At 39.4% G+C, this 144,179-nt stretch overlaps 1 protein-coding gene across 1 annotated transcript; it reads left to right on the top strand.

The window, feature by feature from the left end:
- Nucleotides 1-39,924: 39,924 nt before the first annotated feature.
- On the top strand, nt 39,925-106,007 carry TSPAN8 (tetraspanin 8). Its single transcript, XM_061415509.1, has 9 exons — nt 39,925-40,028; nt 71,229-71,396; nt 80,170-80,232; nt 87,257-87,394; nt 91,727-91,801; nt 91,901-92,008; nt 98,964-99,098; nt 102,416-102,499; nt 105,722-106,007. Exons 2-9 carry the CDS (start codon nt 71,337-71,339, stop codon nt 105,773-105,775), a joined length of 717 nt encoding a protein of 238 aa, XP_061271493.1. The 5' UTR covers nt 39,925-40,028; nt 71,229-71,336; the 3' UTR covers nt 105,776-106,007.
- The last annotated feature ends 38,172 nt before the right edge of the window (nt 106,008-144,179 follow it).

Genomic DNA, 144,179 nt, shown 5'->3' with positions numbered 1-144,179 from the left:
TACAGAGAAATTCCACTCAGCAGAATAACTTTGATGTAGCTGAAGGAAACTTCTCATAGTTTTCTAATGAATTAGCTAAAGAGAAAGAAAATTCAGACTATCAGTCCTGGGGTTCCTGGTGGTCCAGTGGTTAAGACTCTACACTTTCAATGCAGAGGGCACAGGTTCCATCCCTGGTCAGGGAACTAAGAGCTCACATGTCACAGCCAAAAAAAAACAAGCAACAGTTATCAGTCTTTTATCCATTTCCTACTAAATATTATTGGTATGAATAAGTAGTACAAAAGAAAATGATAGTGGTTGAAACTACACATGATAAAATTTGTTGTAGACGAAAATCTGGCCAAAGAATCATGCCTTTGTGCTCATTTTGAAACATGCAGATGTTAAACAGGGAAAAATTAGACTTGGCAGAAGTAATCAACACTAAATAAAACTGCCAACAACTACACTGGCATATGTTAAAATTTATTATTGTCTAAAATTGATAGAAGAACCCAATTTTTTGACTAAGTTTAGGTATGAATAATTTGACCTGAGACAATTGGATTTGGTACAAATAATAGCTATAAAAGAAAACTTGCAATTGCAGAAACTATAATCAGTAAAAATTTGATATGAGCAATAAGAAGAAAAAACCACATTGGATAACATTTTCATTTAAACCTTATGTGGAAAATAATTGATCCCAATGAAAAGAATTTCCATAAATTAAAAATTACAATGGAAAAAAAAGGAAATATCTTAATGCCTGGGAATAAAAATTTTATCAAAGAATTAAAGTAGCTCAATAGGAAGTAGGTCTAAAAATACTTTCTTAATGAGTATTTTTATCCATATAACCATAGTTTTGATGTAAAGCTTTTAACTCCCATACACAAGGGTCAAAGATTGTCCACAAGATCAGAAAGTCCACGGGTTTGTGGGCTGTCTCATAGATACTGAAATCCTTACCAGGTGGAAGAAGTTAACTACATGATGACCAGACGATAGCCACAACACAAGTTGCCACAATTCTGAGAAATGACCTCAGAGAAATGGGAACAAATTGACCCTGGTATTGAAGATTAAATGTACTTAAAATAATCAAGATGATGCTGATCAGACCATTGCATGACCAGTTTCAAGATAATTGTCAGCGCTCAGGAGACAAACCCTTTACGGTTTTTTCCCCCTAGGTTTCTCTTTCCTTATCTAGTTTCTTACTAAGGGAACTGAACTGTAATTCTAATCTTGAAGTTGACAGAAGTAGCCATCTTTCACAATGCAAATCCCACTGTAAAAAAGAGAAATAATAACAAGTGTTGGGGAGGATATGGACAAATTGGACCTCTCTACACTGCTGGGGAGATTATAACACAACACAGCCACTTTGGAAAACAGCCTGACAGATTCCCAAAATGTTACACATAGATTACCATGAGTGTGTGTGTGCTCAGTCGCTTCAGTTGTGTCTGACTTTTGCCACCCTATGGACTGTAGTTTGCCAGGCTCCTCTGTCCATGGGATTTTCCAGGCAAGAATGCTGGAGTGGGTTGCCATGCCCTCCTCCAGGGGATCTTCCTGACCCAGGGACTGAACCCAAGTCTCTTATGTCTCCACATTGGCAGGTGGGTTCTTTACCATTAGTGCCACCTGGGAAGCCCATAGATTATGATATGACCCAGCAAATCTGTTCCTAGGTATATACCCAAGAAAACTAAAAACGTGTCCACATAAAAACTTGTTTACAAATGTTTGTAGCAGCATTATTCATAATAGGTAAAAGTGAAAACAATCCAAGTGGCTATCACCTGATGAATGGATAAGCAAATTTGTGCTTTATCCATACAATGCAGTATTTGGGGGCAAAAAAAGAAATAAAGTACTGACTGACTACAACAGGGATGAACCTTGAAGACATTAATCTGAGTGAAAAAAGCCAGTCATAAAAGACCACATATTTTATGATTTCATTTATATTAAATGTCCAGAATATGCAGATCTATAGAGACAGGAGGTAGACTAGTGGTCGCTGAGGGCTGAAGGGTTTGAGGAGAAAATGGGAAGGAAATGCTAATGAGTACAAAGTTTCCTTTTGGGGTGATTGAAATACTCTAAAATTGATCATGGTGATGGTTGCACAACTCCGTGAACATACTAAAAAAACCAATGATTTGTACATTTTAAATTAGTGAATTGTATGGTATGTGAGTTATATCTCAGTTAAAAATGCAAACCTCCTCAAACGGAATCACATTCTAAAACCTTGGAAATTCAACTTTTATCTTTAGGTATCAATCTCCTCCTCTGAATAATAGGAATAATCTTAATAACTTATAAGGATGTTGAAAGAATTAATGAAGCAATATATGTGGAAGTGCTTGCATGTCATGCAGTATCCATGGTAGAAACTAACTGCCCAAGATCTGTGCTTTTCCTTCTATGGCATAGAAATGGCATGCGGAAAGAGTTGCCCAGGCAGAGACTGCAATTTCTACGGCTTCCTGCATCCAGTTATTTCATTGTCTAGTTCTGAACAATATGTGTGAGCAGAAGTGATGTGTGTGGTCAAGGCGTTTAGGCAACTACTCTGTATCTCCCTCTGTTTCCTCTCCCAGCTGGGTGCTGAGCAACTGATAGGGAGGGTAGAGTCATAAGATGGGATATGCCTGTGTTTTTAAGTCCCTCAAAGGATAAAAACCACTGTCAGCCACATATACCACATTGGACTGATTGTCTCAGTGAGAAATAAGGTTATTTGGTTGAAATATTTTTATTATAGCAGCTAGAGTTACCTTCACTAGTACAAAAATTTAAGTTGGTCCTCAATAAATTTTCAACAACAAAAAGACACCTTTGTCATTTGTTAGGACCTTTGGAGTTTTAAAATAAAAGCCAGTGGAGACTGAAAGAGGACAGCTATTGAATCTGAAAAGAGGAGGACATGAATGGATGGGAAAGTGGCTTGGTACTGACTAGATTCCACCCAAAATCATACGAGGTGTTTATTGTACCATTCATTTCTCATCATTCCTTAAGGCGTAGATGCACGTCATCTACGCCTAGGGTCATGGAGAAGTCCTAGGGTCGTGGAGAAGGTACCATATCAATTCTGAATTTTCTGCACTATTTGTCAACCCTAGTCTCTACAGAGAGCCTACATTCAGGAGGAGGGAAACAGATAATAAGTCAAACAAATACATAAAGTATATGAAATATTTGATAGTGATGACTGTCATGGATAAAATAAAGCAAGAAGGAAGTGTGGAAGCTCAGGAGTGGTGTTTGGTTTTAAATAAGATCATTAAGGACTATGCATAGAGAAGGTGACACCTGAACAAAGGCTTGAAAACAGTGAGGAAGCAAGCCATGACTTCCAAACATAGGGAAGAATGGTACAAAGACCCTGACAGAAACACGCCAAATGCATTGGGAAAAACAGGAAGGTTAATTTAATGCAGTTGGGAAAGGCTAGGCAACAGGAAGAGTGATAGGGAAGAGGTCAAAGAGGTAATGGAGTGGGACTAGATTGTATGGAGGCTTGGGAACTAGACAAAGAGCATAATGGGGGATCTACAGGAGATAATTGACTGCTCTTCCTGACTTCGGCAGTGAATGCTGGCATGGTGCCCCAAAGAGAGATGGGTCCATTTCCACTTTTAACAGATCTGGATTTATCGGAATATAGATATAGTCCCACAGTAGAAACCAGCAAGAACTCAGCTGGTGAATGGGATCCAAGATGCCCCATCATCCCATCCTTTATCACAATGAAGCCATGTCAGTGCTGATGCAGCCTGAGATGACGCGTGTTGTAGGAGTGAGAGGGAAGGAGGAAGTTTGAAAGTCTGACCATTCACCAGATATAGACTGTTTAATCTGGAAGAGATTAAGTTATGAGGATAGTAAAATAAAAATGCTATATATGTTTTGCACATCTTAGTTTTAGTGGATTAGATTTTAAGTTCCTTGGGCTCTGTTTGCATTTTTTTTCTTTTAATTCAGTTCAGTTGCTCAGTTGTGTCTGACTCTTGGCGACTCCATGAATTGCAGCACGCCAGGCCTCCCTGTCCATCACCAACTCCCAGAGTTCACTCAGACTCACGTCCGTCGAGTCAGTGATGCCATCCAGCCATCTCATCCTCTGTCGTCCCCTTCTCCTCCTGCCCCCAATCCCTCCCAGCATCAGAGTCTTTTCCAATGAATCAACTCTTCGCATGAGGTGGCCAAAGTACTGGAATTTCAGCTTCAGCATCATTCCTTCCAAAGAAATCCCAGGGCTGATCTCCTTCAGAATGGACTGGTTGGATCTCCTTGCAGTCTTTTAATTGGTCAGGGTTAAATTTTATTTTATTTTTATATTTATCTTTATTGAAATAGAGTTGACTTAAAATATTATATTGTTTCAAGTGTGAAATGCGCTAATTTGATATTTTTATAGATTGTACTACATGTGGATATTGGATACTGTGCTTGTGCTGCTGTGCTCAGTCATGTCCGACTCTTTGTAATCCCATATGTAGCCTGTCAGGCTCCTCTGTTCACGGAATTTTTCAGGCAAGAATATTGGAAGGGGTTGCCATTTCCCCCTCCAGGGAATCTTCCAGACCAGGGATCGAAGCTGTATTTATTTCTTTTCCTGCATTACCAGGTGGGTTCTTTACCACTAGCACCACCTGGGAAGCCCAAATACAAAGTTACTATAAAATGTTGCCTATATTTCCTGTGCTGTACTTTACATCCTTATAACTTATTTATTTTATACATGGTAGTTGTATCTCTTAATCCTCTTCACCTATTTTTCCATAGAAAACATACAGATGGCCAAGAATTGCATGAAAACATGCTCAACATCAATTACTATCAGCGAAATGAAAGTCAAAACCACAATGGGATATCATCTTGGAGATACCCTGTTGAAATGACCATTATCAAAAAGAAAAGAGATAAGAGTTGGAGAGGATGTGGGAAAAAAAGAACTCTCATACATTTTTGGTGGGAATGTAAATTGAGGTATCCACAATGGAAAACTGTATGGAAATTCCCCCCAAAATTAAAAATAGACCTATTATATGCTTTAGCAACTCATGTTTGGGTATTTATCCAAAGTAAAAAGAAAAACACTAACTTGAAAATTTATCTTCACCCCCATGTTTACTGCAGCAGCATTTACAATAGCCAGGATACGGAAGTCACATGAATGTCCGCTGATAGATGAGTGGTTAAAGATGATGTGGTATGTATACACAGTGGACTACTACTCAGCTACAAAAAGAACGAAATTTTGCCATTTGCAGTAATGAAGATGGATTTGTTTGCTTTTCTTTTTTCTTTTCTTTTTTTCTATCCTCTTATTTGACAATTTCCATTATCCTCTCTTGAAGTTTGCTGATACTTTCTTCTGCTTGTTCAAACCTGCCTTTGAACTCCTGCAGTGAGTTTTTTCATTTTGGTTACCGTACTTTCAGCTCCAGAATTTCATTTTGATCTTTTTTTAGATTTTCTGTCTCTTTAATGATATTTCCATTTTGTTCACATATCATACTTTTGAGTTTTTCTACATCTTCCTTTAGTTTTTGAGCATTTTGAGACAGTTGTTTTAAAGTTTTTGTCTTGGAGATCTGCCATGAGGTCTTTACAGAAAATTTCTGTTGATGTATCTTTTTTTTTTCCTTTAAATGAGCCACACTTGCCTACTTCTTTGTGTGCGTGTGCCTTTTTGTTGCACAGTGGACATTTGAATCTAATAATATGATAACTCTATAAATAAGATTCTCCCTCTTCCCCAGGATTTGCTGTTTTTTTTTTTTTTTTGCATTATTCTTGTTTTGTTTTGTTTTGTTTTTTTAATTGTGTCAAATGTCTCTGTGCTGAGGATCAGGCTGAGTTGTAAAGATCTTCTCAGGTCTTTTCTGAGACTTTTCCTGGGTATGTATGGTCACTGTCTAATTTTTCCCGTATATACGTAGTGATTTTTGAATGTCCTCATTTTTAATGTCTGGCTTATAAAAGAGGGAAAAGTGAAAAATGAAGTGGAGGGGACAGAAAACTGGACCTTTAAATACCCTGGAATTCACTTCACCTGGAGGGATTTGCAACATTGTGTGTGGCAGCTGCCAGCCTTTCTGTCTGCCCCTCTGTGATCAGAAACAGCTATAAGTAAGCAGTGTAGATTTCCAGTATTTATAGGACAGGGTCCTTTTTTACTTCTTTGACTCCTGTAAACTATGTACTAGTTGCTCCAGGAACACCAGCACAGCTGCCCACCATGGGGCTGGGAGTGGGGGATGGATAGCTGCTGCTATGCTAAGAGCTGAAATTGACCAAAATTAACTGTAATTTACCATTCAAGGCTTCCTCTGGAAACTGAAAGCCTTAACAGACTCCAGAGTTCAAGTACATCCAAGAGATTCTGCCAGTGCAATTGTTATTTGCATGGGGAGACAGAATCCTGGTGCCCCCTACTCCAAGTTCACAGAATCCTCTATCAATAGATGAAATCCTCCGTGTTGAATACTATGTTGATTCTCATGTGCTCTATTAGTCAGTGTTCTCAAGAGAAGGAAAACCAGTAAGACATGTATGTAAAGAGACAGAGATCTATTACAAGGAATTGCTCATGTAACAATGGAGCTTGGCAAGTTTCAAGACCTGCAGGGTGAGTGGGTGAAGCTGGAGACCCAGTAAAGCTAAGGGCGTAGTTCCAGTCTGAAGGCCAGGAGGCTCACAATTCAGGAAGGGCCAGTGTTTCAGTTCAAGTTCAAAGGCAGGAAGAAGTCAATGCACTTATATATGGAGGCTTTCAGGCAGGAAGTATCCTCACTCAAGGAAGACTCAGACTTTATTCTATTCAGGTCTTCAACGACTAGATGAGGCATACTCACGTTATGGAGGGCAATCTGCTTTACTCAGTCTACCAATTTGTTAATTTCATTCAAAAAGCCCTCACAGAAACACTGGATAATGTTTGATTAAGTATCTGGGCATCCCATGGTCAGTCAAATTGACACAAAAATTAACCATCACACTTCAAATACAGAAATCATATTTGGAAACGATTGGTCCCTTTAGAAAAGGTTGATAAAAACAAACCCCTAGTGACTGCATCTTCTCAATGTATTACTCAAATATCTGTGGAATATGCCCAGTACACTGTGATCCTAGCCCTGGACAAAAGAGATACTTTATGATTTTTGTGATGATGATGATGAAGTGCAAGTCACTTAAGTACTTGACAGTTAATATTTATGGAGTGAGATATTTCCTTTAATGCTGTTTTATAGGCAAGAGGGAAATGCTGCAAACATATTTTGGAAAACATACAAGTTTGTCAGGATCTTGAGTTACCCCATGCTCAGAGTGCAGGAGTAACTTATGTTAATATGGAACATTCACACTTTATATAAGCAGGACTTAGGGAAGTTTTTGGAGAAGGCAATGGCACCCCACTCCAGTACTCTTGCCTGGAAAATCCCATGGACGGAGGAGCCTGGTAGGCTGAAGTTCATGTGGTCGCTAAGAGTCGGACACGACTGAGCGACTTCACTTTTATTTTCACTTTCATGCATTGGAGAAGGAAATGGCAACCCACTCCAGTGTTCTTGCCTGGAGAATCCCAGGGACAGTAGAGCCTGATGGGCTGCTGTCTATGGGGTTGCACAGAGTCGGACATGACTGAAGCAACTTAGCAGCAGCAGGGAAGTTTCAAAATATCTGGAAACCAGTTTCAAAATAACATCTTTGTATAAAGATGTTAATACTGGAATGATAAACCCCTTACAATGTCCCCAGGGAACAGTTGAGTGGACAAGGCTGGTTTAGAGGCAGCCTTTAACATAGTAAAAAGTTGTTAAACTTTGTAGTCTACTGTTGCAGGAATACTGGACAGTAAAATCAAGAATGGACGACATCTCACATTCTTTCCACCTTGTTTAAAGCTCAAGCACTTCTTTCAATGCCAGACCAGGGAACAAAGCCTAGACCCGAGAGGGGAGCTGTGGATAGAAACATTAATCAAATTTGCTTTGAGGGAAGTTACTCACCTGGAGCACAAAACATCTGGGAACCTTGTCACAGGCCATTCTTGCTTGGTGAAGTGAAGACCAAGTGCTTGGGACACTAGTCCTTTGGCAATTACTCACTCTCCCTTTTCTCTTAATCCAGGTTGTAGAATCATATATTAGAATTGGAGACATACTTGAAGACTAATTAGTTTCTCTGTCTCTTCCAGTTCAGAATGTGGGAAGTCATTAGGGCCACATATCTCACCAAGGTAGAGCCAGTTTCAAAACACTGTGAGTGCATGTCTTCTGAGATGTTTCTAACTGATCCTTAGAGTAGAGCAGACCTTCTTTCCCAGTCACACACATGCTATTGGTAGAAGTGATTTCACTCTTTCTTTTACGACCATGGTTTAAAAATGTAGATGATTCACATACTTCATTTACTTCATTCCTCAAATACTTATTGGTATTTAGCCACTGTGGCAGGCATTGGAGATTAAAAATGATAAAAAAGTGATATCACTTCCTTTTTTATGGAAGGATTGGATCCTTCTGGGGCTTAGAGTTTAGTGATTTTGTCAGTAATTTTTATGATAATTCATCAATTACTTACATCTTTTGTATTATATAATTTATCAGCATAAAATAAAAGAAATAAAATAAAATGAAAATAAAAGAAATGAAATTTAAAATTCTCTCTCTGGTTTCCTCTTTTAACTTTTCTAGCTTAAAAAAATCCTTTCATAATGTTGTCTCATGTTTATCTTTTTACTTAAGTTTTAGTCACAGTGTACATTTTGCATTCAACTTTTCATTTATGAATCTTCTTAAGAGATTCTCCAGGAATGTTGTATCATAAGCAGTTTCCCCATCACTATCTTCAAAATGATAGCTTCTTTAAATACACGTATCTTGCCATATAATTTATTTAATTATTCTTTTATTTGGGGCATTTAGTTGTATATAATTCAATAATTTTATACCTAAATAACATTGTGCAGTAGCTTCTTTTTTTCTTCTCTTGAATTGTGCCTTTCAGAAAGTAAAGAGTTGAAATTCTACAAATTGGAGTGGTGAGATCCTATTCTTCTGTATTAAGCAAGGTGAGAAATAGACTGACATACTTTTGGGTCACTCAGTTTATCTTAGGATCCTAGCTGGTTAGAAGAACCAGTGTGAAGCACAAAACCAAACTCATCAGTTTGTCATCTAAGGAATGATACAAAGATGTTTACCTTTTTTTTATTATTAAAAATCAAAAAGAAAGTAGAATAAATGATTTATATGTATATACATTCATTGGATTATACATACAAAGAGATAAGACACATTAAAACAACTGACAAGGTTTAAAATGTACTTTTTGAAGTCTAAATCTTCAAGACATGAGAATACCAGACCACCTTACCTGCCTCCTGAGAAACCTGTATGTAGGTCAAGAAGCAGCAGTTAGACCTGGACATGGAACAACGCACTGGATCAAAATTAGGAAAGGAATATGTCAAGGCTGTATATTGTCACCCTGCTTATTTAACTTACATGCAGAGAACATCATGCAAAATGCAGGGCTGGATGAAGCACAAGCTGGAATCAAGATTGCCAGGAGAAATATCAACAACCTCATACATGCAGATGATATCACTCTAATGGCAGAAAGCAAAGAGGAACTAAAGAGCCTCCTGATGAAGGTGAAAGAGGAGAGTGAAAAAGCTGACTTAAAACTCAACATTCAAAAAATGAAGATCATGGCATCAGGTCCCATCACTTCACAGCAAATAGATGGGTAGAAAGTGGAGACAGTGATAGATTTTATTTTTGGGGGCTCCAAAATCACTGTGAACAGTGACTGAAGCAATGAAATTAAAAGACGCTTGCTCCTTGGAAGAAAAGCTATGACAAACCTAGACAGTGTATTAAAAAGTAGAGACATCACTTTGCTGACAAATGTCTATTTAGTCAAAGCTATGGGTTTTCCATGACTATGTATAGATTTGAGAGTTGGACCATAAAGAAGACTGAGCGCTGAAGAATTGATGCTTTAGAATTGTGGTGCTGGAGAAGACTCTTGAGAGTCCCTTGGATAGCAAGATCAAACCAATCATTCCTAAAGGAAGTCAATCCTGAATATTCATTGGAAGGGCTGATGCTGAAGTTCCCATACTTTGGCCACCTGATGTGAAGAGCTGATGATGTATTTCTGGAATTCTCATGCTTTTTCTATGATCTAACAGATGTTGGCAATTTGATCTCTTGTTCCACTGCCTTTTTCTAAATCTACTTTGTACATCTAGAAGTTCTCAGTTCACATACTGCTGAAGCTTAGCTTGAAGGATTTTGAGCACTACCTTGCTAGCATGTATGCAATTGTATGGTAGTTTGAACATTCTTTGGCATTGCCTTTCTTTGGGATTGGAATAAAAATTGACCTTTTCCACTCCTGTGGCTACAGCTGAGTTTTCCAAATTTATTGACATATTAAGTACAGTATTTTTACAGCATTATCTTTTAGGATTTGAAATAGATCAGCTGGAATTCCATCACCTCCACTAGCTTTGATAATAATAATACTAAATATGGTCCATTGGAGAAGGGAATGGCAAACCACTCCAGTATTCATGTGTTGAGAACCCCATGAACAGTATGAAAAGGACATGACTTAGTGACTAAAAAGCAACCAAATTCTAAAATGTGGTGTCATCATCCAAATGACCACTATCTCTTGTAATATAGAAAGAACTCTTTTTGCTCCATCTCATGTTAGATCCATTTCAGTTAATATTCCTTCTCTTGCCAACCATAAAGAAGATTGAATTCTGAAGAATTGATGCTTTCAAACTGTCGTGCTGGAGAAGACTCTTAAGAGTCCCTTAGGCAGCAAGGAGATCCAACCAGTCCATCCTAAAGGAAATCGGTCCTGAATATTCATTGGAAGGACTGATGCTGAAGCTGAAACTCCAATACTTTGGCCACCTGATGTGAAGAGCTGACTCATTGGAAAATACCCTGATGCTGGGAAAGATTGAGGGCAAGAGGAGAAGGGGACAACAGAGGATGAGGTGGTTGGATGACATCACTGACTCAATGGACATAAGTTTGAGCAAACTCCAGGAGATAGTGAAGGACAGGAAGCCTGGTGTGCTGCAGTTCATGGGGTCACAAAGAGTCGGACATGAGTTATCAACTGAACAACAACAATCCTTGCCAACCATAGGCTTTTCTTCTCATAAAAGTATTAATAAATGTGGACTTACTGGAAGAAAATTCTGTGCCATTTCAAGTCTCTTGGTTTGATTCTCCAAGGGTGGTGGATGGGGAGCTTGGGGCTGATATTCCTGCTTGGAGCCCTTCTGAGGCTCTCATGGCAATGTATCTAATGAAGGACAAGTAAGATCTAATGAAGAGCAGGATACAGTAAAGCAGTTAAGTCGAGTCTTGCATGCTTCCTCTGGATTTCAATTATTCTGGGCAGTCTGGTAGATTTTGAATTACCCGCAGCTGCTCACTTGCTCACTTTCTTGTCTGCCACAGCTGCCAGCAGCTGTTCTCTCCTTCTTACCCCGAATCCAGATGCAAACAGCTGTTCACTCTTTCTTTACGATTGTCAGCCATGGCTCATTTTGCCCCAAACACATGGACACCTGCAGCGATAGGAATTTTATTTTTTTAGTTCTGGTGAAATACTGGACAGCTTCAAGAAGAGTGAATGGGAGGTGGGAAAGAGGGAATGAGAAGTGGTTAGATGTAGAAGGGGCCTGTTTGCAAACTGGAAGGTGGACAGGACACTTCTAGGTGTTTTACAGGGACTGAATAAGTCAGTGACAACAAACACTCATACGTCTGCCTTGGAAAGCAGGGCATCATCACTAAGCACCGAGGAAAAAATTATGATCGTGCTTTAAGGGTTTAGCATTCATTCATTTATAAAATATTTATGAACATTGACTTAATGCCAAGCACTATTCTAGACATACAGAAGGTGCTAAGTAAATGAGTATGCATTTTACAAATGAGTGTGTATTTGCATAAATAGACACATAACCTGTCTCTCAGTCTAGTCTCTGTTAATGATCTCAAAAACTAACATTTTAAATGAAATTTTGCTGTTGAATTCAGCTTCCCCCTCCTCCAGCATTGGGATTGGGGATTTTGGATTATCTCCTTGACCAAGAAACAGTCTTGGTTCTCACGTCTCTCTTTTATGGGGTGGAGGGTGGAAATACAGAGGAAATAAATTCACATTTACTAAGTGTTCACTATATTCGCAGTACTGTACATTGTCCTTTTACATCAATTATTTTATTTCATCTTCACCAGAAACATATGAAACCAGCATTACTACTCTCATCCAGATGATGAGAAAACTGAAGTCAGAGGCATGAAGCTGCTTACTGCTCAGCCAGAGAATGGCAGAGCCTGAAGTGGATATGGATTCTCCCAATCCAGAGCACAAACTCATTTCATTACAGCTTTCTTCCTTACAGGCTTTTTCTTCCTGCTATTCAGAGAATATTCATGTTAGTATTAGAGAATATTAGTGGTAATTTGGCTTAATACTGTAATTTTAGAAGTAGATGTATAATTGGCCCAAAGGCTTTATCTTCAATTGGAAATTTGTTCAAACCCATTTCACCATTTTAAGCTGTGGGGCAATGTTGTAAAGGGTGAAATAAAAGATGAGATATTGAGGGCTCATAGATAAAGTTGATATATCGCAAAAATAATCTCTGTTCTCTGTGAACACTGGGATTTGGAAGAGTTTGACCAAAGTGTTTGGTCAAGGTATTGGACCAAAGTATTGGATGACTTGATACTCTCATTTCACACCCTGACTCCATCCATTAGTATCCAAACCATGTTAGTGATTATTCTTTGGGATATTGAGTGGGGAAGAACTGGCTAAGGCTCTAAAGAAACTTTCTATGGTTTAGGGAGCCATTAGGAAAAAACTCATTGTAAAAATGTCCTGAACTTTTAGGGCTGGATTTCTGCGGCTGGCCAAGAGTCAGCCTCAGTTAGGATGCTGCCAAATTGAGCATCAGCAGCTCATTTGGCTTGGAAGACAAAGAAATGAAAAACAACTGACATTTGTATACTTGAAATTACGAGTTGTTTCTCTAACAAAGAGACCAAACACTTTCGGCTTGTTTTACAGTAAACATACACATTGAACAATCTACTTGGTTAGCAGTTGGCTGTGCATATGTAGGGCATATGTGATCACATGTGGATGAATAAAACTCACATATGTTCCCTTAAAAGGACACTGTCAAATAATTTTAAGGTCTTTTTTTTTTTGGTTCTCTGGGCTCCATTGTTTATAAAACCTTCTTAGAAGCTTAAAAATACGGTTTATTTCCCTGTTTATTTTTATTCCTTTTCTTTTTAAAGTATTTTGAATGACACTCAAATAAATGGGGCTGGTTCTACTTAATAATAAATCCTACTTAAGCATATACAGTAATACATTGCCCAGTCAGAAATGAGGCGCTAAGAAGTAGACAATCCCTTATGAAAAAAAAAAAACTATCTCCTGCCCTCAGAATAAACATTCTAGAATTGAAGAGTACTCACAAGGTTATTTTCTGACATCTCAGTGCTTTTATTTAGTGGGTTAGACATCACATATAGATATTGATGACTATGATAAATCCTATTTTTCTGTTTTCTAAAATATATTAGCAATATTTTCTACCTTATTCACTAAGCAAAGGTACTTCTAAAATATCCTTGCTTTTGGGAAAAATCTGTGAAGAATCAAATCAAAATGGCCAAAACACCTGGAAAGATGCTCAAAATTACAATTAGTTGGGAAACAAAAAGTAAAACAATGATGAGATATCTCTTTACATCCATTAGGCAGGAAAAATGAAAAAAGCAAAAACACACATTGCTTTTGGTGATGTGAATAAAAGTGCACTTTCATATATTCTTGGTGGAAATGGGGGTTTTATACAGATTATTTTGGAAATAAATCTTGCAACGCTTCTTAAAATTATAAATACATCCTTAACCTCAGTCCAGCATTTCTTTCTTCAAAATCTAACTCACAGAGACTAAAGCACTAGTATATAAGATATAGGCACAGGGTTGCTACAGCAGTTTTATTTTTTGTCGCAAAATACACAAAAACCAAAACCAGGTGAATACCCTTCAGTAAGGGACTGTTGTTGAATAAATTAAGGAAGACCATGGCATCTGGTCCCATCACTTCAGGGGAAATAGATGGGGAAACAGTGGAAACAGTGTCAGACTTTATTTTTGGGGCTCCAAAATCACTGCAGATGGTGACTGCAGCCATGAAATTAAAAGATGCTTACTCCTTGGAAGAAAAGTTATGACCAACTAGATAGCATATTGAAAAGCAGAGACATTACTTTGCCAACAAAGGTCCGTCTAGTCAAGGCTATGGTTTTTCCAGTGGTCATGTATGGATGTGAGAGTTGGACTGTGAAGAAAGCTGAGCGCCAAAGAATTGATGCTTTTGAAGTGTGGTGTTGGAGAAGACTCTTGAGAGTCTCTTGGACTGCAAGGAGATCCAACCAGTCCATTCTGGAGGAGATCAGCCCTGGGATTTCTTTGGAAGGAATGATGCTAAAGCTGAAACTCCAGTACTTTGGCCACCTCATGCGAAGAGTTGACTCATTGGAAAAGACTCTGATGCTGGGAGGGATTGGGGGCAAGAGGAGAAGGGGACGACAGAGGATGAGATGGCTGGATGGCATCACTGACTCGATGGACGTGAGTCTGAGTGAACTCCGGGAGTTTGTGATGGACAGGGAGGCCTGGCGTGCTGCGATTCATGGAGTCGCAAAGAGTCAGACACGACTGAGTGACTGAACTGAATTGATACCATGGAATATTATGGGAATTTCCCTGGTGGCTCAGATGGTAAAGAATCTGCCTACAACGCAGGAGACCTGGATTCAATCCCTGAGTTGGGAAGATCCCCTGCAGAAGGGAATGGCAACCCACTCCAGTATCTTGCCTAAGAAATCTCATGGACAGAGGAGCCTGGCAAGAACATGGGGTAGCAAAGGGTTAGACATGACTGAGCAACCAACACTTTCCCCAAAAAGTGAATTGGAACAATGCTAGTTGTTTAGAAGAATTGCCACCAGAGGCTGGTGAGGGAGAAAAGCAAGATGTATAGAAAAGTATATTACATGAGCCCATTTTATAAATTGTTGATCAAAAACTTTTATAGGTATACATTTAACCTCTATAATTTCTCTATACACATATTTGTATAAGCTTATATGGTGATGGAAATGGATGAATACACACTAGGTTTTTTTTGGAGGAGGTGGGAACAATTGCAGTGGTGGCATGTGAGAAATATAAAAGAAGAGGCTAACATAAGAAAAATTGAGTATGGTAACATTTAGGCAAAATCATATGTATAATTCTTGCAAAAGAGGTTTTGAAATAACAGATCTTTATCAAAATGCATTCTATCTTTCAGTTTTCTGGATCTCTGTTAGATTAAGATTAAAAGAGGATGTGAATATGATGGAAGAAGTCAAATAATGCTGAAAACTTTGGACCTTGAAGGTTGGCTGAAGACCTTTATGAGCCTGAAGTTTCCAGTGTAATGAAGAGGAGCAGGTTGCATTCAATCATTTCGAAGTGCTGATGCCACCAAATGGTGTCTGAAGCAATTGTTGGTGCCATTTTATTACCCTACAAACTCTTGGCTTACATATGCCTTGCACAGCAAAAGGTCTATGGAGGGTTCTAAATCTCCTTGGGATGAAGCACACACCTGTGATCCTGACACTGACGTGAAGAGGAAGCCAAATGGATAGGGAGCCAAATCTTTTGCCCTAGAATCTGAGCTCCCATTTTTTTCTCCAACTGGCAAGTGCTTCACTATGGCCAAAAGACCCTGGAGATGTGATCAATATTTTCTAACTACTAGGACTAATTTTACAACTTGTATGACTTCTTTGACTGCCTGATCTCTTTATGTAGGTTTTCTTTCTCTCTCTTTTTAAAATTAACTTATTTTTTATTGAAGGATCATTGCTTTACAGAATTTTGCTGTTTTCTGTCAAACCTCAACATGAATCAGCCATAGGTATACATATATCCCCCTCCTGTTGAAACTCCCTCCCCTCTCCTGCCCCATCCCACCCCTCTAGATTGATACAGAGCCCCTGTGTGAGTTTCCTGAGCCATACAGCAAATTCCCATTGGCTATCTATTTTACATAGGGTAATGTAAGTTTCTATGTTACTCTTTCCATACATCTCACCCTATCCTCCCCTCTTCCCATGTCCATAAGTTTATTCTCTATGTCTGTTTCTGCATTGTTGCTGTGTAAGTAAATTCTTCAGTACCACTTTTCTAGATTCCATATATGTATTAGAATACAGTATTTATCTTTCTCTTTCTGATTCACTTCACTCTGCATAATAGATTCTAGGTTCATCCACCTCATTAGAACTGACTCAAATGTGTTCATTTTTATGGCTGAGTAATATTCCATTGTGTATATATACTACAACTTCTTAATCTATTCATCTGTCGATGGACATCTAGGTTGCTTCAATGTTCTAGCTATTGTATATAGTGCTGCAATGAACAATGGGATACATGTGTCTCTTTCAATTTTGGTTTCCTCACAGTATAGGAGTGAGAGTGGAGTGGGATTGCTGGGTCATACGGTGGTTTTATTCCTAGATTTAAAGGAATCTCCATACTGTCTTCTGTAGTGGCTGTATCAATTTACAATCCCACCAACAGTGCAAGAGCATTCCCTTTTCTCCACACCCTTTCCAGCATTTATTTTTTGTAGACTTTTTGATGAGGGCCATTCGGACTGGTGTGAGGTGATATCTCATTGTAGTTTTGACTTGCATTTCTCTAATAATGAGTGATGTTGAGTATCATTTTATGTGTTTGTTAGCCATTTGTATGTCTTCTTTGGAGAAATGTCTATTTAGGTCTTTTCCCCACTTTTTGATTGTGTTGTTTGTTTTTCTGGTATTGAGTTTTATGAGCTGCTTTTGTATTTTGGAAATTAATCCTTTGTCAGTTATTTCATTTGCTATTCTTTTCTCCCAATCTGAGGGTTGTCTTTTCACATTGCTTATACTTTCCTTTGCTGTGCAAAAGCTTTTAAGTTTAATCAGGTCCCACTTGTTTACTTCTGTTTTTATTTCTGTTACTCTAGGAGGAGGATCTGGCTTTGATTTATGTCATTGAGTGTTCTGCCTAAGTTTTCCTCTAAGTTTTATAGTTTCTTGTCTTATGTTTAAGTCTTTAATCCATTTTGAGTTTATCATTGTGTGTGGTGTTAGGAAGTGTTCTAATTTCATTCTTTTACATGTAGCTGTTCAGTTTTCCTAGCACCATTTACTGAAGAGGCTGTCTTTTCCCCATTGTATATTCTTGCCTCCTTTGTCAAAAATAAGGTACCTATACATCCATGGGTTTACTCTTGGCTTTCTATCTTGTTCCATTGATATATATTTCTGTTTTTGTGCCAGTACCATACTGTCTTGATGACTGTAGCTTTGTAGGATAACCTGAAGTCAGGAAGGTTGATTCCTCCAGCTGCATTCTTCTTTCTCAAGACTGCTTTGGCTATTTTGGGTCTTTTGTGTTTCCATATGAATTGTGAAATTTTTCGTTCCAGTTCTTTGAAAAATGCCATTGGTAATTTGATAGGGATGGCATTAAATCTGTAGATTGCATTTGGTAGTATAGTCATTTTCACAATATTGATTCTTCCTACCCAGGAACATGGAATATCTCTCCATCTGTTTATGTCATCTTTGATTTCTTTCATTAGTGTCTTTTAATTTTCTGTATACAGTTCTTTTGTCTCCTTAGGTAAGTTTATTCCTAGATATTTAATTCTTTTTGTTGAAATGGTGAATGGGATTGATTCTTTAATTGCTCTTTCTGATTTTTCATTGTTAGTATATAGAAATGCAAGTGATTTCTGTGTATTGATTTTGTATCCTGCAGCTTTGCTAAATTCACTGATAAGCTCTAGTAATTTTCTGATACTATCTTTAGGGTTTTCTATGTACAGTATCATGTCATCTGCAAACAGTGAGAGCTTTACTTCTTCTTTTCCAATCTGGATTCCTTTTATTTATTTTTCTTCTCTGATTGCTATAGCTAGTACTTCCAGAACTATGTTGAATAATAGTGGTGCAAGTGGACACCCTTGTGTTGTTCTTAATCTTAAGGGAAATGCTTTCAGTTTTTCACCATTGAGAATAATGTTTGTTGTAGACTTATTATATATGGCCTTTACTATGTTGAGGTAGGTTCCTTCTATGCTCATTTTCTGAAGAGTTTTAATCATAAATAGGTGGTGAATTTTGTCAAAGGCTCTTTCTGCATCTATTGAGATGATCATATGGTTTTTATCTTTCAATTTGTTAATATGGTGTATCACATTCATTGATTTCTATATATTGAAGAATCCTTGCATCCCTGGAATAAATCCAAGTTGATCATGGTGTATGAGCTTTTTGACTTGTTGCTGAATTCTGTTTCCTAAAATTTTGTTGAGGATTTTTGCATCTATCTTCATCAGTGATATTGGCCTGTAGTTTTCCTTTTTTGTGTTGTCTATGCCTGGTTTTCATATCAGGGTGATGGTGGCCTTGTAGAATGAGTTTGGAAGTGTTCCTTCCTCTGCAATTCTTTGAAAGAGTTTTAGAAGGATAAGCATTAGCTCTTTCTAAATGTTTGATAGAATTCTCCTGTGAAGCCATCTGGTCCTGGGCTTTTATTTTTTGGGAGATTTTTGATCACAGCTTCAATTTCAGTGCTTGTAATTGAGTTGTTCATAATTTCTATTTCTTCCTGGTTCAGTCTTGGAAGATTGAGCTTTTCTAAGAATCTGTCATTTCTTCCAGGATATTTATTTTATTGCCATATAGTTGTTCATAATAGTCTCTTATAATCCTTTGTATTTCTGTATTGTCTGTTAAAACCTCTCCTTTTTCATTTCTAATTTTGTTGATTTGGTTCTTCTCTCTTTTTTTCTTGATGAGTCTGGTTAGTTCAGCTCAGCTCAGTTCAGTAGCTCAGTTGTGTCTGACTCTTTGCAACCCCATGGACTGCAGCAAGCCAGGCCTCCCTGTCCATCACTAACTCCTGGAGTTTACTCAAAGTCATGTTCATCCAGTCAGTGATGCCATCCAATCATCTCATCGTCTGTCATCCCCTTCTCCTCCTGCTTTCGATCTTTCCCAGCATCAGGGACTTTTCAAATAAGTCAGTGCTTTGCATCAGGTGGCCAAAGTATTGGAGTTTCAGCTTCAGCATCAGTCCTTCCAATGAATATTCAGGACTGATTTCCTTTAGGATGGACTGGTTGGATCTCCTTGCAGTCCAAGGGACTCTCAAGAGTCTTCTCCAACACCACAGTTCAAAAGCATTAATTCTTCGGTGTTCAGATTTCCTTATAGTTCAACTCTCACATCTATACATGACTACTGGAAAAACCGTAGCCTTGACTAGATGGACCTTTGTTGGCAAAGTAATGTCTCTGCTTTTTAATATACTGTCTAGGTTGGTCATAACTTTCCTTCCAAGGAGTAAGACTTTTAATTTCATGGCTGTAATCACCATCTGCAGTGATTTTGGAACCCCCCAAAATAAAGTCTGCCACTGTTTCTCCATCTATTTGCCATGAAATGATGGGACCAGATGCCATGATCTTAGTTTTCTGAATGTTGAGCTTTAAGCTAACTTTTTCACTCTCCTCTTTCACTTTCATCAAGAGGCTCTTTAGTTCTTCTTCACTTTTTGCCATAAGGATGGTGTCAACTGCATATATGAGGGCATTGATATATCTCCCAGCAATCTTGATTCCAGCTTGTGCTTCATCCAGCTCAGCCCTTCTCATGATGTACTCTGCATATAAGTTACATAAGCAGGGTGACAGTCTGTTGTTCCATGTCCAGTTCTAATTGTTGTTTCCTGACCTGCATACAGATTTCTCAAGAGGCAGGTCAGGTGGTCTGGTATTTCCATCTCTTGAATTTTCTACAGTGTTTTGTGATCCACACAGTCAAAGGGTTTGGCATAGTCAATAAAGCAGAAGTAGATGTTTTTCTGGAACTCTCTTGCTTTTTTGATGATTCAGTGGATGTTGGCAATTTGATCTCTGGTTCCTCTGCTTTTTCTAAATCCAACTTGAACTTCTGGAAGTTCATGGTTCACGTATTGCTGAAGCCTGTCTTGGAGAATTTTGAACATTACTTTACTAGTGTGTGAGATAAGTACAATTGTGCAGTGGTTTGAGCATTCTTTGGCATTGCCTTTCTTTGGGATTGGAATGAAAACTGAACTTTTCCAGTCCTGTGGCCACTGCTGAGTTTTCCAAATTCGCCGACATACTGAGTGCAGCACTTTCACAGCATCATCTTTTAGGATTTGAAATAGCTCAACTGGAATCCATCACCTCTACCAGCTTTGTTCGTAGTGATGCTTCCTAAGGCCCACTTGACTTCACATTCCAGGATGTCTGGCTCTAGGTGAGTGATCACACTATCGTGATTATTTGAGTTGTTATCTTTTTTGTACAGTTCTTCTGTGTATTTTTGCCACCTCTTCTTAATATCTTCTGCTTCTGTTAGGTCCATAACATTTCTGTCCTTTATTGAGCCCATCTTCGCAGGAAATGTTCCTTTGGTATCTCTAATTTTCTTGAAGAGATCTCTAGTCTTTCCCATTCTATTGTTTTCCTCTCTATCTTTGCACTGGTCACTGAGGAAGGCTTTCTTATCTCGCCTTGCTATTCTTTGGAACTCTGCATTCAAATGGGAATATCTTTCCTTTTCTCCTTTGCTTTTCACTTTTCTTCTTTTCACAGCTATTTATAAGGCCTCCTCAGATAGCCATATTGCTTTTTCCCATGTCTTTTTCTTGGGGATAGTCTTGATCCCTGTCTCTTTTACAATATCATGAATCTCTGTCCATAGTCCATCAGGCACTCTATCAGATTTAGTCCCTTAATCTATTTCACTTCCATTCATCATCTTTAGGGATTGGATTTAGGTCATAACTGAATGGTCTAGTGGTTTTTCCTACTGCCTTCAATTTAAGTCTGAATTTGGCAATAAGGAATTCATGATCTGAGCCACAGTCAGCTCACAGTCTTGTTTTTGCTGACTGTATAGAGCTTCTTCATCTTTGGCTGCAAAGAATATAATCCATCTGATTTCGGTGCTGACCATCTGGTGATGGCCATGTGTAGAGTCTTCTTGTGTTGTTGGAAGAGGGTGTTTGCTATGACCAGTGCATTCTCTTGGCAAAACTCTATTAGCCTTTTCTCTGCTTCATTCTGTACTTTAAGGTCAAATTTGCCTGTTACTCCAAGTATTTCTTGACTTCCTACTTTTGCATTCCTGTTCTCTATAATGAAAAGGACATCTTTTTTGGGTGTTAGTTCTAGAAGTTCTTGTAAGTCTTCATAGAACCATTCAACTTTAGCTTCTTCAGCATTACTGGTCAGGGCATAGACTTGGATTACCATGATATTGAATGGTTGCCTTGGAAACAAACAGAGATCGTCCTGTTGTTTCTGAGATTGCACCCAAGTACTGCATTTTGGACTCTTTTGTTGACTATGATAGCTACTCCATTTCTTCTAAGGGATTCTTGCCCACAGTAGTAGATGGTCATATGAGTTAAATTCACCCATTCCAGTCCATTTTAATTCCCTGATTTCTAAAATGTCGACTTTCACTCTTGCCATCTCCTGTTTGACCATTTCCAATTTGCCTTGATTCATGGACCACATTGCAGGTTCCTATGCAATATTGCTCTGTACAGCATTAGTACTTGCTTCCATCACCAGTCACATCCACAACTGGTGTTGTTTTCGCTTTGGCTCTGTCTTTTCATTCTTTCTGGAGTTATTTCTCTACTGATCTCCAGTAGCATATTGGGTACCTACCGACCTGGGGAGTTCATCTTTCAGTATCTTATCTTTTTGCTTTTGCATACTGTTCATGGGATTCTCAAGGTAAGAATACTGAAGACTGGCTAAGGGTTTGTCAATTTTGTTTATCTTCGCAAAGAACCAGCCTTTAGTTTTATTAATCTTTACTATTGTTTCTTTAATTTCTTTTTCATTTATCTCCACTTGGATCTTTATGAATCCTTTCCTTGTACTAATTTTTTTTCCTTCTTTTTACAGTTGCTTTCGATGTAAAGTTAGGTTGTCTATTTTATGCTTTTCTTGTTTCTTGAGGTAGGATTGTATTTCTATAAATTCCCTTCTTAGAACTGCTTTTGCTGCATCCCATACGTTTTGAGTTGTGTTTTCATTGTCATTTGTTTCTAGAAATTTTTTGATTTCCCTTTTGATTTCTTCAGTGAAAGTGAAAGTGAAGTATCAAAAACCCAACATAGAGGCAGCAGTTTATGACAACAGTAAAAAATGTGACTGAGGAAAAAGAAAAAAATTGACAACTACACGGTGGGGGGAGAGGGGAGCGCCATGAAGGGAAAAAAGAAAAAGAAAAAGAATCCAAAATAATCTACAGAACAAGTCAAAAAATAAAAATAATGAATGGTTTTCTTGAGTCTCTGCTGTTAGAATCCTTTCCCTCTCTGGGAATCACAGTCTACCCTACCTCCCTAGGATGCCCTCCAACACTGTACTGATCTCTGGACCTAATCTGGTCTTACGCATGCATGTTCTTGCTTTCAATGTCCACAGCTATCAGAGCTAGTGTGTTTTCTTTTGTGGGAGTTCTTAATGGCATTTTATATATTCCATAAACACAGAGTCTACTTAGTTGATCATGTGGATTTAATCTGCACGTTGTACAGCTGGTGGGAAGGTTTTGGGTCGTCTTCCTTAGCCACACTTCCCCCAGGTTTCAATTGTGGTTTTATTTCAACCTCTACACGTGGGTCATCCACTGGGGTTTAGCTCCTGAGGCTGCCTTGGAGTTCTTGGGTTTGCCCCTGTGAGGGTCAGGTGTGAAGGTGGTGCAGCTGCTTGGGTCCCAGGGGTTCTGGCAGCTCCAGGTACACAGGGGTGTTGGTGGCTAGGGTAGTATGAAATATAGCGCTCTAGAAGGGTATAGCAATGAGTGCGCTCCAGTATTCTTGCCTGGAGAACCCTCTCTCTGACAGAGAAGCCTGGCAGGCCACAGTCTACAGGGTCGTAAAGAGTCAGACAGGACCAAAGCGACCTTGTGCTCATAAATACAAGACTTTTTTTTTTTTTTTTTTTTGCCTATGGCAGCTCTCCTCCAGTGAGAGTTGAGCGTGAAGGTGGTGTAGCTGCTTTGCTTTCAGGGACCCTGGCAATGCCAAGTGTTCAGGGACACAAACTGCCTCTGCTGCAGGAGTTATGGCCCTATCAGAGTCTTTTTTTTAGCCTCTTGTAGCTGGCAATCAGAAGATCTCTTTGGCCAGTCTTTCTCCATGGGTCCGCCCGTTCAGGCACTTAGAGGGATCCCTTGCCTAGGGACCCTCTCTGTTGTTCAGCTCATCAGGCATATAGAAGGGCACCCTGGGTAGGGTCCTACTCTGTAGTTCAGTGTGTCAGGCATTTGATGGGCCAGCCTCTCTATTGTTCAGCTGCCAATGCTGGCATGTGGAGAGAGAGAGGCTATGGTGATGGCTCCACCCTCTACGCATGACTCAGCAGTATCACCTTGCTTCCATGCCTGCCTGGTTTTCCAATACAGGCATTTCCCACCACGATCTCCTCCCTCACATCCCCTTGATCCGTCTCTCTGCAGTCAACAGCAGCCCTTGCACTGAGATTGCTCCACAATCCCTAAACTCCAGCTCCCAGCTGCTGCGCCTTCCAGGAGACCCGCATTCTTGCCTGCCATATATATATAGGTCTGGCAAGGACTGTCTGATTCTCATTACATTTAGGCTGCCACAGAACAGCTGTTTCACTCTCAGTCTTAAATGTGTCTCCTCTGACTCAGATAATTGCCCCACTGTGGGGATTGGACCCCTGCTTCAGTTCCCCCACCCACCAAGAGTAGGTCCAGTCCTACTAATACTCCTACTTTCCCCCAGTCCCTTCATCCTACCAAGTTTTGTTTGGTTCTATATATATATTTTCCACTGGTAAAGTCCTCCTGTCCACTCTCAGCTGGTGTTCTGTATGCACTTTTGTGTCTGAAGGTGTATTTCTGATGTATCTGTGGAGTACTCTGATGTACTCCACGTTCACCTTTTCTTCTGCCATCTAGTTCTTCTAGGTTTTCTCTTTTTATTGCCACCATCCTAGCTTCATGTTTTCATTATTTCCTTCCTAGCTACATCTTCATGTGCTTCTCTATCCTTAGTTTGTCTCTGCTTCAATCTAGCCATAATTCACTTTTAGACTAAGTTTCCAAAGTCCTCATCATTTAACAACACTACTCAAAATCCTTCAATTGTTCCTCCCTACCCACAAACTCTGACCTCAGAGCACAAGTTTTCAATAGGGTGACTGTATTGCCTCAGTTTGCCTTGGATGGTCTCAGGTTACTTCTGTTGTCCCAGTGTAATTCAGTTCAGTTCAGTTCAGTCGCTCAGTCGTGTCTGACTCTTTGCAACCCCATGAATCTCAGCATGCCCAGCCTCCTTGTCCATCACCAACTCCCTGAGTTTACTCAAACTCATGTGCATTGAGTCGGTGATGCCATCCAGCCATCTCATCCTCTGATGTCCCCTTCTCCACCTGCCCCCAATCCAACCCAGCATCAGGGTCTTTTCCAATAAGTCAACTTCTCACATGAGGTGGCCAAAGTATTGGAGTTTCAGCTTTAGCATCAGTCCTTCTAATGAACACCCAGGACTGATCTCCTTTAGGATGGGCTGGTTGGATCTCCTTGCAGTCCAAGGGAGCCTCAAGAGTCTTCTCCAACACCACAGTTCAAAGGCATCAATTCTTCAGCACTCAGCTTTCTTCACAGTCCAACTCTTATATCCATACATGACTACTGGAAAAACCATAGCCTTGACTAGATGGACCTTTGTTGGCAAAGTAATGTCTCTGCTTTTCAAAATGCTATCTAGGTTGGTCATAACTTTCCTTCCAAGGAGTAATTATCTTTTAATTTCATTGCTACAATCACCATCTGCAGTGATTTTGATGAGGTGGATGAAACTGGAGCCTATTATACAGAGTGAAGTAAGCCAGAAAGAAAAACACCAGTACAGTATACTAACGCATATATATGGAATTTAGAAAGATGATAACAATAACCCTGTGTATAAGACAGCAAAAGAGACACTGATGTATAGAACAGTCTTATGGACTCTGTGGGAGAGGGAGAGGGTGGGAAGATTTGGGAGAATGGCATTGAAACACGTATAATATCATGTATGAAACAAGTTGCCAGTCCAGGTTTGATGCACGATACTGGATGCCTGGGGCTGGTGCACTGGGACGACCCAGAAGGAGGGTATGGGGAGGGAGGAGGGAGGAGGGTTCAGGATGGGGAACACATGTATACCTGTGGAGGATCCATTTTGATATTTGGCAAAACTAATACAATATTGTAAAGTTTAAAAATACAATAAAATTAGATTGGGTACCTAAGAAATACAACAAAAAAAAAAAAAAAAAAAAAAAGAAACATTTTAAAGAGAGACCTAATCTAGGGACCAGAAATCTCCCCTAGTGACCCTTTAGCTCAAGGATGCCACACAATAAAGCATTCTTTAAGAGGGAAAAAATAAATAAATAAATAAATAAAGTCTGACACTATTTCCACTGTTTCTCCATCTATTTCCCATGAAGTGATGGGACTGGATGCCACGATCTTCGTTTTCTGAATGTTGAGCTTTAAGCCAACTTTTTCACTCTCCTCTTTCACTTTTATCAAGAGGCTTTTTAGTTCCTCTTCACTTCCTGCCATAAGGGTGGTGTCATCTGCATATCTGAGGTTATTGATATTTCTCCCAGCAATCTTGATTCCAGCTTGTGCTTCTTCCAGCCCAGCATTTCTCATGATGTACTCTGCATTTAAGTTAAATAAGTAGGGTGACAGCCTTGACATACTCCTTTTCCTATTTGGAACCGGTCTGTTGTTCCATGTCCAGTTCTAACTGTTGCATGTAGGTTTCCCAAGAGGCAGGTCAAGTGGGTTCGGTATTCCCATCTATTTAAGACTTTTCCACAGTTTATTGTGATCACTACAGTCAAAGGCTTTGGCATAATCAATAAAGCAGAAATAGATGTTTTTCTGAAACTCTCTTGCTTTTTCCATGATCCAGTGGATGTTGGCAATTTGATCTCTGGTTCCTCTGCCTTTTCTAAAACCAGCTTGAACATCTGGAAGTTCATGGTTCATGTATTGCTGAAGCCTGACTTGGAGAATTTTGAGCACTACTTTACTAGCGTGTGAGATGAGTGTAATTGTGCGGTAGTTTGAGCATTCTTTGGCATTGCCTTTCTTTGGGATTGGAATGAAAACTGACCTTTTCTTACTGTGACTTTATTCACTCACCAAAGTCCTCTGGTTTTGATACTATACCATATTGATGCCCTAACATTTAATCACTTGATTCTCCTGGCTCTGCGTGCATGTGTGCTAAGTCGCTTCAGTCATGTCCAACTCTTTGCAACCCTATGGACTGTAACCCATCAGGCTTCTCTGTCTATGGGGTTCTCCAGGCAAGAATACTGGAGTGGGTTGCCATGTCTTCCTCCAGGGGGTCTTCCTTACCCAGGGATTGAACCAGCATCTCTTACAGTCTCCTGAATTGGTAGGTGGTTCTTTACCACTAGCACCACCTGGGAAGTCTCTAATACATCAAATAACTAAACTAACTGAAGTATGTAAAAGTTACTGGTGTATGGAGGAATTGGGTACAGGTAGAAAGTACGTCTTTTTCCTCAAACAATCAAAAACTAAATATAAATAACTTGGGATCTATTGCCATATGCAGATGACACCACCCTTATGGCAGAAAGTGAAGAGGAACTAAAAAGCCTCTTGATGAGAGTGACAGAGGAGAGTGAAAAGTTGGCTTAAAGCTCAACATTCAGAAAACCAGCATCATGGCATCTGGTCCCATCACTTCATGGGAAATAGATGGAGAAACAGTGGAAACAGTGTCAGACTTTATTTTTGGGGCTCCAAAATCACTGCAGATGGTGCCTGCAGCCATGAAATTAAAAGACGTTTACTCCTTGGAAGAAAAGTTATGACCAACCTAGATAGCATTTTGAAAAGCAGAGACATTACTTTGCCAACAAAGGTCCGTCTAGTCAAGGCTATGGTTTTTTCAGTGGTCATGTATGGATGCGAGTTGGACTGTGAAGAAAGCTGAGAGCCGAATAATTGATGCTTTTGAACTGTGGTGTTGGAGAAGACTCTTGAGAGTCCCTTGGACTGCAAGGAGATCCAACCAGTCCATTCTGAAGGAGATCAGCCCTGGGATTTCTTTGGAAGGAATGATGCTAAAGCTGAAACTCCAGTACTTTGGCCACCTCATGCGAAGAGTTGACTCATTGGAAAAGACTCTGATGCTGGGAGGGATTGGGGGCAGGAGGAAAAGGAGACGACAGGGGATGAGATGGCTGGATGGCATCATGGACTCGATGGATGTAAGTTTGAGTGAACTCTGGGAGATGGTGATGGACAGGGAGGCCTGGCGTGCTACAATTTATGGGGTCACAAAGAGTCAGACATGACTGAGTGACTGAACTGAACTGAACCCTATCTAAAATTTGTTTTCGTCTGCCATTTACATGAGAAGTGGAGTTTTTGATTCTAACTCTAGTAAGAAAATCTACCTTTGCATTGTTTATGTAGCTTATTTTGTTTCACACAGATAGGAATAGTCTTATCTGGGACTTGATAAATAGCACGTTAATAATTTGTTAATGTGAGAAATCTTCTGCTAAGTAATTATATAGAAATTTAAAGAACTTTGAAGATGTTGAAACACTTATATTGTGAGCTCCTTCAGCAAAAAAGGTTGTATCTTTTTTTTTAAAATCCAGCTGTACAAGTACAGTGCTTGTATAATAAATGCTGTCAAATAGAAATTAGAGCATTCTCTGCAGTTAGAACTGGACATGGAACAACAGACTGGTTCCAAATAGGAAAAGGAGTATGGCAAGGCTGTATATTGTCACCTGCTTATTTAACTTATATAGAGAGTACATCATGAGAAACGCTGGGCTGGATGAAGCACAAGCTGGAATCAAGATTGCTGGGAGATATATCAATAACCTCAGATATGCAGATGACACCACCCTTATGGTAGAAAGTGAAGGGGAACTAAAAAGCCTCTTGATGAAAGTGAAAGAGGAGAGTGAAAAAGTTGGCTTAAAGCTCAACATTCAGAAAACTAAGATCATGGCATCCACTATCATCACTTCATGGGAAATAGATGGGGAAACAGTGGCTGACTTTGTTTATTTTTTGGCTCCAAAATCACTGCAGATGGTAACTGCAGCCATGAAATTAAAAGACGGTCACTCCTTGGAAGCAAAGTTATGACCAACCTAGATAGCATATTAAAAAGCAGAGACATTACTTTGTCAACAAAGGTCCATCTAGTCAAGGCTATGGTTTTTCCAGTAGTCATGTATGGATGTGAGAATTGGACTATAAAGAAAGCTGAGTGCGGAAGAACTGATGCTTTTGAACTGTGGTGTTGGAGAAGACTCTTTAGGCTTCCTTGGACTGCAAGGAGATCCAATTAGTCCATCCTAAAGAAGATCAATCCTAGGTGTTCATTGGAAGGACTGATGCTAAAGCTGAAACTCCAATACTTTGGCCACCTGATGCTAAGAGCTGACTCATTTGAAAAGACCCTGATGCTGGGAAAGATTGATGGCAGGAGGAGAAGGGGACGACAGAGGATGAGATGGTTGGATGGCATCACTGATTCGATGGACACGGGTTTGGGTAGGCTCCGGGAGTTAGTGATGAACAGGGTGGCCTGGTGTGCTGTGGTTCATGGGGTCATAAAGAGTCGGACACGACTGAGTGACTCAACAGAACTGAACTGCCAGGTTGTAGAACTGAAATTCAGACACTGCATTCTGATTTAACTATTTTTTGTTCCAGTCTTATTAGGATATAGTTGGCATACAGCACTGTATAAATTTAAGTTGTACAGCATGATTTGGTTTACATACATCATGAAGTGATTATCGCAAAAAGTTTAGTGAAAATCCATCATATCATACAGATATAAAACTAAAGAGATAGCTTTTTTTTTTTTGTAATGAGAACTCTTAAGATTTACTCTCTTGACAACTCTCATATGTAACACAGGCAAGGTCAATTTTATTTATCATGTCACACGTTACCTCCCTAAATGCTTAATTATCTTATAATTGGAAGTTTGTAACTTTTTACTGCTTTCATCCTATCCTCCCTCCCCCTACTTCCCACCTGTCATGAGCACAAATGCAATCTCTTTTTCTATGAGTTTGTTTTTGAAGGAAAATTGACCTAAAATACTGTGTTAGTTCCTGTTACATAACATAGTGATTTGATATTTTTGTACATTTGCACTGATCACCACCATAAGTCTTTTTATGATATGTCACCATACCAAGATACTTTTGACTATATTCCCCACACTGTACACTTCATACCCATGACTCATTTATTTAGCAGCTGAAAGTTTATACCTCATAATCTGCCTCTTTGAATTGATCCTGTTGGGACTCTCTGTGCTTCCTGTACCTGGAAGTCTGTTTTCCTTCCCATTAGGAAAGTTTTCAGATATTATGTCTTCAAGTATATTCTCTGCCCCTTTCTCTGTCTCTTTTCCTAGGACCCCTATAATGCAAATGTTAGTATGCTTGATGTTGTGTCAAATGTCTCTTAAACTGTTCTCATTTCTTTTTATTTTTCCACTTGTCTTTTTTTTCTGTTCAGCTTCAGTGTTTTCCATTACTCTGTCTTTCAGCTTGCTTATCTGTTCCTTGGTATCATCTAATCTACTGTTGATACCTTCTAATGTATTTTTCATTTCAGTTATTGTATACTTCATGTCTATTTGTTTCTTCTTTATATTTTCCAACTCTTACTCTGTTCTAATTTTTCACTTCTCACTCAATTCTAACTTCTCACTCTGTTCATCCAATCTTCTCTTGATTTCTTTGGACATCTTTACAATCATCACTTTGGATTCTTTGTTGGGTAGATTGCCTAGCTGCCCTTTAGTTAGTTGTTGTTCTGGGGTTTTGTCTTGTTCCTTCTCTTTGAACACGTTCCTCTGTTATCTCATTTTTATTGCTATGTTTGTGGTAGGTTGGTTAAATTTTTTGACTGTGGAGAAGTGGCCTTCTGTAGGAGACATCCTATGTGTCCCAGCAACATACTCTCTTCTGGTCACCAGAGCTACATGCTCTAGGGGTGTCCCCTATGTGGACTGAGTGGTGCCCCTTCTGTTGTGGTGGTCTGACTACTATGGGTGGCTGGCCCTGGACTGGTTGCTTTCCATGCTGTGCCTTGGGTGGAGGCTGTTGGCTTCTGATTGGCAAGGCTGGGTCATGAGATGCCTAGCTGTGGTGCCCAGGGAGGGTGTGGGCTAGTCCAAGGCTAGTGCTGGCTCACTGGTAGGTGGAGCCTGGTTTGGATGTGGGTGGTTGCCAGATTGAGATTTCTGGATCTAGTATTGGCCTGCTAATGGGTGTGGCTGGTTCCTCATACAGCTAGTTGGAGGATTTGTGGTGTCCCAAGCTGGCCCATTGGTGAGCTGGCTGGCTGAGGGGTTCAAGCTAGTGTTGGAGCTAGTGTTGGCCTGCTGGTGGGTGGGCTGGGTCCTGACATGGCAGGCTGCAGGGTTGAGGTGGTCTTGGGATTGGTGTCTGCCTACTGTTGGGCAGAACCAGGCCCTGGGGTCTCTGGCTCTAGGACCTGGGATTACCAGGGCTGGTGGGCAAGGCCAGGGCCCAGGGCATCCCAGGACTGGTGCTTGCTCACTGTGGGTGAGGCTGGGTTCTGGGGTTAGTGCTGGCTCACTGGGATTCATTACACTTTCCAGAGTAGAGTCTTGTGTTCCTGAAGAGAACAGATGTGTGGATCATCTCCATCTTTACACCTCCACAGGCTTCTCTCTGCTTACACAAAAAGTCCAAACTCCTTGGCCGAGCATGCAAGACTCTTGTGTGTCTCTTTTTGCCCATGGAATATCCATCCTCGACTTTCCTGGGAGCTGCACAACTCATGTTACTTTGGGGAATTACCCAGGTCCAATGCCTGCAGGCCTGAACATTTTCAGTTTTGAGTGAAGAGAAAGAAGGACTGAAAGTTGTTGGAAGTGGTTTATTTCAGGCACATATTGTAGATTCTGTTGCTGACACACATTCTAGATTAAGGCACTTTAAGAAGACAGACCATTTGCTCCAGTTACCTGGAATTACTTAGCTGCCATGGATTCTTTTAAAGACTCACTTATTCAGTGTTATCAACAACCTGTTAATAAATTGACTTCTTCTTTTTCTCTGTTTTCTTTGGTTCAGGTTGACAAAACTTTGCTTGTCCTGACTAGACAAAACTGTTAACCAAATGGAACTGGCACAAAATTCTTTCATGATCTGACCCTGAGGTAGTTGACCAGAAGCCACCTTCTGACTTTGGTTCCTAAAATGGGACATGTTTAGAAAATGAGACTTAGAAGTCTTTCTTATCTGCCAAATGAATTCCTAGTCCCTCAGTGCTGGGCTCTGGCACCTGTCTGGTAAAACTTCCCTGGTCTCTTTCCACACACAATTCTGCATCCTGTGTGTGCATAGCAAGATTAGAAGTCAACTTTTATTATGTGTCCAAGACCATGCTAAGCATTTTTGATTCATTAACTAATTTACTTATTCCTACTGTCTAATAAAAGTAAATATGGTTATTATCATTCCATTTTATGGATGCTGAACAGGGGCAGAAGGTTAAGTAATACCCTAAAGCTCAACTAGTAAGTGGCACAGCTTGGGTCGTAACCTTGCCATTCAAAGCTGTGAATCGCTGTGTTGTACTGACTCTTGGAGGTTCTTTACGATGGCCCTTTCGAATGTGTTCACATGCTTATCTCCATCCCCAGGCTGAGATTCTGTTGAAGTCAAGGATTTTTGCTTTTTTCAACATTGTAATTCCAGATCACAGCGTGTACCAAGCATACAGAGAAGACTCAGTAAATGAGAGAATGAACTAGTGAATAAATTCTCCATGGCACCTGTAACACTTAATCACTTATTTGATGTATGCAATTACTTTATTTCTTCATTCTAAGATGCATGTTTTAAAAACTGCTTCTGAAATTAGAAAATATCTTACAAATGTGTATATTTAATATGGTGGCTTTATGCCTCTCACCATCTTGAAAAATGATATTACAGTGATACATCCCACAATCCACAGAATCAAGGAAATATGAGGATAATTTTGGTTATACCTATTGCAAACCATAGCAATTGAGCTCCTCCTCATTGGTGCCTCCCTTCTGAAACATCACCTCTATCTGTCTGGCTCACTCTTACTGAATTGGGTTGTTCCTGTTCATTTCATTGAACCTCATGAGTTTCCCCTCCCAAACCAGGGAGTTGTATCTGTAGATGGATGATTGCTTGTTACCATGGTATTAATAAATTTAGTCTGGCCTTGAAACAGGCCAAGACAAGTTTAGATATTGGAGAAAATGAGTTTGGAACAGTGGACAGGGCCTGGGCCTTTGTGGGTGAGGAATCAAGTGCATAGAAAGGGACCATGCTTTGATTACCTTCTCTACCTGCCTCCAGGTGTGGTCACAGAATGTGTCAGTGACACCGCTTTGTCTTCATTCTTCTCATTGCAGTCTACCTGCCCTTGCATGAGAGTTACTTTTGGAGAATGTGCTCAGGAAGGCCATTCACTTTTCCCCTCCCCCAGTTCTAAGTCTGAATAATGCTTACAATCAGTGTGGTTTTCCTCACGGGCCTATTCCTTTCCTCTCAATCCTAACCCAATTAGAATGACAACTGCATGTTGGAGGTGCTGTTGCTGAAATATCTCTTAAATATCCACTGATTTTTTTTTTCAGTCCCTGAGAAATAGCCTTTAAATTGCTGACCTTGTTCTCGGCCTCCTGCTGCCCTCTCTAGTCCCTCTTCTCTACTAGTTTTGACTAGTTACTATAGTAAAATCAATCCAATTTACACACTCACTTGTTCAAAATACCTCTACTGCTTCTCCATTATTTTCCAAATGGAGACCCTTGCACATAAGTGGATATTCACAACCCGGTTTCTGTTGGTATTTTATGGAAAGATTCTATACCATATTCTTTCACTGTTAGAATATCATGGACATTAAGTTATCCTATCAATTTAATGCAACATTTTCAGGGAGAAACAATAAACAAAACAAAGAAAACTGGGGTTTTGGGGGGGTTGTCGTCAAACAAGTACATTAAAATGCATTCTCAGAGCTCAGTAGCTAGTACATGGTTAGTAATTTTCCAAAACTGCATTCTTTTGGGTCAGCTGGAGGCCTTTTTAAATTGTGAGTGCCTAACCAGAGATCTACAGAGGTGACATTTTGTTTCCTCAGAGAATTTAATTGTTATTTGCAGGAGAGCAAATGAAGCAAATCTTCCTCAATCTGTGCAAAACATTTCGTTGGTTTACCTCAGCTATATAAGTGAGAGAAAGTATGACCTGTTTCTTTCTTTCTTTCTTGCTGGAAGGGTATAACTAGCTCTTTTATATTTTGACCTATTTAAACCCATATCCAGGAACACTGTCTTCAGCCTGGGCAAGGAGGTGCTGTTGGGCAGGGTGCTGTGGTGAAGGAAGGCCCGGCACTCTGGGAGGGGTATACAGATCACCAGAAAGCAAGCATCTGACATGGCAGAGTGGAACCTCAGCCCTGGCTGCTGTCACGGGGCAGAGAAGGGCACAGAGTCCTCCATCAGTGGGGCCATGGAGGGTGGCTCCGGTAGCCTCAGGGCATCACATCCCAAGCTGCCCAATTCCAGGGGGTTCTATATTTGGGAAACCAATATGCATCCTGACCCCAGAGCATTTGTTTTCACATTTCACTTTTTATTAGTCACTGTTAGTCAAAAAAGAGATATTTTAAATCTTGAGTACTGATTTGGGTCACACATTCTGTAAAGGCCCTCATCTCCATCTCTCCCCATCCCTGAGAAACAGCTTCTTTAAAGAGTTAGTCTGCTGCTGTTACTTCATAGCAGCTGGGATTTATCCTTCCAGCATTAGGAGTCTATTACCGTAAGTTAGTATTGGGGAACTGTCTCAGTTTCTTTTTGGCTCAGAGCTACCTCTTGCCTGAAATACAACATTTATAGAAGGTACATTTAAGTGCAGCTTCCAAGAGCAAGGTTTCCTTTAATAGGCTGCGTCTCCTATGACACAGCAAGGATGCTGCAACCTTCTCTCAAAATCCAAGATGAGAGGTGAGAGGGCTCCTGCAGAACTAACCAAAGGAACAAATCTATAAGGGGATCAGAACTATGGAAAAAATCCCCTTGGATTGAATTGTTTTTCTCTCTCTTCAGGTTTTCGGAGAAAGAGGCAAATGGCTGTAGCATAACTTTACAAAGAGATTTATTTAAAATTTTAAAACAAGGCTTCACTGGTGACTCAGTGGTGAAGAATCTGCCTGCCAGTGTAGGAAACATGGGATTCAATCCCTGATCCGGGAAGATCCCACATACTGTGGAGCAACTAAGCCCTTGAGTCACAACTGCTGACCCTGTGCTCTGCAGCCTGAAAACTGCAACTACGGAGCCCCTGTGCTGAAGCCACGGAAGCCCTAGCACCCTAAAGCCCACGCTCCACTGCAAGAAAAGCCACCGCAATGGGAAGCCTGTGCGCCACAACTGGAGAGTAGCCTGCACTCGCGGCAACTAGAGAAAAACCCACACAGGAAGGAAGACCCAGTGCAGCCAAAATCCATCGGTCATTAAATAAATAAAGTATGAATTTTTTAAGCAAGCAAATAATTTTGAAAGTATATCTTGCAGGTGAAGTCTCCCCTCACCTTTAGAAGGAGGAGAGCAAAAAAGGACAGTGCCTAGTACCTTACAGTACTCAACAATGGTTTTGTAAATGAGTAAGGCTAGCTCTCTTTGTGCATTTAGCTGACTCCCTGTACCTTCGCAATCTTTTTGCTTCAGTATTTTTTTCTATATATACTTATCTTTAATGTCCAGAATGTCAGTGTTAATTATAAAGCTAATACTTACAAGCTTATAGAGAACTACTGTTACTAAACTTACACAGAATTACTATTATGTGTGTGTTTGTGTGTATATATGTATGTGTGTGTTGTTGTTTAGCCACTAAGTCATGTCTGGCTCTTATGTAACCCATGGACTGTAGCCCACTGCAGGCTCCTCTGTGTGTGTATCTCTACACAATAATGCTAACAGCATAAGATTTAGGTATTACTATTATTCTAATTTTAAAGACATTATACTGAGGCATAGAAGGAATTCCCAGGTGGCTCAGTAGTAAGGAATCCGCGTGCTGCATGCAGGACCTGCAGGAGACGTGGGTTTGATCCCTGTGTCAAGATCCCCTGGAGGAGGAAATGGCAATCCACTCCAGTATTCTTGCCTGGAGAATTCCATGAACAGAGGACCCTGGTGGACTACAGTTCAGAGGTCACAAAGAGTAGGATATGACTGAGCTACTGTACATGCATGGCTGAGGTATAGATGGGGTTAAAAAATTTGCAAAGTCTCAACAAGTGACAGGATTCAGATCTGCACAGTCACTGCTAGGTCCTGAGTTACCCAAAAAAATCACCTAAATCTGTTGCTACTTGAAGCAGGAAAGTGAATCCAGGTTTCTCGGTGTCTAGGAGCAGGGGTTTGTTGTATAATCTCACTTTACCAGGAAGCCAATGACTGTGCCCTGGATTTTGACTTTACAGGACTTGACCAACACAGTCTGATTTCTTCAGAGAGGTTGACACTGATTGGAAGCCTGCTTTGTGCCTGATGCTTTCCTGAACCCTCTTCTAGACAGCATGTCGTGGAATTCTCACAACAGCCTGTAGGGATGAATTCCTACTTGTGTCTTGCAGATGAGAATACTGAATCTTGGGAAGTGGACATCACTTGGTGAGGCCACACTGCTAGTAGATGGTTGAACCAGAACTCAGATCTGGACCCATCTGCCTCTAGACTTTACTTCATCCTGGGTGTTACCCCCTATTTTTTAGACATTTCCAATCAATCTGCCTTTCCAGCACTGATAGGGCAATATGTTAATGGCTGTATATGGCCATAATAATGGCTGTAATGGCTGTATATGCCACTGTTAGTGGCATAATTAGTGTATATTTTAATGAGCTGAGTGTTCCACAGAGAATTTCTTGAGCTTTGTTCCTACCACAAAATATTAGTGAAGCAAATGGTAGGAAATCTTGCCAAACTTAAATTGGGACTTTCTTTCTATGTATTTTTCTTGAACATGGTTGATTGACCATCACAACCATTACATTAGTGTTGAACAACCAATGTATTCTGGTTACAAATGTGAGAAAAAAATATAAGCAAAAGGATCTGGTAGGCAGTCAACTCAGTGTATCATTATACTGCAGATTTGATTATAGGCTATTTTGAGTGAAAATGGATACTTCTGGAATTCCCAACTAAATCTGACTTTCTTTCTAGGGTCCAGTTGACCTTTTAGTTTAAAATTGGCTATTATTAACACAGGGATAATGCTCAATCATATTTCTGTGTTTGTAAGCATCATGAAGGTAAAGGTTCTGGTCTCCAACTTTGAATTGAGGAAGAGCTGAGTAAATGCTATGGAACAAATGGCAAGAATCCACTTAGTCTGAACTATGAAACTGATGAAGTTTGGGTGCTTCCTTCTTCTTGTTGACTTTTTTCTTCTCCTTGAATGTCTATTCACCCCAGGTCTCTACCACATGTTTATGTTTGCTCTAAGCCCTGAGTAAAATAATCTGATCAACACAAACATTGGTGACTTACTGAATTTTTTTTCTTTTGAGAAGTATTTGCAATTTCCAAAGGGAGTTAGAGGTAAGACTGAGTGTACATGGTATTAAACAGAATTTTCCCCTCTATAATGGGCGGGGGGCCTCCAAGGCCTGTGAAACCAGTTCAGGAACCGATGATCAAGGTACTAGATAAGCTCTGTTAGAGGGCAGAATGCTGTGTTTCATGTGCAGACACCAACGTGGCATTGCCTGTATTGTGTGGGGCGCCCACTGTTATCTTCCCTTTAGTCTCATGGTGATTCTGGGGTGAAGGCAGGATCAGAGATCAGAGTACCTGCCACTTGGCTTTGGACTTGTATCCACTGCTCACCTTTGTCTTGGTGCCACCTGTGAGATGTTTGGTGTGGTTTGGTTTCTCTCTCGGTGTATTCACTTTCACACTGTCCCTTGCCAGGGGAATCAGTGCTGAGAACAGTGAATAACCACACAGTGTAACCCAGACAGACATCTCAACAGAGCCAGAGGAAAAGCCTCTATAATTTCCTAACATTCATCTAGAGATCTGCAAATTAAGGTCATTGGCCCAAATACTGGGGAATGCTTGCTTTTGTATACCGAAGAGCTAAGAATGACTTTTACATTTTTAAACAGTTGAGGGGAAAAAAAAGAAGAATATTTTGTGATATGTGAAAATTATGAAATTTAAATATCTGTGACCATAAAATTTCATTGGAACAGAGCCATACGTTTCGTGTACATATTGTCTATGACCGTTTTTGTACAATAATGGTAGAGTTGCATAGCTTTGACAAAGGCCTGCAAAACTTAAAATATTTATTATCTGGCCTTCCACAGGGAAAGTTCGCTGAATCCCGATTTAGTCACTCATCTGGCATCCACCAGGAGAGCTGCCTGGAAATCACTGTGAGGCAGATCCATACCATTTTTGCCTTGTAGGCATCTGTTTTCTCTGGAAGTTCTGCTAGCTTGATTAATTGCATTGGTGGATATTAATACTGGACAAGAAAGCTTGTCGAGCCATCTAGGTTGCCTGGTAATAGTGGTATGTTCCCGGTGCCTTGCCTGGGAATAATTAAACAGAAATAGCAGAAGCTGTAATAGTCTTATAACAGTCTTGGAGAAGGAAATGGCAACCCACTCCAGTATTCTTGCCTGGAGAATCCCAGGGATGGAGGAGCCTGTTGGGTGCCATCTATGGGGTTGCACAGAGTCAGACACGACTGATGCGACTTAGCAGCAGCATAACAGTCTTACAATGTAATTTTTCCCTTCTGTATACATTTCAGTGACTGAGTTTAAAAACCTTTATGATTACAGGACAAAGCAAGACACACAGTTCCTATGCATTTGGAAAATATGAACAAATGAAAGCCCAGAGAATTTAGACAACCATTCTATCATCATATAGCTACTGAATGGGAAAACCAGGTCTAGAAAAAACCCAGAACCTGACACCTCATTGCATTATGCTGCTACCCATGAATGGGACTGCCATATGTACGATATTGTGAAGCATGCATTTATAGTTTTCAGTCTGGGGTTCTTCTTTTTACTCATTTCCCTGGAAAAGCAATATACAGGCATTTAGCTAATTAAATTAAGTCTAATCTATCTACTTTCTTCATTTGTGGCTAATAAAAAGATTCTTGGGGGAATCTTTTTCTAACTCTTTCACTTGAGAAGATGAGACTGTCCCTGGATGAAGCTTAGAACTAATACTGAAAGCATCTATGCTCTGAGATTCTCACCCCAATCAGTGAACCACTGATACATACACTTCTGCTTTACAGAGATTTTTGTTTCCCCAGAGATATGAACCTCTTAAAATACAGGATGTGTGTATACAGTACAGGCAGGTTTTCTACTGTCTGTGCCACCCAGGATGCCCCACTATGCAGTGATGCACCTGTGATCAAGGCTGCCATGTGAACAGGTTGTGGCAGTGTGAGTCAGAGTTAATGGCTTTTGACACTGTACTTTCCGCACCACTAGTTTTTATAACTAAACCATTCTTCCTGGAGATGATGAGTCTCTACTCTTCTAAATTGTTGTTTAGTTGCTAAGTCCTGTTGGGTTCTTTTGCGATCCCATGGACTGTAGCCTTCTAGACTCCTCTGTCCGTGGGATTTCCCAGGCAAGAATACTGGAATGGGTTGCCATTTCCTTCTCCAGGGGATCTTCCCCACCCAGGGATCGAACCTGTATCTCCTGCAGGTTGATTTTGATATTGGCAGGCAGCTTCTTTACCACTGAGCCATCAGGGAAGCCCCACTCTTCGGAATATGTTGCCCCAATAAAGAAGCACATTTGTAAAGCTACATCCTAGACAATTCAAAGGAACAATGTCAAGCTTCTGACGTTAACTAGTATTATTTTATATACAAAAATTCACAGGAAAACAAAGAGGACCAGATGTGTGAAACTAAAACGAATTAAAAGATTAATGATACACACCCAAATTGTGTGTAAATTTAGTGTCAACATTCCCTTTAATTTTCAGTATTCACTCATGGCAGTTCTGCTTTACTGATGGTGATTTTATGTATACTGTATGGACAAACATCTGATTAGTTTATTAGAGTGAAAGTGTAAATAGCACAGTTGTACCTTACTCTTTGTGACCCCAAGGACTGAAGGGATTCTCCAGGCAAGGATACCGAAGAGGTTTGCCATTTCCTTCTCTAGGGCATCTTACTGACCCAGGGATGGAACCCGGGTCTCCTGCATAGCAGGCAGATTGTTTATAGACTGAGCTACCAGGGAGGCATAATACATTTATGTTCATCTTAACAGCTAAAATATTTTAATTTTCTCCTTTACTTTTGACTATATGTCTTGGTTTTTTGCAGAAAATAGTTTGTTGAATTGTAACCAATTTGAAACAAACCATAATGGAGTAAGATTATTCAAATAATGGTATAACGGGGTGGGGTGGGGCAGTTTGGAACAGGGTGGGGTTGCTCAGGAGGAGGGCTTACAGTGGCACTTTACAGGTTCTAACTTGAAGAGTGTGGGCTCATTGGCCAAATGATGTCACAATAGACAATGTATGTAAGATAGCATCACTATATTTCATATACTGAAGTCCGCAGAGCAAATGGGTGCTTCCTGTCTCTACACTGACTCCTGTCCCAGGGTAACTGATTAATGCTAATGACAATACAGCTAAGTATGTTGATTAGTTATGCCATAAAAAGCAATCAGGGCAATCTCTTATAAAAAGTTCTTCCTCTTCCCTCTCCCTCTCTCTTCCCTTCTCTTCTTCCTTCCCTCCTGTCCTTCCTCCCTTCCTTTCTGACTGTTAAAACTTGTTCATTCTCCCTATAAAAAGTACACTAAAGTTGTTATCCACTCTTATACTCATGTGAGACAAACAACAGTTAACTTTGAACATGGAGACAGGTGTCTGAGCAGACTTACCAGAAATCTGGTTAATCAAGTCTAGTCTGAAGACAAAACAGAAAGGAACACTCAGTAGTATTCCTGTGAGAGGAGGGACCTGCATTGCAGCTGTTCTCGCTAAGCTCCTTGAAGATATTTTAAATGAAACAAACTGCTTTGATGAAACTGTAACATATGATGTAGTTTGAAATGAGAGAAGAGTACAAATCTCTGAAAGTCACATAAGTGATGAGATTTTTAAGTTTAAGGGTTTCCCTTGGGTGTGACAGCCTCAGGTTTGGGATGTTTTGCATAATTATGAATGTGGAACTGTATTTTAAAGTTGATTGTGGGTTTAGCTGGCATCAGTGTGCAAATTTATTTTTTATTTTCTAACAAGATAGGCTTGTATAGCTTCTAGAATCTTCTTTGTGGAAAAAAATAAAAGTCTGTTAAAGTAGGCAGAGCTTTCTGAAGATGGCATATAGCATGCACAAGCATACTCTATTTTTTGATGTCCTTAGTATATTTAGATTTGGAGTATACAGCCAGATAACCATAGGAAGAATATATAGTTTTATGTGATTTTTAAAAAGAATTGAATTATCCTTTTCTAACTCCTGAGGGTGTGAGTTATTACAGTGACTTTGTGTATGCCAGTCCTCTGTCTGCTCCAACTGAAATAAATAAGGGCTTTTTCAATAGACAAGAATAAGATGTAAGGAAAGTAGAAACCATGATTAAACAGTTCAGGTAGTGGAAATTTCCCATGAAACTTTTGTTTTGGGAAAGGAGGTGCCCAAGGACAGTTTTCACATTGATTCTACTTCAAAAAATCTCAAGGTCAGGATAATTTTGTGAAGCCAGTTTTCCATAGAAAGCAGAGCATTGTTTCCTGGTTCTTGGTGAGAACAGGCTGTCCTTTGAATATTGCGAAGCAGAGAAACTCTTGCTTTATCAGGAAAGAAATGCAGTTGTTCAGGGAAATCTTTTGTCTTTTAGAAGGACCAAGCACAGTTGTTTTCAGCATCCAAGGGATTGTTGAGCCTTGTGTTGTACAACATGAGACTAATGAATAATTTTTGTATGATCTTATATTTATGTTCAATGAGCATCCTTGTTCTATTCCCCTATCATAAAAAAATAATGAGCTGAGTGTACCCTAATCCTGTATTAAGGATTCACTTTGTGTGTCTCCATTTAATTGTATACATATATAATTTCCTACATCAATGCCATCCAGGGTCTTTAACAAAATTAATGAGAAATATTTACATCTCTTCATCACCTTTGGGCCATTTGCATAACAGCAACAGATAAGAGAAATACAGCTGTACCTTCTGTTGTATTCCCAGCTTTTGTATTCGGAGCTGGGTTCAAAGGTGGTTCTACGTTGCATTTTCTCCCAAACTCTTGGGCTCAGCAGTTCTGAGTTGTTTAAACAATACATCACTTAGCCATTTTGAATCCCAGTTTTCCCCACATAAAACATAGCACCATGGATAATCACAAATTGAGTTGTTAGTACAAAAGTAATTGTGGTTTTGGACCCTGAAATTTAAATCATTATAAAATTTAAATCATTATAACTAGGCTCAAACACATCTTTATTAATCAAAATAGGAACCATTTCAGTCAACACACTTTTGCCAAATGAGAAATAAGTTTGTTCATTCCAGTAGGGTAAAAATCATGCTTCAGGATTTGACAAACTCTTAGAAAGCACTTTGTGCATACTGGAGGTTGTGGAAGCATTTTCTCTGCAAAAAGTTATTGAGATGCTTGAAGAAGTGGTAGTCAGTTGGTGAGAGATCAGGTGAATATGGCGGATGAGGCAAAACTTCGTAGCCCAATTTGTTCAACCTTTGAAGCGCTGGCTGTGTGGGCATTGTCTTAGAGAAGAATTGGGCCCATTCTTTTGACCAATGCCGGCTGCGGGCATTGCAGTTTTTGGTGCATCTCGATTTACTGAGCATGCTTCTAAGATGTGTTGCTTTCATGAGAATTCAGAAAGCTGTAGTGGATCAGACAGGCAGCAGACCCCCAAACACTGACTGTGACCTTTTTTTGGTGCAAGTTTGGCTTTGAGAAGTGATTTGGAGCTTCCTCTCCATCCAACCACTGAGCTGGTTGTTACTGGTTGTTGTATAAAATCCACTTTTTGTCGCACGTCACAATCTGATTGAGAAACAGTTCCTTGTTATTGGGTAGAATAAGAGAAGATGACACTTCCAAATGACGATTTTTTTTTTTTGGTCAGCTCACAAGGCACCCACTTATTGAGCTTTTTCATCTTTCCAATTGGCTTCAAATGCCAAACGACCACAGAATTTTAATGTTGAGCTCTTCAGCAACTTCTCGTGTAGTTGTAAGAGGATCAGCTTCAATGATGGCTCTCAATTCATTGTCATCAACTTCCGATGGCTAGCCTCATCTTCAAGGTTCTTGTCTCCTTTGCAAAACTTCTAGAACCCCCACTGTGCTGTATGTTTGCTAGAAGTTCCTGGGCCAAAGGTGTTGTTGATGTTGTGAGTTGTCTCCAGTGCTTTACAATCCATTTTGAACTCAAGTAAGAAAACTGCTCAGATTTGCTTTTTGTCTAACATAATTTTCATAGTCTTAAATAAATATAAAAAAGCAATGTCATTAGCAAAAAAAAAAAGCCAGAAATGTACATTAAAGTGATGTATAACATAACCACAACAAATTTCAACAATGCAAAAACTGCAGTTACTTTTGCACCAACTTCTATAATTCATAATGTTATTGCTAAATTTGAAAAAGTAACATAGAGTTTCTGGCATATGGGCATACATGTACACACACACACACACACACACACACATGAGTCATCTCCAAGCCCTAAAGAATTCAGGAAGACTGTAATAGGAGGGAGAATTTATATAAGCTTTGTAGCAGATGTCAGCTCTATTAAAGGTTTGCATCAAATATGCTGTGGAGCAAAAAGGAGAAATGGCCTTTTCCAATGGACCACTGTCCAGGTTTTAGCCTAAACCTCACTCTGTTGCCCCTGTGCCCTGGGAGAAAGAGAGGCATAGTATCTGCTGTTCTAGGACTCTGGAGGGAGACATGCCTGAGTTTGAATCCTGGCTCAGTCACTTCACATTCCTTAAAGCAAGGCCAGTACATATTTACTTCTGCTCTAAGGTGGCTGTTAGGAGAATAACATAAGTTAATGAAAGTAAAATGCTGACATGAATACACAAAACATAAACAGTGTTTGACACATTATAAATTCTCCATTAATGATAGTTATTTGTGTTTAAAGTGCAACCAGGAATTTTACAAGGCACATAAATGTGAGAAAGCTGAAATTGAAATTTTAGCTCCATCAAATAGGATGGAGACAGCTGATTACTTATTGCTCCCTGGCTAATGATTTATCATTTGGAAGATGTGATCTTACAGGACACTGACACTGTTGTTGGCATGATCGATTAACATGGCTCTAGAGATGCACAGGAAGTGTAACTTGATGAACCTCTTGTTGAACTGCCAGACCTAAATTAAGTGGAGTTAAGCTGGTAGCTGCCACAAGGTACCACTGCTGCTGTATCCTTTAGAGATGCAAACAGGAATAGATTTCTTTCAATTACAAGAAAATTCCAAAGCCTTCTTTGCTATGGTATCAGCATAATTTCTTGGGAAGCAGGCGCCTGTCAGTAAGTAAAAGAGGTATGGGTGTGTGTGTATACGTGAATGCAAACCCACATTTACTGCTGCATGAGTGACTTGAAAAGGTCAGGGATCACTGAGTGCACTGACTTCACAACATAATAACAAAAATAGTGGAGACTGATTTTGGATACTAGAAAGAGTATCTCAAATGTCTAGTGAAAATTCAAATCTCAGAGTTCATTGAATTTTGAGAATTTGGTGTTAGACCGTTGTGTTTTTCCTGCTTCTCCCTCCCAAGATTACTTCATTTTTGTCTGTAGGCACACACACTTTCCCACCCCTCCTCAAATTTCAGAAGAGGTGTCCCCGCTTCTGTGCAAAGTTGTGCTTTCCAAGTCATTTCTCCCTACTCCATCAAGGGGAGGACCCTGTTCCCTTACAGTTTCCTCTCGCATTTATACTTGTGACTTCTTCCCATTTTCTGACTCTGACATTATGACTTATGTAAATGCTCAAGAATCTCATTATTTTTTTAAATAAAACTTTTTTTTTTTTTTAATGTGAGCCATTTTAAAGTCTTTATTGAGTTTTTTACAATATTGCATCTGTCTTATGTTTTGGGTTGTTTTGTTTGTTTGTTTTTTTTTGGCCCTGAGGCATGTGGGATTGTAGTTCTCTGATTAGAGATCTAACCCACACCCCTTGTGTTGGAAGACAAAGTTTTAACTACTGGACAGCCAGGGAAGTCTCACTTCTCTGTATTTTTAAAAAACTTCTCTTGTCTTTCTTTACCTACCCACCTTACTTTTTCTTCCTCCACCGAATTCATCCAAAACTCATGTGCAATTATCTCAATGTCCTCAATTCCCATTCACTTTTTAAAAATTTAGTTTACATTTTTACCAAAATGTAAAATTTGATTAAAATTTCAGCTTAAGGGGTCAGATAGTTTTCTGAAGCTTATAACAAAACCCCAGACTTTGCCTCTCTGGCAGCCCATGGGCAACACACTTTTATTTCTTTTATTTTTTACTCTTAATATCTTTATGTAGCGTACTACTCCTTGATTTTTACATTGTAGGCTCTATCTATTGACCACTTCCATGAAAAATGAGGTTTCTTCTATTGCTGACTCTGTCCTTCACACATGTACTTCCAAGAATTCCCTTTCCTGTATAGTTAAAGACCAATTTTGGTGTCACATGGCTATGACTTTTAAATGTCATTCACAGGGGACGCACAGGATTAGATGTTCTTTCCTGCACACTTTTAAAATATTCCCTGGAGTTAACTTGTCTTCATTTGCTTAGTTTTTCTATGAACTGATTCAATCCCTCAAAACACACCAGGGATTTTATCAGTTTCACCTTTTGCAGACTTCTTTACTGGAACTTCTGACCTGCTTCAGTTTTGACTGGCTGTGACATGCCTGTCCTTCTGTGTCTTAGCTCATCACTCACGATTTCCTCTGCCTAACTCTTGAGGTGGGTTTCCTGTTTCTATACCCTCTTTTTGGCAGAATATTTGTAGTAACTTCTGGAGAAAGGGTACATAGGGGATGTAAATATTTTGGTTTCCTTCATGTCTAAAAATCTCTGCAGTCTTTTAGTATGTCTCTACATAGAATTCTGAATCAGAAGGCACTTTCTATCAGAATTTTGAAACATTGTTTTTGTGTTGCTAAGAAATCCAAAGATATTCTAATCCTTGATTTTTTTTGTGACTTAATTTTATTTATTTACCTTTATTAAACAATAGTCGATTTATAATATTAGTTTCAAGTGTATGACATAGTGTTTTAATATTTTTATAGCTTATACTCCATTTACGGAGAAGGCAATGGCACCCCACTCCAGTACTCTTGCCTGGCAAACCCCATGGATGGAGGAGCCTGGTAGGCGGCAGTCCATGGGGTCACTAGGAGTCGGACATGACTGAGCCACTGTGGGCTGCAGTCCATGGGGTCGCACAGAGTTGGACATGACTGAAGCGACTTAGCAGCAGCAGCAGCATACTCCATTTAAAGTTATTATTAAATATTGGCTATCCTCCCTGTGCTGTATGGTGCATCCTTGTATCTAATTCATTTTATACACAGTGGTTTGTACCTCTTAATCCCCTGTTCCTATATGACCCTCCCTACTTCCTTCTCCCTTCTCTGTATCTGTGCATCTGTTTGTTTTACTGTATTCATTTAAAAAAAATTTTAGGTTCCACATACATGTCAAAACATGCAGAATTTGTCTTTGTTATTTTTACAGACTGTAATATGCTCCAGGTCCATCTCTGTTGTTGTAAATGGCAATATGTCATTCTCTCTCTCTCTCTCTTTTTTACAGCTGAGTAATATTCCATTATATACATTTTATATGTATACAATACATATATTATATGTATACATGTGTATACCTCACATTTTCTTTATCCACTCATCTGTTGATTGGACATTTAAGTTGCCTCCATATATTGGATGTTGTTAATCATGCTGCTTTGAACATCAGGTTGCAAATAACCTTTTTGAATTAGTGTTTTTTTTTTTTTTTTCAGATACACTCAAGAGTAATGGAATTGCTGGATCATATCATAGTTCTATTTTTAGTTTTTTGAGGTGCTTCCATACTGTTTTTAACAGGGACTACACCAGTTTACATTCCCATGATGGGTACCAGGGTTCCCTTTTCTCCACCTTTTTGCTAACACTTGTTATTTGTAGTCTTTTTGAAAATAGCCATCCTGACAGGTGAAAGCTGATATCTTATTGTTTTGATTTGCATTTCCCTGATGATTAGCAATGCTGCACGTATTTTCATGTAATATAAGCCATCTGTATGCCTTCTTCCAAAAAATGCCTATTCAGGTCTTTTGCCCATTTTTAAATTGGGTACCTAATAAGTAGCTTCGTGGGGCTGGAGTGACTTTGAGAAGATACCTCACATACAAGGGCAAAGGAGAAGCCCCAGCAAGATGGTAGAAGGGGCAAAATCACATTTAGAATCAAACCCCATACCCACCAGAAACACTCAGAGGGCTCAAAAAAACCTTGTGTGCACCAGGACCCAGAAACCCCACACAGACTGAGACAGAACTGTGTTTGTGTGTCTCCTGAGAAGGTATGGGTCAGCAGTGGACTGCCGCAGGGGCAGGAGCTCTGGGTGCAGCAGACCGGGATATGGCATAAACCCTCTTGGCTGCCATTAACCCCACCATAGAACTGCCAGAACTCACATAGGACTGGGGAAACAGACCCTTGGAAGGCACAAATAGAACCTTATGTGCACCAGGGCCCAGGAGAAAGGAGCAGTGACCACCCAAGAGACTGACCCAGACTTTCCCGTGAGTGTCCAGGAGTTTCCAGTGGAGGCGTGGGTCAGCGGTGGCCTGCTGCAGGCTTGAGGGTACTGAATGTAGCAGTGTCTGCATGGGACCTTTTGCAGGAGGTCGCTATTATCTTCATTACCTCCACCAGTTTGGCCTCAGGTAAATAACAGGGAGAGAACACAGCCCCACCCATCAACAGAAAATTGGATTAAAGATTTACTGAGCATGGCCCCGCCCATCAGAACAAGACCCAGTTTTCCCTCAGTCTCTCCCATCAAGAAGCTTCCTTAAGCCTCTTATCCTTCTCCATCAGAGGGCAGACAGACTGAAAGTCACAATCACAGAAAACTAACCAATTTGGTCACATGGACCACAGCCTTGTCTAACTCAATGAAACTATGAGCCATGCTGTGTAGGGCCACCCAAGACGTATGGGTCATGGTGGAGAGTTCTGGCAAAACGTGGTCCACTGGAGAAGGGAGGGGCAAACCACTTCAGTATTCTTGCTTTGAGAAACCCATGAACAGTATGAAAAGACAAAGATAGGACACTGAAAGATGAACTCCCTGGGTCGGTAGGTGCCCCATATGCTACTGGAGACCAGTGGAGAAATAACTTCGGAAAGAATGAAGAGATGGAGCCAAAGCAAAAACAATACCCAGTTGTGGATATGACTGGTGATGGAAGTAAAGTCCGATGCTGTAAAGAGCGATATTTCATAGGAACCTGGAATGATAGGTCCATGAATCAAGGCAAATTGGAAGTGGTTAAACAGGAGATGGCAAGAGTGAACATCAACATTTTAGGAATCAGCAGACTAAAATGGACTGGAATGGGTGAATTTAACTCAGATGACCATTATATCTACTACTGTGGGCAGGAATCCCTTAGAAGAAATGAAGTAGCCATGATGGTCAACAAAAGTCTGAAGTGCAGTACTTGGATGCAATCTCAAAAATGACAGGATGATCTCTGTTCGTTTCCAGGGCAACCATTCAATATCATGGTAATCCAAGTCTATGCCCTGACCAGTAATGCTGAAGAAGCTGACATTAACAGTTCTATGAAGACCTACAAGACCTTCTAGAACTAACACCCACAAAAGATGTCCTTTTCATTATAGGGAACTGGAATGCAAAAGTAGGAAGTCAAGAAATACCTGGACTAACAGGCAAGTTTGGCCTTGGAGTACAGAATGAAGCAGGGAAAAGGCTAATAGAGTTTTGCCAAGAGAATACACTTGGCATAGCAAAGTTATAGCAAATACCCTCTTCCAACAACACAAGAGAAGACTCTACACATGGACATCACCAGATGATTATATTCTTTGCAGGCAAAGATAAAGAAGCTCTATACAGTCAGCAAAAACAAGACCAGAAGCTGACTGTGGCTCAGATCATAAATTCCTTAATGCCAAATTCAGACTTAAATTGAAGAAAGTAGGGAAAACCACTAGACCATTCAGGTATGACCTAAATCCAATCCCTTATGATTATACAGTGGAAGTGACAAATAGATTCAAGGGATTAGATCTGCTAGTGCCTGAAGAACTATGCACTGAGGTACATGAAACTGTACAGGAGGCAGGTATCAAGACCATCGCCAAGAAAAAGAAATGAAAAAGGAAAAATGGTTTTCTGAGGAGGGTTTACAAATGGCTATGAAAAGAGAAGTGAAAGGCAAAGGAGAAAAGGAAAGATATACTCATTTGAATGCAGAGTTCCAAAGAATAGCAAGGAGAGATAAGAAAGCCTTCCTTGGTGATCAGTGCAAAGAACTAGAGGAAAGCAATAAAATGGGAAAGACTAGAGATCTCTTCAAGAAAATTAGAGATACAAAGGGAAAATTTCATGCAAAGATGGGCACAATAAAGGACAGAAATTGTATGGACCTAACAGAAGCAGAAGATAATAAAAGGTGGCAACAATACACCGAAGAACCATACAAAAAAGATCTTAACGACCCAGATAACCATGATGGTGTGATAACTCATCTAGAGCCAGACATCCTGGAGTTCAAAGTCAAGTGGGCCTTAGGAAGCATCACTACGAACAAAGCTAGCGAAGGTGATGGAATTCCAACTGAGCTATTTCAAAGCCTAAAAGATGATGCTGTGAAAGTGCTACACTCAATATGCCAGTGAATTTGGAAAACTCAACAGTGGCCACAGGACTGGAGAAGGTCAGTTTTCATTCCAATCCCAAAGAAAGGCAATGCCAAAGAATGCTCAAACTACTGTGCAATTGAACTCATCTCACACGCTAGTAAAGTGATGTTCAAAATTCTCCAAGACAGGCTTCAGCAATACGTGAAGAGTGAATTCCAGAAGTTCAAGTTGGATTTAGAAAAGACAGAGGGACCAGAGATCAAATTGCCAACATCTGCTGGATCATCAAAAAAGCAAGAGAGTTCCAGGAAAACATCTACTTCTGTTTTATTGACTATGCCAAAGCCTTTGACTATGTTATCACAACAAACTGTGAAAAATTCTTCAAGACATGGGAAAACCAGACCACCTGACCTGCTCCCTGAGAAATCTGTATGCAGGTCAAGAAGCAACAGTTAGAACTGGGCATGGACCAACAGACTGGTTCCAAATCAGGAAAGGAATTCGTCAAGACTGTATACTGTCACCCTGCTTATTTAACTTATATGCAGAGTACATCATTTGAAATGCTGGGCTGGATGAAGCACAAGCTGGAATCAAGATTGCTGGGAGAAATATCAATAACTTCAGATATGCAGATAACACCACCCTTATGGCAGAGAGAGAAGAAGAACTGAAGAGCCTTTTGATGAAAGTGAAAGAGGAGTGTGCAAAAGCTGGCTTAAAACTCAACATTCAGAAAACTAGGATCATGGCATCCGGTCCTATCACTTCATGGCAAGTAGATGCGGAAACAGTGGAAACAGTGACAGACTTTATTATGGGGGGCTCCAAAATCACTGCAGATGGTGATTGCAGCCATGAAATTAAAAGACTCTCACTCCTTGGAAGAAAAGTTGTGACCAAACTAGACAGCATATTCAAAAGCAGAGACATGACTTTGCCAAAAAAGGTCCGTCTAGTCAAAACTATGGTTTTTCCAATAGTCCTGTATGTATGTGAGAGTTGGACTATAAAGAAAGCTGAGTGCCAAAAAAATTGATGTTTTTGAACTGTGGTGTTGGAGAAGACTATTGGGAGTCCCTTGGACTGCAAGGAGATTCAACCAGTCCATCCTAAAGGAAATCAGTTCTGAATATTCATTGGAAGGACTGATGCTAAAGCTGAAACTCCAATACTTTGGCCACCTGATGCAAAGAACTGACTCACTGGAAAAGACCTTGATGCTGGGAAAGATTGAAGGCGGGAAGAGAATGGGTCGAGAGAGGATGAGATGGTTGATGAACTGACTCAATGAACATGAGTTTCAGTTAACTCCGGGAGTTGATGATGCACAGGGAGGCCTGGTGTGCCCCAGTCTATGGGGTGGCAAGGTCAGACACGACTGACCAACTGAACTGAAAAAGTGACTCAAACTTCTCACTCACAAGGAAGGATATCTGGATATCTGAGACCGTAATACTTCTCTCCTCTTCCATGTCCCCTGTTAGGTGTGTGGGTTCTGACTAGGTCACTTCTCCATGCTTCCCATCAGACTCCATTTGGATCTTTCCTTACAGCCTAGAATAGTTTCTTCCAATGTCTAGATTGTTTTCAGTGAGAATTGCTCCTTAGATGGTCATATTTTTTATGTATTTTCAGGGGAGGTGAGCTCAGCATCCTCCTACTGTGCCCTCTTCGTCTTCCTTACTTATATTTTCTTTTTCTCTACAGCCACTTTTTTAGGAATATATTTGTGAACAGTGTCCTGAAATTTCTCAGGATGTGCCTTGACATGGAATATTTTATATGTTGTATTTTGGGGGGACACTCTGTGGATGCTTTCAATGTAGGACGGGTTCTTGAATTTGTTATTTGATGATTACTTTCCTCCATTTTCTTTATTCATTCTTTCTGAAACTTCTATTATTTGAATGTTGAACTTCCCTTGTTGCTTTTCCAATTTATTTTCTTGTTATCTTTTGATCTACTTATTAGGAGATTTCATCATTTTTCTTAGTTTTTCCTTTTCTAAGATTTCCCTTTTTTCATTTCTGCAAGCATATTTCCATTTTTCCAAGAGTTCTTTCTTATTCTTTGTTTCCCTTATCTGCAGCATTTCTGTTTATGTTTCAAAGGTAACATGTCTTATTTTTCTGACATATAAATATTAGTGTTTTGAGGTTTTCACCTCCCTGCACAGTTGATTTATTTGCTGCTTGTTTTGTTTTCTGCCTTTCATGTTAGTGGCTTTCTTTAGTTGTTTGGGGATCCTCGACTATATGTTTATGTTTAAGTTGAAGAACTTAAAAGCTGATGAAAATATCTGAGAGGGTAGTGTGCATTCTGCATCACGGACAATAAGCTTAATGGTGGAGATGCAGCTGCCTGTTTCCTCAGGAATTCCTGATGTCCATATTTTAGGACTTTTCCCTTGTGCTGGCTGGAGTCTCTAGGAAAGATGTTTCTAATCTCCTGCATGGAAGTTATAATTCTAGCTGCCAGTTTTATGGGGACAGACTTGTCGAAGAGGGCTGAAGATTTCAATATTTGGTATTCAAAAGTCCTCCTTTAAATCCCAATTCCCACTCACCTGGAATTCACTCTGGGTACACTTCCAGTGACCGTGTTGGCATCTTCTAGTGCAAGAACTTTTTCACCCTCTACAGACGATAAACTTCTAGTCTTCTGTAAGTGGTGAAGTCTTTCTACTGGAGAAGGCAGCCATTTTGGAGTCTGTTCTGTACAAATCCTCAAATGATTCTTCTCTTTTGAACCCCTTGTGCATGCTAGTCACTTCAGCTGTGTCCGACTCTTCGCAATTCCATGGACTGTAGTCCATCAGGCTTCTCTGTCCATGGAGTTTTCCAGGTAGGAATACTGGAGTGGGTTGCCATTTCCTTTTCCAGGGGATCTTCCAGACTGGACCCAGGGATTGAACCCATGTCTATTATGTCTCCTGAATTGGCAGGTTCTTTACCACTAGCACCAGCCGGGAAGAGACAAACTTCAGCAGCATCAGAACCTGGTGCCACTACCTCCAGAATACTTGGATAGGGGATCTGTGGGAAGAAATGATTGGCTTCTTAACTGTCTTCACTGTTGATTTAGGATTCAGCGTTCTTGATATCATGTAGTCATTTGCCACTCATCCATCAGTTTTCCAGATTCCAAAATTTTTTGTTGCCTCCTCGCTTGTTGGGTTTGTCTCCACAGGTTAATGGGTTTCAAAATTTCTTTACTGTTATCTTGGTGAATTCAAGAAAGAACAAGAGTACATGAATATTTTCTATTTGCTATCTTTAACCAGGTATTCCTACTCATCTTTCTTTTAAAAAAAATTATTTTATTTATTTTTTATTTTGGCTGAGCCTCATGGCATACAGCATGCGGGATCGTAGTTCCTTGACCAGGGGTCAAAAGCCGTGCACCCCCTGCAGTGGAAGCACAGAGTCTTAACCACTGGACAACCAGGGAAGTCCCCTATTCACCTTTCAAGTAACTTCTTTAACCACACTTTTCACTACCAAAAGCTCTCTGGTAAGGAAAGTGATGACGAGACCTCCACAGGATTTGTCTTACAAATGGCATTTGAAATGAGCCATTTTATCATCCTTGAAGGGCTTCCCAGGTGGTGCTAGTGGTAAAGAACCCACCTGGCAATGAGGGAGAACTGACATGGGTTTGATTTCTGGGTCAAGAAGATCCCCTGGAGGAAGGCATGGCAACCCACTCCAGTATTCTTGCCTGGAGAATCCCTTGGACAGAGGAGCCTGGCGGGCTATAGTCCATAGTGCCGCAAAAAACTGGACACGACTGAAGTGACTTAGCATGCATGCAGGCATCATCCTTGAAACCATTCCTTTCCCTAGGATTTGCAACTCTCTCACTCTTGAATCCCCCACTTCTCCTCATTCCTCATCCCTTCATAGGGTCCTTTTTCCTAGTCCGTACTTTTAACGCTAAAGTATCCCAACATTCTTACCTCTGTCTTTTCTCTTTTGACTTTTTGCCTATCTGGGGTCATTTTATTTTTTCTCATGGTTTTGATTATCTCCTTACAATGAGAGATTCATGAATCTCTATCACTGCTGACTTTTCTCTTGAGTTTTAGTTTTTGGTATCCAACTTTCTGTTCTTTGTTTTTAGCCTCAACTTTAAAATTTTCATGACTAAGCTTATCTTTCCTCCAAAACTGTTTTTTCTTACCTTCCTGTCCTTCACTGTGAAAGTAGCTAACATTGCCTCCATTTGCACATTCATTTCAGTGCTCTTGACCTACGTATGGTCTTTGGAGTCTTTTTTAAGTTGCTTGTAACCTCTTACCAACTCCTTGATTAATGATTAATTAAAATCTAAATGCATGCTTATTTGATATCTACATGAATGTCATGACATTATTATTTTTTAAAAAATGCTTTAACAGTAACCAAAAGTTGTCTTGGATGATTGTCTTATCTTGGATATTTTAAAATACCTTACGTGATGGTCTGAATAAGATATACTCTAGAGATGATCTGAAACTGTCCTTCCTATGGGACATCAATATTATCATTTAAGATTAATAGAACACATTAGTCATTCAGGGTCAAGTTTAAAACCTTTTGTCTAAGGAGAGGCCTGACTTCAGGCTAAAACTTAACAGTTCATCTCCTGCCATGAGGCTGAGAACAAAGACACTTTTTTTTTAAAGGTATGTAGAGGACCATATGGGGCCCTTATGGGGCTCTGGGCATATGGAATTAGAGATGTGGAAATAGTCCTGAGGATTATAGAAAGGAAGATTTGGCAGAATAATAAAGGAAGGAAAATTACATCTTGAACACCCTTTCAATCTTTATCAAATTATAACAATTTAAAAAATCATTTAACCATAAAAGAGTATAACTTAATTAGATCCACTAACTTCTGGAAAATGACAAAGTATGAATTTTAAAAATCTATGAAAGGAAAGCAGGTCAATTTAGGACTGGCCACACAAAGAACTTTAATTTGGACTAACCAAAGAAAAGAATCTGTCTCAGTGATATACCTTATTTATGGCAAACTTTGACAAGAAAGATAAGTTTAAGAAGGTCAAGAGTTAAAGAGTAAGATCTTAATGTATCTTGCTTTAATGAAAAAGTCCATCATTTGTAATCAACACATTGATTGTATGCAAATGTATGTGGTTGCAAATGTTCAGAAACAAAAGGTTTCCTTAATTAAACATTCTACCTCCTTATATTTTGATTACATTATTCATTTGCTTTACAGAACAAATGTGAATTCCTTAATTATCATTATATTAATTAGTGAGGTTTTTCATAATATGGAAATCTAGAGAATGATTAATGAAGGGAAAAAGAGAGGAAGGAAGCTGAATTTCTCATGAGATTTTCTGTTTTGTAAAATTTTCTGTGTATTTCCCTCTTGTTTAAAGATGTAACTGCCAGTGCTTATTTTTTGAGTATCTGTTAGGGTTTAGAAGATTAGTCAGTGTTCTGCAGGTCTTTACGGACTGGCTACCAAGAGAATAAGGTCAACAGTCATAGCAATTACAAATATGATCACTTATTGAGAATTTACAAAATGCAGTCTTGTGCTGAGTGCTTTATATGTAGCTATCTTGTGAAAGAAGTAAAATACCTTTCCTTTTCCTGAATAATCCCCCCGTCAACTCTTTGTATTACTGACTCCTTATTTCTTCACATCAGCTAAAACACTACCTCCCAAAGAGTATCTTCAAAGTAGATTCTTACTATCATTGACATTCTTGATAACTTGTCCTTTTCTTTCATTGTTATTGTTGAGTTGCTAAGTTGTGTCTGACTCTTGAGACCCCATGGACTGTAGCCTGCCAGGCTTCTCTGTCCATGAAAATCTCCAGGCAAGAATAATGGATAGGGTTGCCATTCCCTTCTCCAGGGGATCCTCCTGACCCTGGAACTGAACCTTGGTCTTTGACATTGCAGCATATTCTTTACCATCTGAGCCACAGGGGAAGCATTTACTTAGGGAAAAGCAAAAATCATAATATCTATTTATTGATTAACATTCAATATTCACTAGATATGGATCATAGTATGAGAGACATAAAGTTGAAGAATATAAACCCTAGCTGCATGCACACTAGTAGAAAGAAAATGCAAATAGACTACTAATAGAGAATACTTAAATTGAGTTATGGGGAAAAACGCCGTAAGAGATGAGAAGGAAGAGAATTGCTTTACAATGTTGTATTGGTTTCTGCTGTATAATAATGTGTATCAGCCATAAGTATATGGTTATTGGCTCCCTCTTAAGCCTCCCCCACCTATCCCAACCCACCCTTCTAGATTGTCAAAGAGAAATGGACTGAACTCCCTATTTTTAAGGCAACTTCCCACTAGCTATCTAGTTCACATGTGGTCGTGTATATATGTCAATGCTTCTATTTCAATTTATCCCACCCTCTCCCTCTCCTGCTGGGTCCACAAGTCTGTTCTCTACATTTGTGTCTCTATTCTTGCCCTGCAAATAGATTCTTCAGTACCATTTTTCTAGATTCCACAAAGTGTTAGTCACTCAGTCATGTCTAACTCTTTAGCCCACCAGGATCCTCTGTCCATGGAATTTTCCAGGCAAGGAAACTGGAGTGGGTTGCCATTCCTTTCTCCAGGAGATCTTCCTGACCCAGGGATTGAATCCACGTCTCCTGCATTACAGGCAGATTCTTTGTGCTCTAAGCCACAAGGGAAGCCAGATTCCATAAATATGTGTTAATATATGATATTTGTTTTCTGCTTTTTCTGACTTCACTCTGTATAATAGGCTCTAGGTTCATCCACCTCAGTTCAGCTGACTCAAATTCATTCCTTTTTATGGCAGAGACATTACTTTGCCAACAAAGGTCCATCTAGTCAAGGCTATGGTTTTTCCAGTGGTCATGTATGGATGTGAGAGTTGGACTGTGAAGAAAGCTGAGCGCCAAAGAACTGATGCTTTTAAACTGTGGTGTTGGAGAAGACTCTTGAGAGTCCCTTGGACTGCAAGGAGATCCAACCAGTCCATTCTGAAGGAGATCAGCCCTGGGATTTCTTTGGAAGGAATGATGCTGAAGCTGAAATTCCAGTACTTTGGCCACCTCATGCGAAGAGTTGACTCATTGGACTCTGATGCTGGGAGGGATTGGGGGCAGGAGGAGAAGGGGATGACAGAGGATGAGATGGCTGGATGGCATCATCGACTCGATGGACGTGAGTCTGAGTGAACTCTGGGAGTTGGTGATGGACAGGGAGGCCTGGTGTGCTGCGGTTCATGGGGTTGCAAAGAGTCAGACACGACTGAGTGACTGAACTGAACTGACTGAGTGTTCCATTGTATATATTAATATGTACCACAACTTCTTTATCCATTCATCTGTCAATGGACATTTAGGTTGCTTCCATGTCCTGGCTATTGTATATGGTGCTGCAGAGAACTTTGGGGTACATGTGCCTTTTTGAATTATGGTTTTCTCAAAGTATATGCCTAGTAGTGGGATTGCTGGGTCATATGGTAGTTTTATTCCTAGTTTTCAAAGAAATATCCATACTGTTCTCTATAGTGACTGTATCAGTTTACATTTCCACCAACAGTACAAGAGGGTTCCCTTTACTCCACATCCTCAGAGGAAGAGATCTATTTTAAAAACATGTCATGAGTTAAGAGTTGAACAGACCTGACTCTATCAGTGATTATTGATATGGGGAGAATATTTGAGACGGGAAGAATGGAAGGAATAAAAGGATATATAGAGCTGGTAAAGTCAGACAAAGTCCTTATTCATTGGCATGGATGGTACACATTGGGAAGTCTTAGGAATTAAGGTTAAAAGGGGAGGTTGGGAGACTGGTGTTGAAGGGTTTCGAATGCTCTTCAAGGTGTTGAAAGGCCTCGAATATGAGGAATTTATATTTTGTTTAGGAAACAGAACTACCAAAGGTATTTTTGTTAAATGTAAGAGTTTTTAATTGATTACTTGTTCTGACTGTCCACCAGAAAGTAGAGAGATGAAGATTACATTGAGGGAAAATTCTCCATGGGTCTCTCACACTGCTGCATATCTTCTGAGCAGACATTGAAAACTTTTATTTTGGATAGATTTTCAAGAATGTCCTTGGAAAATAGATACTGCATTTCCCTTGTGGCGGAGGGATTTTAAAGAGGACAATTTTAAGAAATTGGCGTTTCCTAACCTGAGTCTCTCAGTGTGATATAAATTAATTATCCTCAACATCCACCTAGACTGCTGGGCATTTCTCCTTTGGGACCTGGGGATCCAAAAGAACCAATGAAAAAGAGGCTCATAGAGGTTGCTGTGCCATGAGTTATAAAGACATTTGTCTTTGATTAGGAGTCTCATTGTTGTCAATTCCAATAGGCTAGTTTGTTAGTTTGAAAGTAGGGTAAAACATCAGAACCTTCACAGTTCTTGACAGACTGAAATGTTAAGATCCCAGGAGACAGTTAATGTAGTAATTTAATAATGTACAATATGGTTTTGGCAGTGGACTTGAGGCTAGAAGTTTTCAGAGATGGAATTAACAAAATGGGTCAGTAAATTGGAAGAAAGAATTAAGAATAATATTTTTGAGTCTCAGTTTCCCATGTAAGGATGCTTGTTTCATTAAAAACAGCAAATGGGATTAAGGGAATGAAAACAAAAGCCATAGAAAGGGAGAAAGTATTTGCAAAACACATTATCTGTCAAATGAGTGTCTCTAAAACCCTAGCAAATAAGAAAACAAACAACTCAAAGAACAACTGAGCAAAAGATCTGAAAAACACCTCACAACAGATCTATAGATGGTAAATAAAGGTATGAAAAAGGACTCATATGTTATTAAAGAATTGGACATTAAAACACAGTGAGATACCACAACACACTTATTAGAATGGCCAAAATCCAGAATACTAACAGCACCAAACGCTGGCAAGGATGTGGAGAATCAGCAATTTTCATTCATTGCTGCTGAGAATGTAAAATGGTAGATCTACTATGGAGGATAGTTGGCAGTTTCTTTCAAAACTAAACATACTCTTACCATATGATCCAGCAATCATGCTTCTTGGTATTTAGCTAATTGAGTTGAAAACTCCTGTCCATATGAACACTTGTATATAAAGGTTGATAGCAGCTCTATTCATGTTGCCAAAATTTGGACACAATCAAAATATCTTTCGATAGGTAAATGGATAAATAAGCTGGTATATCTATACAATGGAATATTAGTTACCATTAAAAGGAAATTAATTATTGAGCCATGAAAAGTCATGGAGGAAATATACATGCACATTCTTAAGTGAAAGAGGTCATTCTGAAAAGGGAACTCTGAACTGCTTTTATTCACAACACTTCTGTTACCAAATAACGGTTTTTTTTCCTCCCCACACCAACCAATTCTCCAACTTTCCCGACACCAGAGATATCCTACAACTCTGTTCAGTTCTGACATTAACTACTCAAAGGTAGCACAAACTCCAGGGGTTAAGGACTCAGTCTCACAGCGTGCCCACCCCCGCCCCCCACTTCAAATGCTGGTCACTTCTGAGGGACTGGCTTCAGAAGTCCCCATATGCCGTCTTCAGGTTCTATAATTTGCTTATGTGACTCACAGAACTTAGGAAGGCACGTTCCTTAAAACTGCTGGTTTGTTATAAAGGATACAACCCAGGAACAACCAAATGGGAGAGCTATACAGTAGAAGGTGCTAGGGGAGTGCTGTGCACAGAGCTTCCAGGCCTGCTCTAGTCGTGCCACCCACCCAGCCCTCAATGTGTTCAGCAACTTAGAAGCTCTCTCAATATCATTAGTTAGGGGTTTTTACGCAGGTGTCATAAGATATACATGATGGGTTAAATCCTTAGCTATTGATGATCAATTCAATGTCCAGCCTCTCTTCCCTCCCAGAGGTCAGGGGTGGGGCTGAAAGTTGCAATCAAGCCTTAGTCTCTCAGGCAACCAGCTACCATCCTGCAGTTATTTAGGGTCCTCCAGTCACCAGTCATTTTATCAGCATACAAAAGACATTGTTATTCTTCTGAAGGTTCTAGGGGTTTTGGAAGCTGTCTGCCAGGAATTGGGACAAAAGTTAAGCATATATTTCTTATTATGCCACAGGGTCAAATGGTATAGTTCCAACTCTGCAGCATTTTGAAAATGGCAAGACTATACATAGAGTAAGAAAATCAGTGGTTGCCAGGAGTTGGAGTGGGGGAGGGAAAGAGGATGGGTCAGTGGAGTATAGATTTTAGGGCCATGAAACTATTGTGCATGATACTTGAACTGTGGGTTGGGTTTATGTCATACTTTCACCAATATCCATAGAATGTACAACACAGAGTGAACCTTACTGTGAACTATGGGCTTTAGTTATTAGTAATGTGTTAATAGGTAACACATCAACTGTAATAAATGTACCACACTAAAGCAAGATGCTGTTAATAGGGGAACTGGTGGGGTCAGGGGTTTTCTCTGTCTTGGTGACGTCACTAGTACCCTGTTGTTCACAGTAGGATCTGAGTGGCATCCAGGATCCTTTCTTTCTCTCACCTTCAACATCGATTTTAGCTCTAAAGCGTATCTTGAATCCAATTGCTTCTCTTCCTCTGCACGTTCAACCTAGACAAACCACCATCATCTTCTTCCTGGATCACTGTATCATGTCACTTAACTGCTTAAAACTTGCTGTGTTAGTTTGCTAGGGCTATGATACCAAAGTACTATAGACTGAGTGACTTAGGAGACATTAATCGTCTCACAATTCTAGAGGATAGAATTCTAAGATCAAGACATTGGTATGTTGATTTCTTCTGAGGCTTCTCTCCTTGGCTGGTAGGTGGTCTTCTCTTTGCATCTTCATGTGGTCTTTCCTCCATGTATGTGTCCTAATTTCCTGTTCTTACAAGGACATTAATCATATTGGATTAAAGTCCAATTTAGTGACCCCATTTTACCTTAACTACCTCTTTAAAGGGGACTTCTTTGGTGGTTCAGCCATAAAGAATCCTCCTGCCTATGCAGGAAACACTGGTTTGATCCCTGGGTGTATTTGTGTGTTTGTTTGCAGCCACAAGTTGGTGGAATACAAGGTTCATAAGAGCAGCCTCATTTTCCTTTTGCAGTGTTGTATCCTGGCACATATGGGTATTAAAATGCTCCAGTCACTGTGCTAAGCAATAAGAAGGTAATGGTGAATAGCTCTTTGTTATTATTAAAAAATAAGTTAATGTGTTCAGGTAACTTACTATTTAGTCATTCACTCAATAAATATTTACTGAACACCTACAACATTCTGAAAGTGAAAGTCACTCAGTCGTGTCCAACTCTTTGTGATCCCATGAACTATACTGTGCATGGAATTCTCCAAGCCAGAATACCAGAGTGGGTAGCCTTTCCCTTCTCCAGGGGATCTTTCTAGACCAGGGATTGAACCCAGGTCTCCCACACTGCAGGCGGATTCTTTACTAGCTAAGCCAAAAGGGAAGCCCTATGTGAAGAACTGACTCGTTTGGAAAGACTCTAATGCTGGAAAAGATTGAAGGTGGGAGGAGAAGGGGACCACAGAGGATGAGATGATTGGATGGCATCACCGACTCAATGGACATGAGTTTGAGCAAGCTTCGGGAGTTGGTGATTACAGTGAAGCCTGGTGTGCTGCAGTCCATGGGGTTGCAAAGAGTCGGATACCACTGAGAGACTGAACTGAACTGAACTGTATCCTGAGCCCCAGGGACAGGTAATAAACAATACATACAGAAAATGTTCCCAATATTCTGAAGTTTCCATTCCAGAAAGGAAAATTTCAATCGGACAGAGAAATATGTAATCCAATGAGTAGAGAGGATGAGCCATCTCACTCTGCAGATGAAGAGGATTCCCCAGAGGGGAGAGGAAATGGGAAGGCACCCAGTTGGGAGCACATTTGGCAAGTCCAAGGACCAGCAGGGAGTCCACTGTGGCTGGAGCAGCCTGAGCGAGGGAGAAGGGGAGGAGGAAATGGGGTCAGCGAGGCAGCCAAGGGCCCATCTTGTGTGGCTTTGGATTTCATCTTAGCTGTGATGGGATCCATTAGAGGGTTCAAAGCCTGGGGGTGACATAATCTTTTACTGCACAGAGAAGTGCTTTATGAACTATTTCCTGAAAGCTCTTTAGGGGATTGGCTGAGACTCAGTGGTTCTTGAGAAACTTGATATTTCTGGCTGATACTGCATATACATCAGGTCCTGTACTGGTAGCTAGAAATACTGGAATATGTTCCCAGATTTGCACATTCCTTTCAGATGGGCCTTAGCTAGGCCTGGATTTTTGGCTTAACAATACCTCTTCGCACTTGTGTATCCAAGAAAGCATGAAGAGTGAAGAGGAAAGAGAGCAGAACACTTACAGTAATTCTCTGGCTCGCTAAAGCTTCAAGAAGAAAATGCAGAGAAGGTTTGGGTCCTTTCCACAATTAAAAACAATCAGTACCTTTTCCTTTGGAGTATTTTCTGGAAGTTTAATGATTAATGTAGGTAGAATTAGGAGTCAATATGACTCCATGTAGGGCTTCCCTGGTGGCTCAGTGATAAAAATCTGCCTGCCAATGCAGGAGATGCAGGTTTGACCCCTAGGTCAGGAAGATTCCATGGAGAAGGGAATGGTTATCCACTCCAGTATTCTTGCCTGGGGAAATCCATGGACAGAGGCGCCCAGCGGGCTACAGAAAATCAGACACGACTTAGAGACTGAGCACAAGCATGATGACTTCACGTAAAGTGAAACAATCCCTTGATTTTGTTTTACCCACAGGCACTTACATGACCCCAAGAATAGCTTATTTTAAAAAGTTTTGACCTCCTCACATGGTTGGCCTATGACTAAAGTATTTTTTGAATCAATCACGTTGTTAATACATAAGAGAATTACTTGGAAGTTCAAGGAAGGACACAGTACAGGCTGAGTATAAATGAAAAAAGGAGCTAGAGGAGATTTCTAGGAGAAATGGCGTATTCCATGCTCATTTCTGGAAAAATTTCATTTGGTTATTGTATCATTAAAGATTGCATTTGAATAGTGTACTTTTATTTGATATGGATTGAAATTAGGGTGATCCATTCATACGGGCCAAGAGTAAGGAAAACGTAGCCAGGCCCTCTTGTTTCTAGGTGTTAGGTCATAGAATTCCTGGGATATTTATTTTGTTTGCCTTCTTACTTTAAGAAAGGCTTTCCAAGTGTACAAGGAAAATCTAAATAGGACTCTCCATGATTAAAAAAAATTCAAACCAGAGTCTGAGTTCTTTTCTACCTGAGCTTATAAGGGATATATGCTGTTGCCTCTTACAAAGATGTGAAATGGAAGTTTGAGATTCCCTGATAAATGACTTCTTATAATTATTTCCTGTTATGTATTGTCTTCTGGGAAGCAGAATAGACATGCAATTTATTCCACTATGTGAGGTTGAATAAACATTTCTAATTTGGAATTAGTCACTTGTGAGATCCTAATGAGGTAAAATGCCTGTGTTTATTTCTGACTAGTCATGGAAGAGGGCTTCTCTGGTGGCTCAGAGGGTAAAGTGTCTGCCTACAATGCTGGAGACCCGGGTTTGATCCCTGGGTCAGGAAGATCCCCTGGAGAAGGAAATGGCAACCCACTCCAGTATTCTTGCCTGGAAAATCCCATAGACTGAGGAGCCTGGTAGGCTACAGACCATTGGGTCGCAAAGAGCCTGTGTCACATTTTCTTGGCTCCTTTAGTTTGAGAATCTTGTGTCTGATACAAACATTAAATATGCTTGTATCAGACAGCCTATTCTTTTTTTTTTTTTATCCCTACCCTATGATATATATATCTTTCTTTTTAAATTCTGTGTTGGTGGCCTCCAGTAACTTCCCTACCTCTTAACCCCTGATACCCCAAGAGCCTAATTATACTGGCAGCTAATGTGTACCTGTGAACTGTCCACACAAAGGCTGATTCAGGAAGAACTCATGGGAAAGTACGTTGGCATTTAAACTGTACATTTAAAAAGCAAACAACCAAGCAAATATTCAGCACAAAAATGGAGTATCCAGTGATCCTGGGCTGGTGATTACACAGCTGTGTTTTGCATTCTTCATTCTCTTCTTGAGTGTCATCCATACAAGGGCCCACATCCCAGTTTGGAGAGAAGAATAAGATTGACCTCTGAGAAATCAGCTAGTAAAATCTATATAAATGGAACAAGAAAGCAGTCATGTTTAAATGAAGAATTTTTGAAATATCTAAAATGCAATGAAAAGGCGATCTTGGAAGCAGGACTGAATTGTAATTGAGTGAGTGAGTGCTAATTTGCTTCAGTCATATCCAACTTTTTGCTACCCTATGGATTTTAGCCTACCAGGCTCCTATGTCCATGTGATTCTCCAGGGAAGAATACTGTAGTGGGTTGCCATTTTCTCCTCCAGGGGATCTTTTCCATCCAGGGATCAAAACCAAGTCTCATGTCTCCTACATTGGCAAGTGGGTTCTTTACCACTAGTGTGACCTGAGAAGGCAGTTTGGTAAATGGATACCTAGTCAATTTTGATGTATTCTTATCTAGGGATAGACTGATCACAAGACAGGGCATGAACTGAAGAGAGTACAGGGCAAGCCACCTGGAGGAGAAAGAATACAGTGGTGCATTACTGTCATATTGTGGAAGAAGAGTGTCTTTTGGTGGATTTAGTTTTTGGATTCCCGGGATGGTTCTAGACTCACCATCAGCCAACCAAATCTTGGCAATATGTCTACTTCCTCCTTTACTGAATTTACTGTTCCCTCCTTCCACCATGAAAACCCCTGTGTGTGCTCTGGCTTCTCTGTTGCTTTCTGAAGGAAATGGCAACCCACCCCAGTATTCTTGCCTGGGAAATCCCATGGACAGAGGAGCCTGGCAGGTTACAGTCCATGGCATCACAGAAGAGGCAGACGTGACTTACCAACTAAACAGCAAACAATAGTTGATGTACAATATTATATGTTTAAGGTGTAGAATATAGCAATTCACAATTTTTAAAAGTCATATTTCATTTATAGTTATTATAAACTATTGGCTATAATTTTTATGCTGTATATATATCCTTGTAGCTTATTTATTTTATGTATGATAGTTTTTACTTAATCCCCTACCCATATACTGCCCCTCTCCCTTCCCTCTCCCCACTGGTAACTACCAGTTTGTTCTCTATATCTGTAAGTCTGTTTCTTTATGGGAGAGGATTTTATGATCATCCCGTATCTCTTGCTAGATGGCTTGATGGGGGCTATTTCTTATGATAAACTAAAAAATTGACATTCTGGCTCCTGTGAGATAATTTAAAGGGAATCTGTTCTAAGAAGCAGATCACTTAAGGAAAGGCTGCTGCTGCTGCTGCTGCTAAGTCGCTTCAGTCATGTCCGACTCTGTGTGACCCCAGAGACGGCAGCCCACCAGGCTTCCCTGTTCCTGGGATTCTCCAGTCAAGAACACTGGAGTGGGTTGCCATTTCCTTCTCCAATGCATGAAAGTGAAAAGTGAAAGTGAAGTCGCTCAGTCGTGTCCCACTCTAGCGACCCCATGGACTGCAGCCCACCAGGCTCTTCCATCCATGGGATTTTCCAGGCAAAAGTACTGGAGTGGGATGTCATTGCCTTCTCCGAAGGAAAGGCTGGCAAAGCTGAATTTAGGGAGCTGCCAGGCCAAGGACCAGACCCCAAGCCCACGCAGTAGCTGGCCTTTTTCTCAATGTGCTGTAATTTTTACAAATATAAAAGGAATATAAACACTACAGTGAGGACTAATAAGAATTCACTGTTGTTGTTCAGTTGCTAAGTCATGTCCACGACCCCATGGACTGCAGTACGCCAGGCTTCCCTGTCCTTCACTGTCTCCTGGAGTTTGCCCAAACTCATGTCCATTGAGTTGGTGATGCTATCCAATCATCTCATCCTCTGTGAATAAGAGGATTGGAGGTATCTATATTTCTTAGGTATCTCTAATCCATCATGGTCAAAAAACAGATTTTTAATTACCATACCATTTTGCTTCAATCTTAAAAACACGATAGATTTTGGTGATCCAAAGTCTGTATTCTAGTACATACTTTCATATTTTCTTTATGTGACCTTTATTGGTTATTAACTTTATGTCCAGGTGAAAATCCAGAATATTTTAGAATAAAAATACTCATAAAAGAGGAAGAATATTAGTACCCATTCTTCATAAACCATATTGCTACTTCACATTGACATTCACTCACATTTTTTTTTTTTTTTTTGAGCTAGAACTAATACTGAAAGTAGATATGGTGGTTTCAAAATGTCCTACAAAGGAGAAGAGGGATCATTCTCATACCAGATGCTTCTTGTTCCTGGTGAGAATATGCAGAATGTTTTTATAAGCCAGGCTCCATAAGCACACAGGATAGGAAGCACAGAGCATTGTGTTCAGATGAAAGCATAAGAGGAATGTTGGTCTCTAGAATGCTGGAATCGGATCGGAGGACAAGAGCCAAGCTTCTGCTCCTATAAAACGGATCGTAAAACCCATAAACGAGCAACCTCGATTTTCCAAAAATAAGAAAAAAGTTTTATAAACGAAGTGCTAAAGAGTACCCAAACTTTCTCTTCACTCCTTTTAGAATGCATGACCTCATCCCCTCATGCACTGGCACGTTCGCACCTGAGCACAGTCATAAGGAAGAGAAAATGCAGCATCGTTTTCTTGCTACTGTTATCAGCCTTTGAAAAATGAACTGAATACTCAAAATGCCAAAAATGGCCTTCTAGTATAGAGTGATGGTGATAATGGGAGGCTATATAAAAGATGAAAAAAAATGTAATATTTTCTCTAAAACACGTGGTTTGGTTTTTCAGTAGCCACTCCACTGACAGGCGCTTCCCTGGTAGCTCAGATGGTAAAGAATCTGCCAGCAATGCAGGAAACCCAGGTTCGATCACTGAGTAGCAAAGATTCTCTGGAGTAGGAAATGGCAACCCGCTCCAGTATTTTTGCCTGGAAAATCCCATGGACAGAGGAGCCTGGGGTTACAGTCCATGGAGTCCCAAAGAATCAGATATGACCGAGCAACTAACGCTTTCACACTTTCCACTGACAGATGTATTGGTTAACTAGATTTTTGAAGCAAGAATAGAAACAATAAGTTGTCTTCCTCTCTGGTTGTGTAAAATTCAAGAGATCTGAGCATTTTTGTATTATTCCGTGCCATACCCCCAGGATATAGTGGATATTCAATAGATATTTGCTGAAAGAATAGTCTACTAAATAGTAAGTTATCTGAATATGTTAATTTATTTTTAAAAAATAATAACAAAGAGCATTTGTTTTTGTTCACATAGTAATGAGGAAAAAACTTCCTTTTTAAACTATTGTTACCAAAATATCTGGTTACTCAAAATATCTAGTTAGTATATATATATATATATATGAATATATATACTAATATATATTATATATATAATACTAGATTATATACATATATGTGTGTATATGTGTATCTATATATACACACATATATCTATATAATCTTCCATGAAGGGAGGGATTTTTATCTTTTTTAGTAAGCTGCAGTGCTTCCAGCTCCTAGTATCATGCATGGGACATAGAAGACATTCAAAACATTGGTTGAATGAATTATTAGGCATATGTTGTAGAGGAAACATAGTGATAAAATTATGGACCTCTTATCAATGTCTGTTTTCTGGTTTACACCCCAAATGTAGGCCTAATTTGCTTGATGACCTAGAGGAAATGCTGTATAGGGTATCTGACTGTTCTATTCATGCCCTTTCCTCTGTTTTGAACACAGGGAATCTTTCTTTTTTCTGTGCCAGGGTTCCCATACTGGTATGAAAACCTAGGTTAATACAACTGCTTTGTGGAGAGACTTCATGATTATTCAGATTTCAATCCTCATCCTGCTTTACTCTATGCAGTCACTGTATGAGATAATACTTGACATGATTAGAGCATTAGGAAAACTTTATCTAAATTTACTGAGACTTTTCCTTCTGCTCTACAGCTGTCATTTCCTGTGATATCCCACTCTTCATTGTTTCTCCTTTCAGACCTGGGCTTTCACTGGGTCTAAGAGTTACTAGTGACACTCTCCACGCCCCTCCTGCACCTGCTGTTTGTCACTGTTAACTATGTTATATGACAATTTCTCCAGGTCTAAGGTGCTAACTAACTCATAATCACTCTATGTAACCCAAGAGATGGTTTATGCAAGTGGACAGAATACTGATATGATCATCATGAGACCTCATTTCTAGAAAGAGCTCTGCCAGTTTTGTGAGCTTGGGGTACTCAGTCTACCTGAGATTCCCTTTTCTCATGTGAGGATTTGTCTAGATCATTGTTTCTACATAGATCCATGTATATGTCTTTCAAAAATATGTTCTGAGGTCACATTAATTTGGGAATTGCTATGTATATACTTTGTGGAGCTTCCCAGGTGGCTTAGTGGTAAAGAACCCACCTGCCAGTGCAGTAGATGATGGAGACTAAGAGTTCAATCCCTGGGTTGGGAAGATCCCCTGGAGAAGAGAATGGCAACCCGCTCCAATTTCTTACCTGGGAAATCCCATGGACAGAGAAGGGGGTTGAAAAGAGTGGGACACAACTGAGCAACTGAGCAAACCCACAGACACCCCGACACACCCACCTACCCCCACCACACACACACACACTTTATCACCTACTTGAACATTAGCAAGTTAAGATGCTGACAAGTCCTGAAACAAAGGAAATAATTTACTTGGTAATTGACTTTTATGGTGGGGAGAGGAAACATCTTGGTAGTTCCTTTGAAATTTATGAAGGAGTCTCAGTTGAACTTTCTAGAAGTCTTGGCTGTAATTGCACATCCCTTTGTTTTCCATGCTAGTTGCTGTGGGCATAGAGATAAATAAATAAGTCAGGATCTTGGCCTTTCATGCATAAAAATCAATGTTATAAAGGACAGTGATTTTAGACTAAAAATTTGTTCAAATTTTAGTGGCATAACAACTGAGAAGCAAGGAGGTCTTCCCAGAGTAGGGGCAGTGGGTAAAGAAGAACAGGTTTCCACAGGTGAAATGCCATTTGAGCTGAGCACCAAGAGGTGGTTGCAATAACTCACCAAGTAGGGTGTGCTGCATGCTGTTGCTTCAGTCATGTCTGACTCTTTTGTGACACCATGGACTGTAGCCCACTATTCTCCTCTGTCCATGGGGATTCTCCAGGCAAGGATACTGCAGTGGGTTGCCATGCCTCCTCCAGGGCATCTTCCTGATCCAGGGATCCAACATGAATCTCCTGCATTGCAGGCAGATTCTTTACTATCTGAGCCATCAGGGAAGCCCTCACCAAGTAGAGGAGGTAGGAAAGAATATTCCAGGCAGAAGGAGCAACATGCACAGAGGCATAAAATCCCCAGGTATATTCTAGGCCTGTGAAATAATTCTGAGGTTATGGAGTCTAAGAGTGGAGGTTACCTAGGGAGAGAGGAGCAGGAGAAAGTTCTGGGAGATGTTTTAAGTCCCCTTCTGTGAAGTCTGAAATTTATCCTGTAGGTAATAGGAAGCCGTCCTTAGAATGGTTTTTAATCAGGGGAAGTATATGGCAATAAGTATTTTACAGAGGGAATTATGGAAAGACAAGAGAGAAAATTCTGGCATGGTAAGACAGATAGGAGAGGGATGAGACTGGTAGGAAAACAAATTATGATTTTATTAAAATGTCTCATGTAAGAGATGATAAAGAGTTGAATGACAGTGTCAAAGGATGAGAAGTAAGAAACAGGTTTGAAGGCAATTTAGGAGCTCAACAGACCATGGGGAATGCTTGGATATGAGGCAAAAGAGAGAAATACAAAATGACTGTGTAGCATTTGGCCTGGGCAAATGTTGGTGATTATAAAATTTACTAAGACAGAAACAGTGAGATATTTCATATAGATTTTGTATTGGACTGAGGATTCTATTACACAGAATAATTTTCCTGTAAAAACACATAAATTTTCTTTTTGTTTCAGGGTTCAATAATAATTTAATCAAAGACTATATATACATATACATATTAAAGGAGATTCAGTATCTACAGAAAAATCTATTTCAAACTTAAGTTTGATAGGTACTCTCAGTACATTCTTGTCAACAAAACAGCATTTTAAATCTATACATTTCTTTTGATTTTACCTCTAAATGATCGATAATCATTTCTAGGACTATAAATCCATTTGTTTTTCATTCAGTCAGCATCTCTCTTTCAGCCATGGATAGTTCTGTATACATTAATATCTCAGTAGAAGTTTGTGAAATTATTTTTATTTTCTAGGAGGAAACTGCTCAGGACACCAATAATTTTGTGATTATTCAAATGTTAAGCCTGTATTTTTGTGTGTGTGTGCTCAGTCACTCAGTCGTGTTCTACTCTGTGCAACCTCATGTACCATAGCCCGCCAGGCTCCTCTGTCCATGGGATTTCTCAGGCAAAAATACTGAAGTGGGTTGCTATTTCCTCCTCCAGGGGATCTCCCCAACCCAGGGATTGAACCCACATCTTTTGTATCTCCTGCATTGGCAGGAAGATTCTTTATTACTGGAAGACCTGGGAAGCCCTCATTATTTTTTAAGTAACCCTAAATTTGGCCTTAACTCCAAATATTATTGCCACTATTACATTAAAAATTTAATATTTAGGGAATGGGATTTTTCAAAGTCATCTTTGTATGTCATTGAAAAATTAGAAAAATATTCTTTTAACTCATCAAATTTTTAAGAAGTCCATGCTTATTTAGTGTATAGAACTTCACAAAGATTTAAAAGAATAATTTTCCCCAACAATCTTTTGAAGTATAGAGTTCTTCGACTGGGGGGAAAAGGAACTCCCCTTTAGAAGCAGGATGTGGAAATTAGCATGACCCAAACTGTTTACACAAAAGCAGTCTACACCTCCCTGATTAGGGCAGGCAATTTTGCCTTTACCTGTGACAGCTGCCTTTTATTAGTACTGGAAACAAACTGTACAATCTATGATCACTGAACTATGACTACCTTCTTATTCTCAATTTTCTGTTCAAGAGGACCAGGGTATACAGAAACAGAGTCAGTGGAGAGAAGCGTTGTTAGATACAGTTTTTCAGAGGAAGAGAAGTACAGTGCCCACCTTTAAAACCAACTGAGCTATCAGAATGGCTACATGTTGGAAAATGACCGCAGTAGTGACAGTCAGAGAGTAACTCTTGAGAACTTTTCCCCTTTTACTTCACAAAGAAAAAAAAATTAAAAAGCTGAACAGTCTTAGGATGGACAGGGCAGCTTCTCCCTCCCCACTTCCCTTAGCTGCAATGCATTTAAGGCAGCTTCATGGGATTGTTTTGAATTAAATTTCGAAGCTTTGGAAGGCAGGTCTAGGTAATGGTTGTTCTCACTCTTCTGGGGTTAAGGATAAATGATTGCTGTAGCTAAGCCTGAAGACTTTGCAGATTTCTAAATGCATTTTGTTGCATCGAGAACAAATTTTGTACTCTTGAGAAAAGGCAGTGCAAAAATGAGGTGACACACAATGTCCCTTTATCTTAGGGCAAAACAATCTTATTTCCCTGTAGTAGAAGTAGAAGCAGGGCAAGTCAGTTTGTGTTATCTGAATCCAACAACGTTGTATTACGGCTATGCCCTTCTCTCCCTGCTCCAGCCCCTCTCCCTTAACCTAGTAGTTACTTTAGGGGAGGCAGTTTTGGAGAAAGGATCATAAATATTCTGACCCAATACCCCAGGAGCCATGGCAAGCAAAAGAACACACCTGCCTAGAGATAGTCCTTGTGATATTTAAATGTGTAGGTTAATTTTTTTATCCACTTTAATAACCAGATTATCACTCTCCCCCCTCCACTTCTTTGCTTTCTATTTTTGCTCTGAAGGTGTGAATGCAGAAATCTCTGCAGGCAAATTACTCCAGAGCCATCACAGAACAATCCTAGAAGGAACAGTTAAACTCACAGTATCAGGATTCCTGATCCTTTCGCAACATGGCAGGTGTAAACGTCTGTATAAAATGTTCTATGTTTATCTTCAACTTTGTGTTCTGGGTAAGTGTTTTTCTTGTAATTATCAATTTTATGCAAGAAAGGGGATCTTGATACAAATAGCATAAATGAGAACAGACTGCACTAGAGAAAAAGGAGGAGGAGGAGAATATATTTTCCATTGACTTGTTAGAACGTGTTTGTTCTTTCTTTGGTTATTTCAGTATTGAAAATGAGACAACGACCCCAAAAAGTGCACCTCAGGTTCTGTGGGGATAGGCATTTCATAAATATTTTGGTATTGTTATAAAACAATCACAGAGGAAAAAATATCCCTTAACTAAAGGACAGTTCTTAGTTGTATATCACATAGTTTTCCTTAGTTTAAGGACTCTGAAAAATCTGATCTGATTCCACCTGGAGCCCAATTCCATAATTCTAATCTTTACACCTGGGTTTGAAACAGATGAATGGTCAAGTGTAAAGACATCAGAAGAGGATCATTTATTTTCAAAGGTCCAAAGAAGAAACAATGGTCATTCTAAACTTGAGAGAGAAACAATAAAATTATTTAATCATGGAAAGATTAAGCTAAGCCACTACTTTTGAATCAGAAATTTAAAGCTCGTATTTTGATGTATTATCACCTCATCTTTTAATCAATAAAGTTTGTGTTTTACCCAACTCTTACATTTCTCTTGAAAGTCTACTGACATAAGAAATAACAGATTGATAAACAGCATCTAACACTGAAAAATGGAAAAATGAGATATCGATTGGGATGTTGGAAAATTGATGTTGTCATTTGTAATATAAGTGGTGCCATTAAAGATTGTTTAAAAGTAAGTCAGTAGGAATAGCTCAAAATGCTTAAATGAAAAAATTATTTTGTGTACTATATTGAAAAATGACTTATACAGTATAAGCAGAAGAAAGTTCTGTTTTTTTTTTTTTCCACCTGGCAAATAGGCAGCTGGTATCTACATGTTGGTAAATTTCTATTTCCTATTAAAATAATAATATTAATCAAACTTAAGTAGATGTATACCGTCTTACTGCCCAGAAAGACTTTCAATGTCAGTAGTCCTAATGAGTACAAGTGATATATTGGTAAAGTAAATAAGAGAGAATATGCAAGAGAGAATGAGGCACATGAATACAATGCCAGATTTTAGAAGTTTGTTCTGATCAATTTCTCCCCTTTGAAATATTTAAAATTGATTAAACACTGAGAGTAGAATATAAACAAAGAAATGCCTATGTGCTTTGGTTGGCTTTGCTTTTAAGTTTTTATTATGGAGAATCTCAAACATTCACAAAATATAAAAGGGTAATCAATCCCATCAGCCAAGCCCAAGAGCCATGAAACCATGGCCAGTCTTTCCGTATTGATATTCTCATATACCTTCCCCCACCCTGCATATTATTTTGAAGCAAATCCTGGATATACCATTTCATCTGTAAATACTTTAATGTATATCTCTAAAAGATAAAGAATTCTCTTTTTAAACAATGCAACCATCACACTAAACTAATGACAATTTTTAAATTGCTTATCAAGTATCTATTCAAGATTCAAATTTCCAGTTGCCTCACAAATGTTCCTCTTTGAATCTGAATACAAACAAAGTCCAAACACTGTGATGTGTTTATATATCTTTTATGTCAGTTTTCATCTTTAGGTTCTCCATCTAGGTTCATCTCCCCACTCCTCCCCCAGAAACTTCATATAGTTGCACGTTTGGTTTGTCATATATTTTCCATGATCTGGATTTTTCTGTTTGCATATCATAGTCCATGGTAACTAAAAAGCCTCTTGATGAAAGTGAAAGTGGACAGTGAAAAAGTTGGCTTAAAGCTCAACACCCAGAAAACGAAGATCATGGCATCCGGTCCCATCACTTCATGGGAAATAGATGGGGAAACAGTGTCAGACTTTATTTTTTTGGGCTCCAAAATCACTGCAGATGGTGACTGCAGCCATGAAATTAAAAGACGCTTACTCCTTGGAAGGAAAGCTATGACCAAGCCAGATAGCATATTCAAAAGCAGAGATATTACCTTGCCAACAAAGGTCCGTCTAGTCAAGGCTATGGTTTTCCTGTGGTCATGTATGGATGTGAGAGTTGGACTGTGCAGAAGGCTGAGCGCCGAAGAATTGATGGTTTTGAACTGTGGTGTTGGAGAAGACTCTTGAGAGTCCCTTGGACTGCAAGGAGATCCAACCAGTCCATTCTGAAGGAGATCAGCCCTGGGATTTCTTTGGAAGGAATGATGCTAAAGCTGAAACTCCAGTACATTGGCCACCTCATGCGAAGAGTTGACTCTTTGGAAAAGACTCTGATGCTGGAAGGGATTGGGGGCAGGAGGAGAAGGGGACAACAGAGGATGAGATGGCTGGATGGCATCACTGACTCGATGGACATGAGTCTGAGTGAACTCCGGGAGTTTGTGATGGACAGGGAGGCCTGGTGTGCTGGGATTCATGGGGTCGCAAAGAGTCGGACACGACTGAGCGACAGAACTGAACTGAACTGATCCATGGATAGTTTAATGTGTTCCCTTGTTTTCTATATTATCTCTAACTTAGTAGTTGCATTTGGCAATTTAATAAGATTCAGGTTATTATTTGCAGTATATAGGGGATAACTAATTTATAAGTGATATTTTGTTCTTTCATCAAAAGGTATATACTCTCTGACCATCTCTCTTTTTGTGATGTTAGTAGCTATTGGTGCTTAAGAACCTAAACCTGTCAGTTCATTAAGCGTCTCAGAGCGGTGATATCCTATATTTATCATTCCCTTCATTTATTAGCTGGAATACTTTCAACAAGGAGAGATTTAGCATTTACTGATTGGTTAACATTAGTGCCAGTTTTTATATTTTAAGAAAGAAGCATAAATGTTTTTACTCTTTACTCAACAGATTTCAAAATGATGAGTTAATTTTCTGTTATCATACAGCAGTAATAAGCAAGTAGTTTTTAAAATATCCTTAAAAAATAATACTATCACCATTCTTATCCTCACTGATGTGTAATTTATTCCATTTTTGGCAATGGGAGCATCTTCAGTTTGGCTCCTGAGTTCTTTTTACATGGCCCTAATAACTTTGATAACTTCTTCACTATTTAGGATAATAAGATGTTCCAGGCTCACTTTCTTGTTTCCTATCCCAGCCCTGGAATCGGCTATTTCTCCAAGAAGTCCTGATACCTGTTTTTAAAAAGCTGCAACCATTGTCTTTTTATGATACACAATATATACCAGCCATTTAAACAAACTGAAATAGAAATATGCTAATAAATATACTTCTATTTTAATAACATGTCTCAGAGTCTTCAAACTAGTAACAGTCCTCAAAATTATAAAATAGTCAAAATATATCCCTGTTGTATAAAAACAGCATACAAAATTTTGATGACTAGTGTAAATACACAAGAGGTCAGTGTTTCATTAAATTGCTTATCAGGAATTTGAAAGAGATCTGAATTTTAAACTGAAATGAAAAGGACAGTCTAGGAAACAGGTATGTTACAGTTTCGGGATTATAAATTTACAATGAGCGTACAAGGTGAGCTGTAGACATCTGCACATGCTGTACCCGAACACTGTCACTGCTTTCCTGGGAAGCTGAGATTATTTTATGTTTACCTCTATCTCTGCTTTCCTGATAATCAAGTCTTTCTGATGGTATGGATTTCAGTTAGATGTTTCTAACTTCCCTCAAAAGGCCTTGTTCTTCCCTTCAGCATAGTGGTGGGATTTACAATCTTTAGGTATCTTGAGTAAGAGCAATTGTCATGAAAAATGCAAGTGAAAGTCGCTCAGTCATGCCCGACTCTTTGCGACCCCATGGACTGTAGTCCGTTGAGTTCTTCAGGCCAGAATACTGGAGTGGGTAGACTTTCCCTTCTCCAGGGGATCTTCCCAACAGTCATAAAGGCTGATAATAACTTCTCAGCCAACAGGTGACATCAATATTTTCATTCAAAAGTTAAAGCAGGAGGAGTCTGTGAGGTTAGGGAACTATTCCTATTCTATTCTTCCCTGTACTCCCAACCCAGAGTTCTCAGCTGGAGTTTTACAATCCTTCATAGGAAATTAGCAATTTGTCACATTTCTAATGTTTACTTAAGCAAATATTTTACAGTCCCACTGATGTGGTTTTCTTGTAGATATCCATGACCTTGTGTTTTCAAATGCATTCTTTCTGCTGTAACTTTCGAGAAGCTAAGCCTTTGTAAAGCAGGGCCAGATGTTGAAATAGCTCCAACATATGCATATGGTCATTTAAGCTAACATACCACTTTCTTTTGTGAGAGAACTTGAGACATGTCACATAAGTGGGCAGTCATTTCTATTGGTTAGAATAAGCAATTGAAGAAAAATAAGTGAAACTAAAAATCATTTTTAATCACTCATGCTAGAGTTTGATGCAAATTAGAGTGAATGAGAGGTATAGTAGAGAATAGGTAAATGATAGGTATAAAACCTATTTCTCCTATTGTGTTGAAACAGATAAACTACCCACATTTTCTTATGGTCCTCTTAGATAAGTCTGGTTTAGGAGTGTTTTGGATGCTTGGAGTATCTTAGGGGTCTGGTGCTGAAGAAACCTGGCAGGTTGCAGTCCACAAGGTCACAAAAGAGTTGGACACGACTTAGTGACTAAACAATGATAATGACAACAAGCATGGAACACGAGGCCTGTAGCACACGGATACGGTGAAATCATTGCCAGAGGCAGAGATTGTGTAAAGGCCGGCTTTTCATGAAAGAAAGCAGAGTGAAGTAACTTTACTAAACCCAAATGGGGGAAGGTGAGAAGGAGGAGCCAGGTTATAAAACCAAATGTGTTAACAGCTGAAGGAAGTTGATACATGAAAAGTTTTGAAAAGAGCAGAAGAATGTCAGGAATTGAGAGAGTTCAGAAACCAACATTTCAATGTCATCGTTGCATTTTATATGGTACCTGGGCCTCTAGATTGGATGTGCTGAGAGCAGTTAAAACAGTTAAAGCAGAGTAGGGGCTTTTGGTGGCTCAGTGGTAAAGAATCTGCCTGCCAATGCAGGAGGTGCAGGTTTGATCCTTGTGTTGGGAAGATCCCCTGGAAAAGGAAATGGTAACCCACTCCAGTATTCTTGCCTGGGAAATCCCATAGACAGAGGAGCCTGGTGGGCTATAGGCCATGGGATCTCAAAGAGTCAGTCATGACTAGTAACTAAACAACAACAAAGCAGAGTAGACATAACTATGAGATGAGATCCCTGAAAAATAAGGCGCGATTATATTTCATTCTGATTGATGAAGTCCCCCAAGTTAAAACTTGACCATGACGAAAATGTGTGAACTTTGTAAATATAATGGTTTCCTACCACTATGCAGTTAGCTTGGGACTATAACAATGACAAAAGTCCTGGAGCCCAGAGGTCAAGAGTTGAACCTCAGTTTTTTCATCACCAGTTGTGTGACTCTGGGGAAATTGGTTAACCTCTCTGAGCTTTACAGTTCCTTATCTATAAAATGGGACTAGTAATAGTTTTAACTTTATGGGCTGTTGTGAAGTTTAGGTGGGTTCATACATACAAGGAACTCAGAATAATGCTGAATAAATATTTAAGAAACAGGTATTTCAGCCATCATTGTATAGAGAGTTTTATGAGATAGCAATATGAAACCATTCTGCATAGTGAGAAGTAAATTCCAATGTTGGATTTTGAAACAGAAGAAGAAATAAGATGGCAAAAACTATGATAAGGCAAATTCTTTTAGCATAAATTAGAAGAATGGAAAGAAAGTGGATTTTGAAGAAACTAATAGACTGAGATGCAAATCCTGAATCTACATTGCTTTTGTGACCTGTTTTCCTGATAATGAAGTCTTTCTGATGTTATGGATTTCAGTTAGATATTTCTAACTTCCCTGAAAAGGGCTTGTTCTTCCCATCAGCATAGTGGTGGGACCTACAATCTATAGATGAGATATCTTGTGTAAGAGCAACAGTTGTAAAGACCTTTGTTCCTTGACTTTTCTTTGCCTCAGTCTCTGCACTTGTTCAATGATGGTAATTTTATGTGGTAGGATCAATGGTGAAGCTTAACTAATCTACTTTATGGAAGCTTGTGACTAAGGACTGACACACAATAATTCAATTAATGCTATTTTTCCAGTTCCAACAATCAAATTGCTTTTTAATTTAAAAATACTGGAATCTTATGTGATAGTATTTTAGCCCTACTCTTATCCTTTTCCAACCTCCTGGAACAAGGAATCTGTGGGGCTAGAGGGAGGTGCTCACTCCACTTTGGGTACATACCCCAAATATAGTCATGTTGGGGATTAGGGTTTCAACATAGAAAGTTAGGGGCCACATAACTCAGTCCATAGCATACTCATAAGCAAGTGTCAATTACCTAATTACGTAGAATGCTGGTTCAGACCAACTGCATCCTAATTTCATAGAAAGAAAGATGTCTCAGGAGAGCTGAGTGGCAACAAAAATGACTTTCTTCAAAGAGAAACCAGAAAGGAGGGTGAAGTGGATGAAGAAGGCCTAGTAAGTTCCGCAGTATCCACTGTGGGGACCTGGGGGCCCAATATATCACTTCATTTCCTTTTACAACCTTAACAACAGAGAGGAGGACAGACCTGGATGCTTATTTTTAAATTAATACTCCAAATTATTTAAGACATTATAAAAAGATCAAGAGTGAATGCTAAAAGTCAAACTGGAGAAAGGGCTCCAAGAACCATTATGAAGGTCAGTGTTACAACAATTGGGATAAAACAAATTAGTATCAATCATGACTCTAGATTGATTATTCTTGATATAAAAGTTATTTAATTAATTTAATTAATAAATTATGCATTTCTTAAAATTGTCTCATGCATAATTTCATTAAAAAGTCAAGTAAATATAATCATAATAACTATTCATATAATTAATGTTATTTTCAGTTAAAGCTGAAAGTCAGAGTGACTATTAAGACAATTAATCTAAATCTACCTGTGAAAGGGAGAAAAAGAGAAAGAAAGAAAAATGTCAGTCAACAAATTGAAATAACAAATAAAAATCCAACTGTTATAAAATTACTAAAAATCCCAGAGGGTCTCATTATCATTTGACATAAATTCTTACAGATTTATTTATTAACAAGAACCGCTAAAATGGGCATTGATCTCCATCTGCAAATGAAATTAGGATTTAGCAGAAAGAAGAAAAAGAAGTAAGAAGGGTTTTCAGACTCTAAAGTCTGTTTTTTTCAATGTTTTGTGTTTTACAGTGTGTATGTGCACACCCATAAGATTACTAAATTATATAGGTTATTTGGTGCTTTGGCTAGGAGTTCTCTGGTAGAAAGCTTTGGTTTTCCGTTGTGTGTGTCGGGTTGAAGTAAGGGCAGGGCTAAATTTGGAGTGGTGCTGGATTTTCGCCATGTGACAGTTATCTCTTGGGAGATTCCAGTTTCTTTATTGAAATGAAGTGTTTGAATTTAGATGGTTTCTGAGATCTATTAGGGAGCATAGGTTTAGCCACTCATTGCACTTACTATTGCTTTCACAAAGCCCTGAGTCTGCTTCCACACCAAATGTAATGAGAAGCCACTCAGTGAAACAGCTCTTTGGGGGTTTGGAGCATACAGCCCAAGCATGCATGAAAGCAAGGATGCCACCAGGTCACGGGGTTTGGAGGACTCAGATATTTCTCTGTCAGAGCACCATGAGGCCAGAATAGTCTGGAAACTCCTCTAAGGTCTACTGCTGTGTCTGTCGGTTACCAGGCTTGTTCTCAGCATCTCTGTCTAATAATAGATCTTTGATTTTTTTTAAGGCTACAACATTTATATCATAAACAAACAAAACAAAAAACCCAAACCTAAAAGACAAGGTTTTTTCTTACACTAAAGTAAAATGTGTTTCACATTTTATGTGTTGGCCTTGGTCCAAATTAAATAATCTGGTACAGTCCTTACAGGAACTTAAGACTTTAGATACTGTTCCTCATCGTTCCTCTTCTCTGGGTAAGCTTTACTACCTAAAAGAGCTTATTTTAAAGAGTTTGTTTGGGCACAAAAAGTGTTGTAAACCATTGTTGTTTAATTACAAATTTTGTCAAATGTTCTACTATTGCCTGTAGAACATGTATCTGACTTGAATCTTGTAGGAATGTTTGGTGATTATCAGTTACACCCTTCCTTTTAGGTTTAAGACAGCTTCTGAGAGACAAGCCCAGAGGCCTGATAAGGATATTTTTTCTTAAAACTGTTATGGACATTACTTTTGTATGTTGTGTGAGTGTGCATGTGTGTGCTCAGTCGTGTCTGACTCTCTGTGACCCCATGGACTCTAGCCCACGAGTCTCCTCTGTCCATGGAATTTTCCAGGCAAGAATACTGGAGCAGGTTACCATTTCTTACTCCAGGGGATCTTCCCAATCCAGGGATCGAACCCAGGTCTCTTGTGTCTCCTGCGTTGGCAGGTGGATTTTTTACCACTGCACCACCTGGAAGCCCTTTGCATGCTTAAATCTAGCAAAAACAGAGTTGAAATATGGAAAACCATCTCTCCTGTCCTCCATAGTGAAGATGACTTCTTGTCCTAGACCTATGAATGACTGTGAATGGGAAACAGATTATTCTTATCAAACTTTCCAACTACAGTGGAACATTCAAGCAATTATCTATACATGAATATTCCTCATTTATGTCTTTTAGGTTATAATGGTAGAATTAATGATAACCATTGTAAGCAGATGGCTAGGGTTGTATGGAATTAGAGTTTTAGTTTATCTTAGGCACACTCTAACTTTTTTTTTTCCTTTTTTCTGCAGCTATGTGGTGCCATTATCCTTTCTGTAGCTATTTCAATACGAGCAGGGAAAATTGGTCAAGAGGTAAATAAATATGTTATTCCACTGACAAAGTAGTTTATTTCTCTTATAGCGATGAAAGTAATGATAATAATAAAATGTTTTTATAGTATTTTCCTAACTGCCTCACATAATTATTTGTGCTAAGTGATTTTATAATTTAATTAATCAAGGTTACTCACTCTGTGCCTGGCACTGTGTTAGGCATTAATGAGTCCTTCTGGAGAACGGAGAGGATGTTACTCCCCAAATAGGAAGATTGCATTTAAAGTAGAGGTGAGAAGGGGCCAAAGCAGAAATTAGCCTTCTTCATTATTTGTTAAAGTATAGCCTGAAATTATCTACAGGATATAGACTGCTTTGTCTCTGTAACCAAGAGAAATTTTTGTGCAAGACATTGACAATTAATTTGGCTGATTCCCAGGTGAGGTGGTACTCCAAAAGGAAAGACGGTAAGATGTTCTCTTGGAGAATAATTACTTGAATCTGTTTTGTTTTTTTAACTGTTTTAAAGGCAGCAAAATTCAAAGATAGCTGTAATGACTTGGGCAGCTGGTGTTGAGGGTAATCCCCTGTAACAGTAAAAGGCTGGTCATAGCCATGTAACTCAGCAGTTGACTGGTGATGTCCAACTTCCTGACATCAAGATAAGATTAGCAGGATCCCATTTCTCCCACCACATGCCATTCCATGGCTGCCAAAGCACTTATCAGGATTTCTGCAGGTCTGGAGGAAGTTTAGTTCATACAGTTAATTCTGTCTCTAGTCTTTATTTCCATACACATGGTTTCTGTTCCATACCACAGTGTCACAGTGTGGAAAGAGTGTGGGGGTGGGGGTGGGGGGGGGAGGGTGTGTGTGGGGGGTTGTTCTGTCAATTTTAGTAAGCACAGGTGCCTGGCACCATTTCCTGACTTCCCTGTTTCCTTTCTCCTGTCTCCCTTCTTCTCAGGGATGTTCCACCCTCAAGATTATGATTCTTACCTCTTGCAGGGCAGTTACCTTGTACTCTGTTATCTGGATTCTCGCCACTGTTCAGGCTCACATATTCTATCTACTTCTAGGGCCATTTCAAAGTGTTTGCCCAAGTAAAGTTTCCTCTTTAATAGGAATATCAGTTCCTATCTAATAAGTATTAAGATATTCTTAAAACAAAAATTCAGGTAATGTATTATCTATTAAAACTTATTTGATCATGGTGCAATTATATGCTATTAGACATAATAACCTAGTTGAAAGAAAAAGCAAGTTGACATCTCTTCTGATTCTTTTTCCTAAAATGGGTGGGTTTTCTGGACCTTTCTTTTTTTTTTCCCCTCACCTTCTCTCTCTCTCACTGTTTCTTTCCTGTTTTTCCTTCTTTCTTTCCCTCCTTTTCTTTCCTCCTTCCCTCTTTCTTTCTTTTCCCTTTCTTTCCTTTCCTTTAAAATTTGCTTTTTAGAGAACCCAGAAAATCACAGTGGTGATTAAGCACATCTTCATTCTGAGCCTCGCCATGGTGAGGACACTGAGTCGGAGACAGGTGTGACAATGAGTTGATAACAGTCTATTCCATCTGGACTTTGTTGTTTTATACTGATAAATATAACTGTGACTTCTTGATGTCCTTGGATTATGAAATTTGAGCCAAGAACAGTATTCAAAAATATATAGAATCATTGAGAAACTGGTGTCTGACTTGGGAACTCATAAATAAGCACAGAGATGAACAGCCATTGATTTAGAGGGTACTTTGGCCTTTTTTAAGATGGGTGTGCAACCTGTATTTCATTTTAAAATTTTATTATGTTTCTGGTAGATATGGGAATGCTGTATTTCCCCTCAGTGCTTCTGGTAAACAAACTTGGTGTTTAGTCTCAGAAATCACACACATTGAATGTATTAAAGAGCTGTCCTTGAGAGAGTTACTCCAAATCTGGGGATAAGAATGAGTTAATAGAGCTAGACATCATCTTGAGTTATATTTTGACTCTTTTACTCTGTCTCTATCCCTAAACAAAAGGCAGTATTTTCCAGGACAACTTTAACCAGCTTGACAGATGAGAAATGACATATTTATTCAAAGTCAGTGACAAAGAATCAAGACTGTGCAGAGAACCAAATTTTACTACTGGAAAAACAGGAGAAGTTTTAGAAGGAGACCTGAGAGCAAACACAGAAAAAAAGGATGCCAGGAGGTCTTTGTGCACAGCTTTTAGCAAAGCCATGGGTGCTAAAGTGTCCCCTAGAGATGCCTTGTTCTCCCTCAGGATGAACTCAGCCCTGCAGGAGGCAAAGTGTATGTGCAGCCATCCTAGGAGATCCCTTATAATCCAAAGAGGACCCTGAGCCTTCTTCTTCAAGGTTCTGTCCTTTCCTATAGAAATTCCCCCCTCATCCGAAGACACATAGAGACAGTGTTCTTCCAAGACAGCTTTTAAAACTCTGCTGTCTCTCCCCCGAGGGCTTCCCAGGTGGCACAGTGGTAAGAATCTGCCTGCCAATCAATGCAGGAGATGCGGGTTCAATCCCTGGGTCAGGAAGATCCCTTGTAGAAGGAAAAGGCAACCCACTCCAGTATTCTCGCCTGGAGAATCCTATGGACAGGGGAGTCTGGCGGGCTACAGTCCATGGGGTTGCAAAGAGTCGGACATGACTGAGCCACCATGCACACACATCTATCCCCTGAAACAAATACCTGAACTCAAATTTTCATTTTGTTTCTAAATAAGAATAGCCACTTGTTGGGCTGGTCTTAAAACAGTGATCGTCAGGTAGCCAGCACATTGCTTTCTGGCCACGTTGGTAGAGGGTTGCTGTGCCCAGATCAGTCTCATAGAAGTGCTTCTGCCGCCACCGCCGCCAAGTCGCTTCAGTCGTGTCTGACTTTGTGCGACTCCATGGACTGCAGCCCACCAGGCTTCTCCGTCCATGGGATTCTCCAGGCAAGAACACTGGAGTAGGTTGCCATTTCCTTCTCCAATGCATGAAAGTGGAAAGTGAAAGTGAAGTCACTCAGTCGTGTCTGATTCTTAAGGGCCCCATGGACTGCAGCCTACCAGGCTCCTCCGTCCATGGGATTTTCCGGGCAACAGTACTGGAGTGGGGTGCCATTGCCTTCTCCTAGAAGTGCTTCATTACCTGCCAAATAAGTGCTGGCCACACTCCAGGGACCTCCCAGGTGGCTCAGTGGTAAAGAACCCGCCTGCCAATGCAGGAAACTCAAGAGATATGAGTTCCATCCCTGGGTTGGGAAGATCCCCTGGAAAAGGAAATGGCAACCCATTCCAGTATTCCTGCCCAGAAAATCCCATGGACAGAGGAACCTGGCAGGTTACAGTCTGTGGAGTCACAAAGATTCAGACACAACTGAGTAACTAAATAACAGCAAAAACATGCTGTTCATGTCTCACTGGTAGCTATTTGACCTACTGTTTCTATATCTGGGTTGTCTGACCAAAGTACTGATAACTCAGCTGGTGAAGCTTCAACTGTCTTGGATATCTTAGGGTTTTCCTGACTGGCTACGATGTCATGAAACCACCTTGATGGTGAGTGGGTAGACCAGGTTTCCTGATGCTGCTTTTTTGGATTGTTATCTGTCTTTACTCAGATGCCATGCCTGGTTACTAACAAAACTGATTTCTTAGCTCCAATCTTAACAAGCAAACCAATTAAAAAAAAAAAAAAGAACCCAGAAAAGCCTGAAAAAGAGGCAAAAAAATCTTTAGGACATAACCAAGCTTTCTAAATATGCAATTGAAACACTATCTGTAAGCATCAACTCTTAAAGACAAAAGAAGCATTGGGTATTCACAGAGGCTGACCTAATTCCTTTCATAAGTGGGAAACTGGAGCCCAGTAAAGTTAGTTGACTTTCATGTTTAGAAACTACTATATAAAGACTCTGAATATATATAGAATATAGATTTTGTTTTTAGTGCACTTACATCTTTGGCACATTCCTTCCTTCTGATTGTCAAACAAAGGCTTTGTCTAGGCTATGAATTGATTTTAAAAGTCTTTACAAATGTAAAGGTCATGAGTAGTAGTGAGTAGTAGTAGTAGTCTGTGTTTTGGTATTTCCTGTTAAAGGCACACATCTGCATGCTGTGCCGCAGATGCCAGAAGGCACCTTCTTAGCTAGTGTAAGAACTAGTGGTCTGCCTAGAAATAATCCAGTAGATAAAGCTCCTGAGAGATGAATGGGTTGCTCACAGCATTCATATATCACGCAGGCACAAGGTTTCATTGTTTCATTGTGATTTGCTTCTGGTCATATCTGTAGAGCAAGAGATAGATTGAGGCTAGGTGTTATGATGGTGATGAAGGTTATGTATGTGGGGAAGAGAAGAACCAAATTATGCAGGGTTGGTTGTCCAGCCCATCATAAAGAGACCTAAGATGTTTTCCTCAATATCCCATTTCTAAATAGTCAGGCAAAATAAAGAGTTTCTGGAAGACTATAGACTATACTTCCTGGGAACAAGATAGACTTGATATGGAATATCAGGAGCTAGACTTATTTTCTTAGTTTAAAATACGGTTGGCTTGTTTTGGCAAATGTATAGACCTCTGTAATCACTATTACAATCAAAATGAGAAGAATTTTTATTAACTCATGAAAGTTTCCTCATATCCCTTTGCCGTCTGTTCCCTCTTTACTTGATACTCTGCTCAAAGTCCATCACTGCTCTGATTCCTATCACCATAGCTTAGATTTATCTACTCTTTTTTTAATTCCCCATCTGGATATTTTTTAAAAATAAAAATCTAGTTGATTTACAATGTTATATTAACTTCTGCTGTACAGAAAAGTGATTTAATTATACTGTACATATATATATATATATACATTCTTTTAAAATATTCTTTTCCATTAGGTTTATCACAGAATATTGAATACAGTTCCCTGTGCTATATAGTAGGGCCTTGTTGTTTACTCATTCTGTATATAATAGTTTTCATCTGTTAACCTCAAATTCCCACTCCATCCCCTCCCACCCCACCTCCCCCTTGGCAACCACAAGTCTGTGCTCTATGTCTGTGAGTCTGTTTCATAAAAGTTCATTTGTGTCATATTTTAGATTCTGCATATAAGTTATATGATATGGTATTTATCTTTCTCTTTCTGACTTACTTTGTTTACTATGATAATCTCTGGGGTCTTTGATATTACTGCAAATGGCATTACTTTATTCTTTTTAATGGCTGAGTAGTATTCCATATTGTGAGTATGTGTGTGTGTGTATGTGTGTGTAGCATTGTATGAATATCAGACAATGTTGAGTATCAGACCTTGTATGAATAACAGAGCATATCTTCTTTAAAAATTTTTTTAATTTTATTTTTAATTGGAGAATAATTACTTTACAATATTGTGATGATTTCTGCCATACATCAACATGAATCAGCCATAGGTATACATCTGTTCCATCTCTCTTAAACCTCCCTCCCACCTCCCTCTCCATCCCACCCTTCTAGATTATCACAGAGCACTGGCTTTGGGTTTCCTGCATCATACAGCAAATTCCCACTGACTACATTTTACATATGGTAATGTATATGTTTCACTACTACTCTCTCCAGTCATCCCACCTTCTCCCCTGTCTACTGTAACCAAAAGTCTGTCCTTTATGTCTGCATCTCTTTTGCTGCCCTGTAAATAGGACCGTCAGTACCATCTTTCTAGACTCTCTCTATATGCATTAATAATGATATTTGTCTTTCTCTTTTTGACTTCACTCTGTATCATAAGCTCTAGGTCCATCCATCTCATTGGAACTGACTCAAATGCATTCCTTTTTATAGCTGAATAACACTCCATTTTGTATATACACCACAACTTCTTTATCCATTCATCTGTCAATGGACATCTAGGTTGCTTCTATGTCCTAGCTATTTTAAATAGCATATGTAGCATATCTTCTTTATCCATTCATCCACTGATGGACATTTAGGCTGTTCCCATGTCTTGGCTGTTGTGAATAGTGTTGCTTTGAACATAAGGATGCATATTTTTTTGACTTATAGTTTTATCCAGATATATGCCTAGGACTAGGATTGCTAGGTAATATGGCTACTCTATTTTTAGTTTTTGAGGAACCTCCATAGTGCTTCCTATAGTGACTGCACCAGCTTACATCCCACCAACCATGTAGGAGGGATCCCTTTTCTCCACACCCTCTCCCTCACTTTTTTGTAGACTTCATGATGGCCATTCTAATTGATATGAGATATCTCATTATAGTTTTGATTTGCATTTCTTTAATAGCAAGCTATATTGAGCACCTTTTACATGTGTGTTAGCTATCTTTATGTTCTTGTAGAAATGTCCATTTAGTTCTTCTGCCCATTTTTTGATTGGGTTGTTTTTGTTGTTGTTGCTGTTGATAGCATGAGTTATTTGTATCTTTTGTAAATTGATCCCTTGTAGGTCGCATTGTTTGCAAATATTTTCTCCCATTTTGTAGGTTGTCTTTTTGTTTTGTTTATGGTTTCCTTTGCTATGCATAAGCTTGTAAGTTTGATGAGATCCCATTTGTTTATTTTTTCATAGATTTATCTTTCTGGATTGCCATATAAATGGAATTATACAGCAGTCACTCTTTTGAATATGGTACATTTATCTCAACATAATGTTTTAAAGATTTACTCATACTGTTGAATCAGTAGTTTGAGGAATTTAGGCTTTATAATTTAACTAGACTACCATAAAAACATATTTATGATGCTACTTAGGTATAAAACACAAAATATGCCAATCAAAGATCACATCATGGATAAAACTGATCCTTCTAAACTTTAAAAAATTTTTATTTGAAAGCCTATTGCATTTCTTCCACCCAATATAAATCTTCAAAAGGCATAAAATTGGAACATTGCACAAGTAACATCTCAATAGAAGGTAAGCTCCTTAAAGGCAGGAATTTCTGCTTGTTTACGTCACTATGGCATCTTGGTGTCTTAGAACAAGATTTGGCACATAGCAGTTCCCCAGTGGATGTTTGTTGAATAGTAAATATTAAGAAAAGGAATTTTCTGTCATTAATCTCTTTTTCATTTTCAGATTCTCGCTCCTGGGGATGCTGACCTTAACCTCTTTATTGCTGTGAATATATTAATTTTTGTGGGTGCTGTCATCATGATTCTGGGTTTCCTGGGATGCTGTGGTGCCATGAAAGAAAACCAGTTCATGATGATTTTGGTGAGTTTTCCCAATGCATCCCAATACCCAACCTTCAGACTTTGGAGGATTATCTCCTATCCCGATTATCTGTAAGAAGGACTTGTGAAGGTTGATGTAAGTCTCTCACTTAATTTAGAGGGTTTGGTTGTGGAAGCTAATATAATTATCTCAAATTAGAGGGTACCATGAGAGAAGTAATCCAAGTCTATGCCCCAACCAGTAACAATGAAGAAGCTGAAGCTGAATGGTTCTAATGAAGACCTACAAGACCTTTTAGTACTAACACCCAAAAAAGACATCTTTTTCATTATAGGGGACTGGAATGCAAAAGTAGGAAGTCAAGAAACACCTGGAGTAACAGGCAAATTTGGCCTTGAAGTACAGATTGAAGCAGGGCAAAGGCTAACAGAATTTTGCCAAGAAAATGCACTGGTCATAGCAAACACCCTCTTCAACAACACAAGAGAAGGCTCTATACATGGACATCACCAGATGGCCAACACTGAAATCAGATTGATTATATTCTTTGCAGCCAAAGATGAAGAAGCTCTATACAGTCAGCAAAAACAAGACCAGGAGGAGACTGTGGCTCAGATCATGAACTCTTTATTGCCAAATTCAGACTTAAATTGAAGACAGTAGGGAAAACCACTAGACCATTCAGGTATGACCTAAGTCAAATTCTTTACGATTATACCGTGGAAGTGAGAAATAGATTTAAGGGACTAGATCTGATAGACAGAGTGCCTGAAGAACTATGGACAGAACTCAGTTTCATTGTACAGGGGGAGGCAGTGATCAAGACCATCCCCAAGAAAAAGAAAATGAAAAATGCAAAAAGGAAAAATGGCTGTCTGAGGAGGCCTTACAAATAGATGTGAAAAGAAGAGAAGTGAAAAGCAAAGGAAAAAAGGATAGATATACCTATTTGAATGCAGAGTTCCAAAGAATAGCAAGGAGAGATAAGAAAGCTTTCCTCAGTGACCAGTGCGAAGATAGACAGCAAAACAATTTAACAGGAAAGACTAGAGAGCTCTTCAAGAACATTAGAGCTACCAAGGGAATATTTCATGCAAAGATGGGCTCAATAAAGGACAGAAATGTTATGGACCTAATGGAAGCAGAAGATATTAGGAAGAGATGGCAAGAATACACAGAAGAACTGTACAAAAAAGATCTTCATGACCCAGATAATCGCAGTGGTGTGATCACTCACCTAGAACCAGACATCCTGGAATGCAAAGTCAAGTGGGACTTAGGAAGCATCACTACGAACAAAGCTAGTGGAGGTGATGGAGTTCCAGTTGAGCTATTTCAAAGCCTAAAAGATGATGCTGTGAAAGTGCTGAACTCAGTATGCCATCAAATTTGGAAAACTCAGCAGTGGCCACAGGACTGGAAAAGGTCAGTTTTCATTCCAGTCCCAAAGAAAGGCAATGCCAAAAAATGCTCAAACTACTGCACAATTGCACTCATCTCACATGCTAGTAAAGTAATGCTTAAAATTCTCCAAGCCAGGCTTCAGCAATACATGAACTGTGAACTTCCAGATGTTCAAGCTGGTTTTAGAAAAAGTGGAGGAACCAGAGATCAAATTGCCAACATCCACTGGATCATGGAAAAAGCAAGAGAGTTCCAGAAGAACATCTACTTCTGCTTTATCGACTATGCCAAAGCCTTTGACTATATGGATCATAAACTGTGGAGAATTCTGAAAGAGATGGGAAAATCAGACCACCTGACCTGCCTCTTGAGAAATCTCTATGCAGGTCAGGAAGCAACAGCTAGAACTGGACATGGAATGACAGACTGGTTCCAGATTGGGAAAGGAGTATGTCAAGGCTGTATATTGTCACCCTGCTTATTTAACTTATATGCAGAGTACATCATGAGAAATGCTGTGCTGGAAGAAGCAGAAGCTGGAATCAAGATTGCTGGGAGAAATCTCAATAACCTCAGATATGCAGATGTCACCACCATTATGGCAGAAAGTGAAGAAGCATTAAAGAGCCTCTTGATGAAAGTGAAAGTGGAGAGTGAAAAAGTTGGCTTAAAGCTCAACATTCAGAAAACTAAGATCGTGGCAATCATTCCCATCACGTCATGGAACCCATAAGGAAGACTAACAAGTAAACAATTAGCTACAGCAAAGGTGGTCCAAGAAGAAAAGAGCAATGATAGAGGAGGGAACCTTCAAGCTGGAAGCAGAAGTGGATAAGGTGTTTGTATAAGGGTGTGATGAGCTTTCCAGGGAGAGAGGCTGGCAGTACATCTTTGGGGACTGAAAAATTTTGGGTATGGCTAGAGTGTGTAAGGACTATTTTCAGTAAATGATGGAAGGTGGGTCTGAGTGTGGACTAGAGTCAAACCACAGTCTATGCTAAGAAAATTGTAAGGACATGAGATAATCAGATTTGTCCTTTAGAAATCTTCAAGGATAATTTGGGTAGAGATAACCGACAGATAATTTACTTTGAACACATACATAGTAGAAAATAATAAAGAGGATATAGAAAAAAATTTTTTTTAATTCAAGTATTTATTAGATAGAAATCTGACATAAGAGTTTATCAGAGCTCATCTGAACTTGTTTCTTCTCTAATAAAAAAAGCATTGTGTCAGTCCCTGATGGTTTTTAACTAATGGTTTATTATGAGGCAAGGTAAAAGAGCTTTCAGTTCAGTTCAGCTCAGTCTCTCAGTCATATCAGACTCTTTGTGACCCCATGGACTGCAGCACTCCAGGCCTCCCTGTCTGTCACCAACTCCTGGAGCTTGCTCAAACTCATGTCCGTCGAGTCGGTAATGCCATCCAACCATCTCATCTTCTGTCGTCCCCTTCTCCTGCCCTCAATCTTTCCCAGCATCAGCGTCTTTTCATATGAGTCAGCTCTTTGCATCAGGTGGCCAAAGTATTGTAGTTTCAGCTTCAGCATCAGTCCTTCCAATGAACATTTAGGACTGATTTCCTTTAGGATGGACTGGTTGGATCTTGCAGTCCTAGGGACTCTCAAGAGTCTTCTCCAACACCACAGTTCAAAAGCATCAATTCTTTGGTGATCAGCTTTCTTTATGGTCCAACTATCACATCTATGCATGATTACTGGAAAAACCATAGTTTTGACTACATGGACCTTTGTTGTCAAATTAATGTCTCTGTTTTTTAATATTCTGTCTAAGTTTGTCATAGCTTTTCTTCCAAGGAGCAAGTGTCTCTTAATTTCATGGCTGCAGTCACTATCTGCAGTGATTTTGGAGCCCCCTCAAAATAAAGTCTCTCACTGTTTCCATTGTTCCCCATCTGTTTGCCATCAAGTGATAGGACCGGATGCCATGATCTTAGTTTCTGAATGTTGAGTTTTAAGCCAGCTTTTTCATTCTCTTCTTTCATTTTCATCAAGAGGCTCTTTAGTTCTTCTTCACTTTCTGCCATAAGGGTGGTGTTATCTGCATATCTAAAGTTATTGATATTTCTCCTAGCAATCTTGATTCCAGCTGTGCTTTATCCAGCCTGGAATTTCTCATGATGTACTCTGCATAGAAGTTAAATAAGCAGGGTGATAATATACAGCCTTGATGTACTCCTTTCCCGATTTGGAACCAGTCTGTAGTTCCATGTCCAGTTCTAACTGTTGCTTCTTGACCCGCATATAGATTTCTCTGGAGGCAGGTCAGGTGGTCTGGTATTCCCATCTCTTGAAGAACTTTCCACAGTTTGTTGTGATCCACATAGTCAAAGGCTTTGGCATAGTCAATAAAGCAGAAGTAGATGTTTTTCTGGAACTCTCTTGCTTTTTCAATGAGAGAGCTTTAATGGAACTCTAATATCATCCCTGGTGGTTGGTTTTTGTTAATAAGGCCTCATTTGCACTTTGGGGACTTTAATTACTTGAGGAGCTTGTTTTTATGAAAATTAATTTGTGGGAACCTCTGAAATTAGAATTCAGTATATCTGAGGCAGGTTTCAGGGCTACATTTGTAAAAGACTCCAGGTTATTCTCATAGTGGTAGAGACATTGTTTTGAAGCCAGTTCTGAAATTTGTCTTGAAGTTTGAGTTTGTATTTGATGAAGAAAAAAATCATATTCAAACAACTTCATTTAAGTTTTTGAACTTCCCTCAATTCAACATCATACTGATGCCTACAATCCTATGATTCAATTTTAGTTTTAATCATTTTCCTTAGTCTCAGAGAAGGCAGAGAGTGGAATAAATGAAGAGCATGGTTAATACTCCTACTGTAATTAGGATCCCTACTGCAGAAAGAAATGCCATGTCCAAAATGTCCCCAGGTGGTTAAGGAATGTACTGGGGATAATATTGAATATATTTTCCTTTTCTTTTTTTTCAGTTTTTCGTAGGACTGCTTATGATCCTACTCCTGCAGGTGGCGGCAGGTATCGTAGCAACTACTAGGAAATCTAAGGTGTGTACACATATTATACCTGACAGTTTTGGAAAAGTGTGAAAAATTGACATGCTACCTCCTGGCATGAATCATTTAACAGCACTTTTCAATTTTCAGACTGAACAAGCTCTGAATAAGACTCTCTTGATTAATGCACGTCTTTTGAGTTCAACAGATGAAAATGAAAGAATATTCCAGAAAGCCTTTTCTGAACTTCAAGAAGAGGTAATTAGAACTTGTGGGTTATCTGGAGAGTTGGACATAGTTCTCCTTTTACTTAGTTTTTGACAGCTGTGTTCCTTAAGAATTGGAAAAATATCTCCCTTTTGCATATTTTGACCAATTATTCTGTCACTATGCAATAGGAGGAATCCGGGACTATTTCTAATTTTTTCCCCAGCTTCTTATGAAGTTCTGAGGCAGTTTAGGACAGATATTAAGAAGATATGTTTACAATAGATTAAGTCTTGATTGAGCCAAATCAATAATTGCTTTAATATTTACCATTTAGAAGGATAGTGTGTTTTGAATGCTTGGAATTTCCCTTCTCTCTTTCTCTGCCTCCATGCCCCACTTTTCTTTGAAAAATAATTATGCTGCTGCTGCTAAGTCGCTTCAGTCATGTCCGACTGTGCGACCCCATAGACGGCAGCCCATCAGGCTCCCCATCTCTGGGATTCTCCAGGCAAGAACACTGGATTGGGTTGCCATTTCTTTCTCCAATGCATGAAAATGAAAAATGAAAGTGAAGACGTTTAGTCGTGTCTGACTTTTAGCGTCCCCATGGACTGCAGTCTACCAGGCTCCTCTGTCCATGGGATTGTCCAGGCAAGAGTACTGGAGTGGGTTGCCATTGCCTTCTCCGAAAAATAATTATAGTTATTGTTTATTGCTGCTTAGCATGTATCAGATTTACATTCAGTAGCTCACTTAATTCTGACAACAAGTCTATGAGATGGATAATATCATTACCCTCATTATCTTTATCCAGAGAAGACAATGGCAACCCACTCCAGTACTCTTGCCTGGACAATCCCATGGACGGAGGAGCCTGGTAGGCTGCAGTCCATGAGGATGCTAAAAGTCAGACACGACTGAACATCTTCAGTTTCGTTTTTCATTTTCATGCATTGGAGAAAGAAATGGCAACCCACTCCAGTGTTCTTGCCTGGAAAATCCTGGGGACGGGGGAGCCTGATGGGCTGCCGTCTATGGGGTCGCACAGAGTTGGACACAACTGAAGCGACTTAGCAGCAACAGCAACAGCATTATCTTTAATAGACAGATGAGGGGATTACAACTTAGAGAGGCATGACAGCTAACAAGTGATGGGGTTGGAATTTGAATGCAGGTCTGTCTGACTCACTAATTCTTTTTAATCAGTAGACTAGCCCCCGTCCCCCTTGGTATGTATGTATGCATGTATGTATTTACTTTGGCTACTTCACTGTCTTCAGGGTAAAGTCAAGATTTGGATATAGGTTGAAGGTATTCCACTCTTTGGCTCTTACCTCATATTTTAATTTTACTAAAGACTACTCCATGAATAAAGCACTCTGGTCCAACCAGTGTCTACTCAGGATGTCTTAAATAATTCTGCCTTCCTGCCTTTGCATCATTCCTCATCCTTAGAATGTAGTTACTACTTTTCTTTTTTTTGACTTGCTTTCTTTTTTAAAAAATTTTTAATTGGAAGATAATTACAATATTGTGATGGTTTTTGCCATGCATCAGTGTGAATTGGCCATAGGCATACATATGTCCCCTCCCTTCAGAACCACCTCTTCCTTCTATCCCTCCAGCTTGTCACAGAGCACTGGTTTTGACTACCTTGTGTCATACACCAAACTCCCACTGGCTATCTGTTTTACATATGTTAATGTGTATGTTTCAATGCTATTTTCTCAAGTCATCCCACCCTCTCCTTCTCCCACTTAGTCCAAAAGTCTGTTCTTTCTTTACAAATACTACCTGTACTTTGAGACTTGACTGAAATATCGCTCTGTGAAACTCCTCCCCTCTACAGATTATTTACTCAGAATTTCCATCATATTAAAGACATGTAGCATTTATTTCATGTATGTCATAAAAATCCTCAGAATCTCAGAGTAGAGCAGGATTTTACAGGACATTTAACCTGACTTATCATTAACTGGGGCTTCCCAGGTGGTATTAGTGGTAAAGAACCTGCCTGTCAATGCATGTAGGTGTGAGATGCGAGTTTCGTCCCTGGGTCGGGAAGATCCCCTGGAGAAGGGAATGGCAACCCACCCTAGTTTTCTTGCCTGGAGAATCCCATGGACAGAGGAGCCTGTTGGGCTACAGTCCATAAGGTACACGAAGAGTCGCACATGACTAAAGTGACTTAGCACACACGCCATTAACTGAAGTACTTTATGTTTATGTTCATCCACCTTCTAATTAAATATGGAAGAGCCAACAGTTTGCCCATTTTGCCCATCCCATCCCATTCCCTTTGCATCCAAGTCTGATGATTAATGTGTCCTTTCTTAATTTGAAACAAAATCTTTCTCCCCTAGAATTTATATAATTTAGTTTTAGTTCTTTCTTACGGAGTTTCAGAGGAAAGAGAAAATCTGCTTCTACAATTGCAACTTTTTCTTTGAAACTGGCTTCTTGTATGACTTCTAAGAGCTTTGATTTTCAAGTCAAAACATCCTAACATCCCTGGTTACTTGAACTATTTATCAGATGACATTTCCCCCAGAGCCCAGTTCCTATTTGGATAGACTCCAGCTTGTAAAAATTCTGCTTAAAGCATCATTTCCAGGAGCTGAAACCTGATACGCACTAGTCCCTGTTTAACTTCCTCTGTGTTGTGTTTCTCCTAGCTCAGCCAGAGCTGCATTCCTTGATCCTCTCTCTGCCTGGATCATTCCCACTTTAGAGTCCAGATTAATCCAGGTTTAAAAGCAGGAAAAATTTAGGCAACTCAGCTTTTCCACTGGGAAGGGCCAAGCATCCTTGATTTTCCCTGTTACTCTAGGACGAAATATACTCCAGGTAACCACGAGTCTCTGGGGGTCCTGAGTCACACTTGCGGCAGTTGTCCCTGGTATCCAAGGTCTTAGTGTCATCCATGGGATTCTAAATGTTCTGTTTGTTGTAGCACAATTCTTTTTTTAAATATATGTACATTTATACTTTTCTTCTGAAGACAATACACTTACTGTCATATTTTGATACTGAAGCTTCAGTAATTCAGCCACCTGATGTAAAGAGCCGACTCATTGGAAAAGATCCTGACGCTGGAAAGATTGGGGGCAGGAGGAGAAAGGGGCAACAGTGGATGAGATGGGTGGATGGCATCACTGACTCAATGGACATGAGATTATGCAAACTCATGTTTGGGAGATAGTGAAGGACAGGGAAGCCTGGGGTGCTGCAGCCCATGGACTTGCAAAGAGTTGGACACGACTTAATGACTGAACAACAACAAAAACAAATAATTGCTTTACAATGCTGCATTAGTTTCTATTGTACAATGAAGTGAATCAGCTATTTGTATGCATACCTCTCCTCTTGCGCCTCCCTCACAACCCCCATCCCAGCCCTCTAGGTCGCCACAGAGCACTGAGCTGAGCTCCCTGTGTGGGGCACAATTCTGACCTATTTCCGTGCATGAATTCTGTGCCTGAAGCTTCTTGGGTTCACAGGACTATGGTTCTTTTTTACAGAATTGTCTATTCTGGTTTTTGTTTGTTTTATAATATATATCCACCAGGACGTTCTTTTCTAATTTTTTGTAATGCTTCTTTGGAAAAAGAAAACTCTGGCTGGATGACCTGGGGTCCCATCATACAGAGATAATTTGTAGTTACTAAGTGACTTTCTTTTTGGTTTTCAGGGAATTCCCACACAAATTCTCTGCTAATATACTATTAGAACATGCCCATCTTGGATTCTTGGAAATGATTATTTGTATCATTCACTGAGAAGTGCCTAGTTCATCCAATGCTCTCACACTTTCAATACATCCCAGCCAACTTCTTCCCCAGCTGCTCCCACACCTGATCTGGTGACTAGCTTCCAAACCAAGTTAAGTCTTTCTACCTCCTTCTCTGTCTCCTGTGTATCTCTATGCTGTCCTAAGGGATACCGTACTCCAAAAATGGATTGATCTGTGAGAGTATATAGTGGGATTTATATCCTTTTTGATCTGCTGTGTCTGTATCAGTCATTCAAGTTTATTTAATCAGAAAGAGTGAGCAATTGATTGTGTCTACTGTGGAAGCAAGAAAAGAAGTTGTTTCAAGATTATTCTCTTTTCTAATATTGATTGACCTTGAAACCATCCGAAGTCTCCAACTGTTTGTCATGTGACTATCTAATGAATCATATATTTGAGCAAGTGAATCTTTGAGCCAAATCACAAGGCTTTATATCCGTCACAGTTGGACCTGCTGAAGGCCGTTGTGTGAAATATCTTTGGAACTCCAGTTTGTATTCAAGTGTATTAATCATCATTCCCATCTCTATATCAACTATAGAGTTGAAAAGGTATTTTCCATAATGTTATCTAAAGTATTCATATCAGTGTTGAACAGATCCTGTTCACGTGAGAGTATAAAGGAAGCAATAACAACCACCACCACAAAACACAATCAACAATGATGACAATATATGTTGAGTGCTTTCTAGCCCAGGCATTGGGCTAAACACTTCATATCTTCACATGGATATTCTAATTTTATCTTTGCAACAAATCTATGAAGGAATGAATGATACTATCATTAAAAACTATCATTATCTGTATTTTACAGATGAAGAAATTGTGGCATAGAGAGGTTTAAGGAACGTGAGTAACAGGTCACTCAGTAAGTGAAAGTCCTTTTAATATCCTTGTATGGCAATGCATCTGAGCCTAAAAACCACCCAGTCTGGGTTCCATTTTCTTAAGCAATTTTTCTTCTTTTCTGCATGAAAAGTTTTGTCTCTAATTAGAGCAAATATGACAAGATGAGAGAGAATTACCTCTCACTTTCATCTAATAATACTATGACCCATTACTCTGAGTCATTGGGCTTATTGCTTTCTTGTTTTCCTTTCCCAAACATGACAGCAACTTCCCTTAGTGTTTGTCCATGTTTAGTTGCCATAGGAGGCAACACTTCAAACAAAGCTAGTGGAGATGATGGAATTCCAGCTGAGATATTTCAAATCCTAAAAGATGATGCTGGTAAAGTGCTGCACTCAATATGCCAACAAATTTGGAAAACTCAGCAGTGGCCAGAGGGCTGGAAAAGGTCAGTTTTCATTCCAATTCCAAAGAAAGGCAGTGCCAAATAATGTTCAAACTACCATATGATTATATTCATTTCACATGCTAGCAAAGTAATGCTCAAAATTCTCTAAGCTAGGCTTTAACAGTACATGAACCAAGAACTTCCAGATGTGCAAGCTGAATTTAGAAAAGGAAGAGGAACCAGAGATCAAATTGCCAACATCTGTTGGATCATAGAAAAAGCAAGAGAATCCTAGAAAAACATCTTATTCTGCTTCATTGACTATGCTAAAGCCTTTGACTGTGTGGATCACAACAAACTGTGGAAAATTCTTCAAGAGTCGGGAGTACCAGACCACCTTACCTGTCTCCAGAGAAACCTGTATGGTCAAGAAGCAACAGTTAGAACTGGACATGGAACAACAGACTGTTTCAAAATTGGGAAAGGAGTACATCAAGGCTATATATTGCCACCCTGCTTATTTAACTTCCATGCAGAGTACATCATGCAAAATGCTGGGCTGCATGAAGCATAAGCTGGAATCAAGATTGCTGGAAAAAGTATCAATAACCTCAGATATGCAGATGACACCACCCTTATGCCAGGAAGCGAAGACGAACTAAGGAGCCTCTTGATGAAAGTGAAAGAGGAGAGTGAAAAAGTTTTTTTTAAAACAGAACATTCAAAAAATGAAGATGGCCTCTGGTCCCATCACTTCATGGTAAATAGATGGGGAAACAATGGAAACAGTGAGAGACTTTATTTTGAGGGGACTCCAAAATCACTGCAGATAGTGACTGCAGCCATGAAATTAAAAGACGCTTATTCCTTGGAAGGAAAGTTATGACCAAAGCAGACAGCATATTAAAAAACAGAGAAATTACTTTGACTACAAATGTCTGTCTAGTCAAGGCCATGGTTTTTCCAGTAGTCATGTATGGATATGAGAGTTGGACTATAAAGAAAGCTGAGCGCAGAAGAATTGATGCTTTTGAACTGTGGTATTGGAGAAGACTCTCTGACAAGAGATCAAACCAGTCAGTCCTAAAGGAAATCAACCCTGAATATTCACTGGAAGGACTGATGCTAAAGCTGAAGCCTGATATGAAGGTGGCTATCTCATTGGAAAAGACCCTGAGGCTTGGAAAGTTTGAAGGTAGGAGGAGAAGGGAATGACAGAGGATGAGATGGTTGGATGGCATCACTGACTAAATGGACATGAGTTTGGGCAAGCTCCAGGAGTTGGTGAAGAGCAGGGAAGCCTGTCGCGCTGTAGCCCACGGCATTGCAAAGAGTTGAACATGACTGAGTGACTGAACAACAACCAAATGTTTGGTTTATTTTAAGCCTTAACCTTCCTGACATTATTCTAAGAATTTCATTCTTAATTCCCCCCCCTTTGTTGTTTTACAGATGTCTAAGTAAAATCCGATCTCATGGAAGGCCAGCTGAGCATCTTTGGGTTTTGAGATGCCTCTCACTCTTCTCCCCCTTTCCTCCAAAAGTGATCAAAGGTCATGAGATATAAGGTTCACCTTATAAACCTCTCATATTTTTTAAGTAAAGGTACTTTAAAGGAATGTTAACTTTCTCATGAGCCCTCTAGAAGCTTATTTCCTAAGATATAAGAAACATAAATCTGATTCTGCCTCTCTTTTGTCATTAAAAAATAGAAGGTGAGTGCTCAATATTTTTTCCAAATTCTTCAGACTTTTGCACCTGAAACTTTATTTTTCCTCCATTGATATGAAGTCCAAAATGGAATATTCTTTGATTCTTGTTTCTACATTCAGGGAGGTAGATGAGGTTACTCACATAATATTCTGGTTTAAGAAGCATCTTTATAGTGATTTCAAAAGAATGTGATTCAATGTATTGACAGTGTTTTTATCCTCTCTAGTGACTGTTTTTCACATCTACTTTTCATCAAACAGTTAAAATGTTGTGGTTTGGTCAATGGAGCTTCTGATTGGGGAAGTAATTTTCAACACTATTATAGGACATGTGAATGTCCAAGTGAATCAGATTCTTCTTGTACAAAGTATAGTGGAAAAACTATTTACAAACAGGTGAGAACAAATCCAATTTGGCACAGTAAGTGGTTCTGTTATTTTATTCACAATGAAAATCTCTACAAAATATTAAATTTCAGCAATTACAAAAAAAAGTCCCAGGAATTTCCCTGAGAAATAAAAAATAAATCCTTTTTAAAAGATAAAAGCAGATATAAAAGAATAAAAGTATTTTATTTCTTCTATGAGTTTGGCATCATTTAAACTCAACTTTACTAGATCAAAGAATCATTCTGCTGCAAGGGGAGGCAAGTACAAACTAACAGATAAAATTTATTTTGTCCTCTCTTTGGTGACTTTAATCATTTTTTCTCCACTATTTTTTTTTCTATTTTAACATATGCTTTAGAAATGTATATTTTTACTTTAATTTTCAAAGTAAAGCTTTCTTTTTCAAATCAAAGTTTGCCTTTCTCAAGTAATTGTATTGAATGTAGAAAAATAACTTGGGCTTTAGAGACTTCAGCTTTGAATGTTAAGTGTACCTACCAGTTTATCTAATTATTGTTCCAGTTGAGAAGTTGCTTCACACCTTTAAAGTCACTGAAAACTTGGGTTTGTCTTTCATGTGTTATAGACGACATATTTATGTTACTTGCAGGTGTTAATACGTGGATGTCGTATTCCTTATTATTGCTTAATTCATCAAATATTTACTGACCACTTTCTATGTGCTGGCCTTTTATCAGCTGCTGGGTATCCATTCCTGAATATGCTGCAGTGTCTGCACTCATGAAGTGAATGCTCTCCTAGGGAAGAGAGAAAAATAATCAGGCAACTTTAATTCAATGAACTACTGGTATTTCTTGGATAGGGACAGGCACAAGATATCTAACCCCATCTATCTCAGTCTTTGGAGTTCAAGATACAGCTTCCTGGAGGACATGATATCTACCCCTTACCGTAGGGTTTTACATAATTTATTCCTTCTTCCTGGAAGAAACTTTGGATGGATGTGTACAAAAATGACAGTTGATATTAATGTTTCACTTATTTGTTATTATTCTTTGGTGCCTACTATGTGTCAGATAGGCTTCCCTCATAGCTCAGTTGGTAAAGAATCTGCCTGCAGTGCAGAAGACCCAGGTTCAATTCCTGGGTTGGGAAGATCCCCTGGAGAAGGGACTGACAACCCACTCCAGTATTCCTGCCTGGAAAATCCCATGGACAGAGGAGCCTGGCAGGTTATGGTCCGTGGGATCACAAGGGTCAGACAGGACTTAATGACTAAACTACCACCACCATGTGTCAGATAGACTTTGCTAGACTTAGACATGCTTTTGGACCCTCTAGGAGATTATAGTCTAGTTGGGAAAGAGATACATGAAAGATATGATATTTCAATGGGTTAATTTCTATAATACCTAAAGATTTATTTTCAATCTAGCATGGGTTGAGTACTGGCTACTGAGGTTAATTATATATTGGGAAATAAAAAGTATCTCAGGGGAGACATCTCACCTGTTGACTATCACAGCCCTTTTACTGATGGGTTGGCAAAAATATTCATTCAAGTTTTTCTGTAACATCTGCAAGATGTTATGAAAAAACCCAAATGAATTTTTTGGCCAGCCCAATAATTTTATCAAAATTAAGGAGACTGTTCTGAAGAGAAATTGCTGTTCCAATATTTAAAGTAACATATTGGGGGAGAAATTATCCATCAGATTACAGAGCTACCAAAGTGATCTGACTAAAATACTTCATTATTAATTTTTATACTCCTCTCTGTTCTCCTTCTCTCTACATAATTTTAGTGACACAATCTCCACAAGGAAAAGTGGGAATAAATATGTTAACAAATGCAGTTTCCTCTTAGGTTATTGAAGGAATTAGTAAATTAAATTGCAAATTGCTATCTGTGTCTTGTTAAAGATTCAACTCAAAGATATCTTTCCTAAGAATAGATTTTGAAAAGCCCTAATATTATCCTGGAAAATAATAGATATTCCCTCCAAATTCACACATAATTCAGCTGAAGGTAATCTTTTGGTTGTACCAGTTTCCCAAAAGGAAGATCATAAAGCCACAAAATACTTTTGTCTGCCTTGTGTCATTTGAAAGAAGTCTGGACAAATAAGAAATCTGGAATGTCCATAATTCACATTTTTTCCCTTCCCTTTTGCCAAGATAACCTGATTATCTAGAGGGGAAGAAGGGAGAAAACACCTAAAATATAATGAATGTGACTCAGTAGATATCATTAATCTCATAGTTTATCTTGAATGATATAATAATTCCCTCTAAAGTTTACCATTTTGAATCAGATGAGAATGGAGAAACCTATTACATGCAGGAATGCAGGGAAAAAAACTGTTTTACTCAACCACATGGAGAATTTTATTTAACAAACAGCAATATTTTGTTAACCCTTTGCATTTATAAGACTATCATAGGAATAATATATTTTCTGGCAATACAGACAATACCACTATTATATTGCATATTCTTTTTCCATTTAAAAAAATATCCACATAATTTACAGTTGCTGAAATTTTTAGGTCTAGCCTAAAATATTTTTAATGAATTTATTTTTAATTGTAGGATAATTGCTTTACAATGCAATCCCTATCAAACTATCAATGGTATTTTTCACAAATCTAGAACATAAAGTTCACAATTTGTATGGAAATACAAAAGACCCCGAGTAGCCAAAGCAATCTTGAGAAAGAAGAGTGGAGCTAGAGGAATCAACCTGACTTCAAAGTATACTAAAATAATTTGAGCTTAATATTTCATGCTGCTTTGAATATATGTTTAAAAATGTGGCAGAGAGACAATTTTCTAAATTCTTTTTTTGTCTAAGGTAAGAATGTAACAGTAGATAGAATGATTTTTTTTTTTTTTCCTTTTTAAGGTAAAAATAACCCTGAGACATATTAAGGGATTTTTGAAAAAGAACTTGTTTTAAAAATGAAAATCTATACTATAATTAGCTGAAACCTCAACTAGGGAACTCTCTGCTGCAGGTTACAAACCTAAAAGATACACAGTCAAGGTGATAATAGCTCTAAAATGAACAATCAGAAGTTAGGGTAAAATGAATATTTATAGTTAATAGTCCTAGATTCAGCAATTAGGAAGTTGAAGCAAAACTTTGTTCCTCAAATGCTTCCTAATGTATGAACAAACCACAACAGTTACAACCTTTTAGGGGCACCAGGTAGGAGCTGGAATAATAGGAATAATCCAATTCCTTTTTGTTGAGTATATTGAGTCACGTAAAAAGTCAACCCAATGAATAAAAATCTGTACATATTACAACAAGGTCAAAATTTGGCAAAAAGTAATTTTTTATATTTTGTTTTTAACAGTCATGCTTTGCCTCGATTAGCCAAATGTTTTCAAAACGTCTTTTCATAGTTATTGCACTAGCATTTGGACTGGCGGCTATTGAGGTACAGTATTATCTTGCATTATTTATTCTTTGTTTATTCCCTTGTTTGTTCATTAATTTTTCTAACAAATGTATGAAAAGCAAAATACAAACCAGGTACTCCAGAAAAGCACTGGGTACCAAGTGCCTGAGGCCCAGCAGCTGCATCTATCGTCCTTGGGTCTGGGGAGGGGATTATAGTCTTAGGAATTCAGCAGGGCTGAAGCTATTCTTTCTGAATGGTTTCTCTCCTGGGGGGAGAAAATGGAATTAGTTTCCATACAGTTTTTAGTCCCAGCTATTCTTTTCCCATTGAAAACTAGCACAGAGTTAATGTTTCTTCATTTGAAGAAACAGCACCAAACAAAATGAAAATACAAACTTTACGACTTTTTATCTCTCTTCCTGATTTTGAAACAGAAAATAACTGAGCTCAGAAGTGTGGAGAGCTATTTTCCTGTTATTCTGTTATAGAGAAATCTAACAAGTTCTAAAAATTAGACAGTTGACTTTGATTTTCTCACTGTAAGAACTATGGACTCACTTGGAGAAGTTTTTGAGGAAGCTTTGCTTGAGATGTCTGCATTTGCTCTCATCAATTTGATTATTGACTTTGAAAAACAAGAATTCTGTATAGGTTTTTATCTTGATGGGCCCTCCTGGTAGGACTTTTGCAGAAACTGAAAGTTTGTTTTTTTTTTTTTTTAATGTGACCTGAAATTCTTTGCAAAAAGATGAAATAAAACTTGCAGGGAAGCGTTTTGTAATCAATAATTGGATCTTGCTAATTTAGATATCAAGTGAGTCAAATTCACTCACAACCCACGCCAGGGCCTTGGCAAGAATCCTACCAGTATAAGGCATCTCCCTAGTTAACACCTCTGTAGGCTGGTTTGCTCAGTGAAGTAACTTCTGCTTCACTCTCACAAATGCTGCCCAGTGTTCTCCTTGGGTTTTCTGGTAGCTTTTACCTCTCTTGTGCCACATCACTGTCTGAGAGGAATTTTAGCAGAGATTGAAGCAATTTAGTATCCTAGATTGTCATTTAGGTTACTGGTGGACTTTCCCAGCCAAAGCATAAGAGAGAGGGTTGAAACTATGATTAGCAAATTGGGCTGTTAAACCTGACCTCCTTGTGCATGCTAAATCACTTCAGTTGTGTAAGACTCTTTGTGACTCTATGGACTGTATCCTGTCAGGCTCCTCTGTCCATGGGATTCTCCAGGCAAGATACTGGAGTGGGTTGCCATACCCTCCTCCATACTTCCTTCTAGCCCAAATGAATAGGTCCAGGTATGAAGCATTCTTGGTTGGTATATGTAGCTGTCTTTCTTTACATCCAATATATGACCAAAATCAAATGATGCTGGGCAATAAGTCTTTCTCTCTATTCTGCCCATTGTAAAAGTTCCTTTGTTTCTTTTTTTTTTTTTTTTAATTAATTTCTTTGGTTTTACCAGGTCTTAGTTGCTGCATGAGGGATCTAGTTTCCTGAGTAGGGATTGAACCTGGGCCCCTTACTTTGGGAGCCCCGAGTCTTAGCCACTGGACCACCAGGGAAGTCCCAAAATGATTTATTTTTTATCTATAGACATTGGGATTCTCATTATTAAGTTAAACAGCCAAACTATGATATCTCTCCTTACTTGACTATAGCAACTTAAAAGCACAAAAAAAGATCAGTACTTTCTCTCTTCACTTTAATTAAGAAAAGAAAAAAGAAAAGAAAAAATCCATTGACACTGATAGTAACCACTTGTAGGCTAAACGTTATACTAACAGAAGGTTTCAGGAATGGAGCAGTTAAATAAGAGCAAAAAGTAATTTTACATTTTTTAGATGGCTTCAGAATATGGGAGCTTGTGCACATTACTTAGCAAGATTATTCTGAGTCTTAGTGTATATTACTGTAGGATGAATCTCCTAATTATTACCTGTTTTTGTGAACAATGATACGTTTTCTCTTCAGAGGCAGTAAAATGCAGGAAAGTGTGATATTAACTGTCTAGTTTGCTGATGCATGGTGGGCTTCTATTTCAAGTTTGCAACAGCAAAAACCCACTTATATATTGGGAAATAAAAAGTATCTCAGGGGAGACATCTCACCTGTTGACTATCACAGCCCTTTTACTGATGGGTTGGCAAAAATGTTCATTCAAGTTTTTCTGTAACATCTGCAAGATGTTATGAAAAAACCCAAATGTTTTGGACATTTTCTTCTTTCCTGGTACTGGTCTCCCAGATTTAAGGCTTGGGAGCAAAGCAAAAGACTAAATTGTAACATTTTCTCAAGTCATTCTAAAAGGATGACTTTTAGAACTTTCTGAATGAAAGTTGTTATCCTTCCAGAGAATTGGTGTTGATATATATATATATATATATATATTTTTTTTTTTTTTTGTAGGAAAAAAATATTGGGCATCAGTTCTCATCTGGAGGGCATTTCCAGGAAAGGAATAGTGAGCAGGACATCTTAGTACAGGGGGAGCACTGGACATGACTCAGCATAAATGGTGTCTCACCCTTTCTCTGCCTCTCCTTGGAGGAGGCTGGTGGAGCCAAAACTTTCCATCAACAGTACACACAGGTCCTTTCTGTCATTTCTGCAAAGCCACAGCATGCCACTCACCAACTTCAGAGCCAATTAGGCACTGTTTTGAGGTCCCTTATTCTTGGGGGAACCACTTAATGAGATGGAAATTATGCCGCAGATTTTCAGCTGTACATTCTCACTTTAAAGGAAATTCCTGGATGTTGCTATTCCCTTTAGATTTAGAAGATTTTTAAGAAAAAAAGTTACTTTTTTTCCCCATTCTTCTTGGAGATGCCTAAAAATATGGCAAGAGAAATTCTAGACTCCTCGATTTGGACATGGATGATCTAAACCAGATGATAGAAGCAGTCAGTGTCTTTAGTCCCGGAGGCCTGAGTTCCCCGGAGTTCCAGGGCTATGACCTACAGAAGGGTGTGTGTGTTTCAGAAGGTTGGGTTGCTCCAGAGGCAGTGCTACTGCACGATCAAATAGGGCCAGATGGAGGCAGACTGCCAGCTGAAAACCCTGATAAAGACAAAAAATACTCAGAAGCTTTCTCAATGTTAGACTCCCAGTAAGAGAGATGGCTTAGATTAATAATATTAGAATTGTCAATAGCCAGAATTTTTTCATAAATAATGTTCTTTTTATTTATAATATCTCTAGTGTATCCCTTAAATTCCACGTTCCTCCTGTCATTCTATTTTCTAGGTACTTGGTCTGATATTTTCAATTGTCCTGTACTGCCAGATGAGGAAGAAATAAAACTGTGGATGTGTCAAGCCATCATCAGTCAAACCCCTTTAAAGTTTTACTTTGGAGTTGTTACTTTAAATATATGAGTGCCATGTTAAGAGCAGCTTTCCTATTAAAATGTGTCATTTAGCTGGATCACAGAGATCTTCCTGTCATATTGAACATATTTAAAGTTTCAGAGACACAAGGAAATTATATGACTGTGCATTTTCCCCCAAAATAAAAGCAATAGTCTTTTCTTTGGTGCGATCCTGTCTGATTATTGTGTTCAGGTGGTACTGAACACAGCTTAAAGGATTCATCTGGAGCCACCCAGTGGAATAATAATCTCTGAGTAACAGGGCCATAGTTAGTCAGGGCTGTGTGTCTAGTCTTTTCAGAAGCAATACTCTCTCATGAGATGTATCAACCATTGGTGATAAGATTGAATTAAGGCTCATGTTGGAAGACTGAGAGCGGCCTAGTGAAAAGTCACCACGTCTTGTCTATGTTTACTAGTGGCGTCTTGCCATTAGTTTGCCAGTCTTGCCAGGGTTTACTAATGGGGTCTGTTTTTCTCTCTGTTGAGGACAAGAAGATGCTTCCTTTCCAGACAGTGAATTGCTGGTATGTCTGTGGATTTTCCTCTGGGACATAGTTATAAGTGCTTTTATCTTTTTAATTCTCATGAGCATTTTTGCATTTTACTTTATACTGAGGCATAATATCCACACAATAAGGGCTTCTCAGGTGGTGCTAGTGGTCAAGAACCCACCTGCCAATACAGGAGACATGAGAGATGTGGGTTAGATCCTTGGGTCAGGAACATCTCCTTGAGGAGGCCTGGAAACCCTCTCCAGTATGCTTGCCTGCAGAATCCAATGGACAGAGGAGCCTGGCAGGCTGCAGTCCATGGGGTTTCAAAGAATTGGACACAACTGAAATGACTTAGCCTGCACGCATATGTACGTATATACAATAAAGTGTACAAATCTCAAGTATTCACTACCTGGATAGTATGCACTGTCCAGATGAAGATACAGAGCATCTCCAGCACACCAGAGGCCCTTCATGCTACCCTTCACTGTGGGGCATGCTAAAGCTGGCTTTCACCATGTCAACTAAAAAAAGATGTACAACTTGAGAGTTGTGAATTAAGTTTTATTTGGGACAAAATGAGGACTGCAGCCCAGGAGGCAGCATCTCAGATAGCTCTGAGAGACTGCTCCAAATTGGCAGTGGGGGAAAGATAATTTATAAGGTTTTGATGAAGGGGGAGTTCAGTACCATGAAGCACTCATTTTACAAAAGGCTTTCTGTTAGTCATGATGATCTGATATCACCATGAAGGGATTTAGTGCTTCTCTAGATATGAGGAGATGCAAGGATTGAGATCATAAAATCTGTTCCTAAAAACATCCAACCATCTAAAGACCTGTCCCACCAGATTCCCTGGAGCACAGAGCGCCTCACTCCACCCTGACTCCCTCGGGGGTTGTTGAAGGCCAGCAGCTATAGCAGCTTGGGGTTCAGTCTCCATACAGGCAGATGGCAAAGGCTTGTTGTTCAGTCGTTGGCAATGCTCTTGCAAGTGCCAATTTCTAGTCGACACAGCTCCCTTGTAGTCATAAATCCGACCATACTTTGGGGGGCATTTTTATGACCATTTTGTCCCGCGTTTCTGGGAAGGCTCGTTCCCAGTTCTGAAGAAGGTTTTTGTTGATAAGACACTCAGTGTATTATTACTGGCTTAGGTCTTAATAGTCAAAGATCTCTGGACACCTGTCTTCTAGTTATGGTCCAGGAAAGTATTCCTTCTCGTTGCATCTTTTCATACCTAGAGTTACACTGTTACAATCATGGATCATATATCAAGCCATACATTTGATCAACTGCTTCAAGTCTAGTTATCATTTTTGTTGGAGGCTCAGTCATATACTTGGTAATACAAGAAATAATAATCTTGTGAAACAAGCAAAATACAAATGGTATAGTTAATAACACTAGTGGAATTAAAAATAACTATTTTAGCAATGAGCCTCCCACACCAGTTTTTTTAAAAGATCATCAAGACTAGGGAATGGGTCACTTAAAGCAGAAATCTGATTTTTCATGTGGTTCAAATGTGTTACATTCAAGGATTTATAAGGTATGAAAGTACAGCACTCAGTTTGAATGATAGCACAAATATCTCCCCAAGACGCTCTAAGGTGTCAAGGGCCTTGCAATGCGTAGCACTGCCTTTCTCATTACAGAGACAGAATTCAATAGGCTAATAGCCCAGTTACTATCATTTAAATCTTATGAAAGTTGTTAAGGCTTAGATATGGTCAATTACATTCTCCAACCCCATTGAAGGCACACACACACAAGCTGCTAAGTGGTCATATGGGTAGAATACAGAACTTTGACCCATTGGGATCATACCAGTGGTAAATTGGTTAGCGTTACCTCTAATTTGTTAACACGTATGACCTTAAATTCATGCTACATAAATTCCCAGGCTACAGTTTCATATCCATCCCTGTAGATGTGAAGGCCATGAATTAGGGCCACAAATCCACTGAGTTCCATACCAACCACTCTAAGGGTAATAATAGGTATAGTTCATAAAGCACCCAGCCTTGTCTCATAATTACCAGGTTGACCATTTTTAGTATGATTTAACCGTTCCCAACATAGAGGAACCTTTAAACCTAAATGACCATAGCCTGGTGTTAATTATGTAGATTCTCCCCATAGTTGTGGGAGTTTTCCTTTAAATAGATGAGAAGTTGATTTTTTATTGAGACTTAGCTCATCACTCCAAATAAGTTTAAATGACTGTAAGAGAAAAGTTAAATCTATGGCCAGCATTCCCAGAGCAGGTATTATTAACTGGCCAGGTGAGAGAATCCCATCTAATAACATCATGAAAATAGAACAGGACTGAACATTCATCTAAAATAAATTTGCTAGTGGGTATCCCTAGAGAACAGAAATCCACCAAGGTAATCCTGTAAGTACTAGACATATGTAATTGGCCACAACCAAACAATTGGATTGAGTTTATACTAGGATAGAATCGTGTCCATGATAGAAAACATTCGATTGATAGGCACAGGTCCAAGGAATCAAGAAAACATTATAAATGATCATAAAAGTCAGACCAGCATCTTGGGCAAGCTGTCTACTTCTGATGTCATCTTCTCGTCCTTGTGTAGTTTAGTTTCCTTTGTTAGAGCATTGTTTTAAGGTGAGATTGACGTCAGCAGGCCTCTCTATAGACCAGTCCAGCTTAGGGGCCTTTGGAAGTGGGAGTTAACCCAAGAGTCAATTTTCCTTCAGTTTCACTGGGCATGAGCTAGTTAAGAGAACCTGATAGAAAGGTCCTCCCATCCAGGTTGGAGACAGTTCCTTAAATTACCTCTTCCAGTCTTGATTGCAGGTCATGTATGAGGCATCTGATCTTCATCCAAAGACAGATTACTAAGATAAGCTTCAGAAACAGCCCTAGAGTGTCCTTTAATAGTGCAATTAAATTTTACATTAATATATGCTAACAACATAGAACTATCCTCCATTAACCAACTGGGATTTAACATTCATTGAAACATCTTTTTCTCCCTAAAATCACCATCATTTTTACCAAATATAACCAAATTAAGACTTGTTTGTAATATAGGTCTTGTTGCAATAAACTTGGCCTGATGATTTATATAACCATAATTGATCATAGACTTTTTTGCTTTGCTGAGACTGTAAAAGTCTCAGACTGAAAGATCTAAGTGAATTCCTCCCTTTTAAAGATCTCCTTCTTTACCGGGAACATACTTCCTACTTCCCTCAAGCAACCAAAAACTGACTTTTATTTTAGCATTTTATAGATTGGTGAGCATAAATACCAGTAATAATTTCTAAAATCTTGGTTTTCTTAGAACATTTTAGGATGACACCAAGCATCACTTATTTTTAATCCCAAATCTCTTTAGTGTCTCTATAAGAGGTAATCAGTATTTAGTAGTAAATGTTTCAATAACCTAGCTATTCAATACACTTCCAACATTTAGTTAAGCACAACCCTTAGAAGTTCAAGTTACCCCAATGCTCTTGGTATGTGCCAGTTTGTAGTAGACAACTCACTTGTCAGAGCAAAATCTATACATGTACATATACATCTCTTCCCATCTTCGTGCTCAGTGACAACACATTAGTACCTTGAAATCCACCATTGTGGGAGTACTTAAGTATTTACATCACAGAAATTCTGTAAGATCAGGACATTCTTTTGGAGTACTGGTTGTTAAACATTTATCAATACATCACTACCCTTCAGCAAATACCTCCCTAAAGGTAACCATTCTTCTAATTTCTATGACCATCGATTTATTTTGCTCCTTCTTGAACTTTCTACAAATAGAAAGTAAAGTCTGCATTCTAGCTTCTTTTGCTCAACATTTTGTGAGATTCATCTGTATTGTTTCATGTCACTTTAGTTTATTCTCATTGCTGAGAGGGTAACAGGCAGGAAGGCCAGGGGTCTCCAAACAGAGGAAACAGGCTACAAGTGTCAGGCATTTTTTATATCTTTCTTAAGTGGCAGGTGTGATCTGCATATCTGAGGTTATTGATATTTCTCCCAGCAATCTTGATTCCAGCTTGTGCTTCATCCAGCCCAGCGTTTCTCATGATGTACTCTGCATATAAGTTAAATAAGTAGGGTGACAATATACAGCCTTGACATACTCCTTTTCTTATTTGGAACCAGTCTGTTGTTCCATGTCCAGTTCTAACTGTTGTTTCCTGACCTGCATACAGGTTTCTCAAGAGGCAGTTCAGGTGGTCTGGTATTCCCATCTCTTTCAGAATTTTCCACAGTTTCTTGTGATCCACACAGTCAAAGGCTTTGGCATAGTCAATAAAGCAGAAATAGATGTTTTTTTTATGGACCTCTCTTGCTTTTTTGATGATCCAGCAGATGTTGGCAATTTGATCTCTGGTTCCTCTGCGTTGTCTAAAACCGGCTTGAACATCAGGAAGTTCACGGATCACGTATTGCTGAAGCCTGGCTTGGAGAATTTTGAGCATTACTTTACTAGCATGTGAGATGAGTGCAATTGTGCAGTAGTTTGAGCATTCTTTGGCATTGCCTTTCTTTGGGACCAGAATGAAAACTGACCTTTTCCAGTCCTGTGGCCACTGCTGAGTTTTCCAATTTGCTGGCATATTGAGTGAAGCACTTTCACAGCATCATCTTTCAGGATTTGAAATAGCTCCACTGGAATTCCATCACCTCCACTAGTTTTATTTGTAGTGATGCTTTCTAAAGCCCACTTGACTTCACATTCCAGGTGAATGATCACACTATTGTGATTATCTGGGTCATGAAGATCTATTTTTTTGTATAGTTCTTCTGTGTATTCTTACCACCTCTTCTTATTATCTTCTGCTTCTGTTAGGTCCATACCATTTCTGTCTTTTATTGAGCCCATCTTTGCATGAAATGTTCCCTTGGTATCTCTAATTTTCTTGAAGAGATCTCTAGTCTTTTCCATTCTATTGTTTTCCTCCATTTCTTTGCATTAATCGCTAAGGAAGGCTTTCTTATCTCTCCTTGTTATTCTTTGGAACTCTGCATTCAAATGGGTATATCTTTCCTTTTCTCCTTTGCTTTTCGTGTCCCTTCTTTTCACAGCTATTTTTGAAATATAAATATTTCACAGACAGCTTCAGACAGCAATTTGGCTTTTTTGCATTTCTTTTTTGGGGGGCTGGTCTTGATCTCTGTCTCCTGTACAATGTCACGAACCTCCGTGCATAGTTCATCAGGCACTCTGTCTATCAGATCTAGTCCATTAAATCTATTTCTCACTTCCACTGTATAATCAGTCAGGTTAGGCACAGCTATTTCAAACAATGGAAATAGTCACATAATATGGGAACTGCTGTTTTAGTTAACTCAGGCTGTCACAACAAAATACCATAGACTGAGTGACTTAAACAGCAGAAATTAATAGTCTCACAATTCTGGAAGTTCAAGATCAAATTCTTGGCAGATGCTATTTCTGGTGAGAGCTCTCTTCTAGCTTGCAATCGGCCACCTGTTCACTTTTTCTCACATGACAGCAAGAGAGAGTGAGCTCTCTAGTGTTTCATCATCAAAGGACACTAATCCTATCAGATTTGGGCTTCACCTTTATGATCTCATTTAACATTGTGCATGCACACTAAGGTGCTCCAGTCGCGTCCGACTCTTTGCAACCACATGGACTGTATCTTGCAAGGCTCCTCTGTCCATGGGATTCTCCAGCAAGCATTCTGGAATGGGTTGCCATTTCCTACTCCAAGGGATCTTCCCAATCCAGGGTTTGGAACTGTTTCTCTTATATCTCCTGCATTGGCAGGCAGGTTCTTTACCACTAGTGCCACCTGGGAAGCCCTCATTTAGCCTTAATTACTTTGTTATTACAAATAGAGCCACCCTGAGGGTTAGGGTACAAACATATGAATTTGGGGTTGAAGGGGCATACAATTTAATGCATAGCAACTGCTTGCACAAGTGGGCGATAGAAGAAGAAGTCAAATGGGATGGTAAGGTAAACTAGAGATTCAGAACAGTAGGATATTGCTACCACTTGTAGAACTAGAAGGATGGAGAAATTGTAACCAGAAGCCAGAATCTTGGGCCACCTGGTGGAAGATGGAACCATGGCAGGGACATAGAAAAGAGACTGTCTGGTAGGAGACATGAAGGTGACTCAGCAGCTGCTGTCAGAACAGAGAAAGAGGGAAGTGCCCTGGTTTCTTTCCTCTTTCTCTCTCTAGCCTTCTGTCAGTGCCTTCCATTGGCTGACCTTACCGGAAGCCAGAAAGCAAGGGAACTTGGGAATTGTAGTTTCTACTGATACAAACCTAGTCTTTGCAAGGCAAGGATTGGACTGAGAAGACTGCCATAGCAATAGGAGATTTAAAAAGCAAGCACATGGGTGCTGAACTTTCTGATAAAAGGTATGAGAATTGTGGAAAGTATAAGTAAGATTTAAAATTTTCATGTGAAATTACACAAAGTTTCCTGGTTTCTTTCTCTTTCGATAAATACTCATTGTGTTTTAGAGACAGAGAAGACTTTAGAGCAGTTGTTCTTAACTGGAGGCCATTTGCCCGTCAGGGCGTAAATGCCTGAAGACATTTTTTGGCTGTCCCAACTGGGGTGGAAGGGGAGTGTTACTGGCATCTAGTGGGCAGAAAACAGGGATGCTTCTAGACATCCTACGGTGCATCTCTTTATCTACCATGTCCAATCGGTCCCTGTGCCTTGTTGATACTTTTATTCTATCTTCTCTCTTCCCCTTTCCTTAGTCATGGCCCTGGTTGAAGTCATCATCATTTCTCACTAAGATCATCGCAGTAATCTCTTGATGAATTTTTCTACCTTTTACTGTCTTCAAATACGTTCCCCATTGCACCACAGGAATATTTCTAAAATGCAGATGTTATCATGTTCCATCGTACTCTTCCTAGTTTGGACATGACTACAAGTCTTTTGGTAAAAACTAATTCTCCTTTTCCCTGCTCATCTCCAGACACTGCTTCATTAGCAGCCCATAAGCCTTCAACTTCGTTCTTCTGTTATCCTTTCATTTCTTTGCCACGCTGCTCCCTAATCCTGGAATGACCTCAGTATTCTTTGGTTGGATTCCTTCCAAAGTGAAGTGAAGTGAAAGTGGCTCAGTCGTGTCCAACTCTTTGCAACCCCATGGAGTACACAGGCCATGGAATTCTCCAGGCCAGAATACTGGAGTGGGTAGCCTTTCCCTTTTCTAGGGGATCGTCCTAACCCATGGATCGAACCCAGGCCTCCCACATTGCAGGCGGATTCTCTACCAGCTGAGCCACAAGGGAAGTCCAAGAATACTGAAGTGGGTAGCCTTTCCCTTCTCCAGCACATCTTCGTGACCCAGGAATTTGACAGGGGTCTTCTGAACTGCAGGCAGATTCTTTACCACTGAGCTATCAGGGAAGCCCACAGATTCCTTCCAAGGTCTGGCTCAAATGTCAGCGAAGCATTTCTGGATCTATCAGGACTGAATTAATTTTTCCATTCATCTGTGTTTTCCCATTGCATATTATATTTATATATCACTTACCTAGTTTTTTTTTTTTGCTTTCTTTTTATTATAAGCTTATTGAGTATTCCCAAGTTACAGAGTTGAATTTGTCCCCCAGACCCTGGCAAGATACCTAGAATATATAAAAGGCTCAATATTAAAAAGCAGAGACATTACTTTACCATCAAAGGTTTGTCTAGTCAAAGCTATGGTTTTTCCAGTAGTCATGTATGGATGTGAGTGTTGGACTGTAAAGAAAGCTGAGTGATGAAGAATTGATGCTTTTGGACTGTGGTATTGGAGAAGACTCTTAAGAGTCCCTTGGACTGCAAGGAGATCCAACCAGTCCATCCTAAAGGAAATTAGTCCTGAATATTCATTGGAAAGACTGATGTTGAAGCTGAAACTCCAATACTTTGGCCACCTGATGCAAAGAACCGACTCATTTGAAAAGACCCTGATGCTGGGAAAGATTGAAGGTGGGAGGAGATGAGGATGACAGAGGATGAGATGGTTGGATGGCATCACCGACTCAATGGACATGAGTTTGAGTAAACTCCAGGAATTGCTGATGGACAGGGACACCTGGTGTGTTGTAGTCCATGGGGTCGCAAAGAGTTGGACATGACTGAGCTGAGCTGAACTGAAGTATATATTGTCACTAATAGCACCTGTCCATTTGAAGAAAATTATCCATTTTTACTTTATCAAGATTTTTATATTTATCAATTTTATTTATAATTATAATAAAAATAGTTAATAATATAGTGCTTATTATACGTTAGGTAATGCTCTAAGGCAAGTGTCCCCAATCTCTGGAATCTGATGCCTGATGACCTGAGGTGGAGCTAATGTAATAATAATAATAGAAATACAGTGCACAATAAATGTAATGCACTTGAATCATCCTGAAACCATGGTCCCTGGAAACCCCAACTTGGTCCCTGGAAAAAGTGTCTCCCATGAAACCAGTCCCTTGTGCCAGAAAGATTGGGGTCTGCTGCTCTAAAGAATTCACACATATTATTTAAAACTCATTCAATTCTCACAACAATTTCATTATTTAAATTGTTATCCTCATTTTATAGATAAGGAAACTGAACCACACGGAGGTTTAGTAAGTTCCTTAAAATTAATGGAACTAGGATTCAAATCCAGCTACCGTGGCTCCACAGTGTACATTCTTAAATTACAACACTATAGTATATCTCTTGGAAAACTTATTTATTTAAGAAACAGAGTTTTAGATTCTTTCCAGAGTATTTACGTTGTTGAGGGTAACAACTGAACATCAGAGTATGTTGACATATTATCACAAACCCAAATGGGAGTGGTCTCCTTTCCTTCAGCCTTATGCTTTGTGAACACCCCCATCATAACATTTACCACTTTGTATTTCAAGGTTCTGTTTCTGTGCCTGCTGCTTTTATTTTATAGGGAGCAACTGAGCCAACCTAGACAGCATATTGAAAAGCAGAGACATTACTTTGCCAACAAAGGTCCATCTAGTCAAGGCTATGGTCTCTCCAGTGGTCACGTATGGATGTGAGAGTTGGACTGTGAAGAAGGCTGAGCGCCGAAGAATTGATGCTTTTGAACTGTGGTGTTGGAGAAGACTCTTGAGAGTCCCTTGGACTGCAAGGAGATCCAACCAGTCCATTCTGAAGGCGATCAGCCCTGGGATTTCTTTGGAAGGAATGATGCTAAAGCTGAAACTCCAGTACTTTGGCCACCTCATGCGAAGAGTTGACTCATTGGAAAAGACTCTGATGCTGGGAGGGATTGGGGGCAGGAGGAGAAGGGGACGACAGAGGATGAGATGGCTGGATGGCATCACTGACTCAATGGACGTTGAGTCTGAGTGACCTCCGGGAGTCGGTGATGGACAGGGAGGCCTGGCATGCTGCGGTTCATAGGGTTGCAAAGACTCGGACACGACTGAGTGACTGAACTGAGCTGAACTGAGGCAATGAATGTGTCTTTTAACTTTATGCCTTAGCCACACATAGCATGGTACCTCCTGACAGAAGCTTACCCAACTAATGTTTATTAAATGAAAGAAGATACAGTGTTTGCATTTTTAAAAACATTAAAGTTGCCACATACATAAATGAAAGTTGACAGATCCTATGACTTACAACCAATTAACTTGATTCCAAAAGATACCTGGAGATTAAAATATCTTGTCCTCTTTCCTGAGAAGATTTGTTTAGTTGATCACTTTGATCTCCTCTTTATTATAACAATGGGTGGTGATTAAGAACTATAGAATCTGGAATCAGGTATGTCCAAGTTCCAATCATGGCTTCAATGTCTAGTCATTGAGTTATTTTGAACATGTTACTTACTTTCTCTGTGCCTCATCTGAAAACCAAGGAGATGGCTATTATGAGATTAAATGAGGCAATCAATGCATACAAAATATTTAGAATGTATGCTACAGTTACTACTCAATAAGTGTTAGTAGCTATAATATCATCATTATAAGAAAAGCAGACCTAGCATTATCATTAAATACTTACCAATTTTTGGTTTTGATTATGAAGCTTATTTACACTTAAAAGAAAGTTTGGAGCCATCATGGAATTCATCTTCAAAGATCTGAATTTTTGAAATGGATTTTGACACCAGCTCCTCCACAGAATGATAAATTTGCTCAAAATCTTTTCCCAAGACTGCTATCCAGTGATCATGTTAAGTTACAGAACCAAGAAAACAAGGAAGGAATAATAGGCCAGGAATCGAGCTGCATGGAATGACAGACAGTGAATGAAAACGGATGTAATCCAGAGCTCATCGTGATGTTAAACAGCATGCATCAAATGGAAAGAAACGTCAGTTAGCTTTGCCAGTAAGGTGAGATGTGAATAAGTTGTGTCTATTTAATATGATCTGAGATGTTCAAGCTGGTTTTAGAAAAGGCAGAGAAACCAGAGATCAAATTGCCAACATCCACTGGACCATCGAAAAAGCAAGAGAGTTCCAGAAAAACATCTATTTCTGCTTTATTGACTATGCCAAAGCCTTTGACTGTGTGGATCACAAGAAACTGTGGAAAATTCTGAAGGAGATGGGAATACCAGACCACCTGACCTGCCTCTTGAGGAACCTGTATGCAGGTCATGAAGTAACAGTTAGAATTGGACATGGAACAACAGACTGGTTCCAAATGGGAAAAGGAGTATGTCAAGGCTGTATATTGTCACCTGCTTATTTGACTTATATGCAGAGTACATCATGAGAAACACTGGGCTGGATGAAGCACAGGCTGGAATCAAGATTGCTGGGAGAAATATCAATAACTTCAGATATGCAGATGACACCACCCTTATGGCACAAAGTGAAGAGGAATTAAAAAGCCTCTTGATGAAAGTGAAAGAGGAGAGTGAAAAAGTTGGCTTAAAGCTCAACATTCAGAAAAGGAAGATCATGGCATCCGGTCCCATCACTTCATGGGAAATAGATGGGGAAACAGTGGAAACAGTGTCAGACTTTATTTTTTTGGGCTCCAAGATCACTGCAGATGATAACTGCAGCCATGAAATTGAAAGACGCTTACTCCTTGGAAAAAGTTATGACCAACCTAGATAGCGTATTCAAAAGCAGGGACATTACTTTGCCAACAAAGGTCCGTCTAGTCAAGGCTATGGTTTTTCCTGTGGTCGTGTATGGATGTGAGAGTTGGACTGTGAAGAAAGCTGAGCGCCAAAGAATTGAGGCTTTTGAATTGTGATGTTTGAGAAGACTCTTGAGAGTCCCTTGGACTGCAAGGAGATCCAACCAGTCCATTCTGAAGGAGATCAGCCCTGGGATTTCTTTGGAAGGAAAGATGCTAAAGCTGAAACTCCAGTACTTTGGCCACCTCATGTGAAGAGCTGACTCATTGGAAAAGACTCTGATGCTGGGAGGGATTGGGGGCAGGAGGAAAAGGGGGCGACAGAGGATGAGATGGCTGGATGGCATCACTGAGTCGATGGATGTGAGTCTGAGTGACCTCTGGGAGTTGGTGATGGACAGGGAGGCCTGGCACGCTGCGATTCATGGGGTCAGAAAGAGTCGGATACGACTGAGCGACGAAAATGAACTGAACTGAACTGAGCCTCAGTTGTGGCAAAGCCAAGAGCAATAACAAACTGAGGTGAACATGACATTGCACCTGGCTCAGGATACCTCCAAGAGTAATTTGTGACATTATTTCAAGTGATTCCAACAGAACATGTTGTTCTCTGAAGAAATTGCAATTTGGAAAACAGGTTAGGGTCACAGCAAATGGAAATGGTCAGGAATGTCGTAAACATGCAAGAAATCATTAATAAGCTCATACCTGGAAGCTATAATAATTGGCAATCAAATCTCTTTTTTTTTTTTCATAACCAAAAGAGAAAATCTTATCTAGAGACAGGCAAGTCAAAGAAAACTAAGCCCAATAAGTACTAAGAATTAAAATGAGTATCAAATGTGTATAAAGGGCATTAAGATATGAAGACTCGGTGACCTGGGAAAAGCACAGTCTCATGGGTCTGGAAGCTGGAGCTCTCAGGCTGTGGGTCTGGCTTTGTGTGATGCTGGCTAAAATCCCAATACCATTTTTATCCTCATTAATTATCCCCCAGTGGTTAAAATTCTGGATTTTGGAAAGTACTTTCCAAAGATCTAAAGATCTAAAAATACTTAGATAGAAAGAGAAAATCTCTGATGGAATAACCAACTTTCCTGGGCAGCATCCAGCCATATATAGTCTAAAAATATCTTGGAAACAAAAATATTCGAGACACATAAAGCAGACATGTTACTTCCTTATGCTCAGATTACTCTTATATATAATTATCCTATATCTTTATGGTTAAATGGTAGTAATGTGTGTCCTGGTTAAACAACTGAGAAAGGGGGAAAAGAAAGAATGGTGCTGGGATTACAAGACTGCTAAGTCTCCAAAGAAAAATAGTTATTCAAATAAGCTTTTCTGAGATGGTTGGGTTAAACTGAAGTGTTGAATTACCTGTTGTGAAAAAAATGTTGGTAAAATAATTAAAATTCTTTGGGAAACTTACCCAATCATCCTAGGAAAAGGAAAGACCACATCATATAGAGATGGAAACTGGGACAGGCCCCGTCATCTATCTAGTAGACACCAGCTATTTGTCAGGCTCAAGGCTAGGCACTTTGCATACTTTATTCCAAGTTGATACCTCAGTACCAGTGCCTGGCTCCTATCCCTCAAGATTTTGAATTAATTGATGTGCACTGCAGTTGAGAACCATGTCTTCAGAGGAATTCAGTGAGAACCAGTTTCTGCTCCTAGTACCCCCTTTAAAATTTTTTTAATTTATTAATATATTAAGCTGCATCAGGTCTTAGTTGAGGCACAGGGGCTCTTCAGTGAAGGACAAGGGCTTTTTGGGTTGTGGACTTCAGGCTCTAGAAGGTGGGCTCAGTTGTTCTGTGGCCTGTGGAGATCTTAGTTCCCTGACCAGAGAGCAAACCTGTGTGCCCTGCATTGGAAGGTGAATTCTTAACCACTGGACCATGAGGGAAAGTGAAAGAAAGTGTTAGTTGCTCAGTATCTTTTCTGTGTGCTGTTGAATTCCAAAAATTTTGCCAAGCACGTTCCCATCAGAGCACCTGCAAACACCTACAATATGCCCAGTAACTCCTAAATGTCACCTTGACATGTGCCCAGTAAATGCTAAATATTTTCTGCTCTTGAGCCTGTGGATAAGCTTTATAAATTCAACATTAGTTTTTCCATGGGTTCCATCTCAGCCTTGTTTCAGAGTGAAAGTCGGGGTAGCTGATCAAACATTATTCTGTCTTCTATTGTCTAATGTGGAATGACTGCCTTCCTACAGACTGGCTCTAATAATTCATAGCTATAATCTCCTTAGTGTTTGGTAGCATGTAAAGAACTTAAGAAATCTTGCATTGAAAGCAGCAAGCAGGGAATCCTTGGTGGCTCAAGGGGTACAGAATCCACCTGACAATGCAGGAGACGTGGGTTTGATCCCTGGTCCGGGAAGATCCCATGTGCCTTGGATCAACTAAGTCCGTGTACCACAGCTACTGAACCTGTGCTCTAGGGCCCGGGAGTTGCAACTAGTGAGCCCACGCACCACAACCACTGAAGCCCATGTGCTCTGAGGCCTGAGCACCACAACAAGAGAAGCCAGCACCACGAGAAGCCCATGTACCACAGCTGGAGAGTGGCCACAACTGGAGAAAATCCCTGCAGTAAGGCAGGCCCGGCACAGCCAGAAACAGACAAGTCATAATGAAGAAAGTAGCAAACATGATTCTGTCTTCTATTGTCTAACGTGCAATGACTGTCTTTTCTTTAGACTTGAATCTTTGCCTCAGGTGTGCCTGTGGAGTAAGCACAGCAGCCTGTGCTCTGAAACCTCCACCATTTGGCTTAGGATCGGCTGATGGCAAACATCTTTCCTGAGATCTGCACTGCACCTCCTCGGCCCATGCCAGGTCCTTCCACCCCCATGCCTTTGCTGAGGCCTCCATGGTCCAAAGACTGTCCTGCTTCTATGAAACAGCCGCTAACCTGTGGACAATATTGCCAAAAGTGTTAACCACCTGCCAAGGTCAAGCTGCAGCAGTTAAATTCCAGTCATGCCATAGTAAAAGCCCTCTTGGCATACTGTAAGTAGGGTTTTATGAACTGCCAAAGGAGCATTCCCTCCCCACTCATTTAAATCCATGGCCCATGAATACAAGCCCTATAAGAAAATTGGGTCTACTCCCAGTTTATAAATTCTACTCCCAAAGCACATACACCAAAAGTTGGGTTTGAGATAACATTCCCCAAACTATAAAATACAGTCATGAAGTAAGCTGAGATGAATGCTGGCTTCTAAAGGGGAACAGGAGGCATTAAGCCAAGGAGGCCCAGTGTATTATTTTCTAATTCACCAGCAGATGAATCGCTCTACCTTCTCTGGAGAGGGGATGGCTGTAGGATAGCTTGATGTTGAAGAGGGTCTGGGGATGGCATGCAGAGAGCCCTCCAGAATTAAACTAACAGGGGTCCCTAAATATGAAAGAAATATCAGATATGGGGAAGAAGCGCTTCTCCATAACAGTGCTCATTTGAAATAAACTTTTTATTTATTTAAACTTTTTATTTATTTTTTAGGCTTAAAGCCTTTATTTCCAGTTTTATTGAGATATAATTGACATACAGCCTTGTATAAGTTGAAAGAGTATTAATTTTAAAAATTGTGTTGTTTTACCATCTACTCAAAGAATGGTATACATTAAAAAAAAGAAAAAAAAAACTACAAGTGTAAGTTTGTTTTTTTTTCCCCAAGCTTTAAACTTTGTTTTGTTTTGGAGTATAGCCAATTATCAATGTTGTGGTAGTTTCAGGTGAACAGTGAAGGAACTCGGCCATACAGATACACTATCCATTCTCCCCCAAACTCCCCTCCCATCCAGGCTACCTCATGCCATTGAGCAGAGCCCACTGAGCATAGGGCTACACAGTAGGTCCTTGTTGGTCATCCACTTTAAATATGGCAGTTGTCTCTATGACCTTCCCAAAGTCCCTACAAGTGTGAGGCTTTTAAAGCAAGTCTACAAATTCTCTACTACTCCTTTCTCCAAATGTGAAGTCCAGTTCTGCTGCCCTTGATTGTGGGGATGTAGTGACTCACTCTAATGAATAGAAAGCTGTAGAAGTGATAGTGTGTGACTTCTGAAAGCAGATTGTAAAAAGCACTGTGGCTTCCTCCTTGCCCTGAACTACTATATGGAAGAATCCAGGTGCTAGATTGTGAGGACACTCAAGCATCCCTCTGGAGACATCTGTGTGTTGAGGAACTGAGGCCTCTCACCAATAGTCTGTGAGTGAACCTTCTTAGAAGCAGATCCCTCAGCCCCATCCTGCCTTTAGATGACTATTGCATTCAAACTTAACTCTCTTGATGAGAGATCTTGAACCAGAACTACCTAGCTTAGGCTTTCGCCAATTTCTAGCCCAAAGAAATTATATAATAATGATTCATTGCTCTTTTCGGAGAAGGCAATGGCACCCCACTCCGGTACTCTTGCCTGGAAAATCCCATGGATGTAGGAAGGCTGCAGTCCATGGGGTCTCTGAGGGTCAGATACGACTGAGCGTCTTCACTTTCACTTTTCACTTTCATGCATTGGAGAAGGGAATGGCAACCCACTCCAGTGTTCTTGCCTGGAGAATCCCAGGGACAGGGGAGCCTGGTAGGCTGCCGTCAATGGGGTCACACAGAGTCGGACACGACTGAAGTGACTTAGCAGCAGCAGCATTGCTCTTTTAAGTCTCTACCTTTTAAGTACTTTGTTAGCCAAGAAAAACTTGCAGCATCTTTTATCCAGATTCTCAGAATGGTTTCCAGTAAATGCTACTTTATCCCAAGAGCTCAAATGGTAGGTTTCTGTTTCTCCTGCCCTCTCTGATTCTGTTACTACATGGAAAGCCCTAAGGTTCACAGCTAATTAAAGACGGTTGAGAGAAAAAAAAAAAATCAGTAAGTGTACAGCTCAAAGAATTTTCAGAAACTGAACACCCTAGTACTCAGATTGGGACACAGAACTTTACTCCACTACTTCCATTAATTCAGAAGCCCCTTTTCTGCTCCTTTTGAGTCATCAGTGTGAGGGTGATGCTATTAGTGACTTCTAAAAGCATACTTCATTTTTCCCTTTTTTGTACTCGATATAAATGGAATTTAACATATACTACTTTGCGTCTGCCTTTTATCACTCCATGTTATGTTTATAAAATGTAGTCACACTTTTTAGTGTAGTTGTAGATGATTACTTTTCATTGCTTTGTAGTTTTTCATTGTATACATATAAAATTATTTATCAAAAAGCATATATTGTTTATTAATTTTATTTAATAATTTTTACAGCTACATTTTAAAATAAAGTTTTAGGCTTGGAAACATAGCTGCTGTAATCACCGCTTTCTCTCCCATCTGGAGAAGGAGATGTTCTCTGTTAGTGCTTGATTCAGACAGATCCGACTCTGATATTTAATTTGGTCATTTCCATTGTGTGTGTATGTGTGTGCTTTTGATCAAGTTAATGAGAGACAACACATAAATCTATGCATGAATATATGTAGTACACAAATATTTAATCTACAAAGGGAATAATGAGAAAAATCATATAATTATCTCCATAGACACCAAAAAAACTCCTTGAGTAAAGTTAAATGCCCTTTCCTGAAAAAAGAGAACATAATAAGATAGAAGTCTGAAGATATTCCCTTAGCTGGTTCCCTCAATTCAATATCTTACTTAATGAAGAAACTCAAGAAAATCAATGCTAAAGCTAACATACTCAGTAACAGAATTTGCAGAGGAAACAGACTATAAAATGTGAGAATAGAGAAACCATTAGTCTTCATATTACCAAAATGTGGTTAAACGGGCTCCCCAGGTGGCTCAGTGGTACAGAAATCACCTGCAATGCAGGAGACACGGGTTTGATCCTTGGATGAGGAAGATACCCTAGAGAAGGAAATGGCAACCTACTCAAGTATTCTTGCCTGGGGAAATCCCACAGACAGAGAATCTGGAAGGTTACAGTCCATGGGATTGCAAAAGAGATGGATACCACTTAGAAACTAAACAATAACAATATCAAATGGGGTTAAAAGATAGAGGGAAAGATTGCATTTATAATAGAAACAAAAAAGATATAATACTTAAGGATAAAATTTCACATAAAATGTTTAAAATCTGTATGAAGAAAACTTGAAAATGCTTGAAAAGCACAAATGAGGCTTGAAAAAATAGATAACTCTTGTTCTTGGAGTAGAAGATTCAATATCATAATTATGTCAATTACCTCATTAGTATGCACATTTAATGCAATCTGAATACGAATATCAAAAAGCATTTTTTTCAGAGCTAGATGAATTAGTCTAAAATTCATATGCAAAAAATAAGTATGCAGCAAAATGAAGAGTAATAATTAAAACAATAGATAATATGATACAAATAGAATAGAAATTCCACAAACACCCTGAAGTCCATCTGACTAGTTTTTGGTAAAGGTGGCATCTCAAATCACTATGGGGAAAAGTGAGTTTTAGTAAATTCTGTTGGAGCAATTGGACAGCACTTGATAAAGAATAAAAGTGTATCTTCACTTCACACTATACCATAATAATTCTAAGTGAACCTTAAAAAAGAAAACATAAGCAGCAAAAAGAACCATTCTATTCTTTAATAATCTAGAAGTAAAGAAAATTTTAAAAACTATTTCATAAAATACAGAAGCAGTAAAAATTAATACATCGAATTTTTACATAAAAGTAAAGAATTTTGGCCTGAGATATACCCATACTGTTGTCATTGTAAGAAGTAGTATAAAAAAGTGAGCCACTATTAAAGTCAAAGGATGAAGAAAAAGCTGGAGAAAATATTTACAACTTAAAAGTGCTATTGCTGGGAAAAATATCAATAACCTCAGATATGCAGATGACACCACCCTTATAGAAGAAAGTGAAGAACTAAAGAGCCTCTTGATGAAAGTGAAAGAGGAGAGTGAAAAAGTTGGCTTAACTCCTTGGAAGGAAAGTTATGACCAACCTAGACAGCATATTAAAAAGCAGAGACATTACTTTGCCAACAAAGGTCCGTCTAGTCAAGGCTATGGTTTTTCCAGTAGTCATGTATGGTTGTGAAAATTGGACTCTAAAGAAAGCTGAGTGCTAAAGAATTGATGCTTTTGAACTGTGGTGTTGGAGAAGACTCTTGAGAGTCCCTTGGACTGCAAGGAGATCCAACCAGTCCATCCTAAAAGAGATCAGTCCTGAGTGTTCATTGGAAAGACTGATGTTGAAGCTGAAACTCCAATACTTTGGCCACCTTATGTGAAGGGCTGACTCACTGGAAAAGACCCTGATTCTGGGAAAGACTGAAGGCAGGAGGAGAAGGGGACGACAGAGGATGAGATGGCTGGATGGCATCACTGACTCAATGGACATGAGTTTGAGCAAACTCTGGGAGTTGGTGATGGACAGGGAGGCCTGGCATGCTGCAGTCCATGGGGTCACAAAGAGTTGGACACAACTGAGAGACTGAATGAACTGAACTGAAAAGTGCTAATTTCCATTATATGTAAAGAGGTATTTACAATCAAGAGGAAGAAGATCAAGCATCCAATAGAAAAGTGGGCAAAAACATGAAGACAGTTTATAGAAAAAGAAAAATAAATAACTGAAAATAAGAGAACTATAAATTAAACTGCTCTAAGAAATCATTCCTCACCTTGAAGGTTGACAAATATCTGAAAGCTTTAATGATGTGTTTTGTTGGCAGCACTATAAAAAATAAGCCCTTTTATATAATGCTGTTGCTGCTGCCAAGTTGCTTCAGTCGTGTCCGACTCTGTGCAACCCCATGGACTGCAGCCTACCAGGCTTCTCTGTCCATGGGATTCTCCAGGCAAGAACACTGGAGTGGGTTGCCATTTCCTTCTCCAATGCATGAAAGTGGAAAGTGAAAGTGAAGTCACTGAGTCGTGTCTGACTCTAAGTGACCCCATGGACTGCAGCCCACCAGGCTCCTCCATCCATTGGATTTTCCGGGCAACAGTACTGGAGTGGGGTGCCATTGCCTTCTCCTATAATGCTGCAGGCTTGCAAAAATGTCTAACCTCTGCAGATGGGAATTTAGAAATACCTGACAAAGCTATATCTCTGATTAACCATTGATCTTGTAGTCTCAACATTTAGAAATCTACCTTGTGGTTCCACCTCCACAAATGAAATGGCATGCACAAAGCTTATGTGTTGGTGTTATCTGCAATAGCAAAGACTGGGGGTCCAAATAAAGAAGATGAGTTAAATAAACTATGGTCCACTTATGAGGTACTATGCAGCTGTAAGGAAAGAATGAGGAAGATCTCTGTGAGCTGATTCCTGGCTATGAATTGATTTCTAGGCTATCTTGTTAAGGGAAAAGCAATGTGTGTTGCAATATCATACGTCTGTGTATAAGAAATAAGGAGATATAGGGATATGTAATCATATTCACTCATTTGTGGAAAAGGAGACCAAAGGATAAAATAAAAACTAATGAAAATGATTGCCCATAGAGGGAGCATGGAAGGGAAGTGGACGGAAAAGAATCAGGATGAGAGTTCTCTGAACATATCCCCTCAAAGTGAAAGTGAAAGTGAAGTCGCTCTGTCGCGTCCGACTCTTTGCGACCCCATGGACTGTAGCCCACCAGGTTCCTCTGTCCATGGGATTTTCCAGGCGAGAATACTATTTTGTAGATCAATAATTAAAGGGAAACCAATTTTGAGTTTCCCTTGTGGCTCAGCTGGTAAAGAATCCGCCTGCAATGTGGGAGACCTGGGTTCGATCCATGGGTTGGGAGGATCCCCTGGAGAAGGGAAAGGCTGCCCACTCCAGTATTCTGGTCTGGAGGATTCCATGGACTGTATAGTCTATGGGGTCGCAGAGTCGGACACGACTGAGCAACTTTCACTTCACTTCAATTTATAGGTTAATAAATACATGTTTAAAGATTACAATTTTAATTTTCTCATTGCCTCTTTCATCTCATGCTGTAATATGTCCTGCTTCAGATATTAAATTATCAAGTCATCTTTCTTCTATGATTCTTATTTTATGTTTGTGTGCATACATATATATATATATATATATTTTGCTTTCTCAGCATAGCTTCCACACAACTGAATCTCTTATAGCTCCCTGCTTTTAACTCTCTGAGCTATACTATAAAATTTTAGATTTATCTTCCAGTTCAATAATTCTTTCCCTGGGTCCTCTCCCTATGTTTTCTCATAAAAAATAAAATAAAAAATCCTGGATCACTAAAGTAACTATTTTTTCCTCTTCCTTTAAAATATTCAAAATGTATACTTTCTAAAAATATAAAGTTATAGAATTAGCCAAGCATACAAAAATGATATCTAGAAACCATAATTTTAGATGAAAGTCTTTTTTAGATATTATATTCTTGCTGAATTGCACGGAGAGAGTTTATTTGCTACCTCAATGAGCAATTATCCTTCAAACATAGTCATTTTATAACTGTTTAGAATTATTTATAAAGCTAAGTTACAGGTCAAGTAAAAATTTCCACAAACTGCTGTATCATGGTTCATTTATTACCATCCTCAGGGAACTTGACCCTTTGAGAGGGGACAAAAAACTCAGGAAATAAGAATAATTCCATTAATTCCCTTAGTAGTCTTATCAATGGGTGGCGTCAGATGAAAAGACAAGCTAATATTTTTAAGAATTGAAACATTATGTTCTGACTCACAACGGAAATGCAGGACTATAGGGATTCTCTTGTACATAACTGTGAAATCAGAAATCTCACTCTTCTGTTGGAAATCTCATTCGTCTGCACTGCTCTACATTCTCTTTCAGAACGCTTTCTCCAATGCCCTTTCCCCCGCTATTTCCCTTACCCTGTAGCTGTACACCTGTATGCTTAGAGTTTGTGTCTGCTGTTTTAGCCTTATGTATATTTTTTGCTTTTAATCTGTTATTTTTTGTCTTTTAAGGTGTCAGAAAAAAAAGCTGAGGGCTCTACAAAGTGGAATGAATACTTGACTGAGACCCAGACAAACGAATAGCTAGTGGTTTTGGCACCATGCTTAAAAGGAGGTATTTTGGCTCACATTCCATAACATATTGACTTTTTCCTTACTTATTCACAAATTAAAGCATAAATTAATGAATGATAAAAATAGTAAATAAATGTAAGTAAATGTATACTCACTGGGCAGCCAGCTAAAATCAGTTTGCATGGATATTTTGCTTAGTAAGCATTCTATATAAATAGGATGAAAATAGAATCAAGCTAGGCAGGAGGGTTACTCTTATGATCACAATAATACATATTTTAAGCATTTATTTTAAATAATTAAAATTTAAAGTGCTTTTAAGGGTATAGTAAAGTGGAGTAAACATTTAACTCCATTTTGCAAAAATTAGAAAGATGATGCTGCTGTGACGTCATTTAATGAACATATAATCTGAACAATATTTGGCAAGGAGAAATTGTTAGTCTATGAGCATATAAAGCCTCAGCTGGGGAGAGTTATCTCTTAGATTCTTTTTATCCTCCTATTACTGAGTGAACGCTTGGGCTGGGAAGCAGTCAGTCATGCACAATCAAGATGAGAAATGTGAGCCGTGCTCTGAAAGTGAGTTCTGTCTAGTAGCTAAGGAAGTCATGTGTAGTCTCCTCCAAATACTGGGAGCTCACTGAATGGGCTAGTGCAGAAGTATGGCCCAGAGGAATGATAACTCTAAAACAGCAGGCGTACCACTCTGTTGGTCTGAGACAAAGGCAATAATAAAAGCAAGTGTCTAATAGTTTCTATTGTTGTGTTCCCCAAACTCATGGTTTGTTTTGTCTTCAAACCTCATCATTTTAATGATATTCTCCAAGGGGGTGGCCAAAGTGATCTTTTAAAAATGTAAATCAGATCATGTCACTTCTGTGCTTAACCCTCTCCCCTCCCACCCCATCCATGGCCTTCCATTGCGCCTTGAATAAAATCCAAAGTTCTTCAAGGTTCTATATGACCCAGGTCCTTCACTCTGTTCAAACATCAGCTGTGACCTTTGCTGATAGTCCTCCAGCCTTTTTTTTTTTTTTTCTCCAAATCTCCAGTGTTCAGAATAGTCCTAGGACATGGTTGGTAGTCAATACACACTTGTTGAGTAATTGAATGAATGAATGGTTCAGAGTTCAGTTCAGTTCAGTTCAGTCGCTCAGTCGTGTCTGACTCTTTGCGACCCCATGAATCGCAGCACGCCAGGCCTCCCTGTTCATCACCAACTCCGGAGTTCACCCAGACTCACGTCCATCGAGTCAGTGATGCCATCCAACCATCTCATCCTCTGTCGTCCCCTTCTCCTCCTGCCCCCAATCCCTCCCAGCATCAGAGTCTTTTCCAATGAGTCAACTCTTCGCATGAGGTGGCCAAAGTACTGGAGTTTCAGGCTCAGAGTAGCTGTTATCAAAATCGGCAACACATTTGAATCACCAATAAAACTTTAAAAAGTAAAGAGTCCTGAAACCCACACCTAGAGTGTCTGGTTTACTTTCTGTTGTGAAGTGAGGCACTGATATTTTTTAGAGTTTCTCCAAAAATACTGATATACAGGTAGAAATGAGAAACAGTGACCAGGAGGAAATAATAACTGTTATTAAAATAATAATATGGCTTGATAAGAACTTGGACTCTCCCCCTCTATCACCATCATATAACCTTATATATTCCCCCAAAATAAATATTTCCTTATTTATTGTTAGAAGAATCTGCTAGATTTCAAGTTGCTAGTAGATGCTGACTGTAATGATAGAATAAACTTTGGTTTACTTTTATTTATTCTGCCCTAAAATCACTAGGTTAGGTTCCTGGAAATTTCTGACATGGAAAAAGGAAGGGCCATTTGAATCTGGTTTCATACACTACAGCTTTGCTGATTAAAAATATCTGGGTCTCAGCCAAAGGTGTCGTCATGTTGACTACAAGACTATTGCAAACAAACCCCAGCACCCAGGCAGATCTGAAGTTCAAAGCTTATTTAGACTGGGAACTCTTATTAAAGAAACTGTCATCTGTGCTCAGAATAATGGCTTGTAAATCTTCCAGCACTATTTTTCACCTAATCGGATTTGTCTTCTACAGAGCAAACTCAAAGAAGGAAATCTGGAAATTCTGGCCTGGTATGTACACAGACACCAGATGGCCGACAGGTACCGAGCTGGTTTTTGTAGTAGGGTACACTGAATGAAAAAGACAAATCTCTATAAGATGACAATAAATTTCCCAAATGGCCTGTGTGAAATCTTTAAAGGTTGAAGATAAAGGTTTTGGGTTACATTGTCCTTAATATGAAAAGGGGATAAATGGAGCCAGGTGGGCTGCTATTTCAGGCCTGAGCAGAGCTGTCTTCTGAAACTGTGAACATCATAAAAGAAACTGGATGGAGTTTGGAAGCAGTAAATTACTGTAGGGTCTACATTGGAAGCACAGATGCTTGCTATCTACTTGCAAGGATCCTTTTGAAGGTAGAGAAGCTGATGTCTCAGTTACAGAGGATCAACCCTCAAAAGATTCAACTATTGAAAATGGAGATATCTTTTCTTTTCTAGACAGGAAGAAACTAAAACAAACTGATTTTTCTTTCCTTCTTCCTTTCTTACACTCAGATCCTAATTCCACTACAGGTCCACAATCATGAGTCCCAATTTCCAAATCCAAAAAATTCTAGAAAGTGAGTTATTTTCATAATTCATTTTATTACAAAACTTGTCCTGAATTGACTTGAAGCTATTAGTAGTCTTTATTCTACTGAATGTGGCTGAAGTCATAATCATATAACTGATTGTGTGTTTCCTGACTTCCCTGGGGATGGTACTCCATATACAATTCTTAATACCTTTTCCAAATCTGAAAAACATGAATTCTAAAGTATATCTGGCTTAAGTGAGGAATAGACCCAAACTCATGAATTTACATGAATTGAAATGCTCCCTAAGGTTGATGGATTGGAGATGCCCCATCTGATACTTTTATTTTTACCATGCCAAAAAGTGGCCGTAGCTATGACTGTTTACAGGGATACATACCTCTGAGGTAGTCTGAACAGAGTAGAAAGACTCTCTTACAAGTTAAATGGTTCTTAACTTACAAAACAGAAGTCAACATCTAGTCATGTATTCCGAAGGTTCTTTTTAGCACTTCAGAGCTGGTAAAAGTGGAGTCAAATATGAATTTTTACCTTTAAAAAATTATTATTCTTTTGGCAGCCTTCAAGCCAAACCCTGAGTACTGATTGTGATAAGATTTGTGTAAACATCACAGAGATAAAAGAATTGGTCAATTGAACTGAGTTTGAGCTGGGCTTGGGTAATTATTTTGGACTGATATGTAACAGATTTATTTGGATTAGATTTATTACAAGTTCCTTTCTTATGAAGTAGTCAAAGTTGGAAAAAAAAATGAGTTGATTGTTTTGAGTTTTGCCTATTAGGAATCAGATAGGCAATTTTATCAGAGAACCCCACTCCAGTACTCTGGCTAGAAAATCCCATGGACGGAGAAGCCTGGTAGGCTGCAGTCCATGGGGTCACGAAGAGTCGGACACGACTGAGGGACATCACTTTCACGCATTGGAGAAGGAAATGGCAACCCACTCCAGTATTCTTGCCTGGAGAATCCCAGGGACCGGGGAGCCTGGTGGGCTGCTGTCTATTGGGTCGCACCGAGTTGGACACGACTGAAGTGACTTAGCAGCAGCAACAGCAGGCAATTTTATATCCCTGAAGACAGTTAATAAGAATTTCACCTAATTTGGAGGCCTTAATATGAAGAAAAAAGCCTTCCTCAGTGATTAATGCAAAGAAAAAGAGGAAAACAACAGAATGGGAAAGACTAGAGATCTCTTCAAGAAAATTAGAGATACCAAGGGAACATTTCATGCCAAGATGGGCTCGATAAAGGACAGAAATGATATGGACCTAACAGAAGCAGAAGATATTAAGAAGAGGTGGCAAGAATACACAGAAGAACTGTACAAAAAGATCTTCACGACCCAGATAATCATGATGGTGTGATCACTCACCTAGAGCCAGACATCCTGGAATGTGAAGTCAAGTGGGCCTTAGAAAGCATCACTATGAACAAAGCTAGTGGAGGTGATGGAATTCCAGTTGAGCTATTTCAAATTCTGAAAGATGATGCTGTGAAAGTGCTGCACTCAATATGCCAGCACATTTGGAAAACTCAGCAGTAGCCACAGGACTGGAAAAGGTCAGTTTTCATTCCAAACCCAAAGAAAGGCAATGCCAAAGAATGCTCAAACTACCTCACAATTGCACTCATCTCACATGCTAGTAAAGTAATGCTCAAAATTCTTCAAGCCAGGCTTCAACAATATGTGAACCATGAACTTCCAGATGTTCAAGCTGGTTTTAGAAAAGGCAGAGAAACCAGAGATCCAATTGCCAACATCTGCTAGATCATCAAAAAACAAGAGAGTTCCAGAAAAACATCTACTCCTGCTTTATTGACTATGCCAAAGCCTTTGACTGTGTGGATCACAGGAAACTGTGGAAAATTCTTCAAGAGATGGGAATACCAGACCACCTGACCTGCCTCTTGAAGAATTTGTATGCAGGTCAGGAAGCAACAGTTAGAACTGGACATGGAACAACAGACTGGTTCCAAATAGGAAAAGGAGTAAGTCAAGGCTGTGTTTGTCACCTGCTTATTTAACTGATATGCTGAGTACATCATGAGAAATGCTGGGCTGGAAGAAGCACAAGCTGGAATCAAGATTGCTGGGAGAAATATCAATAACCTCAGATATGCAGATGACACCACCCTTATGGCAGAAAGTAAAGAGGAACTCAAAAGCCTCTTGATGAAAGTGAAAGAGGAGAGTGAAAAAGTTGGCTTAAAGCTCAACATTCAGAAAAGGAAGATCATGGCATCTGGTCCCATCACTTCATGGGAAATAGATGGGGAAACAGTGGAAACAGTGTCAGACTTTATCTTTTTGGGCTCCAAAATCACTGCAGATGGTGATTGCAGCCATGAAATTAAAAGATGTTTCCTCCTTGGAAGGAAAGTTATGACCAACCTAGATAGCATATTGAAAAGCAGAAACATTATTGTGCCAACTAAGGTCCGTCTAGTCAAGGCTTTGGTTTTTCCAGTGGTCATGTATGGATGTGAGAGTTGGACTGTGAAGAAGGCTGAGCACTGAAGAATTGATGCTTTTGAACTGTGGTGTTGGAGAAGACTCTTGAGAGTCCCTTGGACTGCAAGGAGATCCAACCAGTCCATTCTGAAGGAGATCAGCCCTGGGATTTCTTTGGAAGGAATGATGCTAAAGCTGAAACTCCAATACTTCGGCCACCTCATGCGAAGAGTTGACTCATTGTAAAAGACTCTGATGCTGGGAGGGATTGTGGACAGAAGGAGAAGGGGACGACAGAGGATGAGATGGCTTGATGGCATCACTGACTCAATGGACGTGAGTCTGAGTGAACTCTGGGAGTTGGTGATGGACAGGGAGGCCTGGTGTGCTGCAATTCACGGGGTCGCAAAGAGTCGGACACGACTGAGTGACTGAACTGAACTGAATATGAAGAAAACATATACTCACACACATACTCAATTAAGTAAATGGAATTTTTGAATGTACTGAATTCAGCTGTAATATCTGAGACAAGAACAAACGCACTGACATTTTTTTATCCTGGCTCAATAGTTGGTTAGAATATTGACAGTTGGTAGTTGACCACTATGGATGATAGTTCTCCAAAAATCTGAGCAGGAAACTGTAATTTATGATAAAAAGATTATTGGGTTTAGGATCTCTTTGGGGTGTGTTCATTGTTAAGATGTTCACTACACAGACTATTTTTTTTTTATGGGTAATGTGTTGAAAACTACAGCAAGCTTACAGATGGTATAAATTTCTTTTCCTATACCCCAACTGTAAACCTGGGAAGCATTGCCTTGAATTATTGCTCCTTTGGAATAATATAGACATCCTAAAAATTCTTGAACTGGAAAGATTTTTGCAGATCACTTACCAATCTCTATGTTTTACAGGTGAGGCAATGAAGAGTACTTATCGTTTTGCCTGTTATATACTGAGATGATGAAATCCCAGAAAATGAACTGAATGTCAATGTAACTTGTATCTTCTAGTCTACTTGGAACCCAGTTTAGAAAGCTCTCTGTTTTAGGCATCATGAAAAGGAAGAATTTATATTTAATTAATCTCTTTATTATGAGAAAGTTTCCCATATCCCATAATATGACTAGAATATGTTGATCATTAAAAGTATATGGTTTATAATTTAATCTTTTTAGAGAGTGCAGAAGGTTCTGTAGGACTATATTTGGTGTATTTTGCCAAGTCTTTTGACTTACATGGTTTCTTTAAAGGTTCCTCAAACCTTTAGAAGTAAATAAAATAGACATTATTATTCTTATCTCTGTTTTGCAGATGAGAAAAACATAGATAGTGTTTTAAGTCTGTTGACTTAACTAAATAGCTTACTGGAGTGGGTAGACTTTCCCTTCTCCAGGGGATCTTCCCAACCCAGGGATGGAGCCCAGGTTTCCCACATTACAGGTGGATTCTTTACCAGCTGAGCCACAAGGGAAGCCCAAGAATACCAGAGTGGGTAGCCTATCCCTTCTCCAGGGGATCTTCCTGACCCAGGAATTGAACCGGGGTCTTCTGCATTGCAGGCAGATTCTTTACCAACTGAGCTATCAGGAAAGCCTACTGAGAGTTCGGACTTGAACCCAATTTTTGTATTTCTAAATAATGCAATCTTTTCACTTTATCATTCTTTCAGGTGACAAATGAGCTAGGTAAGAGAACACTCTAGATCAGTTGTAGATCAGTTGGATGTTGGCTTCTTCTCTCAGCATTGCTATGTTTAGTCACTAAGTCATGTCTGACTCTTTTTGTGAACCCATAGACTGAAGGCTGCCAGGCTCCTCTGTCCATGGGGTTTCCAAAGCAAGAATGCTGGAGTGGGATGCCAGTTCCTTTGCCAGGGGATCTTCCTGACCCCAAGGTTGAACCTACGTCTCCTGCTTGGCAGGCAGATTCTTTACCACAAAGCAACCAGGGAAGCCCTTTCTCAGCATTATAGGCATATAATAAGGGTTTAGCATACTTATGACCCACTCTCTAGCCTGTCTGAGCCTTTGTTCAGAACATAATTAGTTTGGCAACAAAAAGCCAAGAGCCTGAGAATTTATCTGAGATTTCTCAACCTCAATTCTCTAATGTTAGAGCTGAGCCTATTTATTTTTTCTTTTTAAAAATTTTTTGTTATTGAGTATAGTTGCTTTACAATACTGCGTTAGTTTCTGCTGTATAGCAAAGTGAATCGCTATAATGTTTACATATATCCCCCCTCCCGCCCGCTGTTTTGGAGTCTTTCCCATTGAGGTCACCATAGAGCATTGAGCAGGGTTTTCTGTGCTACACAGTAGGTTCTTATTAATTACCTATTTTAATGTATTTTTCTACATGAATGATTTTTATTTTTTATCCTGCTTCCTGGCATTTATTTTTAAATCTTTTTTATTATAATATACTCATTTAATTTTGGAATAATTTCAGAATTACATAAAAGTTTTAGACAGTAGAATGAGTTTCCATATACCCTTTACCCAGCTTCCTCTAATGTTAACATCTTAAGTAACCATGCTATATTTATCAAAATGAACAAAGCTAACATTGATGTTAAACTATTAGCTAAACTATAAACTTTATTCAGATTACACCAGTTGTTCCACTAATGTCCCTTTTCCTGCTCTAGGATCCTAACCAGGATATCAAATTGCATTTACTACTCTTGTCTCCTTAGCTTCTTCTAATCTGTGTCAGTTTCTCAGTCTTTCCTTCCTTTTAATGACCTTGATGTTTTTAAAAAATATTTCATAAAATGCCCCTTAATTTGAGTCTGATTGATGTTTTCTCACGATTAGACTGAGGTAATGTATTTTAGGAAAGAATACCAGAAGTGAAGTGCCCTCCTCACATGGAAACATGGCTCATCACTGGTAATGTTGACCTTGGAGAGCAAGGAGATCAAACCAGACAACTCTAAAGGAAATAAACCCTGAATGGTCATTGGAAGGACTGATGCTGAAGCTCCAGTACTTTGACTACCCAATGCAAAGAGTCAGTTCACTGGAAAAGACCCTGATGCTGGGAAAGATTGAGGGCAGGAGGAGAAGGGGGTGACAGAGGATGAGATGGTTGGATGGCATCACCAACTCAATGGACATGAGTTTGAGCAAACCCCAAGAGATGGTGAAGGATAGGAAAGCCTGATGTGCGGCAGTTCTTGGGGTCACAGAGAGTTGTACACAACTTAGCAACTGAACAGCAACAAATGTTGTGAAAATGGTGTTTGTCAGCTTTCTCCAATGTGAAGTTTCTACTTTTTTTCCTTTCCATACTCTTCTTTGAAAATAAGTCACTAAGTTCAGATCACACTCAAGGGGAGAGAAATTAAGCTCCACATCTGGAGAGAGGAGTATCAAAGAATTTTTGGACGTATGTTAAAACCACCATAGTAATTAATATATATTTTGAGGGAGTCACATTGAGGCTATTCAAACATCCTATTTCTCCTAAAAGTTTCACCCGCTAATTTTAGCATTCATCCATGAATCTTGCCTGCAGCAATTATATTGTGGTGTTCTAATGGTGGTTTTCTATTTTCCTCATTCTTTTTACATTTGGTATTTTAAATTCTCTTAGAATATGTATTTACTGCCTTTTATTTATTTAATCAGTCATCTATTTATATCAGTGTGGACTTATGAATGTCAATTTTATTCTTTCACATATTATCCAATCCCATCATTATTTTTTGCTCAAATTGTTCCAGTTTGGGCCATTGGAAGCTACTAGAATGCACTGTTTACAGCTGTTTTGCCTTTACCTTTACGATTTTCTGACAATATCTTGAAGTTATCTCCCATTTCATCCTTCCTGGGTGCCCTGAGTCTGACTGTTAAGCATGTTTTCTTTCCTGAGAATTTCATTCTAGGTGTCTCTGGGCTGAATGTGCTTAATTGTGGTGTGCATTTCCTGTGTTGATGCTCAGCTCTGGTGCCAGACTGCTGTTCCTCTCGAATCAAGAGGCATCGTCTCTGACATGACTGAGGCAGAGAACTGATTCTGCGGTTCTGCATTGCCCCTGCTCTACCGTACATGGTTGATATATTTACAGAAGGTGGTATAAACAAAACCTAGGCTTACTATCTTTATATTTTAGGTACTTTTGAAGAAAATAGCTCTAAAATACATCACGGATTTTTCCAAAGCAACACGAGCACAGTAGATATTTTCTATGCTCTATAATCTATGTAGCATCAAGAACATTTTTTAAAAATTCAATGTTTATGAAGTAAAGCCTTAAGAATATTTGATATGCATAATGCTGTTTGTAATTATAACCTGAATGTCCCCTGAATCCCACAAGGTAGTAGATCTTAAATGAGGTCATTCTAACCATCTGTATCCAAGTCTGCTGAATCAGTATTTCCCACTTGTCAGCTGAGACTGTCAACTGATCTCAGCTCTTTCCCTCAAGAGAGGGATGTTTTAGATATCATCATGCTCCTCCCAGCTTCTTCATCTCACTGCTCCAGCTGCTGTCACTTTCTCTTGTGCTGATTGTCTGCTGTGGGTCTACTCATTGCCTGTTCTTCCTGTTAATTGATTCATCCATCAAAATCATCATTTATTAAATACCTACTACTCACCAGGCACTTTTCTATAGACTTGGGCTACACAGTAAACAAAATAGGCAAACACCACACTCTTCTGAAGTATTCAAATCAGCAGAGAAAACAATAGGTGATATAAATCTCCTTGGGATGGTCTCTCCACTATTACTGCTCTAAGTACCTTGCAGGTTCATGGGCCTCTGGATCTCAGGGTCTTACCTTTCTGTCTTTAACTAGCAGCCATCTCCTGGTATTCCTATAGCAGAGATGCTAGGACTTCTGAATTTATAACCTTTCAGGGATAGAATGGGAGGAATTAGATGCAGTTCTCATGTCCTACCCCAGAGTAACTGCTTCTTATCAACACATCATGTTCTGTTTCTAAACTTCCTTTCAAAAGAATAGAGTTTTTTTCATGCAAGGATCCCATGCAATTTTAATTCTGTGACCATCCACTCTTGTTCTCTTTCACATTTCACATAATCTGCAATTATGTGAGAGCCTTTGTTCTTCCTATGACATACTTTTATACAATTGAAATCTTGGAATTCTGTTAGATACCAGAGATGGCATCACCTAAAATCATCCACATCTGAGCCTCAGCTTTGCCCCAGCTGTCAAAGAATAGTGAATATCTTCTCTAAGTTCCCTGTGTTTAGGAGTTCCTTTTCTATTTTCTAATTAGTCTAAGTGGGCAAACTATATAATTAATGTTGTTAGATTTCTATATAAAGTAAGGGTAAATAGTCTTAGGAAGGCTTTAGGGGTTCTCTTTTAAGAAATGTGCATGAAATTAGAATCTTGGTTTTGAGTTGTTCAGAGACTTGCTTTTTGATTTCCCTTTTCCTTTCTTCCTTCTGTTTCTGATTCTGTTCTTGGTAGGTAATTTCTAGTAAGTGAACTATGCTGAGTAAATAATTCATGTGGCACATTTCAAAACATTGGCATCAGGTATTGAATAAGGGCCCAGGATTAGAAGTTCAAAAGCTTGGAGGATTTTGTCTAGTTTTTCTGGGGACTATGATTCTAGGGCAAATCCTTGAGACTCTCTGTCTTTATATTTCAACTTGGCATAACAACTTGCTTCAAAACTTTCCAGGTTGACTTTCAGGTTGTAGCATTTCTACATTCTTATTTTAACTTCAAGGGCATCTGATGGTTAATATTTTTCCAAATGTACTGAAGGGAACACTTTACTATAAAGAAGCTAAGTGGCAAGTTTGAGATCTCAGGGAGCTAGCTGATTTCAAATATTCTGTCCTTTCATCATTTAGCTGCTAAATCATGCCTGACTCTTTGTGACTCCATGGACTGTAGCCCACCAGGCTCCTGTGTCCATGGGATTTTCCAGGCAACAATACTGGAGTGGGGTGCCATTTCCTTCTCCACTTCTGTCCTTTACATTACTCTTAACAGGGGCATGGATATGTGTTCTTATACATATGACTGTAATATTGGAAAAATAAGCAAATTAAACTTTGAAAAATTTGAAAAGGAAGTATTATTTTATCAAATATAATGACTTATATTTTCTTGTTACCCCCAAAGTGTCCTGGGAAGACAATTGAGATTTTTTTTTGGCATGTTCCCCATCTTGTGAGGCATGAGGAGAAATGGGTTTAATACAATGGTGTAGAAAAAGTGGCCAAATGTAAATTGAATCCCACTTTCATGTAGCAGAACCATATTTATAAACTTTGCAAATGTTTGTTTTCATATTTGTGTAGTCCTTGACTTTTACTTTCCAGATTTATATACAGAGAAGCAAAGACTGGCGAGAAAAGAAGACACAGACAGAGAGAGAGTGAATGCTGTGAGGAAAAACTGCTCGATAAAAAACAATTAAGCTCAATTATGTAGGCTCACGAGGTTTATATCATTTCGACATGCTTTGAGTAAGTATCTAAATTGAAACAGAGCTAGAAAATGTTTGATGTTCGTCCATCACTAAATTTACCTTGCTTTTTGCATTATGTGTATTGCCGTGTTGCCTTACCAGTACTTGGCATCCCTGGGGACAGTTTCACATCTTTAGGATTTTTCCTCCTGTGGTTAGGAAAACAAATGTCACTTTCTTATATGAAGCGTTCTGAACTCTTGAACTCTAATGTGACAGACCAGGGCATGAGTGCCTTTGAAAGACCATCTTACTTTTCTCATCTGTGCTACAAAAGAATTTCATTTCATGCCTTCACTTCAAATAAGACGATTTCAAAAATCTGTTTCTCAAAGTATGAAAAGTCAGTGCTCTGTGCAGTATGGTGGTGGATAAACATAGAAATGCACAGTGATGGGAAAAAACTATAATCATCAACTTACTCCTATTATTTTGGTGAACTTTACTAAAAAGTAAATCCTCTACATATTCAGCAGAGCCTGTGTTACTCTGATCATCCTCCAAACACTTCTCTTTTGGGGGCATCTGAACAAGGATTTGAAGCCAGGATCCAAGGAAATGTGCTTTCTGTAACCTTCCCAGATCTGACCTCATGCAGATGTTCCGCACTATCCTCTGGAATTCTTTGCCTTCTGCGGTTTACCCTAGGACCTTGACCTTCAGCAGTGCTTTGAGGTCTTTTCCATCTGACTTATTCTCTCTGTGCAAGTGTAATGTTGGATCAGGGTGGGCACTGTTTTAAATAACTCAATGTCATTTCATGTGGTTAATTATTACTGTCCTGTTACTTCTAATGCGTTTTCATTAACATTTTATTGTAGCCTGATGCTAGTTTAAGTCCAAGAGACACTTTTATAAACCTACACCCCTTCTCTTCCAATTCTCCACCTGCACTCACTAACTGGTTCACTGTGGGTCAGTTGCAGAGCCTGCAAGTGATAAAGATGTCAGGACAGCTGACTTTATTTTTAGTGGAATAGGAGCTGAACTTTGATCAATAAACAGCCATAAAAGAAAAAGAAACACATACATTTCTTTTCTCAGCTTTTTCAGTGAAGAAATACAAGCATGCTTCTGCTCTTGCTGCTAAGTCGCTTCAGTCACGTCCGACTCTGTGCGACCCTATGGACAGCAGCACACCAGGCTCCCCATCCACAGCATTCTCCAGCCAAGGATACTGGAGTGGGCAAATACAAGCATAATCCTGTTGAAATTCTCATTTTTTTTAAAGCATTTTCTTTTAAAAGCTTGTGACCTTGAACGATGGAAATCAGAAAAGCTTTCTCTTTATTCTCTTAAATTTCCAACAGTGATTGGGTTCATACAACACAAGCAAATTGATAGCTCTTGGTTATAAAGAAATGTAGGAAACAAAACAAAGAGAGCAGGTGTACCAGAACCTGGATTAGGTAGAAGGTATTGGAAGAACTTTGTATTTCAGGCCTAGGAACTTTGATCCAGTGGCCCAGCCTCATGTTGAGCCCCTCTCCAAACTCCCAACTCCTTTTCTACCCTGTTCCCTCTTCAATTCTCCTAGAGCCCAATTTCAGCATTTAAGCTTAATGTGATACTTCCATGGCATATGTAGTTGTTTTGACTAGTAAACACCTGTTTTTGTTTGTTTTCCTGAATCTCCTTGAAAGGTTGTTGCTGAACCATGCAAAGACGCTGGGATTCTTGACCTCCAGAGGAGAAGAATTCAATCCAGGACCAGAGATGAGGCTTGATTGCTCAGAGCTTTTGTGTAATAAAGTTTTATTAAAGTGTAAAGGAGATAGAGAAAGCTTCTGACATAGATATCAGAAGTGAGTAGAAAGAGTACCCACTTGCTAGTGTTAGCAATGGAGTTATATATTCTCCAATGAATCCAAAGAATGTCTGGAGGTGGTAAAGACCTCACCAGACCTACTTCCATAATTTACATTTTAAGATAACAGAATTAGCCAGAAGGTTTAATCCAGAGACTGTCCTAAGGCAGGATACATTCAGTTCAGTTCAGTTCCTCAGTCGTGTCCGACTCTTTGTGACCCCATGAATTGCAGCATGCCAGGCCTCACTGTCCATCATCAACTCCCAGAGTTCACCCAAACTCTTGTCCATCAACTCGGTAATGCCATCCAGCCATCTCATCCTCTGTCATCCCCTTCTTCTCCTGCCCCCAATCCCTCCCAGCATCAGAGTCTTTTCCAATGAGTCAACACTTTGCATGAGGTGGCGAAAGTATTGGAGTTTCAGCTTTAGCATCAGTCCTTCCAAAGAACACCCAGAACTGATCTCCTTTAGAATGGACTGGTTGGATCTCCTTGCAGTCCAAGGGACTCTCAAGAGCCTTCTCCAACACCACTGTTCAAAAGCATCAATTCTTTGGTGCTCAGCTTTCTTCACAGTCCAACTCTCACATCCATACGTGACCACTGGAAAACCAGAGCCTTGACTAGACGGACCTTTGTTGGCAAAGTAATGTCTCTGCTTTTGAATATGCTATCTAGGTTGGTCATAACTTTCCTTCTAAGGAGTAAGCGTCTTTTAATTTCATGGCGGCAATCACCATCTGCAGTGATTTTGGAGCCCAGAAAAATAAAGTCTGACACTGTTTCCACTGTTTCTCCATCTATTTGCCATGAAGTGATGGGACCAGATGCCATGATCTTCCTTTTCTGAATGTTGAGCTTTAAGCCAACTTTTTCACTCTCTCTTTCACCTTCATCAAGAGGCTTTTTAGTTCCTCTTCACTTTGTGCCATAAGGGTGGTGTCATCTGCATATCTGAGGTTATTGATATTTCTCCCAGCAATCTTGATTCCAGCTTGTGCTTCATCCAGCCCAGCATTTCTCATGATGTACTCTGCATAGAAGTTAAATAAGCAGGTGACAATATACAGCTTTGACGTACTCTTTTTCCCATTTGGAACCAGTCTGTTGTTCCATGTCCAGTTCCAACTGTTGCTTCCTGACCTGCATATAGTTTTCTCAGAGGCAGGTCAGGTGGTCTGGTATTCCCATCTCTTGAAGAATTTTCCACAGTTTCTTGTGATCCACACAAAGGTTTTGGCATAGTCAATAAAGCAGAAATAGATATTTTTCTGGAACTCTCTTGCTTTTTCCATAATCCAGTGGATGTTGGCAATTTGATCTCTGGTTCCTCTGCCTTTTCTAAAACCAGCTTGAACATCTGGAAGTTCATGGTTCATGTATTGCTGAAGCCTGGCTTGGAGAATTTTGAGCATTACTTTACTAGCATGTGAGATGAGTGCAATTGTGTGGTAGTTTGAGCATTCTTTGGCATTGCCTTTCTTTGGGATTGGAATGAAAACTGACCTTTTCCAGTCTTTTGGCCACTGCTGAGTTTTCCAAATGTGCTGGCATATTAAGTGCAGCACTTTCACAGCATCATCTTTCAGGATTTGAAATAGCTCAACTGGAATTCCATCACCTCCACTAGCTTTATTCATAGTGATGCTTTCTAAGGCCCACTTGACTTCACATTCCAGGATGTCTGGCTCTAGGTGAGTGATCACACCATCATGATTATCTGGGTCGTGAAGATCTGTTTTGTAAAGTTCTTCTGTGTATTCTTGCCACCTCTTCTTAATATCTTCTGCTTCTGTTAGGTCCATATCATTTCTGTCCTTTATCAAGCCCATCTTTGCATCAAATGTTCCCTTGGTATCTCTAATTTTCTTGAAGAGATCTCTAGTCTTTCCCATTCTGTTGTTTCCCTGTATTTCTTTGCATTGATTGCTGAGGAAAGCCTTCTTATCTCTTCTTGCTATTCTTTGGAACTCTGCATTCAGATGCTTATATTTTTCCTTTTCTCCTTTGCTTTTCACTTCTCTTCTTTTCACAGCTATTTGTAAGGCCTCCCCAGACAGCCATTTCGCTTTCCTGCATTTCTTTTCCATGGGGACGGTCTTGATCCCTGTCTCCTGTACAATGTCACGAACCTCATTCCATAGTTCATCAGGCACTCTATCTATCAGATCTAGTCCCTTAAATCTCTTTCTCACTTCCACTGTATAATCATAAGGGATTTGATTTAGGTCATACCTGAATGGTCTAGTGATTTTCCCTACTTTATTCAATTTAAGTCTGAATTTGGTAATAAGGAGTTCATGATCTGAGCTACAGTCAGCTCCCGCTCTTGTTTTTGTTGACTGTATAGAGCTTCTCCATCTTTGGCTGCAAAGAACATAATCAATCTGATTTCGGTGTTGACCATCTGGTGATGTCCATGTGTAGAGTCTTCTCTTGTGTTGTTGAAAGAGGGTGTTTGCTATGACCAGTGCACTTTCTTGGCAAAACTCTATTAGTCTTTGCCCTGCTTCATTCCGTATTCCAAGGCCAAATTTGTCTGTTACTCCAGGTGTTTCTTGACTTCCTACTTTTGCATTCCAGTCCCCTATAATGAAAAGGACATCTTTTTTGGGTGTTAGTTCTAAAAGGTCTTGTAGGTCTTCACAGAACCGTTCAACTTCAGCTTCATCAGCATTACTGGTTGGGGCATAGACTTGGATTACTGTGATATTGAATGGTTTGTCTTGGAAATGAACAGAGATCATTTTGTCGTTTTTGAGATTGCATCCAAGTACTGCATTTCAGACTCTCTTGTTGACCATGGTGGCTACTCCATTTCTTCTGAGGGATTCCTGCCCACAGTAGTAGATATAATGGTCATCTGAGTTAAATTCACCCATTCCAGTCCATTTGAGTTCCCTGATTCCTAAGATGTCGACATTCACTCTTGCCATCTCTTGTTTGACCACTTCCAATTTGCCTTGATTCATGGACCTGACATTCCAGGTTCCTATGCAATATTGCTCTTTACAGCATCGGACCTTGCTTCTATCACCAGTCACATCCACAGCTGGGTATTGTTTTTGCTTTGGCTCCATCCCTTTATTCTTTCTGGAGTTATTTCTCCACTGATCTCCAGTAGCATATTGGGCACCTACTGACCTGGAGATTTTCTCTTTCAGTATCCTATCATTTTGCCTTTTCATACTGTTCATGGGGTTCTCAAGGCAAGAATACTGAAGTGGTTTGCCATTTCCTTCTCCAGTGCACCACAATCTGTCAGATCTCTCCACCATGACCCGCCCATCTTGGATTGCCCCACAGGCATGGCTTAGTTTCATTGAGTTAGACAAGGCTGTGGTCCTAGTGTG

This window comes from Bos javanicus, chromosome 5, assembly GCF_032452875.1.
Source record: "Bos javanicus breed banteng chromosome 5, ARS-OSU_banteng_1.0, whole genome shotgun sequence".
Taxonomy (NCBI): Eukaryota; Metazoa; Chordata; class Mammalia; order Artiodactyla; family Bovidae; genus Bos; species Bos javanicus.
Note: the sequence above shows the minus strand (reverse complement) of the source record. Positions and strands in the feature narration are given on the sequence as shown.

Excerpts from the sequence above, each read along its gene's own strand:
- TSPAN8 (XM_061415509.1), top strand. The coding sequence starts at position 71,337 with ATGGCAGGTGTAAACGTCTGTATAAAATGTTCTATGTTTATCTTCAAC. Across the intron at positions 87,395-91,726 it reads ACCAGTTCATGATGATTTTG|TTTTTCGTAGGACTGCTTAT; the intron begins GTGAGTTTTCCC and ends CTTTTTTTTCAG. Across the intron at positions 91,802-91,900 it reads CAACTACTAGGAAATCTAAG|ACTGAACAAGCTCTGAATAA; the intron begins GTGTGTACACAT and ends TTCAATTTTCAG.